The sequence below is a fragment of the Poecilia formosa genome, unplaced genomic scaffold (assembly GCF_000485575.1).
Source record: "Poecilia formosa unplaced genomic scaffold, Poecilia_formosa-5.1.2 Scaffold366, whole genome shotgun sequence".
Classification (NCBI taxonomy): Eukaryota; Metazoa; Chordata; class Actinopteri; order Cyprinodontiformes; family Poeciliidae; genus Poecilia; species Poecilia formosa.
In genome coordinates this window covers 64,139-204,407 of record NW_006800305.1, presented here as the reverse complement: position 1 = coordinate 204,407, position 140,269 = coordinate 64,139, and the positions used below count along the sequence as shown (strand labels likewise).

General features: G+C 39.6%; 1 protein-coding gene and 1 long non-coding RNA gene across 3 annotated transcripts; one reads left to right on the top strand and one right to left on the bottom strand.

The window, feature by feature from the left end:
* Positions 1–39,965: 39,965 nt before the first annotated feature.
* On the bottom strand, positions 39,966–51,874 carry LOC103153892 (uncharacterized). Its single transcript, XR_477858.2, has 2 exons — positions 51,787–51,874; positions 39,966–40,234 (listed from the first exon to the last, which is right to left on the bottom strand). It is a non-coding gene; the product is annotated as an uncharacterized LOC103153892 (long non-coding RNA).
* On the top strand, positions 51,146–125,797 carry satb1b (SATB homeobox 1b). 2 transcript variants are annotated; one of them, XM_007574979.2, is made up of 13 exons: positions 51,146–52,099; positions 53,473–53,714; positions 58,844–59,020; positions 60,624–60,750; positions 66,393–66,516; positions 83,461–83,572; positions 85,883–85,960; positions 90,390–90,883; positions 92,170–92,382; positions 97,478–97,549; positions 99,005–99,160; positions 119,775–119,981; positions 123,376–125,797. In XM_007574979.2, exons 2-13 carry the CDS (start codon positions 53,498–53,500, stop codon positions 124,003–124,005), a joined length of 2,607 nt encoding a protein of 868 aa, XP_007575041.1. In that variant the 5' UTR covers positions 51,146–52,099; positions 53,473–53,497; the 3' UTR covers positions 124,006–125,797. The 2 variants fall into 2 exon arrangements, with proteins under 2 accessions (XP_007575041.1, XP_007575039.1); XM_007574977.2 differs by lacking the exons at positions 51,146–52,099; positions 53,473–53,714; positions 58,844–59,020; positions 60,624–60,750; positions 66,393–66,516 and adding an exon at positions 74,058–74,294.
* The last annotated feature ends 14,472 nt before the right edge of the window (positions 125,798–140,269 follow it).

Here is a 140,269-nt window from a genome sequence, read left to right as displayed (position 1 = left end):
CACACACTCTCTCTCTCTGCTATCTGTCTTGTTATGATCAATGCTCTGAACAAAGACATCCTCCCTCCCTCCTCGTCTCCCTCCTCGCCCCCCGCCAGCCGCCTCACCCGTCCTCTCCGCCTCCACTCTGTGTGTCTGCCTGCATGCACAACTCTCTCAAAGAACATAATCCCTCAACAAAATGGAAACACAAAGGAAACTTGAGCTCAATCCTATAAACGCACGGACACAGCACACAATGCCTCCTCCCACCCGTCCCCCCGCCTCAAACTGCCTCCCCAACAGCCATAAATGCCCCGTGGCTCAGATCAGGCTTTATCAGGGCTCTTCTTCTCCTCCTACATCCATCCATCCATCCATCCATCCATCCATCCTGGTTTAGACTCTCCTGCCTTGGCTGTAAATGTCCCATCATCTCTCATTCCTCCACACAGTGACTAAGAGTGATGAGAGTCTCTTATTTAGAAACAAAACGTCATCGTTGCTCCGTTAAAGTTAAAGGTGAGTCTAGATACTTTAATACGGCGGGGAATAAAATAAAATGAGCAAAATAAGAGAATAAAGTCATAATGTTATGAAAAGAATAATCGTACGGTTACCAGAATAAAGTCGAAATAACTCGAGAAGTCATAATATTTCTAGAACAAAATCATGTGAATGTGAATGAAGTCGAAATAATACATTACAAAAATAATGGTAATCTCATAATAATCTTTTTATTATAAGATTATTACGATAAATACGTCCATGTCACTCACTCCTACACCAAACAAAGTTTTCTTTCAAAATCCAACTCAGATAAATATACTGTTTTTTTTATCTGGTGCATTTCCACTCCCCAACCTGTTGCAGTGGCGCCCTGGGCCACTGCCCATATCAAAAATATGTTTTGGGATCACTGCATCATTACTTTTCCCTTGGTTTCTTTATCTTGTATCATTTATTTTTCTAAGAGTCTGGGAATGCACTTTCTTTAAATGCCCACAAATAGTCAGTTTACTTTCAGTTTCAAGCATCTGGCATCCTGAAGTGAGTCAATTAAACCGTACTGGGTCACTGATTTGTGGAAGTTGCAGTGTTGATGGGAAAGCTTTTCAACATTTTTTCTCAAATTGTGAATAGTTTCAAATCAGAAGTAAAGCAAGAGGAATATTTCCACAGGTGTCTTCAGACAAATCAGGAGGCAGATGTGACATGAGCTTAAGTTTTCCAGAAAAAAGGTAAAGCAGTAATAACAGGGTGTTGTTGTGTTTTCTTCATGAAGACAAACAGAGAAAAGAAATGTTCTTTTCCAGCAGTTTGAGTTGAGAGATGCCGTTTTCTATTTTTACTCTGCAGAAATAAACCGTTTATTTGCCCGTCTGACAGTTTGTATCTAATTAAACTGAGTGCAAACTTTCACACGTGAAAATTTATAATTTCTAAAAGTGAATATGTTCATTTAGAAAGCCTGTCCAGACTGTACCGCTCTTCATCACGCATCATCCTCCCATCGAAACTGTAAGGATAGATGGATAATTTTAACATTTCGGTTTGCTTGTTTGGAGCTTGTTGATTTTTTTTTAAAATCAATTTATCAACTTCAGAGGTGAATAAAATCTGCTCTTGTTTGCACTGGGTGTTCTGGTAATGTTCTTTACTTTTAGTTTTCACCTGAAACAAATGTCAGTGTGTTTGAACGATTCATCTTTTAGCTGCTCCTACAGACTAGCAGCAGCAGTTAGCGAACACATGATAAAACTGCGTCTGCTGAGGTTGGTCGTACATGGCATAATGGAGGAGGGTTGTTGTGGAGCTCGCCAAAAGAAGGAGCTTCTTAAAGAGACAGACACCCAATTTCAAGACATCAAATTGCAAAGTCAAATTACTTTGAAGTTATGTTTGATATACGCAGCATTTTTATAAAAACTGAATGTAATGGTTACTTAATTGAACTATGTGCCTTGAAAATACATAATACCGCTCATTTAATTATCTTTAAAGCAACACAGATGTTAAAAAAAGGAAAATGAGAATGTAAAAACTGTTAAAGATCTGGTAAAGTTTGCAACTTTTTCCTCGTTAGCTGTCCTGACTCGATTTGCCCTTAGCTGGTCTTCACCAAAAGTCACAGTGAAACTCATACACTACAATTACATGACTTTTTGTTAAGAGAATATAATTTTATTAATCAGATTTTAAAAGAGAATCCTGTAATAGAAAAACCTTGTGATGACTCAGCAAGAAAATATTTTAGTAGTTTGTGTGGCAATACCAACTTTGTTCAGTTTAGAAAATATTAAATATTAAAAATTGAGTTTTCTGTAGGATCGGTACTTCGCTACACTTTAATCTATCAAACTATAAAAACTATAAAGACTACAAAGTATTTCTACAACATTTTATCCAAAACTCTGCAACCTGATTTCTTTAAGTTGAACAATAATTAATTTTAAGATGCTAAGTTTGTTTAAACTGTATTTATGAAAGTAAAAGTTGAACTGGTTTTATCAACTGTTTAAGAGGGAAAGTTAAAATCCAAGAGGAAATGACTGCAGCTCTTTAGGTTGTTTTGTACAGATTTTAGTATATTTTAAATTTTTGGTTAGTTGGTAAATAGTTGTTTAAAAATTGTATCCAAAATAAAAGGTTTAATAAAAGGTTATTCAGCTTTTTTTCCCTGGGAGCTTGACATTTTTCTCTTTTACGTCTCAAACGTTAACAGCTCTGACAAATAAAATATATGCTGAACGACGGCACGCTCAAACTAAAGGAATCAAAACTTTACTTTATAGTTTAATGAAAATTAAAGAATCGCCATTCAGACATTTTTAATCATCAAAGAGATTTTGGGATTTCCACCTTTTGGGTTGAAACTGTTTTTTTTTTTTAACTTTCTTACCCAGTAAAATGTTTTCTTTGTATTTATCGGCCGATATACCTTTTGGGATATCCCCATTTTTTCTTTCTTTCTTTTTTTTTTTTTGTTGGTGTTTTGCGTAAAACCTCAGTTGAGTAATGTGACCAGATTTAATCGATTTGAAGCCATAAGCTGTCATATCTAGACGGGAGAGCCTCTGAAGTGTGATAGCTGTAATTTTATTGTTTGATGAAGCAACAATGGGTGAAAAAATATGCTGACTTTGTATTTTATGCTGTTTTTGAGGCGGCGCTCGGCAACCTTTTGTGGTATCGCACGTTAAGGCACATCCTGACTGGTGCAGAGCTGATGCAGAGTAGCGGGCTTGCAGACGCTCAGGCCATCAGCGCTGACTAATCAAAGCAGATTAGGCTCATCGGCGCCGTCCTATTAGCTTTTGGTTTTACAAGAAAGCCGGAAACATTTACAGGAACCCCGAGCTGTTGGTTCGAAACATGTCAGCGAGTGATGTTATTACTCTGAAAATCACCCGACTTCCTCGTCTGATCCTGTTTGGCCACAAGAGGACTTTTTTTTTTCAGTGTGTGAACTTAAAGATGCGAGGTGCTGCTCTGACTCTTTGCACAGGGCGACAAAGCAGCAAACTCTGGAACCACTTATCAGTTCATTTTTGTTTGACCTCACTACGCTAATCTTGCATTTGCAAACTCTCTGCGGCTTTAATTTGATTATACTTCGTCGCATGTGGTGAATAAGTGAACTGAAGATGGCTTGTGGCTTCGCTAATGTAGGTCACCAACAAGTTTCCATGATAGTTTGAACGGTTGTGCACTCGTTTATTTTCTGTGCAGCTCCAGCAAAACTGATCCCCAGTGTTTGCCCAGTGGATCGGTAAAGCTGGAGGTCAAAGGGCAACCTGAGCTGCTGCTGCTGCTGCTTCTACTGGGGTTCATGTGAATGTGGGTTCCTCTCTCCGCCCCCGTCTTCTCCTTCGGCTCCGTTCTTTGGGAAGGTGAGGCAAGCTCGCCCCCCTCCCATCCTTCTCTTCCCCCAACCTGCTGATTAAATCAAACCTACGTGGGGCAAAAGCGAGATAACGCAGACAAAGTAGGCCGCCTTCGCTCGCTGTCACAGGAAGAGGAAGTGCCCTGGTGTGCCTTCACCTGTGCTCGGTGCCTCGCTGGCGATGCCGCTACAATACGTTGCACAGCTGGAGACGAGACGGCGGGCGCGTTAGATCACAGAGCAGACACGTACGCGCGTCTTCCTGCGTCTGTCGGCGCGTTGAGTGACCGACCGTCTGAGGCCTGAGAACAAAAGACGAGCAGAAACGGAGAAAAAAAAAGAAAAAAAAACGCTCTTCATGCACCTCGTTAATCCAAATAACCCACATTTGATTCCCTAAAAAAAGAGATTTGTTTGAATTTCGTTCACACATGTCTCTAAACCCAAATGAATTTGGACATTTAGCCACCAAAGTGAAGGAAAGAAAACAGCTTTGGGTTATTTTATATATTTTCCCCACATTTATCTTGCCAATTCCCTCAAACATCAGAGGTGTGGAATGGCGAGTCCTTCGCTATAAATTCTATAAATGTCTGGTCTCTTTTCATGGATTACCGTCATTTGCCATCCACTATTGTAAGCGCCTGCCAGGCTGGCTTGGCATTTCTGGGCCCGTGTTTCCAACCTTGATACATTTGCCAAATGAATATTTGAAGCCGTAATTAAATTTATCCCACCTCTACACCTTCTGTAAGATGGCCACCTTGCACATTCCTCACAAGAAATATTTCAGCTATTTTCTAACGTGTGTCTAAAAGGAAAAATGGAGCGTTTTGACATTTTAATGATTTGAAAATGAGTTTTTTTTTGTGTCACAGAAATAAATCTGATTTTAGGACACTTGAAAATGCCCCTTCTTGCCTATTCAGACATAAATACTCTTGAGAGGGGCTTTTAGATCCCCCCTCTGGCTTCAAGCAGAAACTCCATAAAATGTCAGTAAATATTCAAAAAATTTTGGCATGTAAAATGATGCCAGGATCGAATACATTAAGCTGCTTTTGACAGACAAGTTACCATTTCAAACAACAAAGAGAAGGCGTTTAAAATCAGCATTAATGTGGTTAAAAAAACCCTGCTCCCAGCAAAACATCTGCAGAAACCTCAATGTTTCTCACCTTTAAAACCAGAAACTTCTCACAATTTATAAACAAAAATGTACAGAATACAAAGATGTTAAGAAGTTTACACTCATCAGCAATTTTAAGCTTTCATGCAAAAACTAAACATCTTACCAAGTATTTTTTGTTTAGCTCATAGTCCAAATATCTTAATCCACTTGAAATAAGACAAAACTAACTTACAATTTCTGCAACTAACTTAATGCAAAGTTGATGCTTTTAATCAGAAGATTGATGCAATACTGCAAAAACACAAAATATTACCAAGTTTTTTGGTTTTGCTTCTAGCACAAATATTTTGTTGCACTTGAATAAGAAAAAAAATAACTTGCAAGTAACTTTTCAGCAAGATATGCGAGCTTATTTTAAGTCAATAATTCCTTAATTTTGATTGGAATAAAAGTACTAATTCCACCAGCAGATTGTTTAGCATATAAAACCTATTTTTCTGTATATTTGAGATCAGTGTCCAGTTGTTAAGCCAGACTGTGTTCAAGCGTTAACCATCTGACACCTGCAGATTAAAAAAACAAACCAGGAGATTTTAACTTTTGGAGATCACCAGTATCTCTGTCCACAGTGAAGCCAGTTTTACGAAAGTGCTGTCGCAAAACAAACCCAACTTCATCAAACCTGACTAAAATGTGCAGCTGTTTATGAGAACAAACCAACGTTTTATAGTCAGAAAGGACAACAGTCGAGGTCCTGCCACAGTGGGGGGGCTAGAGGGAGTTTGGGATTTGAAAATTGCAACAATTTTCAAATCCCACTTTCACACCGCACTGTCAAATAAACCAAACGCTTTGAAAAACCTGTTCCCCTCCTCACCTGTGGTGGCGCTGCACCAAGAACTACTGATGGAGATGACTGAAAAACCTCAGAAGAAGACATGAGCGCAACTTCCTTTTTCACAAAATGTAAACAAAAGTGGAGCGGCGTCAGATTTTAGCGGTTGTGGGATTTCTCTTTTGTCTTCGGTAAAAGACCACAAGACATTTCTCTTGTTACCACTAGACTCTCGTGTTTGCTTTGGTTTTACCCAGAATGCCCTGCACTTTAGTCTACTTCCTGCTTTTGCCGTTCACATTCAAACCGCACCAGAGTTCACCTAAATCGACCTGAGACCGATGTTTGTAGGTGGACCAGAGTTCACTTTTTTGGTTCACACCTCCACAAAAACAAATCAGGCTTTCTAGGCAACTAGAATTCGATTTAAGCAGACTAAACAGGGCTGGTGTGAATGCAAATCAGCATTAACATGGAAGATAATGGATGCATGCAAAAGACAATGATTAAGTTATCTGACAAGATGAGTGTGTACACAAGTCAAAGAAAGCTAGATGTATGAAACCTGGTGGTAACTGGCTGTTTTTCACAATGCAGCGACTCAAAATGTTCATCAGGACTAAAAACTTCAGCTAACATTTACTTCAGTTCTGCTGATTGAGACAAAGTATGTTTAAAATGGGTCAGTTTCAGGAAACAAATGAATTTAAATGGGCATCAAGAACTTTTCTGAGAACAAAAATCCAGCCGGCAATACACCGAAAGTTTCTGTTTGACTACAAAAAAATGTGCTAGAGGTGAAAATCATTAAACGCTTGGGTGTGTGGTTTATATGTTAGAGTTTGAACACTTAATCTTGATCGTGTGTGAAGCAAAATCCAAAGTTTGTGCACCCTTTTCTTGTTGTCAGTGTTCAATCAAGTTGTCTGTTGCACACATTTTCCAGCATACAAAATTAAATCAGCGTACTTTTAATGCAAAGTTGACACTTTTAATGTAACTTTGCATTGAAAATGTCATTATTTACCAAATGACACTTCATGACAAACATTCATAAAAACTCCTTAATGTTTATGACAACATCATACCAGTCTTTTTCACACCCCTTCAAATAAAATGTCACCCAAAATCTTTAGATTTGTAATACATAAACACATATTTTTATAATTTGCTGTGTATCTATTTATTTTTAGACACACAGTGACTCATAGGTAAGTGGTGTTGAGGTTTATGACTATTTAAAGCAGGTCCAGAGTCCTTTATTTCCAGAAGAAGAGCTGATTCTTTTCGCCGCCGCTGCTGCCCTCCCTCTGAAGCCTCTTAGTTACACTTTGAAGGAGCCCACTCCTGATAATTAAAATCCCAGAGACTCCCAATGATTACCGGCGGTTTGCCTGCACTTTTGAGTTGCACTTGTGGTGACATAATTCATTAGTGTTTGTACAAAGAAGTGATTTAGAGTCTTTAAAGTGCTCCTCCATGCAGAATAACTATTAAAGCAGCCATATGCACGTACACTCTGAGCGTTAAACGGTTTGTTGAAGTCAGTCAGGGTACAAGAGATGATAAACATAAATTATGACTAATACACTGCACCAGTGGCTTTTTGAGAAGGAGAAAAAAAAACACTGACATAGGGAAGGCACTTTGGATTTGCGCCCCCCTCCTTCGTCTGTGTTTGCTGAAGCGAGGATGTAGGAAGCCCAACACAAATGGCGCGGGCATCACCTTGAATATTCAGATGGGTAAGCTAATTGTTTCTGCCTGGATACGCCGTTGTCATTACCTGGCTTCACTTCTGAGCTCCCTGAAGGCGACGCAGATTGCCTTTTGTCTTTATTCACCTCCATTAAAAAGTTTCGGAGCGCACAACGAGACTTAACCATCCCAATAAATGTTATTTCTTCTGCTCCAACAACCTGCGGTTCGCGTGCAAAGTGCAAACCAGTCTGCAGTTTTTCTGACAAACACCAACAGCGAGGAGAAGGTGATTTTTACCACGCAGCAGCTGGTGCAAATGATCAAATTTTCAGCCACATTTACACCACTGTTGTCACTTTGGGGAGGCTCAGTGCTTTTTGTTTCCTGTCTTTTATCACACATTAAATTAAATTAATTCCTGCTTTCAGTTTAGTGAAGTTGCAGCTTTTATTCTTCTGAAAGTGGAATATTTCGCTATTTGGAGAGCTTGGATGAATTTATATCTGTCAGAAATGATCACAGTTTAATTTTTGTCTAACTCTCTGCATCTGCAGAGTCAGATAATAATCAGATTGATGCAATATTGCAAAAAAAAGAAGCAATTTTACCAGTTTTTCTTGTCTTGTAGCACCTGAAATAAGGCAAAACTAACTTACAAGGAACTTTTCAGTAAGATAAAGGAGCTTGTTTTAAGCCAATTACTCCTAAATATTGACGGAAAAGTACTAGTTACATTGAGAGATTATTATTATAAAACTAGTACTTTGTAATCAATTTTAAGGAATTAATTACTCAAAAGATATTAATTTTCACCTGTTAATGATGCATTTAACATCTTAAATCTAATTACAGTGCAAAAATACAAAATCTTACCAGCTATATGTTTGTCTAGGTTCTAGTGCAAAAAGTCTTATTATGCTTGAAATAAGACACAATTAACTTACGAGTTACTTTTGAAGAAGATATTAGAGCTTGTTTTAAGTAATTAATTTCTTAGTATTGATGAAAAAGTACTAGATTATTTCCCTTATAGCAAGACATTTTCCCCATTTTATAAGTGAATTAATCTGACAGAATACTTTTTCATCAATACTGAGAAATTATTTGCAACATTTGCAATAGAAACTAGACAAATGTATATTTGGTAAAATTTTGTATTTCTAAGTGTAACAATATTTAATATGTTGAATACATCATTAACAGTTCAAAATTAATATGTTTTAAGCAGTTAATCCCTTAGAATTAATAAAAAAGCACTTGTTCCACTTATTTCAAATATAACGTGGGAAAAACGTCCTGTTATAAGCGAAATAATCTGCCAGTGGAACTAAAACTTTTTAATGAATTTGAAGAAATTATTGCTGCAATGTAAGTTAGTTCTGTCTTATTTTGAGATATTTGCACTAGAAAGGAGAGAAAAACACACTTTTTTCCCCCAGTGAAATAATTATGAGCTGCAGCTTTTTATATTTAACAAATGCTAATTGTACTTAATGATTTATTCTCTTTGTCACTGCTCTTGACCTTTCTTCCGCCTCTTTTCCCTCCCATTTGCAAGAAATATGACGGCCTCCCCCGTCGCATTCATCACTTTGTTTCCCATTTTTGTTCCGTGTTTTTAAAGGAAACCGCAGGAATTATTAGCAGCTTAGCATCGAGAGGCCTCTAAGTAGCTCTCGGGGTGTAAGCCTCCCTCCCAAGTCAAGGCCAACAGCGCTCCCCACCTCCTTTTCAGTCATAATGTACACCTCAGCAGGGACATGCTGTGATCCCTCACTTCTCCATGCTAAATAATCATTTTCATTCTTACATTCTGGTTTTCCATTCACGTAAATCCACTTCCCTGAAAAAAAAAAAAAAAAGCACAACAAAAACTCCCTGAAAATATTAACATGCTGTTAGACAATAGTCCTCAGAAAGGATGAATCAGCAGATGATTCCCAATTCCTTACACACAACAGGGGATTGTATTCAGGCTAAATGTGTGTGTGTGTGTGTTGGAGTGGGTGAAGGGGAGCTTCTAGCAGCAAAAAATCCCAAACCCAGAGCTGTGTGATCTGTGGGAAAGCCAAAGCGCGAATGCAGAGCACCTCGCCCGAGTCTCCAGACGGCCTGATTTGGGAACGCCGTGAAATCCGTGGCACCTCTCCTGGCTTCCTGGCTGAACGGCTGCCATATCTTGTGATGGACTGAGGCAGGAGAGAGCGAAGCAGCCAGGGATGAATACGGCTTAATCTTTACCCAGACCACATGTGTGTGCATGATAACATGGTTGCTTTCTTCCTGCGCAGGGTTATTCTCCGCCAGCTGCCAGGTTAGCTGCCGCGCACAGCCGTGTTTCGCTGCGATATTTGCCCGCTGTAAAAGGAAGTATTGCACCTAAGGTGGGGGCTAATGCATGTTTTTGGAATTGGTGGTAATTCCTGACACATTTCGAGAGACAGATAGGGTGTCTTATAGCAAATGACAATATATGTAAAGACACCTAACTCCCCCCATCCTCCTCTTTTAGTTCCTAATATTTTATTTGTGAGGAGCCTCATTGCATCGGAGATGAAGGTTATTTTTATATTTAAATGGCAGCATTGTGATCAAAAGCAGCAACACATGGAAATACCTAAAAATGCACAACTAATGTGGGACTCTGGGAAAACGCTGCTGAGAAAACATCACGCTCACTTCCTAATTTAGATCCAAATATCTGTGCTGAATGTGCAGTGATTCTGATGAACTTACAGAAAACAAAGCAAATTAAAGCAGCTTTATCCTCACTGATATGAAGATATTTTTATCTGTGCTTATGCTGCAAGCAGCTGCTCTTCATCCATACGTTTTTATTTTTTTACGCACTCAAAGCAGCTTGGTGTAAAATTTCGCTCTCTCTCGTGTAAACTTCCTCCTCCTCCTTCTCTTCCACTCATCTGGCCGGCTGCACAAAGCCCATTTATTATGATTGCATTATCATAAATGATTTTATAACATCTGCTTGTCGATAATTATCGCACAAATCCCGAGCCCCCTGACCTGTGCTCTGGATGAACCCCAGGTGTAAGGCAGACTCGAGCTAATGAGTGGCTCCGCGACGGCACATTGTCCTCACATCAGTGCACATGAGCACTTCTGTCGCGCGCCCTGATATTAGCCTGAAAATGGAGGGAAAACGCATTAATGAAAAGTGTAGCGTTGAATAAAATTACGGCTGCAAAGAAATGAGCATGAGATTTTCTGGGATTGTTTTCCTCTAAAGTTCTCGGTTACGCCTTAAAGTTTGCATCAGTTCTCTCTGGGTACTCTGGTTTCCTTTTATATCGAGTATAAGAGGATAGCTAAAAACACGACTGTTAGATTAACTTGTTTTTCTAAATTAATTTTGAAAGACAATAAAAAGTGGAACATTTATTTGGAAGAACATGAACAACTTGTAACACCTTTTTGAAGTTTGACCTATTATGCAAAATTCACTTTTTGTACATTCTTATTCTTCCATTTGGGTCTCTACTGCTTCTAAAAACATTCCAAATAGCTTAAAAACACCAGCCAAATTGTTTTTGGCAATAAGTTCATGTTTTTTTATTTGGTGCCTGCAAAATAGAATGTTTCAAAAACTTCCAGAATGCACCTTCAAAAATCAGTAGGCATTGCCCCTCACCTAGCAACCCCAGTGAAGCTCAGCACGTTACCTAGCAACCCCAGAATTCCACCCTGTCACCTAGCAACCCCAGTGAAGCTCAGCACATTACCTAGCAACCCCAGAATTCCACCCTGTCACCTAGCAACCCAAGTGGAGCTCCAGCATGTCTGGTCGGCTAATTTACCTTCTGAACAATGGCTGCTGGAAAGCACAAAGTGTTTTCATGTTGACTTATCATCCAGAAGCCACTTACTGCATTCTTGTTGGTTGTGCAGGAGGCTCTACTTCTGCTTTTCAAAGATGTACGCATCTGTTTGCAGCAATTTATACAATAGGTGGTGAAAAGGCTCTTACAGAAAAGTTCCTGGTTTTCACATGGATGACACACATGAAACAAGATGACTAAAATGCTTCTTTTGAAATGTATTTTTTGGGTGACAACAGACGTATGTTGACGTATTCCATACTTTGATTCTCATATGTACTTAATGAATTTGTCTATTGATATTTAAAATCTACAAACCATGCAAACAAATCTCAGAAGACTCCGCTATACATCACGGAATGCATCAAGACATCCTTTCACCTTTAACAAACATAGAAAGTTATGATTATTTGTGAACTGATTTTTTTAAATCTATCTTTAGTTAGCTGCACAGTTGGCAGCTGTTGCATATTTATGCTGGGTTTTTTTTTTTCGTCTTTTTTTTTGAATAAGTAAATACAGCTACATTTCGATTCTTAGATGAAAAATGTTTTGCTTTTTTTTACGTAGTTGTTCATACTACTAACTAAAGCCGATCGACCACGATAACGTTTTGCTGTGAACGTTCAGCGACCCGCATGCGCAGAAGAAAGGAACGTTGAGCAGCGCACTGTTTACGGAAGTAATAATGGAGGGAGCCGTTCATGGATCGATTTTAAAGTTTGTTCAGCAACGGGAGCCGACAGTATCGTCAAAATATCATAACATGACTACGAAAGCTTAAAAAAAGAAGGAGAAAAGAAAAGAAAGAAGAGAAAGCTAGTAGAAGTGCCTTTTTGTGGAGCATTGACTGCAACTTCTGTCTGTAAGTCTGTTTGAATGTGTAGTCAGAGTGTGATGCGCTTCGGTGACAGATTTCTTTCATAAGTTCATAATAATTTTAAGTCATTGTTTTTGTTCAGATTTACCATGTGTGGCTTCTTCTGGTACAAAAATTATGAATATCTAGCGTTAATGACGTAAAGTCATATAAAATGAGATTGTTGAGACTCAAAACAATCGGACAGTATCCGTATTATTATGGAAACGGCACAGATCGGATTTTTGGGGGAATGGGACAGTTCAGATGGAAAATAAAATCGGGTTTTGGGTCGCATTTGCCTGTTGTTTTTCTGTCTAAAGAGGCAGGAGTTTCTCAAATTATTGTCTTCCATAATTACCACGTCATTTTCGATCCATTTTCAGAGAAAAATCTGATCTTAAAAAAAAAAATATTAATACAAAATGTGTAACAATAAAAACATCTCGCAGTGCTTCAGTTGCACAGGCCCACGTTACAAACCTTAACTGAAGTGTTTGAAGCCTCTGAAGTGATTCACTTTCTCCACAAGTGTGTTTTTCTCTCGGAACACCGGTGTTGTTTCAAAGCAGACACAAGAGCAACGTCAGACTCACCCTAATTGAAAAGTTAATTAACTTTTTGAAGGCATCAGCTGTCATTTCTGCACGTCAGACTCTGCTTGAGCTCCCCTGAGACCAACTTCATATCAGGCTTGACGGCTGGGAACCTTCGCTGGGCTACGAGGGAACATTTGGTCATTGAAGGTACCATTGATAGAGTATTGTTTAATTAAAGTCAAATTAGGAGAACTGTATGCAGAATTTACTTTCTGTTGAAAACAGAGTGCAACTTGCATAATCAAACTTTTCATTATCATGTTCTGCCTCCTGAGGTCTCTCCATGGTTTTGCTACACACCATTAACTGGTAACACAAATTAGCAACAATACTTGTAATTCACGGCATATTTATTTTTCATTTTTACTCGTTTCAATTTGCCTCAGTCGACTGGGTTTTAGATCAGGTAGTGGGTCCAGTTCAGCATGTATTCATTTGATTGAAGTGATAAAATATGTTTAAAATAGTGTAGTCAATGCGATTAATCTCAAAGTTTTAAAGTGTTAATATTACTAAATGCAGATTAATTGAACTATGTATTTTGACCTAACATCTGTAAAGTAAATTTTTCAGCTGTCTTTTGTTGTGTTGCTAGCTGCCGTTTTTTACATCCACTTTTACGAGCTCAAAGTTTTGCATCCACAAATAACGTCGGTTTGTCGGCGCACGAGTGACATAGGAAATAAATGGGGAGAGAAATTTTCTAAATTAACGTTAGTCCCTTTAAAGATTCCTAAATATAAAAACCTCAAGACTCCTCAGAGATGTTTGGTTTGAGACAATAAAACATTTTCTTAAACATTTCATGAAATCGTCCACAGAGAGGCGATTTTTGATGTGGGCAATTGCCCAGGATGGTATCAGTAAATGGGAGGGACACCCAAGAACCAGAAAATAAAATATATTTAATCTGTCAGTTGGGTCCTAAACAAGTTTGATTCTACTTATATGCATGTGTAGTGGAGTAAGTTTCCCCTAATTGCTGTTTAGTACAGGGAGAATACATTACCTGCTTTCTGCTACAAAAAATAACATCTCATAATCCTTCAAGAATCACCTCTGCATGCAAATTTATATTTCAAGCTTATAAAGTTAGACTTAGTGATTAATTGTGATTAATCACAGTGCTGGTATGATTAATTTGATTAAAGTTTTTAATCAAGTGACATCATTAGTGTAAAATTAAATGAACTTATAATTACTAAATTAACAGTTTGCAAAGAAAAAGAAGAAAATAGATATGAGGTAAGTAGCTATAATATCTCTTAAAAAGTGGAAATAAAACAATCTGCGACCCTGGTAACTTCATGATTTCTTAAATAAAGCATATTAATATTCAATATTTAGATTTATTCAGGGAAAGCATATAAAAGGATATAGAGACAGAGAGAACATAAGTTTTTATGACTTTGTTAAAGCAACAGATTCTTTAATAGTCAAACTCTAAAACACTGAAGTCAGGCTTTGAATTTGACTCATTTCCATAAAAATATTGCAGATGACATATTTTCTTACAGTAGACTAAATTAGTAGAGAAATTATTTTGAATCCTGACTTATCAAAAAGTGGTAACTGTCCAAAATGTTGGACTTGAAAAGACAAAAACTGCTGACAACTAAGAGGTGAAACGAGTCATGTTGCTATGAATAGTCAGTCCCTCATCTACAGTCAATGTGAAGTCGAATTAGATCATCAGGTGAGTCAAACTAGCTAAATCAACTCATTTATACACAGACACCATCATTATTTTTAGTCTCACAATTTGCATTCTTTCATAAAGTTTGGAGGATATTTTAGAGATAAAAATTATGCAGAGGGAAAACTGATAAAAAAAATAAATTTAGCAGCCATTCCGTAAGAAATGAAAACAACTTGCTGTAAATGCTAATAAAGTTTTCAGTTTCTTCTAGATAGAAATCACCCTGAATGCTCTGTACTGATGGAAAAACACATTGACCACTGCTAATATGGAACAGCTATGTTAACTAAATGAAACCTGGAGTTGTAGGTATTATTAATTCAGTGCAGTGCGCCATAAAATAACGCAGAAATGCCATTGACGAATAACTCAAAACCACTTTTACCTCACCCTCTGTGTCGGCTAGCTACATGCAGACTCGTTGCCGTAGCAACTGACAACAACGCCACTTTATGTTTCAGGATTCAACACCAAAATACACTCAAATATTTCCCACACAAAGAACAGAACATTCAATCCGTTACAGTTTTATGTCTTTATTCTTGATGTTTAGCTGTGGTAGATTAGCTACCGCTGCTTTTAGCTAACCTACCAAGGTGTGGTTGATTAGCTAATTTAAACACCTGCTTTACTGATGATCTGTCAGAGTTGTTGTGTGTGTCGCCTTTTTTTATTTTTTAGCTGAATCAGAACATACCAAATTCCACAGCACATCTAAATGTCAAGTTTGTCAAAGTCAAGCTAGCACAACTGAGATACTTCCATCTCCCTGGCAATTTTTTTTCTTAATTAAAAGTTTGCTGACCTTGTTATCTAGTTGTTATCTAGTTGTGTTAACAAAGCACTGCCTCCCTTTTTCTTTCATATATCAGGTGTACATTTAAGACTCAGAGCGTTATATTGATAATTTGACAGCTAAAACCAATGCTAGTCGTTGTTAGCAGGCAGCTTTTTGGCCTCCAACAGGGAGTTGGGGCGGGATCTTGCGCTCCTGCTGACACGTAGCAAGGGACTCATACAAGAGAGTTTTCTGCACAATTAAAAAAGTTAGTTTGTTATGTGGATTCCTAATAGCCATTGATGAAATAATGGCTGCTCCTCCTGGGGTCCACATCATAACACAAAACATTTATTACAAAAACGATTACATACACTTAGCATAATATTAGAAACAAAGCATATTAACTCATAAATGCATAATTATAACACTTAAATAAGTGTTGTATTAGGAAGTTGTATTAGAAACATAAAACAAAAATAAACATGGCTCTTTTAGATTTAAAACAGTATTAAAAAGTCTCTTTTCGACCCATTTCAGTCCTAGTTTCACATATTCATGCCGGGTTCAGGCCACTGCAGTGAAATAAAAAACGGCAGGCAGAGATTCCCACCTTTATCTTGCTGTCTCATTTTTAAGGTTATTCAAAGACAAATCCCTCCGTGTTGTTTCCAGGGGTCAGCGCAGGTTTAATTGATTCTCCTTCTCCTTCCGTCTCTTATTAGGGCCTCAGTGCCTCTCCATGGGAACAGCTAATTGGGCCTCCCCTGTGGCCACTTGGGAAAGCAGACAGACGTGGCGCGGTAGACACGTTTGCTGGTCCACAGGGACAACACTAGATAAGAGATTCACCACGACTGCGCGGCTCTGGATCGCTTCTTCAGGGACGTCAGTCTTATGTTTCCCTGCTTCGCCATCTGGAGTCCACATTTACCCAAAAACAGATCAAGACCAAGGAGACGCTAACAACACGATTTCTGGAAAGTGATTTTTTTTTTTTCCCTCTTGTAGTTGTAAGGATCCGGTTATGTGCTGGAGTTTTGGCTGCTTGAGAATTTCATAATATGGTAAAAAAGCACAGATGTTTAATTCGAATTTCGATTAAAATATTTTGCAACAAAAAGATAAAAGTTAGCCTGTTAATCTGTTCACTATTCAGATCATCTGCAAGTTTTCTTTACATGAAATCAAGCAGATTTAACTAAAATCTGATTACATTCTATCATAACTAAGCCGGTCACAAAAAGCAATTAAAAAAGCAATGATAAAATTTAGATAATTCCTTAATATAGATGAAAAGTAGAGATGCTAACATCGGTATCAGCTAATATTTGTCATTTTTTAACATATTGGTATTGGTTCAATAAATAAAACCAGGCCAATATTTAGTTTTATCTTGTTTCCATCTCTTTCTGTTTTTTTTTCTCCAAAGGTATTGGAATGGTGGTGAAATATATATAATATCAGTAAATATCAGTAATATTAACATCAGATTTTGATATCGGCCCAAATTTTAATATCGGTGCATCCCTAATGAAAAGTGATACTTCCACTGGGGGATTACTGAACTTAAAGCAACATTTTCCTGGTTGTTCAGAGTTCTGTAAACTAGAATGCAAATAGAAAGTTGAGTGAAAGGAAAAAACACAAAAAAGTGTGCAAAGAATAGGGCTTACTGCAGCCTGAAGAGGACACAGATTTCTCCAGAACATATCTGCATAATTAATTTTAGCATCTGGAAATACTTCTTCAGAGCATTTTTTCTGATTGTCTCTTTCACTCTTAATTAGTTTGTAAATAAGGTATTTTGTTTTTTACTAATATCAAGTCTTACTTTTATTTTATGTCTTTGCTTTCTCTTTGTTTTACCTCACTTATCTACAATGTATTTTAATTGTGTTTTAATATCTGTAGTTTTGATTTGTAGTTGTTGGCGTGTTGTAACCAAGTCCCTTTTGAAAAAGAGATTTTTAATCTCAGTGAGACATTTCTGACTAAGTAAAGGTTGCATAATAAAACAAGATCAAATTATTCATATAGGAAATATTTTTCTCAATGTAAAGCCACATTAAATATGAGTCCTGCTGAGTCGGATTCAAAGTGCCTTTTGAAAATAACCTTAAAGCAGGTTCTACACTGTAAAAATACCAAATCAGGCAAAGTAATTTTGGTCTTGTTTCTAGTGTAAATATCTCAGTACAATTGAAATAATGCAGAAATAACTCATTACTTTTCGATACAGGAGCTTGTTTTAAGTAAATAATTTCTTAATATCAATGAAAAAGTATGAGTTCAACTGCCAGATTATTTCACTTAAAACATTTTTCCCATTTTATAAGTGAAATAATCTGCCGGTGGAACTCAGACTTTTTCGAAATTAAAGAATTATTTACTTAAACAAGCTTCTATATCTTGCTCAAAACTTGTAAGTTAGTATTGTCTTATTTCAAGTACACTGAGATATTTGCACTAGAAGCTACAACAAAATACTTTGTAGGATTTCATTCTGCAGTGTAAACCTGCTTATGGCCCACATTTCTTTATTAAACATGTTTTTACTTTATTAATCTGATGCGATATTCCAACCTTAAATGTCATATTTTCATTAGCTGTTAATGGAAAATCATAATTATTGGAAAGAAACTTGACCACATCAGTGTGTGCCTGTAATCTAAATAATGTCGACTTAAATATAAATAATATTAAATTGATTGAAAGCCTTCACGTTGCATTAAGGCAGTAATTAATGCAAAAGGAGCCCCAACCAACTATAGTACATAGCTTTCTAGTGTGTCTTTCGAGGTCTTGCATCGTAAATTGAGTTGCTGAAATACATTTTTAGATGATATTCTAAAGTACTGATGCCGACATGCATTGAGGCACGGTGGACCGTAAAAGTATGACTGTAAAAGAGAAATGAGTGGGATGATTTAAAGGTTGTTTGTGTTGCGAACCTGGCAGTCGCCCATGAAGGTGTGAAGAGCTTGTAGGTTTGTGCGACAATGTTGCGGTACCAGTTGTGGACTTGGTGTTGTAGTGCAAGTATGCACCACATGTAGCAAAGGAAGTGCACCAGTTTCAGCTGTGGACTGTATATTTGTGTGTATGTTGGTACATCGCTTATGTTTGAGTTGCTGACCTTGATGTTTGTTACTCAGAAATGAAAAAAAAAAACAAAAACAAAAAAAAAACAACAGATATGGCACACTTTCAGCTCTGTTCACACTTCAGCTTAACCACAAGAAGACGCAGTAGAAACTACTCTTTATTCCATATCAAACTACAGTTTTGCATCCTGTATGTGCTCAATGTCGAAGCAGTTTCCTCGAATATGACATTTAAATCTGTGTAGGTAACATCTGAGTACCTGGAAGGCGGTGCAGGATTTTTGTCTTTTAGTCTCTGGTCAAACGGATTTTCATTTCACACTTTTTTCCTTTCCTTTTGGGCAACATTGCGACACTGAGAGAAGAAAACGGTTTCATTTGCGCATCCTGAGATATTCTCACGGTTTGGTGAGGCTGAGGATGTATAAAATTTACAGTAACTTGAATAATAGCAAAACATTCTCTCTATTATGACTCAACAAGTGCCCAGGGCTAAGGCTACGAGTCTCACTGTCTTTGTTGTGGCAAGTATTTTAATGAAATGCCCCAAATTTACCTGAAGCACTTTGTAACACTTTCTCAGTTTCGTTTTTTGTAGACCATCAAACGGAAATCCTCAAAGAGGAAAGAAGAAGGGTTTTCCACTGTCTGCTTGCACATCTTTCTTAATTTCTAATAGTAAAAAAAAAAAAGAGGTTAATCGTGTGTTAGGCACGCTTTAAGCTCTGCAGGAACTGCTTAAAAATATATATTGAATAAGAAAACATCCTGAGCGAGCATTAAAATCATACCAAAACTCATCAGTCATAATGGTAGCAAAACCACAGTGAACTTACAACTGTGCAGGAGGAGTGGAACTGAAAATGAATTAGGCGTGAAGTTTCTCAGCGTGAGTACAGACAAATCACAGTGGATTCCAGAGAGAGCCTGCGAGTCAGGATTAGTGTTTGAAGGCTAAATGGTGTTATTGGTTCTGATTAAGGAGCATGTACCTGATACTTTCCCACCTCCGAGACGGCTATGGGTGTCAATAGGGCTAATTGGCTCATTAAACCGGGTATTTAACGGTGCTATAATCATTCTGTGTCATCACTTAAGCCCTGGAGGAGCATGAGGGGCTACGGCTATTGAATACCCCTCTAACCTCTGCAGTAATTTCTGAGACGAGATGGAGAGGCTTGTCTGACAGAAAGAGAGCAAGGTGGCTTTGAATGGCTTCTGCTCTGTGGGTTTTAGTTGGGATCTTTTTAGTTTCTGGAAGGAGAAAAAAAAAATTAAGACATTTTCCACACTGGAGTGATCTAAAATTAGTCGTGCAGTAAAAATAATTTCTTTTTGCATTTGTGTTGTAAATATTACTCTTTAAATGATGACCCCGATAGCACAGTTCCTATATATATTTATTTGTTTTTAAATGTGACTTTTTCAGAGTCCCATTTCCACATTTATAAAAAAATAAAAACAAATTTTCTATTGATTGGAGGAGGAGCAGATGGACGTATTGACCGATGGAAGGATGGACGAACTAATGAATGCAGAGTGATGCATGAATAGATGGATCAGTTGGGAGGATAGATTGCTTAAAGGATGGACAGAAGAATGAATAAGGAATGCATGGACTCAGAGGTGGATGAATAAATGGATGGATGGATGAACTGGTGTACAGTTGGATGGATGGATAAACTGGTGGATGGTTGGATAAACTGGTGTATGGATGGATGGATTCATAGATGAGCTGATCAAAGGACAGACAGATGCATCAGTGGACAGATTAAATTATGGATGTCAGGGTCAAAGAATGACTGGATTATTGGATAGATTAGTGAACTGGTGAACCAGTTCAGGTTTCTTTTTTCTAACTACGATGTTGCCGTCAACCGAACTCTACTTTCCAACCACACTGGGCACAACAGCAGCTTGATGTATTGTAATGAAAGCTACATCTATAGACTGGAGTCTATATTCCATCATCTATCCCATCATAGCAAAACAAAACTTACCGATCAGTCGAAGTAAGGTTGGAAGTTGATCCATCTGTCATTCTCTTCCTGCATGCGTTGCCTGTTGCACTTCGTTTTTCTGAGTACTATGTAGTTTATGTACCCCAAAAAAATTACTCTTGGAGAATATTTGTCTTTAGCTTAAAATAAATGGGTTAATCTGATGTGCAAATATTTACAGAATGTGGAAAGTCAGGGACTCTCTATGTTTGTTAAGACATAATTATTGGTGTACCCTTTTCAAGTAAAATATGTTTTCAGCTTTAGATTTAGGGTACAATCAAAAGTTTTCACCAATTAAACAGGTTCTAGTCCAATTCAAGTCCCATGTCACTGGTGTAAATGTCCAAGTCAAGCCAGATGGGACTTTGAACATTTGTACAAATCAAGTCTAAAGTCATAACATGAATGGCTTGAGTCCAACTCGTGACTTTAATGCGCACAAGGAATACTTACATTCACATTTTGGATATTTTTTGCAGGAATGAGGTTATTTGCAAAAATGACAGACAGAAGACAAATACAAAGTTGTTTCTTAAATACTGTTTTTATGTAGACAGACTTTGAAGTTGATGCTCTCTTAACTATCAGTCCATTTCATTTGTATGCTTAGAAGAAACGTGGGTAGAGCACCAAAACTGGGTCTAGCCCAGAGGCTCACATCTTCTTAAATCCGGCCCCGACGACATGATAAACAAAAGGAAAACAAAAAGTTGAAAACGGGCACATCTTTTCCTCGGTTTGTTTGTCTTTAATTTGCTGGAAAGTCGTGCCATCTCGGCCATGGTCTTTGCTTTGAGGATGTTGGGGGGAGGCTTGGACTCCTGGGGGTCCGTGAAAGCTGGCAGGGAGCTGACCACGCTGCCACTGCCTCTGAAAGGAATGTCTGGTGTGGCATCAGTCACTGCTGGCATTCTGGAGATGGCCTGCCAGTCCCTCATCATTGTGCCACAGCTACACACACACACACACACACACACACATTTAAACGCATCACACTCAGCTCCCACCCTGTGCAGGGTAGTGATAGGCAAAGGACGAACTGTACACATCCTTATCGACGCCAATGCAGATGAAACCTACAGACACGGTTCCTCCACACCCCAGACCCACTCGCTGCACAGTTGGCCACCATTAGCCGTCTTTTAGCTTTGACTGTCCTAAGGCTAAGGGGAGGTGGGGCACCGTTTCTCTGATTCGCTACGTTTCCCTGGGCTAAGAGGCCTCTAGGCTTACTGGGCCACGGAGACGCAGGCCCCGGCCTCCCTGGAGGCTCTCGGCCAACCCAGGCGCTTGGCATGGGTGGAACCACCCAACGGGAGCCTTCCAAGAGCTGTGGATGGCTAAGATATGTTTCCACCAAGGGCAATCCCAGTCATGTGAAATTTCGATGGATGAAAGGAATGTGCTTTCCTGGAGGTGGGTTGAATGGGAGTAAATCCAGCTGCTGTTTTCATGCTTTACCACGATGTCAGAGTATAGATAATAACTCAACTTTAATTAAAATCAAAGAGGATATCTTTACCATTGTTGTTTATCTTATCAAGACAAATGTTTTGATACAGAACAGGCAATGTAGGTTTACTGGTATACAGTATTTAATCAACAAGATGATGAAACAGCACATTGCAGTGACGTAATAAAGGGAAAAAAGTTGAACTAAAATGATGTTAGAACAGTGAAAGGCAACAAAGTGTTACAGCATTTTAGTTTTCTGGATGTTTGTTCCAGATTAGAAGGGGGATTAAAACTGAATTATGCTTCTCCATGTCTGGTTCTGATTTTGGCGCTGCAGAGTAGACTTTATGTATTTTGGTGCTAAACTGTTCAGTGATTTCTAAACTAACAAAGCATTTTGAAGTTTATTCTCTGAGACACAGGGATCCAGTGAAAGGACTCTAGAACTGGATCAGCTGTAATCTATGTGACTAAAGATAAACACGTGGATGAGTTTTTTAATGTCCTTTAATCCTATAAATGTTTTCCAGGTGATAGAAGGCTGACTTTGCAATTGTCTTTATGTGTCTCTGAAGGTTCAGGTCTCGGTCCATCACAACACTCAGATTTCTGACCTGATCGTTTCTCTTTAGGTCAGAAAAAACTACATTAGTTTTGTTTTTATTCAACTGGAGGAAGTTATAGCTCGTCTCCACATATTGATTATTTTCCACTGGGGTTGAATGGGTTTCTTGTCACCTGGTGTGTATCTTCCACATAATTATGGCGACTTCTGTTGTTACTGATTACAGTCTGAGCTAGCAGGAGGATGTAAATATTAAATAAGAGAGGGACAAAACAGAGCCTTGGGAAACCCCCACATGTGATCTTCATTACAACACACCGATGTGAAGTTACGCATTGACACGAAGACGTCTCTGTGGTTCAGGTAAGACTCAAGCCAGAAAAGTACTGGACCACAGTCTGACCCAGTTTTCCAGTCCTTTCAATATGTCATGGTCAACAGTGTTGAATGATGCAGGTGAAAACTGCCCCACCGCCCGTAACACCAAGCTTTGGGGGAAATCTTGTTAATTATTATCACTTTAAAAATTGACATGTTAAAATAGTTTGTGACTGGATTTTTCAGTTTTTTGGGTCTGTCAGTCAAAATGACAGACAATGAAAACTGTCCAGTGCAACCTGTGATCATGCTTCTTGTAAATGCACAACTAGTTCAGTTTATCTACTCTTGGGTCATTTATTAAGTGACTTCTATAAGCAGGTAGTTTCACTTGACTTCATTTAGGGGCTAAATACAAACACTAGTGATTTTTTTCCATCTACTCCATCAAAATGCTCCATTTTGTGCTGGTTTATCATGTAAAATCCAAATAAAATCCTTTCAAATTTGTGGTTTTTCGTGACGAACTATGGAAATGTTCAGTGCTTATTAATACTTTTCAATGTACTGTACTTGAAGACATAACAACACTGAAACATCCGTCATTGGTAGATCGGTGTACTAGATAGAGCAGTCAGTATTAATAAATGTTAAAACAATACAGAGCTAAAAAAAACGCTTTTAGCCTTTTTGTTATATTAATACTTCTACACCTACTGTGTTATTAGCATATTAAACATGATCAGTATATTTTTTTATGTCACCATGTCAAAGACATTCATTAAAGATGACACGTCCTCTAATCAATGGGGTAAAAGCACCCTGATGAAGGATTGCAGTAATTTTTAATGCAGACATGTTGTTTTTTTAATTCGCTCTGACTCCCCAGCCTTTGATGGTTATGATTAATATGGCCAGGAAATGTTTGTGAGCAAGACATATACAGCGATTCATCTGCAAAATAATCCAATCATTACCAACTAATGACAGAGGGGGGTGAAAAATGATGCAGTGGCTCCCCAACATGCATCAGGGCCCCATTGATGCCGAGGATTGGACGCCCCACCTGTCACAGCCACGCAGTAATTGCATTGTGGGCTCTCCCCTCTCCTCGGCTCGAGCTCCTCTCTTCCCCATCCGCTGCCATTCAGCTGCGCAGACAAAGCTTAATGAAGCCGTCTGACGAGGTGGCAATTACAGACTTCTGTCACTGTCACCGGGGGCAACCATGGAGGCGGAGGGGGTGGCGTAGGATATCTCACCCCTGAGGGTTTCTGTGCTCCCGCTGCGTTACGCTGGATGGTGGGGTGGCTAAGCTGCTGTCAAAGTCAACTGGAGAGAGCGAGCTGGATTAGAGGTTTACTGTGTGAGTGATTGTTAGAAGTGAAGTGAAGCATTGCGGCGTATGGAGACGTCTGTGGATTGATGGATGATCCGGTGACACTTCCACATTCACTTAAAAATGGAGTATATCGTTTCCATGCGCAGTCAGAAAAAATTATCCCCCACTGCTTTAGTAATTTCTTTTTTCTTTTACCCCAAATTTTTAAGAAAGAAAAAGTTCTCAGGGTTCCGGAGAAACGTTTTAATATTTTCCTCGTGTGAAATTTGACCAAAGCTGCTTGTTTTAAAACAGTGAAGCCAACAATTAGCTGCACTTTACCACCAAAATTAAACTAAAATGAATAAAACATTTCAAATATAGTACAGAAAAAGTGTCTTCAATTGGTGCTTTTCCATTAACTGTAAAATTGTGCAAATTGAAATTACAAAAATGAACTTGCTTAATGGAAACATGTCAATTTTGGAAAAACTTGCTAAAACGTTTCTGCGCTAGGAGGAGGTTGTTTTTCAGCTGTATAAAAACTTTTTCCCCATCACACGAGTCATGTGACCAACAGCCAGCTGTCGCTACAGGCGAAGAAGACAACAGGAAGTAGCTGAGGATAAGTTAATTTTTTTTAACAAAGTGCATCTGGCTCCACCATAGCTCTCACAACGTTGGATAGTTCATGAAAAGTTGTGCATCATTCAAAAGTGTTGAATCTTTTCAGACTACAGCTTAACCAAATCGCTGCATACGTAGCCGCTCCGCTTGGTTACGAGCGACTACGCAACGCCTGAACAAAGCGTCGACGTCTTTGTCTTCGGCTGAATTACAATCTCATGTAGCTGTTTACGTCTGATTTTAATTACCTATTGTGTGGACAAGTTTATTCACGTGTCATTTTAATTTAATTTCTTATTTAATGGAAACACAGCAATTGCAAAATTCTGTTGTTTTTTCCTTGGAAACGCAGCTAGTGAAGGTAGAAACTGGAATAATGGGTGTGCAAATTTACACCTGATAGTGGGGTAGTGGTCATGTTACCTGAAATTAGAAAACATTATTATGAGTGGTGCAATTTGTCACTATTATCTAGGGTTTTTATATGTACCAATATATCCTTCAGTACACTGTTTAGAGACAAAAAAAGTATGTGTTGTGTTTGGTTAAACATGTGGAAACCAGTTAATTTACAGGTTTTCAGTTGCTTGTTAACACAAATGGCAAATAAGCCGCTCAAATGGCAGCTACTCAGTGCATTTAGGCTGCCAGACATAGTGAGATTTGCTGATATTCAAACGATGCATCACAATGAGTAAAAACGGGGGATTTTTAATGGTTGTTGTACCATTGAACAAACGTTTCAACAGTTTCTGAATATTTAATAAACTGCTGGGGTCTCTCAGGTTTTCAAAAATGGTCCAAAAGGAGAAAATAGAGATTGTGCAGAAGGTGTGTGGACGAAAATGCCCGTTTGATGTGAGATCAGAGAAGAAACGGCAACCTGGTTAGAGAGGAGAGAAAGTCAATTTGCCATTCTGTTCAACCATTGCAAAGTGCTCAATAAGTAGAAATCTGAGTGGACTGAACGTTTGGATTATGCAATAAACCTTTTCAGACTGAAGCATCCGGCAAGAATATAAACTTCAGTTCTTCTTTTCTATTTTGCAAGCTGGACTCTGTGCCATGCTACATTTATATCCTGTAGTATGATTAGTCCTACTCAAATCGGGACATTTTAGATGTGCAGTAGCTGTTGAACGGGTGGTTTTATATATTAAAACAAACACATTATTTCTATTTATTTTCCAATCTCAGTGAATTTACTCAAACTAAAACCCTTTACCAGGGATGTGTGTTGAGTGCTCAGAGTTTACCTCCCTACAGTAGAAACTGGTGCTGCGCTTACTTTTAGGATTTGTCTCATATTTTCCGATAACATTCAGTGAAACTCGGTGTCATCGGGTTTCTGTCTTTCTGCCTGATGAAACTGAAATTGAACAGTTTCACAACAATGTGTTAAAACGGGCTTCCCACTCCTGCACAGATGCAGCTATATACAGGAACCTCTCAACGATTAAAGAGTTGCCTTAAAACAAATTCTGCAGCTGTTTAGATATTTCTGGACGCGGAGAACGTGTTGGCTGTAGGTAAGAAGCACGAAGCTGCGACATTCGGCCCGAACCATTCAGTCAAGGTAGAGGATCCATATTTTGTTGTTGTTGTTGTTTGTACTGTATCACGAAGAGTTTGGTTCTTAGCTGTGATGTTGTGACTAATGTTGTTGATGATGTTGTAGCTCAGAAATGTTCGCCAAATTTGGATTAATGAACCTGTACAGACAAAATCTGCCTCTGTGTTCAGAGTAAATCAAAGAAGGTTGACTTTGAAAACAACCCAGTAGATGCATATAAAATCAGAAGGAAAAAAACCCATCAAACATTTTCTGAAACCAGTCACTTTCTTTATAAATATTGTTATACAGCTAAAGCAAAGTTGTCTTCATAATTGTTTATTCATTCTGCCTAACGGTGAATTTGTTCATGATTTAAACAAGTACCATAAACCATAAGAGATTCGTCACCGTGCAGATCAACGTGTTTGAATAACAAGGACAAAAGGTTAATTAATTGTCTGCATTAATGTTTAAACTTCAGCTGTGTTTGCAGGGTGGTTGAGGCCTCACACTCCTGCAAGCACACGCAGACACACACTCATATTTATATCTCCGTTTAACATCAACACATATGTTGCCATAGCTACATCATGCCTACCTGCCCTATATAATTATGAGATTCCATGACGTGGTTTTTGCACAAAGACTATTGTAAACACCACTTTTGTCTCCTTCCTGCATCGCTTTCTGATCTACTTTACTGGGAAATGACATTTTCAGTAGCAGAGCAGTAGCAACTTTCAAATAAGTGATTTTTAAATTTTTTTTACCAAACATGCCTCAATATTCAAGTTTTTGCCTTGTTAATGATTTATTTCCCCCATCATAAAGAAATGTAAGGTGTAGGAGCAGCTAATAGCTTTTCACACAGAGCTAAAATACCAGTACCTTAGCATTTGTTGGATAGAAAACAGTTTGATTTGATCAATTCAGAATCTCCCAGCTGACCTTTTCCTTCTGCTCATTCGTCACTCATTTATTGGAATTTCAGATTAACCTGGAGCTAATCTGAAATCCCCAGTTGACCTAATATGTGTGATTTTGTTCTGTGGTAGGAACCCAGTCCATTAAAACTTGATACCATGTACGTCAGAGACTCCCAGCAGGGGGTTTTGCAACCAGAATGAAAGACGGCTTGGTGGTGGAGTTTAACCAAACTGTTAAAGAATGTGAAGGACTGGATTTCTAACGAGCCGTTGCAACTGGAACCGCATCAAAGCGTATAAGCAGTGGTGTCACTATGATGATGAGTTTAGCCGCTCTTTTAGGGGAACCAGAACCTTTACAGGGGACCTACTATGAAAAATTCACAATTTGCATGTTTCTGTACTTCCATGTGGTTCTCAGCTGCTTCTAAAAAAAACCCACCCAGACTTTATTTTTGGCAACAAGTTAATGTGTTTTGGTGTCTGGAAAATGAGTTGTTTCAAAAACATCCTGATTGTTAAGTCACATTCGACTGGCACTGCTCTGTCACCTAGCAACCCCAGCCCATCTCTTAGCAGCCCAAGTGGAGCTCCAACACTTTAGTCATCTGGTTTTACCACTGTATACGCTATACAATGGCTGCTGGAAAAGAAAAGTGTTTTGTTATCGACTCACCATCTAGTTCCCACTTTTTGCATTCTTGTTGGTTGTGCAGAAGGCTGCACTGCTGCTTTTCAAAGATGTATGGTTGTATAATTATGGATTTGATTGCAGCCATTTTCCTGTGCAAGTGTAAACGTTGAGTTGGCAGTGTGACCAGTAGCAGCTTTTTTAATTTAAAGTGACAAGAGGACCTAAAACAGATCATTCTGAAAGAAGCTCAAAGTTATCAGAACTGACCAAACTAAAATCTCATCATCCAACAATGATTTTGTGTAAAAAAAAAAAAAAAAAAAAAAAAAAAAATCTAATAAACATGTTTTGCTTAGTCCATAAATCTATCCTAACCTGTTCAAGGAAGCATAATAAGTCACTTTTTAAAATCCATTCCATTTTTATGTCGTTTTTCATGGCACACTAACATGCTAACTTTAATTAATGCACAAAAAAATCTAGTTTTGAAAGACTTAAAAGGGTTATGCTGTGTAAAATTGACTTTTTTTTTTGAGTGTTATGATGTTATTCCCTCATCAAAAACATACCTGGAATGTTGCTTTGATTCTTTCATGCATGTTTGAGAAATCCTTGAATCTCCAAGCTACGCCTTTCCACGTAGCTCCTTCAGACTAGTGGCAGCAGCAATTAGCAAACACCTGGAGGAACTGAACATCCATCACACAAACTACTATTTAGCAAAACATAAACAACTTAACGGAGAAGTGTTGTGATGATGTACTGAAGGCGGAGCGTCGGAAAGAGCTGGGGCTTCTTAAAGAGACAGAGACCCAATTTGAAGGCGTCGAACTGCGAAAACAAGTTTCTTTTAAGTCATGTCTGGTGCATCCTGCATTTTTATAACAACTGGAGACAACACAGTGACTTGATTGTTTATGTGCCTGGAAAAATACGTACTACTGTCCCTTTAAGCAGAATCAGGCCAGGCTGTTTTCTTTGATTTGAGTGAATCAAAGTTACCAAAGTCGGGATAATAATGGCGACCCCGTTAGTCTGAATCTGCATTGAACTAATAACGTATTACCCGAAGCCGCTCGTCAGAACCCATCAGCGAGACGCGGACAGACGGAACCGCTCTGGATGTCTGGGTTGTGTGTGACTGAATAATGAGCGCACAATCTAACTCAGGAGACGCAGAGAGCAGGGAGAGTTCAAACTTAGAGTTTTTCAAAGTCTGCGTCTCTTTCCCAAATTATAGAACTGCTGCTATAAGTTGAATAATATTTCCTGACAGAAACAATTTACACTTGATGGTGAATTGAAATGACTCAGAGTTAAAATCCCCCTGAAATATCAGCACATGCAGACGCTTTGGTTTCTCTCTCATCTCTTCGTGTCTGTCAGTGATTCATGTTTTACAAGTGAGTGAAAATTTCCCTGTTGCCTTCCACCTGGTTGCAGCAGACAGCCGTTGCTAAATCCCACCCACATGTTTGCACCAAATTACCAGCAATCAATCTGTTATTAGTTATCCCGACTCTCCGACTTCTGTCTCTTCTCAGCAGTCGGCGCTAAACTGTGATTGGCAAATTTCAGAAGTGGACTTGAAACGTCTGCATTACTGCGGCGTCAGCTCCGCAGCTCGCAGTGGTGTTACGCGTAACAAGGGCTATTAATGAAGCCGAGCCACGCGTGACTGCAGTTCCTCCGTGCTTCTCCGTACTGAGGACTCAGTTGTGTGAGTTTGGATCAGTCTAATCACGTTTGTTTAATTAAGCACAGCTAATAGACTCTCCAGGAGTCGGAGCGTCTTGCTGCGACGGCGCCGCTGTGTTGAGATGCATGTCAAACACAGAGTCTCCCGCTGCGCCGCGCTGCAGGACGAACCCGAACGTACGGCCATGTTGACAAGCTACAGGCGACATCCTGAAGGGAAGGACGTCAGTGGAGCGGATTTAACTTTTCTCCGGACAGAAAACAGATCCAAAAGCACAAAACTGCGTTCACACTGCAGCCTGAAGTGACCCAAATCAGATCTAAAATTTTTTTGGCCTTTATTCGACCTGTATCTGATCTTTTCATGACAGTCTGAGCAACACAGATGGGATTTTAACTTAGTTGACGGTTATTTCTGTCAACGAGTTTGAGCCCTAATCCAGAATGAGCCCAGTTTTTCTTCAGTATGGACAGAGACGGTGATCTGCTCCGAAACATTTAAGCTTGACTGAAACTTGCAACCGTGCACAAGCCAAAAACCTTCTGGAGAAAAGTTTAATGACTGGAAAAAACAAATATGGAGTCCAACCGATTTCTGGAGCGTGCTTAACGATCAGATGTGTTTCAGGAAATTATTCAGTTAGATGAACTTTTACTGATTCTTCAGAGAACAGTGGTCAGATATTTTCAGTTATTCCCAAAGTTTGGTTATGGCTCATAATATTTTCCCCCATTTTTGTTTTTCAAATGCATTGAAGTCGTTTGTAGTATGTAATCATTTCACCCTGAAAATCAGACATTTCAAATCAATTATTAACTCCAAATTAATCCAACATCCTTGTCCAGTGCTCCAGGCAGATTATTTAACTTATAACATGGAAAAAATTGTCTTACAAGTGAAATAATTCGCCAGTGGAACTAGTCATTTCTCATCAGTATTAAGGAATTTTTGACTCAAAACAAGCTCTTATATCTCGTTGAAAAGTTTCTTGTAATCTAGTTTAGTTTTACGCTGAGATATTTGGACTGAAAATAGATCAGAGTACTTGGTAACGTTTTGTGTTTTTGCAGTGTAAAACACAAAACAACAACTCAAAATTAATGTGTTGTAAGTAAATAATTCCTTAATATTGATTAAAAAGTACTAGCTTCACTGGAAGATTATTTTAAACAAGCAATTTTCTTTTCCTGATTATAAATGAAATAATTTGCCAGTGGAACTTGTAATTTTTCATCTTATTAAGTTATTGACTCATATTTCTTGCTGAAAAGTTACTTGTAAGTTATTTTTGTCTTATTTCCAGTGTTATAAGATAATTGCTCTAGAAATAAGCTAAAAATACTCGGTAAGACTTTGCGGTTTTGCAGTGTGGTGATGTTAACACACATATACCCACATTTAGGTTCATTAAGCTTAATGAACCTTTCGCAGAAGTTTTCACACCTGCTGTCTAGTTGCTCCCCTGACAAGCAGATTAAAGTCATCTAATAAGTTCAGGATGTATAAAATGTTGTAAAATTACCTGTGAATTCACACTTAGAAGACGCAGCCTGTGAGCATATTCAGGTTGTGTACGTTGTGCTTTATTATAATAGCTAATACCTTTTCCCATTATGTAGTCTGATGATAAATCAAAACAGGATTAAGACTCCACTAAGGTTTAGATAATCAGCCAGAACAGGAAGGTCTGAGCAGCATATTGGCAACGTCTTCCCGGTGGCTCGACATTATATGAAGCTTTGTGAGGAAGTGCACAGGCAGGTCTTGGTGCTTTAATAAAGCGGTGGCAGCAAATCACCGCGCTTGGCTGCGTGTGGTGACAGCAGTGGCATTGCCTGCAGGGTGTGAAGCCTGCAGAGGGACCTCAGTGCAGACCTGCTGGGGCAAACGCAACAGCTAATTCACTAAAAGGTAACTTTGAAAACTCAAACGTTTTAATTCGGTTCACTTTACTTATCCAGGACCAGTTCAAAATGTCATCTAAAGGCAAATAATAACTGTTTTAAAGTTGAATTCATGTGGACCTTGGATAGTCGTGGTGGGCCGGATTTGGCCCGCAGACCTTCAGTTTCACACCCGTGATAAAGACAGACTCAAATGAAATCGTATACTTTCTCTTTCATTTCTACTTATAATGAAATAATACTGCCAAACTCAGCTTTTAATGCCAATTTGTTAGAAAAAGTCGTTAACTTTGCTAAAATCCATCATGCTGAGCAGGCATGTGGCGACAGTGGAAAGTAACCAGCAGGAAAAACAATCTGCCATCATTATTGTTTTGATTTCTCTGGTTTTATTTATCTTTGTCTCTAGGGTTTAAAGGGCCACATAACTAGTTATGGCGGACCAGATTTGGCCCTCGGGCCTCGAGTTTGTCACCTGTGACAGACAGATTCAAATTAAATTGCACACTTTCCTTTTCATTCCTAGATTTAACACAATAATGCAGCAAAACTGAGGTTTTAATGTCAGTTTGTATCTACAAAGTGTTTGATCTACACTGAAAAAATAAAACAGTTGATCCTTGAACTTAAAATCGAATTAAGTTCACCCAAATAAATATATTAAGTTTATTACGTTGTAACTAAATTAAGTTGAACAAATTTAATTCGATTACACGTAACAAATTAACGGAATATTTTCTTAAGTTGGAATCTAGTTTTTCAGTGTAAGTTAACTTTCTTTATAATGAATTATGCTGAGCAAGCATGTGGCGACAGTGGAAAGTAACTTTAACAGGAAACTAAATTCGCAGAACCTTAGAATAAACTCTTTTGTTTTTTATTTATCTGTTTTTATTCATATTTGTTTTGGAAAAGATGAAGGAATTGAAATTGAATCTAATTTTGGTATTAAAAATACAGTTTCGATTCTTGATCTGAGCTGCTGTCAGATCGTTGCAGCTACATTTTTCCAAATCTCAGTGTTTATCCAGTTCTGAACCAGAAACATTAGGTTTAAAATTAACAATAAAAGTGACAATAACAACTATTTATTTCTTCTTTTGCATAAAACTGAATGGCTCTGACTGCGTCGTATGACAATTAATGACCCACAAACACAAATCCTGCTGCAGAAAAACATTCCTATTTGGACACCAGTCGCATAAAGGAGTTTGATTTGTATCACTAAGCTGTGTATTTAATAATATTTTTAACGTTTGTTGATACTCTCAATAAAAAACACTTGAGATATGGACAGTTTTGTGTTTTTAAAATATCATTAAATGGAATTTATTATGTCAATAATAATAATAATAGGAATTTATCACAAAAATGATAAACGATGCGCTAAACGCCCAGCTGTACTTGAGACTATATGGGTTGGACTGTTGCTCATCGGACCAAAGTTTTCGGATAAAAGTAAATTTTGCGTTTAATTTGGAAATTAAAGTCTCAAAATCTGGAGGAAACATGATGAGGAAGAGAAGTTTCTTCAGTTTGGTTCAAAAATACAGACTTTTGTTCTGTTATAAATTAAACTCTGGTGTAAAGTTACAGTTTATGAAAATACTCTGGGTGTGAATTCCTGCATTTAAAGAACATTTAAATGTCTTTTCCCATCTTAAAATTCAAAGAAATAAAATTTTGGGCTTTTGTTAGCTGCAGATGAACATGTAATGAATCTGCACAACCTCTGATTTCCACTTTTTGAATTGTACTTTTCAAATTAAACATATTTCTCTATGATATTCCAATTTGCAGAGTTGTTCCTGTAATTGACAAAACCCAAAATTTCAACAAGTTCTGGAAGAAGAAAAAGGCAGGTGATCCGAGGAAGGCGAGAGGTGAAAATCTGGTGCTGATCCAGACTAAACCCTGCAGACAAGTCCTGGTCTTCCCAGGAATCCTTGCTGAGCTTTAAAAGCAGAATAATTACAAAAGAGCTGCAGAAGAAAGTTGCAGAGGCAAACCACAAAACCAGATCAACTAAACAGCGACGGAGCATTCCACATTTAGACGAGACGTCTGTCTTGTAGCTCTTGGGCATCTTTCTGAGACAAATTACTTTCTGTAGTCAATAGCCTGTAATTAAAATATACCCACTTGATGGAGAGAGAGCCGCGTCTTTCTATTTAGTTATGGGTTGGAAAGATTAATTCTGGGGTGTATAACCCTTGCAATTTTCCAAGTGCTATTTATTGTTTTCACAGTGGGAACAAAAAAAAAAAAAATGCAGATGATTAAAAGTCTCAGCTCAAGGTCTGCTTTGATTTGTTTACACTTCACACATGTTTGTTTTAGTGCTTTATCGAGCCTTCTTTATGCTTCGGAGGCATAGATGTGCATTAACAATCTGAATTCGGAAAGCTCTCGCACGTCTAATAAAGCCGGCTGTGTTTGGAGGGCAAAGGTCAGGGTTTGTTGGGTTTAAATGAAAAGTGTTGGCGCAGTAAACCTGAAGGCAAAACTGGAGCCTCAAAAGAGTCTTAAAGAGACAGGATAGAGAGGAGGGGTCGCCATTAGCTGCCCTCCGCTTTTCACTGCTGAAATGAGGCTCACTGGGCCCCCTGGTGGTGACATTCGGTCTCACACCCACATTGAATTGTTGCATTAATCAGAGGCTGCATTGAAAATCACCAGCTGTTGTCATCCGCGATGAAAACATCCCCAACTTAGCATGAATTTATAATTACGCAGAAAGCAAATCTGAATCTCTTTACTGGAACTTTTCAATTCCCATTTCGACTCTCCCAGGAGAGAGAAGCTGGTGTGAATCATTCACAGAGATTCAGTGTGTGTGAGGGAGATAAGGCTCTTTTTTTTTCTTGTTTTCGTCTCTTTTAATGCAGATCTCACATACTTCATAGTGAAACTTTTGTGGAGTCCCAAAACCACAACAAATGAACTTTTCTGAGAACTATTTGTACACATCAGTTACGATAAGGACTCCAGAGTCTCTGCGTCTCCTCTGATAAATAATCTCAGCATAGGAATAATAAAAAAAAAGAAAGAAAAGAAAAATAAATCTAAACATTGTCCAAACCAAAACCCTCTCCGCTTCACTAATTCTAAATTTAACACCAAGTGTAAATGAAGTGTAAATGCAGAAACGGATCAGTGTGTTGTTTGTGCTAAAAAAAAAAAAAAACGCGCTCGTATTGGAGGTAAACAGCTGCGTTACCTGTGGGCTCCTGCACACCTGCTACTGCGGAGCAGTTGGCCTGTGCACAGATGCAAACTGTCAATCATCTCCACGCAAAAAAAAAAAAAAAAAAAAAACCAAAAAAGAAAAAAAAAAAAAAAAGGCATCCACGCACACACACAGACACGCACGGGAATGCGCGCAAAAGTTCCAGAGCGTGGCACAAATTAAGAAAATAAAAAATAAAACGAAATAATGTGTAACAGAAGCCCAGACAACGCAGAAGAAATCCATTCAAGATTTTACCTAAACAACAAAAAAAAGTCTTATATAAAGAGGATTATTGTGGAAAAAAAAATACAAATGAAAATTAGGAAAAGAAAAATTAGATTCATCTTAATGAAGTTAAAATGTTCCCGATGGAGACAATTTAATTTACAACTCCGAAAGTTCAGAATTTCCCCACTAATTACCGGAGCTCAATTCTTTGAATTTCTTTCATTTTCCGAAATCGGTCCATTTATAGTTTTGTAAATCTGTTCAAATAATAATGATAATAATAATGAACATATTTATCTCACCTGTTCTCTGAACCTTTCGGTTAAAAACAGTTCTTTAAAAAAATAAATACAAATAAATATACAAATAAAAACCCGGTAATCCCGCGCCTGGCTGTAATAATCTTTTAGATGTTTTATTTCTTGCTGCTCGGCCCCGCAGGTTTGAGGAAAAAAGGCAACAGCTGATGGATTCAGAAACGACGCATCTGAAATGTTTCCTGCAGAATAAACAGAATATTAATCGGGATATTTTCCCCACTAAAAGCTTTGTTCAAACTGGCGAAATTAATGAGATAAAAACAGGCAAACATTTATGCTTTTTTATTATTATTAATTTTATTACTACTTATAACTAAAAAGTTATTTGCACGCACTTTTGCGCTCTTTCCTGCACTGGAGATGGCTGAAGGTTCCGCACAGGTGTGCGCAAAAGCTGCGCGTAATCCGCTGCTTATCAGGATTTATTTTTATTCTCTTTTTGTTGTTGTTGATTCAACCTTTCTCCTCTCCTTGACATGCAGACATGTGGTGTGTAAATGTGAGAATGGACGTGAATGAGTGAGTGAGAGTGAGTGAGTGAGTGAGTGAGTGAGTGCGCCGCTCTCTCTCCCCTCTGCGCGTCCCCGGATACCAAAGTGGGGCAATGAGACGAGCCGCGCCGCAGCTGGCAAATCATCGATTTGAGCATCATGCGAACGGGGAGGGGCGCTCCGTTTACCTGCCACCCCTTCATCTCAAAGCAGCCCTCCTTCCTCACATGCCGCCACTCTTCTCTCCTCTCCTCTCCTCCACTTCACCCACGCTGCCCGCAGCGCACGGTTGTTCGCGTTTTCTGCTCCGTGTGCGCTCCTTCAACTTCAACCTCTCCCCGCCTGTGCGGTCTCCACAAGACCACCCCCCTCCTCCACCTCCTCTTCCTCCTCCTCCGCCTCTTTCTCCTCCTCATCCGTCGGACTTTTGACTTTTCAGAGCAGCTTTTCCTCCCACAGAGCAGTCGCCTATTTTTGGATCTCTCGCCGCGGTGGAGCGCTGAAACGGGGAGGCTGTTCAACTTTTGATGGAAAACAGGAGGTCGAGCGGCTGCTGACTTTAAAGGTATGGAGCCACACAGCCGCACATGGCCGCCCTCAGCTGATCGGGGTCATTTAAAGTCTCACCATCAGAAAAACAAAACAAAAACAAATAAGGTGCGTCTCCTTTAAATGAGGATGATCAACTTTTGCGCATATTTTCTTCCCAAATCTAAAATGTATTCACTGAAATTCACTTATTTAGGCAGGTGGATGTTTTGAAGTGACATAGCTGCACATTCATGAAATTATACTCAATATAAGGAATAAAATAAAAGCGATATAAGAGGACTGCATTTCTGTTTCAGAAAGTTGTAAAAGCCAGAAAACTCGGTGAAAGTTGACTAAAGTCAGGTGAATGTTGCACACCTGTCACCTCATGTTTCCGCCTCACTTTAAAAATGATCCTGAAATAATTGTTCTTCATATTTTGATTTCCTTCCCACTGAAAAACCGTGAAATCTTTCAGACGTTGTTTGATCTGAATCGTCTGTTCTGTGAAAAAAATGAGTCACATTTTGAGTTTTAAGATGAAGAAGTGATGCTGCTGTTTGTAAAAAAAACGAGGACGGATTCTGATGTTTACATTTTCAAGAGATTTTATTGAATCAGGTCGGTTGTAAAACTAATATGGAGTTTTTTGGGGGGTAACAGATCAAACAGGTGAAGCATATTTTGACATTTTAGTGTTTGAGCATACTGACATTCATGTGCTAAGAGAAAACTAATAACAGTGTTTATGTGGAAAGACAGCAAATGTTTGTATTTACAACTCAAGTTTTATGCGTCCTGGACTCACCTCATCGTCTCTCCTCTGCTCACTCTTTCTCTTCGCTGCTTGAGTCAAACTTTTTTTAATTTAATGTCACAGCAGTAAAAGTTTGTCAGTCTGACTGGGTGTCAGCGAGTCCAGTGAGATGCAGAGATGCTGCTTCTTCCCCTGTGGCTGTGCGGATGAATTAACAACCAGAACACTGTGCAGGTTGTGTGTGTGTTTTTTTGGACAGGCAGATAGGAGTGTGTGTTGCCGTCTTCTGTTGTGCGTGGGCACCGCTGCTCTGTGGTGTGCAGCCTTTTAAAGGTTTCACTGTCTGCTCCTTTAGAGAAAAGAAAAAAAAAAGCTGACATTTCACACAGGCAGCGGCTCGGCCACTGGCTTAATCAAGATCGCTCATAAATAGACGTCAGCAGAAATGCAGGTTTGACCCGATGACTCAGAGACCCGAGCAGATGTGTCAGATTGGACTATTAGTCGGGGATTTTCATGAATAATCGTGCGAGCGAACGTGCACCGGTGAGATAAAGCGTGGCACTTTCTTTTGCATGTGAGAAAACGGATCATGGCGAAGAACCGGTGATTTTTCTCCTTTTATCTTTGCAGATCTCTGGCAGCTCAAGGTGCTGTGGCTTATCTGGTCAGTACCGTTGAGAGCAGCAATTCACACACACACCAACACAAAGAGCCCTTTTCCTGTCTCAGGCTTGCCATGTGTCACTTCTTGTAACATAGCCTTCTGACAAAGGCGAAAAGCCTCGAGAAGAACAACTTCTCAGTATTACTCCTCGGCTTTGAGAGAGAGAGCTCCTCTTCAACCACTTTTTATCAGTTTGTGGTCGGGAAAGTGGCACAAAGATGCACCTCTTTCTCACACACACACACACACTCACACACACGTGTCCCCAGGCGGACACGTCAACATGCTTGGCGAAATCTGTAAACTTGCTTGGCAGGAATGATAAGAATCAGAACATGAGGATGGCTGAACATGACTGCCAGGTCACAACGATGCGGCAGCGGCGGAGAGTAAAACATCTGTCACAGCTTATTAACCATGTGATAAAATCCCGTTTCTCTTCTTACAATAACCGCTCTGTGATTTACAGTCAGCGGGCTGATCTCGGGAAAACAATTGCAGGGTTTCCACCTTTCTTTCCTTCTTTCTTTCTTTCTTTCTTTCTTTCTTTCTTTCTTCTTTTAACTTGCAGGTACAACCTTTGTTCTTCATCGTCTTGGTTTTGTTTTCATTACGACTAATCGAAACCAGAGCACGTTGCATTTACTGTAGCGTAGTAGTGTACGAGCAGGAAGTCGGCTCGTGATGTGCGCCGAGGCGTTTGTGCAGCCGTGATCCCAGCCAGCGTCTGGGATCGGTTCGGACTGCGTTCTTTGGGGATCATCTGATGGTTGCTGAGCTCCAGAGTCTGTTCCCGTGAACACGAGGGACCAATTAGTGAACACAAGACAAAACAAAAATTTAAAAACCCAGCGCTTGGTTCTGTTTTCTGTTTTATTTTGTTTTTATTTGTTCCCAAACTCACACCTCAAAGTAGAGATGCACCAGTCTGGGTTTTCCAGGCCAAAACTGATTCCTGTTTTTATTTGCTATTCTGGTTTTGAACGAGGAAAACTCATTAAGAGTTTAAAAAAAAAAAAAAAGAATCAGCAGTATATTTTTTCCTTTTATGCTTGATGTGTTGCAGTTCCTAAAACGTAGACTTAAAATGTCCAGTTTTCTTTTAAGTCCTATTTTGTTTCTGAGTTTTATAACATAAGAGTCAGAAAATGTGCTGCAGGTTTAGTGATAGACGCCAGAGTTTAGAATCCATCAGTCAAAATGAAGAAATTTCTAAATTAAATCATTAAAACTCGTCTTATACTCCAGATTTTCACGTGATTTTAGTCAAACTTAAAGTGCATGCTGTCAGTTGATGCACTTACTGACAGAAAACTTACGTTTTTTAATGCAATTAATGGATATAAAAAAGGAAAATGAGATTTTTAAAAATATGTATTTGACCTGTGGATCAGGGTTTTTTCTCCTCCAAGGATTTTGACGCGTTAAAGAGAAAAAAAAAGGAGCTGCGTGCTGTTTATCAGAAGTAATGAATTTAATACATAATCTAGATTTATGCACCAAATCATATGTTTTTAAGCTTTATTGGATTTTTCTTTAACTAAAAAACCTGTATCAACATACATGCTGCTGGCTGTGATTTGTTCCTTTTTTAAAAACTGACTGTTTGGTATTTTAAAAGCTGATTCTGATCCCACTTCAAATGGCTGGTGCATCTCAATCAAGCTAAAAATAAAAAGGAAGAAAAAGCCTCAACTAAAAATGTTAAATTTCCGCCTCCATCTCCCTCTCTGAGTTGAGACTTCTCCTGAAATTCTTCCATGTTCCCCTTCATCTCTCTGGTGTTTGCAGAGATTTTAGAGCTGAGGCTGATATCTCGTCTAAAACCATTAATCGTCCTTCTCTGCCACCTCGATAATTATCGCTGTGGCAAAATAACAGCTCAGCAAACAGTGAAATTATACCTGCGGTAGGGAGTGGAGTAAATACCTGTTTTAGCCGCCAGCAAGTGTATTTATTAGACTGTCGCCAGTAAATAAGAGGCCTGTCTCGCTTCTTTTTTTTTTTTTTTCCGTGTTAAATGTGTGGCTCTTTGGGGATTCGGTGTGTGCACGCTCCTCAGTGTAGAACAACTCTGTCAGACTGCTAATAGAGGAGAAAGATAACAATGATTTTCTTCATCTACGGCATGTTGCAGCTAGTTTGTGGAGAAGGGAAAGAAGAAAAAAAAAGCTTGGCGCTTGGCGAGTTAATAGTGATTGCTGCATTCCTGGGCTGGAAATAATGAAAGATACCAACACCCCCCCCGACACCAGCAGCAGCTCTGCTGTCAGATACAGACATGCCACCCTGACTGCATCAGGAGCTGCAGCTCATTTTGTCATTATGTGAAACTTTATTTTTTTATAGGAAGCACAAAAACCCAGCGAGGTTCTGCTGTTGCAACATGTTTGGTTGCATTTATTTTGGTGTATGTTTTGCATACTGTTGATCCAGATTCCTCGGCTTGCTGATAAAAGCCTCACATTGTCTCGGCGTCCTCAGAATGGGCTCGGCGAGTTGCGCTCCGAGTCCGTCATCTCGGTTTCGTCACGCTCCTCCAAAGTGACATTCCTCCTGCTCGCCTTCTTTTCTCCCTGCTTCTTATTTCCTGCAATTAAAGGATGCGTGCATGCAAGTTTTTCACGATTCAAATCACATTACACGTCCCACCGTATATATTTTCCCTTCTTCCTTTTTTTTTTTTAAACCACATTGTCTTTTGTTGTGCTGCTTGTCTTTATCCAATCTGTGTAGGTTTTTCCAGAATCCTTTTGTTTGGGGGAGGAAAAAAAGGAGCGATTTGGAGGAAAGCGCATCCCGCTAAGATCAGGTTGTTAATACCCACCCACGTACCCCAATGAAACAATTTCAACACACTGTATTCTCTCCGCCTGACACACACACTTGCCTTAACAACTGTTTTGTTCGTCAGGGGATGGATGATTTATCCTGTGACGAGGGATTAAATCTGCACAGAAAAAAACACAGATAAAGAGGCGCATCTTTCAGAAAGAGACTCTTGTCAGGAGCAGTTTGCCTCCGTTTCTGTCAGGCGTCACTTCCTGGCTCACCTGCAACTCTTTCCCTTGGGATTGCTCCGTTTAAAAAAACCCCAGCTGGACATGCTGACCTTCCTCACCCCTCGCTCACAAAGCCAGCTCCTCATCCTCCGTCTCACGCACACAGACACTCCCCTCCCTTCACCGCCTGTCTGGCTGTATTAATTGTTAATTTGTTGCGATCCACGAGGCAGAAATTAGAGTTTGATTATTCGGTCATGTGAAAGGCCGACCCGTCCGGCCTGCAGTGGCAGAAAAGTCATTTTCTGTTAAAAGAAACTGCTCCGCCTCTGATGCCTGTTGATTGTCTGGCAGCTAATTGGTTCTGTAATCTAATAAAGCGAGAGCTGAGAGCGGGCCGGTTCGGACACAGGTTGATTTCAGAGGAGTCGCGGGGAGTTTTGAGGCGTTCGGAGAGGCGAGGCGCGGCGCAGCCTGCACGCCGGAGCCGAGCGGATGTTCGTGTACATGCGTGGGAGTTGCAGCGTGTACAGTGCACGCCGCGCACTTTAAAGGGGGGTGACTGTTGAGAAGCCGAGTGTTTGCGGTGTGAGAACGTTGTTGTTGTCTTTTCGTCTTCCAGCGCAAACGGTTCTGGTGTTTGTCGGCGCAGCGTGGCAGGCGGAGGCCGAGCGGCGTCAGGCCTTGATGTCAGCTGACCCGAGGAGGAGACCACTTGCTCTGCTGCTATTTCTGTCTTCTTCATGTGATTATAAAACAATTAAAGACTCGGGAACTGACTCTCGGTTCATCATGCCCCCCCCCTGTTCCTGTTTTCTGCTTCCTCTGGCACCACAACATGGACATAAATGATCAAAATCACCTTCTTTTCAGACGGTTCTACTTGCTTATCTGCATCCACAACATGTAAAGTCTTTTTAAGGAAGTTGTGATAAATGTGTTTTATAATTTTTGGGGAGTTTTATAGACCTCTCTGGGAAGACGCACTGCAAAAACACAAAATCTTACCAAGTATTCTTGGTCTAGTTTCAAGTGGGAATAATTTAGTATACTTGAAATAAGGCAAAACAAACACAAAAGTAGCTTTTCTGCAAGATATTGGAGCTATTTTAAGATCAGTAATTCCTTAATACTGATGGTTTCACAGGAAGATTATTTCACAGTATTTTTCCCAGGTGAAAGTGAAATAATCTGCCAGTGGAACTTGTACTTTTTCATCAATTTTAAGGAATTATTTGCTTAAAACAAACTCGTATATCTTACTGAAAAGTTACTTTTAAGTCAGTTTTGTCTTACTTCAAGTGTACAATGTATTTGCAGTAGAAAGTAGGCAAAACACTTTGTAAGACTTTGTGATTTTGCAGTGCAGTGCATGCCAGTATTTATTTCAACAAACCCAAATTGGATCCCATAATTCTGAATTTTATGGGATTTCTTTTTACTTTTCTAGATCAAATTTCTTCGAAATTAGAAAAAAAAACAATTTGTTCAGTTTTATTTGACTTTATTTCCACTTCCAGTGTCTGTATGAGGCTCGTCTGCGCCCCCACTCACAGAGGCGTCTTTTTGACACATTCCTCGACAGATTTATTAAAATCCTCCGCAGTCTCTAATAAATAACACCATTATGTTTGCGTTATTGTGGGAGACGCTTCAGAGTCGAAACCGGTGGCGGAGCTTAGCCCCCATGCTGTTTGTGTTTGCCGCTCAGACTAATTTGTATTAGGAGGCAAATAATCGTATTAATGCCCATTAGAGGCATCACAAGTGGCGAGCATGAAGACATCACAGACACCTACGTGCTGCGAGCGGCGGCGGCGCGGCACGGCTTCGCGTGACGCGCTAAATAAAGACGCTCCTCGACGCCGAGCCAACTGTGATGTGTTTTCTTAGTCATGTTCTCCCCCCTTTGTGTGCTGATTGTTGGTGTCTTCTTTAAAGAAATGGGCTTAATGAGACGTAAACGTGAGGCTTTTACCCAGCAGGCCAAATGTGATACACAGATAAGCGTTACCTTTGATAATGCACACTCTGCAGGTGGTGCAGATATTCTGTCATTTCTCATGACGTCTTTACAAATGTGGCCATCAGGCATGAAAAAAAGAGAAAAAAAAGATCCTGCCTGCGCAGTCCAGAGGCCTGAACAGAGCTAAATCTGCATTCAGAACGTGATTATGACAGCACAAGACTAGCATGTTTTAAAACCAGCTTTCTCTGCTTCAAAGCCTTTTTTTTTTTCTTGCTCCTCTTTTCTGCGAGATACAAAAACCGCTATATGTTAATTGATAATCAGCAGTGTTGATTCAGTGGTGCATTCAGTGCAAATCTGTGCCCTTCTGGATGTCAGAGGGTTTCTGCGAGCCGCGCTCGGTGCCAAAGCCTCGCCTGGCAGTGGCGGCACCTGTTGGCTGGTGCCAAGGCCTGGCAGGGGTTATCGGCGCTCTCTCTCTGATGGCGCCCGACAATCGCTGTGGAAAATGACTGCGGCGGTTTGCGTCATGCCAGAGAGAAAAAGAGCATTTGTCGACAATGGCTCGCTTTTCACCGTCGCTCGGTTACCGAGAGTGGCCGGGAGGAAAGGGGACGTAAGAGGGGGGGAGAAAAACCTGCAGAAGACGTCAAACGTGGGAAAACATGTGAGCATGCATGATGTTTTTTGCAGCAGTGCTGTGAAAGTCGAGGTGTCGCAAAGTGGGAGACGCAGAGGGCGTGATGAACTGGAGCAGACATGCAAAAAAAATAAAATTAAAGCTGCATGAAAGCAAAGTTGAGTAATTATTGTAGTGATGTTTGCTTTTTGTTTGAGGTAGGAGTGGGAATTCATCGTATCGTTTGTCATTTATCGTGATAAATTTCTTGTCATGATGAGAATTTTGAGTTATTGTTACAATACATTCCAGCTAATACTCAATAACCCCCAAAAGTATCTGTGTTGTTGGTTTTACCATTTTCTCCACTATTTATTTATTAAATATTAATAATTGTGAGCAGCTTGGTGACACAAAGGAATGCATTACAATTTTTCTCAAGAGCAGAATTTGCGTTTGTTGGGTTTTGAATGCTGAGATGCAGTCAGGCCTAAAAAAGAAGTAATGAGTAGTTCTTATTGTCACCAGGACATATTGTGATAAAACTTAAAGTCCATACCGCCCACCACTTATTTCAGTCTGTTGTCTGTTTGTCACAGTCTGCAAAAAAAATGTCAGTACTTTTATGTGGAATTTGGAAGAATTGTTGCCTGTTTTTGTTACTTAAAATGCCTAAAAATGTAAAAATCAGAGAAACTAAACATTTGCTGCTGTTCTGTATTTTTTCAGAGCTGTATGTAGATGTTTTATCCTGAAAGAGCTTCAACCTTGTTTGGATTTTAGGTTTGAAATCGCTCATTTTTCTGATTGAAATGTCTTGCCTGGTGCTGAAAACGAACTGATTCTGGTCTGCGACGGCACACAGCACAGCCGTGTAACCACACTGCACACCACAGCTGTGCTTAGCTGTCAGTGTTGGCAGTTTTCTGAAACCCTGAGCATGGTCGAGATAAGAATTGATAGGTGAATCTGTGTGGCGGCGTCGGTTCGTCACTGTAGACGTTTTGGTCAGGAGGGGGTCTATAAAAAGTCTTCCTTCCATTTCCTTTCAAAGAAAGCCACAGTCGTAGGTCTCCGTTTTAAATTCAGACGCCCCCGCAAAACTTCACACTGCACCAGGTGTCAACCACGCCATTGTTCCATTGTGGATCCGAAAGGTGAGTTTCACATTGTAGTTTTTCCGTTTAAAAGTGTCAGCCTTCTTCTGCCTTTTACAAACATATTTGCAGGTGAACAAACTTTTGACCCCGCAGTCGAGGTGGGCGGAACAATGATTTGGTTTCTCATGTGGCTGATGATATAACTCAGTATTACTTTATCTGCATCTTGTTGCTGTACCTGTTTCTCTTTCAAATTAAGCTTAATTGCATCTCAACTCCAGAACTGACCGCCTTTCTTTACAGTCATCACGTCGTGTTCCTTTCTTTGCTGACTCAAGTGCTTCCTCCTCGTTCTGAGTTGATTTATACGCCCCCCGCCCCCAGGTCTCGTTTTGTGCCCTGCAAAGATTTATTGACATGTACGAAGCGACTCGTACCCGCCTGACCTGTGAGGTCGCCTCAGAGCCTCTGGTTCTGACGCTGTGATAGGTGCGCAGGCTTCCTGTGTTCTGTTGGTTTCCTGTTTTTGTTCTTACGCGACCTGGACAGACGCGGCTTCTCACCTCTCATTTGTTGCAGCAATTAAGGGAGGAAAGCGCACTCGTCTTACATGGGTTACAGATTTGCGTGACATCAAGAGAACAAATAAACAACATTTTAGATGCTTTTTCTCACCTGAGCATGCCCATCTTCAGCATTAATAATCCCACAGTAAACTGTTATTATAAACCCACCTTTTAATTACATACAAACAGTATATCAGTGCTTCTGTTGTCTGTTTCAACAGATTAACTTTTTTGAGGCTTCTGAAATAATTGCACAAGTAACAACAACAACGACCAGCTGCTCTCTGAACGTTTTGTCCTTCTGAATGTTTGACAGTTCAGACTTTTGTTGACAACGTCAACAGAGATTACCCCGCCTTATATTTTGGGATAATCTACTTTCACATAATGGAGAGCGCAGGTTAAAGTTTATAAGGTGTTATGTTTGCATAAAAAGAAGTTTAACTTACTTACTTTTAATGCAATAACGCATAAGCATAAGATTGGATATATGCAAAATATAAAATATGTATCGTAGCTTTAAGGTGGCTCATTTTCCTCCATGTCTGGCTCATATAAATGTATTTCTGGGCCACTTTTGCACAATAAATGCAGGTAAAATAAAAACAGAAAAATGTTTGAATGAAACATAAGCATGAAAATAACACACAGCCTTAATAGATTGAAGTATTTGGAGTCTGTGTGTGTGTGAGAGCATCTGTGTGCTGCTGCCCACTAATAAATGCAGGACCGCCTCCCTCTAATCAAGCTGATTAAAAATTTCTGTGTGCACAGTCTGAAATCACACCGACGGTGTGTGTGTGTGTACGTGTGTGTGTGTGTGTGTGTGTAGGGTTTTATAGTTGTTTATGTGTGAGTGAAATGTATTTTCTTTCTAACTCAACTTTTTGAGAAATATGTCCAAACAAATGGCTGTTTGTTGGTCTCTTTCTCTCACATACACATTCACTCTCTTCCAGGGGCGGACAAAGGTTACATGGGGGCCAGGGACCCATTGAATTGGCCACCACAGTGCCACCATGCTTAAATGAATTGTTCTTTTCAATCAAATCATTTAAATTTTATTTGTATAGCACATTTTAGCAACAAGGCATTTCAAAGTGCTTTACATCATAAAAACATGAAGTCACGCAACTTTTATGTCATGCATTCTTTCCATATCAATTGTTTTATAGTTAATTAGTAAGCTAGCAGTGAACTCCAGCTTTAACTTGAACTCTTAAACTACAAGTAACAAATAAATTACTAATTGAGATTTTTTATAAACTATTAGATTATTACCATTATGTAAACATAACTGCAAAACTACGGAGAGTGTTTATTGCATAATTTGTGTAAGAATTCACCTTGTGATGGCTGATTGCTGAGGCAGCTTAATGCAACTGAAATTTTACAAAATTAAAGCAGAATAAGCAGTTTAACAACACTATTTGTTCATAAGTGAAGATCTTCATAAAATATTATTAAAAGCTCTATTGTGAAAAGAGGGAACAAAATTAAAGCGACTAAAATTGTCCGTCCAGCTTCTGTTCATTTACAATGCAGGCTAGCTAACCGTAGCAGCGTGGCATTTGAAAGAAGGCGGTCTATGTTTTCAGAGTTATCTTGATTTTTTTCCCCTCTAGCACCAACATCGCAGAAAGGTCAGATAATAATTGTGGAGAATGTGTGATGTACTTGTGATCAGGATGTTGTGTTATAAGTATAATAACATAATTAAAATTCCTTCAGCGATGATTCACATGTTGTGAAACGTCACAGCATAGAGAGTCTATGCTCACATATTTATATTATTTATAGTAACTTGTGCAAAACTGGTTTAATCACAGCTAAACCTTGTAGAAAAAAACTGGTTTTAACTTGCTATATTACAAATAAGACAATCTTTTACTTAATATTTACCACTGGGAGTCAATATCTGTGTTGCTTTTGACAGAGTTGACAATCTTCCAAAGCAAAGAAGATCGTAATATCGTCTATAAATCACGTTAAATTAATACAGTTTTTTTTGGATGAAAACTAGCCTTTGGTGCAACGTAAATGTATTTGCATTGAAGTTGTTCATATCACTGTCAGATTCCTTTTCTGAAAAGAAAAAAAAACAAACAGTTCGACATAAATTATAGTTTAAAAATGTTGCAAAATGTTTTTGTCATATTTTCGCCTCTACTAGCTAAATGCTGCATCTGAGCAATTTTGAAAAAGACAGTTTGTTTTTTTCCACGCTTACAGGAAAAACAAATTGTCCAGTCAGAAAATATAAACACCCATTACTCCTTTTAGTAGCAACATGCCCGATAGGCACTGGCCTGGCTACCTCATCATACAGCCTGACTAATTAAACAGAGAATATTAGCTTGTTTAAGTTTCCACATTAAAAACTTAAAATTGTCTACTAACGTTAGTGGGGGTTTGTTCTATTTTGCATAGTACTGTGTAAAAATGAATGATAACATTCTTAAAGACGCATTTATCAATGTTTTATTATTTTAGCAAAAGTACGGATAAATGTTGCTTATTTTGAATAAAATCAATTAGATTATAGACTAAATTTCAGTTTCACTACTTGAGCAAATATAAAACCTTAGTAATTTTAGGTCATCATGTGAGGAAAATCTCAAATTCCTACCTGCTTTAAAAATATATATTTAACATTTTAAAACTGTTTACAATTAAGAGCTCAAAATTATGAGCAAATTAAAAGTCAGGCTTATTCTTATTAAATTAGAAAATCTAGATATAGTTCAGTATTTTTCAGTGGGGTTTCTTATAAAAGCAGTTATGTTATTTGCAGTGTATAACCTCCTACGCCTAATTATTTAGTATAGGTAAAGAATAAAGTGCTAATCTGGAAAGTGGCTAAAACCAAAAGTTATGTTTACTGTGTGAAAAGCAACTTTTAGTCTCAAAAACGTGTTAGTAGCTTATTTGAAAGCTATTTCAAGAACTATTAAACTGTGTCAAGTGTCTGAAACCAGTAACTATGTAGACAGGAAGTGGAGGTTGGAGGCGGTGCGCCGCCAATATTCTTCTGGTGTGAAACATGAACTGAGAACGGAACAAATAATCACCGATCAGAAAAACATCCCAAAAGAAAAGTAAGGCAGTTTAAAAATTAATAAATTAGTTTTTAGTAAAAACATTTTCTCTGCTTTACTTTCATATCAGACTACAAATCCAGTACTCTTACGTTCTGAGTATTTGTTTCAAATAGAAAGATTATTCCAGTCACGCTGCCTCCTAACTCAAATTCATGTGTAAATTATCATCATGTGACAAGAGTTGAAAGATTATTAAAAAAGGATATTTTTGTGATTTTAGTTGTTTCCAGATTGCAGAATGCACACTTTGCCTTTCGGTCAGGTAGATTAATCTAAATATAGAGCAGATATATACCCCTCCTCCCCAAAAAGAAATATTTACTGCAGGTAAGATAATATCAGCTCATAAACTTTTAACAGAAACTTGTAAGAAAATTACTTTAAGACATAAAGGTGTGTAAATTAGAATATCAGGAAAAATGTTCATTTATGTCAGCCTGAATTCATCAAGTGAAATATGTAAACTCATACAGTGTGATTTTAGGTTTTTATTTTGGTTCATTTTAAAGATTATAGCTTAGAGCTAACACCAACTCTAAATTCAGAAATTAAATATTGGATCGTACCAATAAAAACGGAACTCTGTTACATTGTGGCTTACACAAAAAACCATTATCTGACATGATGGTAGACCACAAAAAGTCATTCAAGCATATTGGTGGAAAGCTTAGTGGAAGGAAAAACTGTGGTTGAGGGTTATGAAGCACTGCCCAATAAACAATTTGATTGAGATTCACAAATTGTGGAGTGCAGCTTCAATGCTTCATGGGTCATACTCTGACGTATTTAGGAAAAAGGACTGAACTGAACCAAAAGTAAAACTCAGCATTTCATTTTGAGTTCCCAGAGTCTGGAGAAAGAGTGGTGAGGCACTGGACCCAAGTTGCTTGAGATCCAGTGTGAAATCTTCCAGTTTCAGTGGGGATTTGTGGAGCAGTGTCACCCACTGGTGTTGTTCCACTGTGTTTTCATCGTATCCTCAGTTCAGAGGAGTCTCTGGAATCATTTTTCTGCACTTCAAACTTTCCCTCCACTGACTTTATGGAGATGCTGATTTTATTTTCCAGCAGGACTGCCAAAAGTACCAGTAGCTGCTTTAATGACCGTCGCATTAACTGGCCAACTCACTGACCTCATAAACCTCACAGAGAAACTATGGAGTACCATAAAGAGAAAAATGAGAGATTGCAGACTTAACAATGCAGAAGAGGTGAAGGCCGCCATTAAATCAAGCTGGGCGGGATTCTTTAAGGCCTTAGCATTGCTATGTGCTAATCGCTTCCACGCCACTCTGCATTGATGAATTCATGCAAAAATAGCGGCAAACAAATATTGAGCGCATAATCTGTCCAGAAAGTGCTAAAAGAAATATTTCTGGATTATTCTTAAAATTTAAATAAACAAAGTATACCATATTTATTATCTATATTATTTAAAACACTATAAGAGAACAGGATGAGAGAATGTTATAATTCTCTTACCAAAGTTGTTTAGTTTGAAGATTATAATTCAAGTGAAAGGATTTATGGTGGACTGATCATGAGCAAAACAAAGACGTTTATTTTTATAATAGTCACATCTTTTATTAGATTAACTAAATGTTTTATTGTACAAGACTACATCCCATGTTTTCATAAGAAACTAATTTATGACTATCTTTTCTAATGTTTCTTTACTGTACATGGGCAAATGTGTTTACTTGATTTATTTTTCAGAAAATAGTCAAAAAAGTCTACTGAAATCGACAAAACTCTTTTTATTTCTATTTTTTGTTATTTTCTTTAAATCATACATCATTTTTATTATCACAGTGAAACACCAAAACAAATAAAATACACTCCCAGAAGTTTCTGTTAGCACATGCGCTAATTAGCTGATGGTATGGGTCGTGCTTCCAAGACAGATTCTGAAAGTTTTGTTCAAAATTATAATTTCTGAAACTGAATTTTGAGTTTTCATGACCTGTATGCTATAACAGTCAAACAAAAAGAGTTGAGATATGATAATGAAGTTTCACTTTTTAAACTGAATTAACTCAAACCTAAAGAAGCATGTCTGCAGACAAAGTAGGTGTTTCTCAAGAATATCGTCTGTCATTCTACTTTTGTTTGTTTGTTTGTTTTTAAATATTGCTAGCTTACTTCTCTGGCAGCGGACTTTCATTTTTTATTTTTAGTTTTTTTTTAGTTTCACAATCTTGCTGTTGTAACAGCAAGATTGTGCTGTTATAACAGCACAATCTTGTTTACTGTAAATTTAGTTTTTGTCAGGTGAAGTTACTGTTTGACACAGTTAAACACCACTCTCCATTTCAAAATCCAAATATTTATTTTAGTTTGCTACTCATGTAAGGTTAAAATCAACAGCCATAATAACACTGGTATGATGTAGGGTAAATATTAATGAGGCTCATGACAGTAGGTATGCTATACACATTGAATAGCTTAGCAATGATAAAGCATCTGGTGTTGACATGTTGGTTTGTGGGGCCCTAAATGAAAATCTGCTCAGGCCCCCAAAAAGGCTTAGGCCGGCCCTGCCTCAGGCTTGTAAAACCTTTTGAGAAAAGCCCAGTTTAAAAAATGTGAGCTATCCCTTTAAAGCTTCAATGTGTAACTTTCAAAAATATGTTTTTTCCATATTTGTTAAAACGATCACCATGTTTTGACAGCAAAAATATGAGACAGATAATCTGTGAAAAGATCGATTTCCACCATCCTCTCCTTGAGCTACTATTGCTGGCTGAAGAAATGCTTCACTTCCGACCAAAAACGATCATTCAGAGGCAGGAGGAGGGTCTTAGTGCTGTCAATCAATGTCATGTACTCGCTGCTCAATGTGCTAATGATGGAGAAACAACTTACAGTTACAAGCAAACCACCGTCATTGCTGGCCATGCTAATCAGCCTGAGGCTCTGCTAGCTGCAGCGCTACATAGAGAGTGATTGACAGCACCAAGACCCTCCTCCTGGCTCTGATTGGTTGTTTATAGATAGCACTGAAGGCGGAGGAGCTAAATTTTTTCACAGTCTCATACCATACGGTCACAACAGAGTGACAGTTTCAACAAATACATAATAAAATATGTTTTTGAAAGAATTAAAGTGCTCTTGGATGCCCCCCTCTGGCCTCTGAGGGTCACTAAGCGGATCGCATAGTTCGCTAATACCTCACCCTGGCTCTGCTTCATGCTTTATAATGTTTCTCACCCCCCAAATAACGATATAGAAATAAATGTACCCCTCCTCCGCCACGCTGTTGTAAATGAGGAGGATAAAGAGGGGAAAGCGCAGGCAGCGGCAGCAGCGAGGAGAGCAGAGCAGTGAGGGGGGGAGTGATGAGTCAATACAACTAATAATTTAATGGGGACAGAGAGGGAGAGACGGAGTGAGAGGGGCAGAGACAGAAAGAAAGAAAGAAAGAGAAACAGAAGAGGAGCTCCGTCCGGACGCCAATCCCCCATCCAACAGACAGGACGCCTCCTACTATCACTACCGCCGGGGCTGCTCTCGTCTCCGTCCACATCGAGGGTTTATTATCGGCTGCTATCCGGACTGCTCGGCGGCGGTGTTGGATGTCGCGGAGCGGAACTAGAGCCGAAGTCGCCTCTTGACTTGTAACCGTTGCAGCGGCGGTTGGAGGCGGCTAAACCCGCTCCACTTTATGAAGCTAAATGTCGCCGGTTTTACCGCTCTCCGTTTTTTCTGCCGCTTGTTTCCTCCAGCTGGACGGAATTAGCTAACGTTCAGGGGCTCCGGCACTCACAGAGAGACATAACCGCTCACCAATGTTCGCCTATCGCGGTCCATCTCGACCTCGTCGTCCCTCGCAGTGGCACACAGACGCCGGGTTGTTGTTGTTGTTTGTCCGCTGCGCTGCCAAGAAGAGCCGGAGAAAGCGCCTGGTTCAACACTGATTCTTTTTTAGCACAACCTCCCCGCTGTCATGCACACGGAGAGCGAGTCCCACTGAGGACAGGACCCGGGAGTTGTTGTTGTTTTTAAAAAAGAAATATTTTTCTACCCTGGCTAAACTTGAAGGAGACGCGTTTTCCAGGCGGTGTTTTATGCTCTCCAGTGCTGAAGTTCTCAGATTCAGGTTGGTGTGATATCTCAGTATGACCGAGCATAGGGCATGCCACTGATAGACTCAGGCTGATACAGGTGAATTATCTCTTTATTTATGTTTTTAAAAACCAGCAGAATAAAACAGATTTGTGTCCAAACATTGCCATAGAAAGAGAGAAAAAAACCAGCTGCTGTATGGCTTTTATTTTCCTGTCTGTACAGGTGTCAATAAAAGTCAATGAGGCAGTCGCAGCTTCTCCAAAAATGCTGCTGCTGCCTGTAGACCAGAAAAGTGAATCACACGGTGGATTTTAAAATTATTACTCACTTGTCAGGTGTAAAAGAGGCAGCGTTTAGTTTCAACCAACTCCTTGAAAACCTGAGATGCAAAAGTCAGGATTGAATTATTGCACTATTTTATTTGTGGTTGTTTTTTTCTTTTCAACTCTGCATGCCGTTTTCATTGCACTCCACTCCATTTCTGCATAAGTCCACTCTCTTAGAATGTGATTTGAACTTTTGCTCCTGTTTTGTGTTTTAAGGTCATTTAAAAATCCTGACCTGGATCTGGACGGCATCCGGGTTTGGATTCCTCTCTGCCCTCCTCCCCTTCCTCCTCAAATTAGTTTGCCCCATTGCATGCTATGAATGGGGGAGTTCATGATCTTTTTTGCATGGGGGTGGATGATTTTGCCCTTTTCACTCTTTGAGCATTCCAGCTCACGTTCATCAGCTCCCGTTAACCTGCATGCACCATTACGTTTCCACCTCAACAAACGGCAGATTGAATTTTCACCACGATTCTGCTGAGTTGTATCCGAGCTCTTGAAGCACCTGTGGGTGATGCAGAGTCCCCACATTCAAAATTTTGATGACTGATTATGAGTCAGCGGTCGCCTGTTCTGAACTTTCCTCGAGCCACCTTTTTTCTTTGTTTCCCCCCCCCCGCCATCCCGGGCTCGTAAACGTTACTGTTTTTTTTTTTTTAAATTAACGCTTTCATTGTAAAACCTATAAATAAAGTTCACACCTGTTGAGCAGCCGACATGTCTGTTGCACCAGAGCGATGCCGCGGCCTCTCGCCTCCCTTTGCCCTCCGAGCTGCAGCATGAAGCCACACGAAGAAGTGACTCACACATCGAATTGAGTTAGTTTCCTGCAACGCTCTGCAGAACCTTGGGTGTTTTCACTGCATGCAACCAAGAGCAATGTCGGGTGTTTGCAAAGCAAGTTCTACCTTCGTTACCCTTTTTTTTCCTCAAGAGTATCCGGCCGGACAGCCGTGAACGTTGCATCATTAAAAAATATGAACATTCCAGCAGCTTTATTGGATTATCTTCATAAATGATCCAAAAAATTAGCGGCTGATGTCTTTTTTTTCCCTTTCTGTTTATCCCTCCCCAGGTGATAGTGAGCTGAGGTGCTGAGGATGATGGACCATCTCAGCGAGTCGTGTCTGGGCAAGGAAAACTCGGAGCTAGTGGTAGGCGGCCTGGCCGAAGCCAAGGCCCCGCCGGCCAAGCTGCCCCGGCTGGAACAGAACGGCAGCCCCCTGGGCCGGGCCAGGCTGGGCAGCGCCGGGGCCAAGCTCGCCGGGGTCCCGTACAAACCCGCTGGCCACCTGCTGAAAGCCTGCCACAAGAGAGGTAGGAGAGAATGGTCAACTTTTTATTCAACTTTTCCTCAGACTTTTTTAAAAAACAGCTTATTATGACTGAGCCTGTCACAATAAGCAATGCAACAGTCAATCCCATGAAAAATTGAAATAAGATGAATATAATCGTTAATATTGTGGAAAAGTTGACATTTTGAAAAATATTGCAAACATTTGACACCCAATACAAAGTAGTTATTTTGCACTACCTGCCACTTTTGCCTGTTTTCCCTGTCAAAGCTGAATGATTGATATTTTTTTAAAATTTGGTTACAGAGATTTCATAATCCATTTTAATTATTATTGTTTTGTTTATTTATTTTGGATATCTAAATGTTTTCCAGTTACAGTGAAAAATGTTTAGAAATGAAAGTTTTTTTTTTATATTTGAGATGATCTGCCTGCATTATTATATCATTATTATTATTATATTTGTTGAAAATGGTCTCAAAATGACAATGTTGTTATTTATCGTAATAATTTCTGGGACAATTTATTTGTTGTCGAGACTGTCCTGCTCAGGACATCATTAAATATTTCTTTAGAAGAACCAAATTATAAAAAATATGTGAATGAAAGAAATGGTGGTGATATGAATGCAAAGTTTTATCACAATACTTTGCGGTATTATTTTGTGTATTATTAGCGATAAAAGTGATAATAAGAACAATTTATTATGTTGTTTTTGTAAACATGCTCCAACAAGCACAGATACTTCTCTTGAAAAACAAACCATCTGCTGTATGCTTCTTTTGGACAACAATCACATAAAGAAATGTGATTTGTAGCAAAACATTAACTGCATTTAGTCGTATTTTCACATTTGTTGATATTTATTGACACACCTTTATTGAACAAACAGTGGTTAAAAATAGTCAAATTTACAATCCTGGCAATAGGGACTGTTTTAGGGATTTTTAAATATCATTAATTGGAATTTATCATGACAATGATAAATAAAAATCTTATCGGGATACAAAAGTTATCATGATAAATGATAAACGATACGATAAATGCCCACTGCTGGAAAGCAGTGCAATCAAAATGAAATTTTTACAGCTTTGTTGAAGAAACAGTGGTGAAAAATACTAAAAATAAAAGTTTTACAGAGTTTTAAACATCATTCATTGAAATTTATTGTGACAGCAATAAATCAAAGTCTTACCTTGATAAGAGATTTATCACGATAAACGATACGATAAATGCCTAGACTTAGAGAGAGATACAGTCAAAATTAGATTTTTTACGAATTATTGAAATTAAAATTCATATTAATGAAGGAAAGTAATTTAAACACTGATTAACTCAACCATTAAATACTCACTTGAGTGGACATGTTCTCCCACTCACTCGTCCTAAACTTTATTGTAGAAAAAAAGAAAAAAAAACACTTTTCTGTTTAGTCTCCACACTCACTCATTCATTTATCGCACAGCAACTATTTGCTCAAACAAAAGCTAATAGAGGAGCCGTGTGAGAAATATTCCTGCACAGCTCTACAACTTTAAATATATTTATTTACTGAGAAGTTTCAGTTTGAAAATTGAGATTCTAAAATATAGTTTTTAATATTTTAATAACTGGTGTCATGTTTTAAAAAGAAAATAATAGGAAAAGCTATCCGGCTTTGAAAAGTAGAGCGAATGTTTTTCACATTTTGTCAAATTTGAATATATTCTTATGCAATACACCAACACAAAGTAGCAAGGACGTGAAATAATTCATGATTTTTAATAATTATAATGATGATAATAATGGAAACAGTGGATCTTAAGCCTGTAAACCTTGTGGGGCATCTCTCTGCCAGCTCTGCAGCCCTGCAGACTGAAATTTTGGCTCAGTCTTTATGGAACAGCTCAAGGACGGCGTGGATGGATGAGTTGTGACTGTGAGCGTCATATTTCAAATCTTCAGATTTAGGTCTGGATTTTACTGGAATATTCTGATAGATTAATTTAATCCCAGTCATTCTGTTGGAGCTGGTATGTTTAGGGTAAGTTTCATGGTTGCTCTGTTTTTAGAGCCATCCATCTTTCCATCATCTCTTACCATCTTGAAGAAAAGCATCTCCACAGCATGATGGTGCCACTACTATGTTTCTTAGTGGGGATGATGCGTTTTGTTGCATTTTCTAACAGATTTATACTGAGGTTAAATGACTCTGTCTGCTATTTTCAATTGGTTATTGGACTTTCCACATTTTTATTTGTGAAACAAAAAGAAAAAAACATGCATAATCATCCGTCTCTCTCGTTATTATCCATCGGTATTTCTTCGCTTATTCCAAAACCCTCACTGCAATATGTTTATGGCAGAATTGCTGGGATACTTTTGCAGAGCAGTGTGGTAATTTACATCATTTTTGATTATTTCTTTTTTTCTTTAAAAAACTTGCAGTGTCTCGGCCGTGATTGCTCCTGGCTCCCAAACTGTTTGTTTGTTTGGCTGCTTCAGTTTTTCCCTGGCCAACGGGGAAGCAGGAAGTCTTGGAAAGCGGCCGTGCGAGCGTCCTCGTATGGGCCGTTTGCTCTCATTCGCTGCTTTTTATGTACGTGTTTGCGCTCCGGCTGAGAGAGAGTTTAATTTGTCACCTTCATCATCGCTGCTCCTTGTGGCCTCCCACCGCGTTTGCTCCTCCGAGCCTCCTCTCCGCTCCTCCGCCTCTTCCCACTCATCAGTTCTTCGTCTTTTCCTTTTTTTTCTTTTTGGTTGGGTGAAGCGGCGAGTGGAGGCGGATGATTCTCCGAGGCTTCGCAGAGAGCCCACAGTGGGCATTGTGTCCGAGCCCGAAACAATATTTACCGCAGCCCTCTCTGGGCTCCCTGGAAACAAAGCCAGTATTGATCCCCCAAATGAACCTACACAGCAGTCTTTATTGTTAGATCTTTATCTATTAAAATCAGGGGAGGAGAAAAGCAGCTCTTTCAGCACATTCCGTTGCATTTTGTCGGCTTATTGATTGTTTTGCCAGAGCTGTGCACATCTTCTGGAATGCCTGGGATTGGAAAATATTAGAAAGTGAATCATTTTTGTCTGCAGTGACAATAAACATACAGAAATGTTTCCGCACGACAGCCGAGTGGAGCAACGGAGCGGCTCGTAAACACACTCTGCTTCAAGAATGCTTCGACATGTTCTGTTTTTCCTCCCCTTCTTCAATTTTAAAAGGCCAAATTTACCCTTTTCCAGCTCTTCAATTTACAGGGATGTTATTTTAACAGAAACGCCATATCAGGTGATATTTGCACATTTGAAAATTCAGTCTTTGGACAAGAATTGCTCATTGCTTAAAACAGCAGAGCCACTGTTGACACAGAAGAGTGAACCTCGGGGCGCGGAGGTGGCTCGGGATTTGAAGCACTGCATCATGGGAAGATGATTTTGGGTTGGCAAGCAAAAGAGTAGAAAGGCAAATGTAATCACAGTACCTTGACAATGAATAAGGAGGATATTGTGCCCAACAGTAGAGGGAGGAAAGGACGATTTTTAATGGATGTTTTGTGTAGCAACGCACCAATCGGGCTTTAATGGCCAATCCACGTTTCTGGTTTACTTTGAGGTCCAACCTGCTGGTTCTGATTTCATGTATATAAATTCATCTGTTTAAAATTTGCTGTAGTTCGTTGGTGAAATACATAAACTTTGGCCATTAATAAACACAAAAGAGAAACACTGATATTAGAGTTTGTGCCAATTTTAAGAGCAAAAGTTGCAACATATCTTCAAAATTTCTTATTAAATTTTTACACATTTTGTGCTTCTACCATTTATTTAGGTAACTTTTGATTCATGTTCCCTCAGAAACAGCTCTGATTTTTTTAGCTAGCTAAACTGCTATTCAGCTAATTCTGGTTAAAAGATGATTCTGTTTTTCCTCTCTTGAAAAGAATGTTGCATTTAATCCAGAAGAAAATAAAAGGTTTAGAACTGGTGATTCTCCAGTAGATCTTTTGACAAAACTGTTTTTTGTTCCGAAATGCTTCAACAAAAGGCCTTCTTTTCTGTTGAGTTTCATCCATTTCTAAACTTTCTGTGGATGAATTCATGCTCTCCATAAGTCATTTTGTGCTTCCTTTGACAACCAGTATGACTTCTCTAAATAATATGCATCGTCGTAAAGTTATTTTTAGATTTATTTTGGTTTGATATGGAATAGAAGTAGAAAGCAATAAAAGAGAATGGAGCATGAGAATACATTTTAGAAAAGTTTACATTTTTCTGAGAATTTCAATTGAAAAACAAGCTAATCTTAAATTTTCTTAAGGTGCCATCATTGTTGTTTTGAACTGAAATGTTTGCAGTTTTTGCAATTCTTTTCTTTATTTTGAAGAAACATTTCCCTTTTGTGACTTCTGTCTTGTCCCATAATTGTTGATATCAGCCTTCACTGCGCCATAGTATCCCTATAAAGCTGTGGGATTTCTCTGTAACCTTCTCCTGACTGATACCTTTGCAACATATGAGTTATATACAGCTTTAACTAAAGCATAATCAGATTCAGTATTAGTTTAAGGATGTTTTTTTTCATTCTTTCTGATTAAAATTAGTATTTTTGGTTGAATTATGTAGCATACACCTTAAGCATACACCAAGACTCAGAGATTTGTCTTGGTCAGACCTTTTTAAAACACAATCCCTGGTCTTTTATAGGGGTGTGTACACTTTTGAGAGCAACTGTTTGTGAAAACCACAAAAACGCACAAAAACAACACCCCACCCTAGAGGGGAGACCTTAAAAAAACAGGAGAGGCTGCAGATGTACAGATGATGATGACTTCCCAACACAGTTGTGAGCAGCTACTTGATACAGTTCCAGATTTACATTTACATCTCATGTACTTGTAAAGGTTAACAATGTCTATACCACCAGGAGGAAATAAAGGGTAAACGTGTGTGCCTCTGATTAGAAGCTGTTCCCTCAAACATGAGCGATGCCTTCATCTTTACGTTCATTTCTGTTCTGCGGCAGCCGAGTCATTCCCGCCGACTCCCTCGACACTTACTGTAACTTAATCATCGGCGCTGAATCTCAGCCTGCCGACGGAACGCTGAAGGTCAGCGTTTGCATGTGGAGTAGCGTGGAACCCACTCAGTTTCCCGCCTGTGCTTGTGTGTCGTCAGGCAACATGCTGCCCGTGTTCTGCGTGGTGGAGCACTACGAGAACCCCATGGACTTCGACAGCAAGGAGGAACACGCCGAGTTCGTCCTGGTGCGCAAGGACATGCTCTTCAACCAGCTCATCGAGATGGCCCTGCTGTCGCTGGGCTACTCCCACAGCTCCGCAGCTCAGGCCAAAGGTAGCCGCCGAGGTCGCTCCGTCACCCTGACACGCTCCTACTGTACGCTCACACACCGTGTGACCATGATAACATCGCCACAGCAGCTCTGAAGCTACAGTACACTGGGAAAAACGCAAAATCTCACAAAATCTGGCTTCTAGTGCAAACGGTTAATCGTGATTAATCGATTAATGAAATAATCGTCAACTAATTTAGTAGTTTATTAATCATTAAAAATGGCCATTTGCTGAATGAACAACCTGTTGAGGGCAGCAATTAAAACAAAACTGTACAAATACACATATTTTGCGTTTAAGATTAAAAATCGTCTTTGTCTTAGTAAATATGTTCTACCAGAACTGAAGTGTCAGTTTTAGTTTCACCTGCTTCAAATTCTGTAAAAAAATCTATTAAGCACCTTTTACTGTCCATTAATTAATCTGAAAAATAAACATTATCTGTACTGATGTAAAGTCAAGCAGAAAGGGCTGAGCTGCTCACAGGTTATTAGAAATATTGTTTTTTGCTGCAGATGCATCCTTTTCTACAAATAATCAAATTATTAAATTAATGCTATTTTACTGCATTTTAGGTAATAAGATGTTTGTTTTCTTACTGAAAAAATATTTGCTTTTCATTTTTTTTCCAAATATCGTGTAAAAAAAGGCTTAAATGGTTAAATAAGAAATTTGCAAAATGTGCCATTTTTATCTGATTAATCTATTAATCGTCAAATAATCAATAGAACAATCAATTACTAATGTAATTGTTAGTAACAGCCCTACTTGTAATAAGACAAAACTAACTTACAGGTGACTTTTAATCAAGTTTCTTTTAAGATGGATGAAAATACTAGTTATAAGTAAAATAATCCACCAGCGGAACTAATACTGTTTCATCAATATTTAGGAATTAATGACTTAAAACAAGCTCCTAAGTTACTTGTAAGTTAGTTTTGTCCTATTTCAAGTGTATTAATATATTTGCACTAGAAACTAGACAAAAGTACTCGGGAAGATTTTGTGTTTTTGCAGTGCAGGTCATCCTGACACTGATCCCAGACAGGAGATGCTAACGTCTCCAGTGGGTCAGGCGCACTGCCTGTTTTCACATACATGCATGCTCTGCACATGCGTCCAGTGCGTATATTTATACACACAAACAGCGAGTGTAGGTGGTGAAGGCAGGTGGAGGAAAGGGTCCACTAATTGCACTGGAGCACATGCAGGCCGAGGCTGGCTGTTTCAAGGTGCCTCTTTGCATGCTCTTTTATTATAACCTGTCCATCTCACACACACACACACACACACATGCACACACACATCCTTATCCAGCTCTCCCGCGAGCCTTTCTCCTCTTCGCGTCCTGCTGTGTGGGCTGCTGCAGGTTTGAAGACGGCGTCAAGAGAAATTCACACATGCTTGTTGTGATTTCGCTAATAAATAAAGAGGAGCGGAGAGTGATTATGGCACCAAGATGCTTCTTGGGTGCCTACACATGGTGCTATTCGCACTTTTCACACGTGTTACTGTTTTTTAAATTAGCTCAGATGCTTAGATGCGCTCGCTGTCTTGTCCACATCTGTTGTTCACCCACGTCGGCGTGTCTGTGATCCACTCAGGTATGATTCAGGTGGGGAAGTGGAACCCCGTCCCGCTGTCGTACGTGACAGACGCGCCGGACGCCACAGTGGCCGACATGCTGCAGGACGTCTACCACGTGGTCACGCTTAAGATCCAGCTGCACAGGTAAGAGCCTGGCACCGCTCATTATTATTATCTTCACACATCCTCGCCGACACCTGCAGAATACATTAATCTCATGTGAGGGTTTACCGTAGAGTCGCTTTAATCCCTGATTGCAGCGTTAACACAATGAGCACGTAGCATTTTCTCCTTGGCAGGTGCCAATCTGCTGCTTTCATACCCAGAATAGCTTTATTAGTCACAGGAACAGCCGCCTGACCTCTCCCAGGAAACAGGAATAGATATCAGAGGAAAACCTCCACACCTACTGGGTGCCAAAAACACACACTTGTTTTATAGTTATTCACTTTATCTGTTAAGAGACAGAAACACGGAGAATGAATGCATCATCCAAGACTCTGTTCACAGTTTATTTTAAAGCGATCGAGTGGATTTAGCGCCACTGGCTGATCTAAATTTAACTGGTAAGTGCTGCTAACTGATTAGCATTTTGTTTTGTAAATGGCTGAAGGAAGATAAAATGTAATATAATGATAAAGCTGCAAGTATTGAATCAAGCGCCGCAAATAAAAGGAGATTCCAGCAGATTAATCCAAACGTTCTTTTGTTTTTTGTTTCTTTTTTGAACCAGAAATAGCTACAAAAATCCCCCGATGTTAAATGTTTCTTTTGAATCCAGACCACAAACATTAATTTGATTTAAAGGTTTTATGCATAAAATCATCTGTTCTGTACTTTTAAGGTTGAAATTTCAACCCCAGATGGGCAATACAACACTTTTAACTCCCTATCAATCATCCATTCACAAATACTCAAACATTCACACACCTATAAAAATATGCATCCAAAAAAATACGTAAAATAAGGAAGTATTTATTAAAAAATAAGAAAATATTCATAGAATAAGTTAATTCATGCTGGTTCCATAATAGTGACGTCCAGATTCTGCTAATCAAATGCATTGTTTATCAGTAATCAGGAGTTTTGGCAGTTTACATGCAGCGTGTGTTGAACGGTGCCAATAAAGAAAAACAACAGCAACAACCTCCCAGAAACAATTCCTCAAGTTTTACTGGGTCATTTTATAAAAATAAAAAAGGAAAACGTTGGGGAGAGTGGATAACCTTTCCTGGAAAGAAAAACATCCCAAGGTCAGATCCCGAAATCCTCAAAAAAAACTGCAAAAAAATAAATAAATAAATAAATAAATAAATAAATAAAAAAAAGAAATTTGAAATTGCACGGCACAATTTCTGGAGAAAACTAAACAAAACTCATCTGGAAAACTGTGAAGCCTAAAAATGGATATCTGGTCTCTTTTCACTCTTTAAGTTGACCATGAACTCCTCTGTGTACCAAATTATTCTGGAGTCAAATGTGAAGCCATCTGTCGGTCAGACGGTCCAAACTGGGACATCAACAGCACATTGACACAGTTGTATTGGCCCAGTCAAAGTTTAGACATGACTGAAATTCTGTGGTTTGCCAGAACCAATTAAATGAATAAATTGAGGATGTTTTCACACCAGATAGTCCAGTAGACTTGGTTCGATTTGGGACCAAAATGACAGCATTTTTTTGCATTTTCAGTTGTTAAGGTTTACTTTCTACTGTCAAACGATCCAAAACTTTTGAAAAACCTGTTCCTCTCCTTGCCCGTGGTGGCGCTGCACCAAGAACTACTGAAGGGAACCACATAGAACCTCTGAGGAAGACACTGAGTGCAACTTCCTTCTTCACAAAATATAAACAAAAATGGAGTGGCGTCAGATTTTAGCAGGTATAGGATTTATGTTTATCTTTGGCAAAAGATCATGAGCCATTTTCTCCACTAGCGTTAGGCTTTCGGATTTGTTTAGATTGGATTTACCCAGAATGCTGTGCATTATAGTTCACTTCCTGCTTTTGGAGTGATTCCCGATCCATTTGCATTCACATTATGCATTCTATAACCACGCCAGAGTTCACTTCAGTTGAACCTAGACCTCGGTTATTATTAGGGGGATTATAGTTCACCTCTTTGGTCCGCATCAGAGTTCTGTTACGCGTTCACACTTCCCCAAACCAACTGGACTTTCTTGCCAAATGAACTAAACTTTGATTAAAGCGGATTAACAGAGCTGGTGTGAATGCTCCCTAAAATAAGGTCATAGGAAGATGTTGCAAATTTCATAAACACTAACGTAAAGCACAGATAAAAAACATCCAGAAGACAATTACTGAACATTTTTGCACCCTTTGATTATTCTACAAACTTTTTCAAATATTGGTTGAAGAAAATAAAGTTTTGCATGTCTGAGGTTGTATTCCACTGCTAACTTGAGCGGCCAGTTAAAACCGGAACATAAAACCCGAATCCTAAACGATGCTGCAGGGAAGAAAAACCAACCAGCTCAAGCCTTAGCTTGAACGCCGTTAACTGTCTTCTCATCACATTGGATGCTAAATTCTCCCCTGTAGGTGTGAGAGCCTTTGTTGTATTACACAGCAAGCACACACACGTTTGTATTTTTGGACCCAAACGGGCTTGCATGTGCTCGTGGACACAAAGGCGTGCGCGCACAAACAGTCAGCTGGCGCTGATGTGGAGGCTCGTGCCAGCTGCACGCTAACCTAGTGTTCTGCAACTCTCTGGAGAGCTGTTCCTGCTCTGCCTCTTCCCCTTCTGTCTCCCCCACCTCCTCCCACCTTCTCCAGCCGAGCACTCACACATGCACTGACTGATGCGAGCACGTCCACCAGCCAGAATACAGAAGGTTGTGTTTATTTCCGGCCTGCCAGCCTCTGAATGCGCGGATTGCTGTCTTTCCCTGCTCCCTCCTCCCGCTTTGCTCGCTCTTTCCCTCCTCTTGTTCACTTCCATCTCCCCAGAGGCTCTCTAGCTGCTGGAGCAGTTTAAGGTGTTCTGGAAAATCCATTGTCGGCTTGATGGAGTGCGTGCACGTGCAAGGCTGTGTGTTTTCTCACTAGCAGATGTTGGCCTCGACCGCTCCACGCATCCTTGTCTTTTCCATTCTCCAGAACATTTCCAACAAACTAAATGACTGAGTTTTCTCCAAATATTCTCTCCTATTTTTGTGGATTTATCAGATGTATATATATATTTTTTGGTGCTAATTTTAGTGTACAGTCAAACATATGTCTTGCACATCCAGACTTGGTGAAACCACTGGAGCCCAGTTCAGCTGCCCACACCCTCCATCTAAATATGTTTCTCATTTTCAAAACCCAGGAGTGTTTTTCCAGGTAGAGATGAATGTCTGCAGCTGATGACTCTCCCAACTAAATTCAACGTCAGACTGTTACTCCTGTAACCGTATTGTTGTGCTGAATATTGTCAGTAATATTGCGTTCTGACTGCAGAAATCTACCCAGTTGGACCTTAAATTGTCTCGGCGAATACAACAAGCCAGGAAGGTACGAGTAACACAGAATAATAGTCGCCACATGCAGCTGATGTATAATTCATGCATCAATCCAGCAGATGTGTTGTATAAAGTAATTAACTAATCAGAACAATCAGGAGAGAGAGAAAGAGGGAGAGAGGGAGAATATGAAAGAGAGAGGAGGAAGGCAGGGAGAGAGAGAGAAAGAGACAGAGCAATCTCCAGATGCATCTGCTTGATGCGCCAAATGAAATCTGTCTGTCTTGGAGGGACGCTTGCAGCAGGAAAAACGAGCAGAGGCCCGTGTGTTCGGCTCTCTCTGGTTTCCTCTCTGCTCTGCCTTTCTGATGTGTCCTCAGTTCAGCAGCACATGGACTTCAAACAGGGTTGGACTAACTGAAACAGATTTCACATATTTGTTTTCTGGGGAAATGATCAAATGTTTGTTGCTGGATCTGAATTTTGTGGACGATTTTTCAGTCCTAGAATTTGTACTACAGATACCAATTCCGATTTCTCGTTATCCAATTATAAGAATTAAATGTATATTTTTTTCGTCTTCCTACCCCGAGCGCCATTATTCATTCATATTAGGAGCAGAGGTGATGTCACACTGTGTGTATGAATGAGCAGCTGCTTTAACATAGAGTATTACTATTTCAAAACCAAATAATTATTGGTTTAACATTTTGAACTGTGTTTAGCCTTAGTGAGGCTGCGTTACCAGAACAGCTGTCTGTCTGTATTCCCGAGAGAATATTCCTAATTCTGAGAAAAAGCTGCAAACGTTTCCAAATCCAGTACATTTCATGTCAGATTACGACTAAAAGCTGAGAAGAAAAATGCTTTATGTTAAACCTTCCTGTTTTAAGTCTCACTCTTTCCTGCTCTTTTGTAGACTCAATGAAGCCACTTGCATTTCTTTGCTACATCAGATTTCATTTTTAAGCATTTCACTCGTACTGCAGGAGTTAATTCGGACTCTTCTTCAGTCAGTAGCAGCGTCCACACTGAAGAGGGTTGCTTTAAGATGTATTTACTCATCTGAATAATATTGGATTTTAACATTTTGGAACATTATCCAGTTCTGGTAATGAGCCGAGTTCTTTTCCATTTTTGTGACAAAAATGTTGACATGTATAATAAACTATCCTCAGATTTTCACCTTTTGTTTGTGGCAGAAACAATTAAACGCCTAAAATTCTTTCCAACCAAATTCAGCAATATGACATGTCAGCCCTGCATCATTCGCATTTAGTCGCTTTACTTTGTTAATGAAAACTCACATTTTTACAGATCAGTTGATATTGGAACAGCAAGCAGCATCTTTCAGGTTCACAATAATTGATCAAGTCTTGCATTTCGAGGAGTTTCTGTTGTATAACGGAAATAATTGAGCAGGTTTTTAACAATTGTTTGACAGCGTTTTGTAAATTATGTTCCTTTTCTTTCATGTCGTCCAGAATTGACCTGGTTTATAATCCAGAATCAATCACTTGATATGTTTAATACCTCAGACGTTTCTCACTGTATTCACATTTCTGTTGAAATCCTAATAGTCCCGTATTTTGCTGCTGAAAAGAATGCTCTCTCAACAAATTAATCCTACTGCAATTATTTAAATATAAAAACCATAACACAACTAAAAAATAAAGTTTTTGTTTTGTTTTTTTTTTTTTTAAATGGAAACTGTTTCCTTTTACAAAGTCTGTTCAAAAACTAAATGGGTCACAATGATTTAAAAAAAACTTTTTACCATTTTTATGAAATCACAGTTTATTTTTTATAATTTTGTTCAAACTCTTTTGCTGATGATATCACTCACTTTAGTGCTCTGCTCAAAGTCTACAATAGTTTTTTCCTAATAATCAGTATTAATAATCAAAATTCAACACATAATTTTCCTGTCCTAAGCACCAATAGTTATTAATATTAATATTACACTGTGTGTATGAATGAGCAGTCTCTTTAAAACATTGTTTTATTATTGTAAAACCAAGTCAGAATTATTATTCATTTGACATTTTAAACTTCTACAACAGTTTTTGTTTCCCTAATAATAACAATCTTGGAAAATTTAAGTGATTTAAAGTGCAAACCAAGTAAATTCAGCTTTTTTTAAACTGACTTGAGCTCCTCAGGGAGTAAATCTGTAAATAAATTCATATTTTTCAGTGTTTTTTTGTGTGTGCTTTTTTTCATGATCCTCTCTCTCTACCCCTTGTCCTTCTCCATCCCTTCCTCCTCCCCTCTCCTCTCCCCTCCGTCTCCTGTGTGTGTGTTTTTGTTTCCTAACAGTTGTCCTAAGCTGGAGGACCTGCCGCCCGAGCAATGGAGCCACTCTACAGTAAGAAACGCCCTCAAGGAGTTACTCAAAGACATGAATCAGAGCTCTCTGGCTAAAGAATGCCCTTTATCACAGGTGCTGAAGCCCAATCCGCTTATTCAAAATTCCCCCCACCCCCTAAAAAAGAGCAAAAGAAAGCAGAAAAATATCTCAACCTCACCCACCTCCCCTCCTTCCGCTACCATACCACACAACAAAACAAACACCCCTATCTCCATCACCTCCGTCTCTTATCTTTCACTTATCAAATGCCCTGAGTTTGATCCACTGGGAAAGAGAATTGGCATAGAAAATCCAAATCAATGGCCATTGTCGTCTGAATATTTTTTTTCCCTTTTTTTGCCGCCTACAAAACACACACACACACACCAAGAGACGTGCGTGCAGCCAAAAAACCAGAGGTGTTATTGAACATATGGTTATTGTTAGATAAACACTGGACCAATCCCAGAACGATCCGGATTGTGTTTTTTTTGCTCTCTTTTTTTTATTTTGTCTTTTTAGTTCATTTCGTATCACTGCGCTGGGCTGGAGAATTACACATTCACATGTTAGGTGTCACGCTGTGTGCCGAGAGGTTCAATAGAGCGCGCTTGCACTGATATTGTATTAAAAGGCAATGCAGTCGGTATATCATGGAGGCAGTGAATGGAAAGAAAAGGCTGCATATCTCGGAGTGTGTGTGTGTGTGTGTGTGTTAGCTACTGTTCAGCAGGGCTTGTGTGTGTTTTCCTGGATTTGTTGGTGAAATATTCAGACTGTATCTGCGCTCTTTGAGGTTTTTAGCGAGCAGCCAGCTCTCCTCCCAGTCCACTGGATGGTCACCTGGAGACCCGGGTTTGTGCCGTGTGTATGCGCAAGAAGCTGCTTTCGGTGCATGTGTGTGTGCGTGTGTGGGTGTGTGTGTGTGTGTGTGTTTAGCTGGGCATGATGATGTAAAGAGTCCCTGGGTGGCGTTCAGGCGGAGCCCAGCCCGGTCTGGTAATCACCCTGTTTACGGTCCATATGTGAAGACGGCTCAGAGGAGAGCGCACACTAGCTCCGAGGATTTAACACACAAAGCACATTCAGTCTGTCTCAGACACAAATTTGCAAGACTGACACACACACAAGTTTCAGATTAAATTATCAGATTGCTTTTGTTTTGTTTTTTTCCTTTCAAGCCAATGTCTTTCGTTCCCACTTACCAGTTTAAATGCTATAAATCAGCCCTAAATGCTCTGTTATGTAAAACCGAAGCTATCTCAGATGTATATACACAACAGCAATGAGCTTACACAAGCTTACCCTGTGGAGTTTCCTACGTTTTGCTACAGCAACACAATTCTAGGAGTTTTATTGGGATTTTAATGTGATAGAAGAGCATCCTAGTGAAGGAACATGATTTACTTCTGGACTCTTTTGAGCTGCAGGTCTTTTCCTCCATTTCTCTGCCAGTTCTGTCCGTCTAGAAGCTTAAATTTACATCCGTTTTTCTTCGCCAGATACCTTCAGCGTCTGTAAACAGCAATTTACAAATCTTGACACAGTCATTGTCAATTAGATGTAGGTCTGGATTTTGACTGGCCTCTTTTTAACTCAAACGTAGCTCTGCCCAAACCGTCCATTGGAAGGTGAGCCTCCATCGCCTCCTCTTTTGCTCTAATTTCCCGTCAAATTTGACCTTTCCCAACTGAAAGAAAGCATCCTTACCACATGATCCTGAGCTTTAATGTGGAAATATGTGTTTATACTAATGTAGAGGCCAACTTTACCAAACATAGCATCTTGTAAGGAAGCCAATAATTTAAATTTTCCTCTACTTTCCTCTTGTTTGCTGTTCCTCTGGCTCACACCTTTTCACAAACTTCAAACAGGACGTCTTTCCTCTGCAGGTTTGACAAATAGTTATCCTGTCGACGGATTCAGATTTGTGGCTCTCCAGTTTCTTGCCATCGGTTTCTTAACCTCTTCTTTTATTAATTGCCTTCTTTATCCTGTTTTTCACTTAGACAGGAAAGTTTTGGGAAGGTTGGAGATTAACCTCTTTCCGTTTTCAGATGATGTGTTGAGCAAAGCCATGGGAGATGTTCAAAGTTTAGATTATCATTTAATAACACACCCTGTGTCCGTCAGTCTTCATCATGCTGTTAGAGTAGAATAGAATAGAATAGAATAGAATAGAATAGAATAAGGTACATTCAAGTGACAGGCATATTCAGATTAAAAGAACTGTACAACTAAGCAAAACGTTCATGCACGTTTGTGCACAAAAACAAAGTATTTACAACAAATAGAAAACTGTGCAAATACCAGCAAGGATCGAAACACTTATTCAGTTTTTTGGGAGCAGTGATGGTTAAGGATCTTCTGTTATGCACCTTTGTGCATCGAGGATGCAGCAATCTGTCGCTGTAGGAGTTTCTGTTCAGCAGCAGCAGCTTCATGCATGGGGTGGGAGACATCGTCCACCTGCACTGGGTTGATGGGCGTCTTACAACATAGGTGGTGCTATGATGCAACATCGACTTCTTGGAGCTTTATATCCTGTTATGATGCCATTCCCTCCTCAGAAATTCATGCATGTGTGAGAAGTCCCACCTATTTTCCCAAAGCCCCGCCTTGGAGCACCTCTACCCTGCTCCTCTGCTCTTCTGCTCCTTCAGACTAGCGGCAGCAGCAGCAATTAGCAAACATCTGGTGGAACTGCGCGTCTGCTGAGCTCATTATAGGAACTGCTTCTCATGCCAATGCTGCTAAGAACAGCATAAAGGAGAGGCATTGGTGTTTCTATGTGCTGAAGGGGGAGTGTGAGAAGAGGTAGGAGCTTCTTAAAGAGACAGAGGCCAATTTCAAGGCATCAGACTGGGCTACATGTAAAGTAAAATATCTATTAAGTTGTTTTTGATACATACAGTGCTTTTATTACAAGTTCCTCAGTTGTGCAATAAAATGGAAGCTACATTATACCCTCCGTTTAATGTTGAGCTTATCTAAGTGCTTCCTCTCAGCTGCAGATAAGGTGCAGTGCCAACGTACCAGACCACAGAAGATGGCTGATGCCACCGCAGAGTCAAAAACCACCTCAAAAGACATCGACTGATAGTGTCCAAGAAACCCCTTAGGCCTTCGATTGGCTGTATTTGTAATACAATTGGATTCTGTTTGCTAATTCGGTGGCGTTTGATGGGAGTTGGTTGATTTTATTGAGGCAACAATACTTTCTGGAAATGTATTCTGCAAACCACTCTATCAATTTGAAATTTCTGGCTTGGGTTTGTTAGAACATGTCCTGATGATCCAATTGTATCTAAGAGACGGCTGCTATGACGGCGTTTGACATCTGTTACTCTGTGGGGGCCGCATGTGTCCGGCTACCCCCACCCAGCCGTTTGCTCCCCGATAAACACTCTCCCCGGCTCCCAGGCCCCTCCCTGCAAGGTTTCAACCAAAGCCAGCGAGGGCCGTGGGAGGAGAAAGGGGCGTAGTGGGAGGGAACGGAAGACTGGCACCTTTTTTAGGATTAGTGTTTCCCTGATATTCTGCTGTGTAATCCCAAAGCAAAAGGCGAGGTTAACAGATGACAGGATGGCTGCGAGTGAGTGAGCAAGCAAGCCCACCTCTGAACAGCTCTCAGAGGAGACGGAGGAGAAGAAAACGCTTTATTATTGTTGTTATTGCGTGAAATTCTTCTTTTGTGTTCTGCGACGTCAAATCTTTAATTTCACTCTTTGTGTGTTTGGACGCTGTTCTCACTCCTCAAGCAATTGGCTCCGACCCACAGCGGCTCTTAAACATTAACGGCTAATGACTCGAAGAAGCGTCCGCAAAATTAAACTTCTCATCGACCAATCAGCTGCTAGGACTGCAACTAATTATTATTTTAGTTACTGATTATTCTGACGATTAATCGGATAAAAATAATTGGCACTCTACAGATTCTTTAATTTAAGCCTTTTTTGTGAAATATTAAACATGTTAAAAACAAATAATTCCTTTTTTTAAACATTAAATTAAACATTTCAAACATTTCATCTATTTAGTGATCATTTGTAGAAAAGGACCCAACTGCAGGTAAAATAATAAAACGTGAAAAGCTCAACCCTATTGACTTAATATCTAAACTTTACAGGACTGATCTATTGATTATTTTTTGTATTAACTGATTAATAATTGGGTCGTAAAAGTTGCTTAATAACAGAATTTGAATCAGGTGATGATAAAATTATAGCGCTTTTTAATTTTACATACAAATGTAGATATTTTTCTGCAGTTTTGGCTTAATTACTGCTCTGAGTGTGTTGTTTTTTGACCTTGTATACTCCAATTAATAATGAATCAATTACTAAATTAGTTGACGATTATTTGATTAAAAACGATAAATCGTTTCAGCCGTACTCATCATTAATGACAAACTGATGTTTTAAAGCAGGTTTGGCAAAATCTGGTCTTCAAGAACTATTGAAGATCCGTTTCTGATCTTAAATGCACAACATATCTGTACCGTTTGTGGCTTAATTACTGCTCTCAGTATGTTGCTTTTCCAGCAAATGTCATGTTTTTGAGTCTCCAGTTAACGATTAATCGATTACTAAATTGGTTGACGATTAATTCAAAAATCATGAGTAATTCGACTAATCGTTTCAGCCCTAGATGCTACCAAGCTTAGAAACCCCATACCCTCGTTTGGTTTGCAGAAACTATGGCAACAAACGAGAATTTCCCCCCTTCCACCCTCTCGCTGAGCTGCCCCTGACGTACCAGCTGCTGCGTCGTGTAGCAGCAAAGTCATCAAAATGCCATCTTTGCGAGGCCTTCGCCACCTCGGCTGCCACAGGCGCAACCTGGCTGCCAGTGCGTGGCGTCTCTGTGTGGCGGCGGAGGGCAGGGGAGGGGTCATCCCAGTTGAGATGAATATGTGCCATAATTGAGCTCTGTTAGATGTTGGCGAGTGGCGAGGCGCAGTGTCGCAAATAGGATTCGCCTTTTCCCAATTGATTCAGGCAACCAGTGCAATCTGTGTGTGTGTGTGTACAGTACCTGGTTACTGCGATCCACTTACACACACACACATGCAGACACACTCACACACACTTTTCTCTCTCTTCCTGTCTCCTATGTCGGGGAGTGGAGTAGATGTTGGGGACCGATAGTAGCCCAGTGCCACTTCCTGGTCTTGCCGATAAGCGCTCTGTGCTGCAGATGGCTATCATTTAAAGGGTCCACACACACACACACACACACACACGCACACACACACACACACATATGCAGGCACAGAGGCAGAGTTAGTACCTGTTGACACACCGAAGCTCAGCCCTCCCGCTGGCTCCACAGTGGAAGCAGAGGCGCTGGTTATCTGCTTGATTTCACTTAGTGCGTCTGCATGTGTGTGTGACAGAGCAGTGGGGGGACGCAGAATAGGTGTGTGTGTGTGTGTGTTGTTTCTCCTCACACATACAGGCTGGGCCCCCTGTGAGAGGTAGAGTGATGTATTGAGGGAGAGGGCTGATTAATGAGGAGCGTTTATTAGAACATCTGTGTCAAAGATGGCGGAGGAAGAGGGAGCGAGAGAAAGAGAGAGAGAGATCTGCAGGCCTCTTGTTTGTTGCCTGGAGCCGCCTTAGCCCAGATATACTGTAAATAAAACATGGCAGGCTAGAGGAGAGGAGTTCATTATCCCAGCCCCCCCGAACTAAAAGGAGAACTGTATTCACTTTAAATTTAGCCTTTTCAGGTGGATCTTTGGGCTGCTGGAACCAGGTTAAACTGGATTGCATGGTTCACTGCCAGGTACGCCATTTATCATCCAGAATATTTCCATCTCTACCCCCCCGAGCTAAAACACACGGCAGGAAACCAGGCCGGCTTCGCCACTTCCCAAGGAATCGACCACAAAAGGTTGAACTACTATTTATTCTTTGCTAATAACAATATTGCATAAACTCTAAAGAAGGAAGTGCTTCATACATAAATGTATGACCCATTAAAAAGCTAATTCTGACTTCCTAACCCCAACCTGAACTCCATCAGGGTTTTTTTTATTGAATGAAGCCTTTTCAATAAATCTATAAAGGACCGCTTTGTTATACTGTTGAAGTCCGACTGCAGACCTCTCTGCCCCCCCCGCCTCCTCCCCTCTTGTTTTTCATCATGGCGGGATGATGCACCACAACATGCTTGGCACAGATTCACACCCAGCTGCAGTCGCCAATGTGACTCTGCTCAGCTGTCTTCATTTTTCCCAGAAATATTAAGATAAAATCAGCGCACCATCCGCTCCACACAGGCATTCTGAAGTATAGATTAGTTATGTTTTATTTTCACTGTATTGTGAACCATTTTCTCAACATTTAAATGTTTTTTACCACAATCAAGATCTTCTACTNATTTCATTTTTAAGCATTTCACTCGTACTGCAGGAGTTAATTCGGACTCTTCTTCAGTCAGTAGCAGCGTCCACACTGAAGAGGGTTGCTTTTAGATGTATTTACTCATCTGAATAATATTGGATTTTAACATTTTGGAACATTATCCAGTTCTGGTAATGAGCCGAGTTCTTTTCCATTTTTGTGACAAAAATGTTGACATGTATAAACTATCCTCAGATTTTCACCTTTTGTTTGTGGCAGAAACAATTAAACGCCTAAAATTCTTTCCAACCAAATTCAGCAATATGACATGTCAGCCCTGCATCATTCGCATTTAGTCGCTTTACTTTGTTAATGAAAACTCACATTTTTACAGATCAGTTGATATTGGAACAGCAAGCAGCATCTTTCAGGTTCACAATAATTGATCAAGTCTTGCATTTCGAGGAGTTTCTGTTGTATAACGGAAATAATTGAGCAGGTTTTTAACAATTGTTTGACAGCATATTGTAAATTATGTTCCTTTTCTTTCATGTCGTCCAGAATTGACCTGGTTTATAATCCAGAATCAATCACTTGATATGTTTAATACCTCAGACGTTTCTCACTGTATTCACATTTCTGTTGAAATCCTAATAGTCCCGTATTTTGCTGCTGAAAAGAATGCTCTCTCAACAAATTAATCCTACTGCAATTATTTAAATATAAAAACCATAACACAACTAAAAAATAAAGTTTTTGTTTTGTTTTTTTTTTTTTTAAATGGAAACTGTTTCCTTTTACAAAGTCTGTTCAAAAACTAAATGGGTCACAATGATTTAAAAAAAACTTTTTACCATTTTTATGAAATCACAGTTTATTTTTTATAATTTTTTTCAAACTCTTTTGCTGATGATATCACTCACTTTAGTGCTCTGCTCAAAGTCTACAATAGTTTTTTCCTAATAATCAGTATTAATAATCAAAATTCAACACATAATTTTCCTGTCCTAAGCACCAATAGTTATTAATATTAATATTACACTGTGTGTATGAATGAGCAGTCTCTTTAAAACATTGTTTTATTATTGTAAAACCAAGTCAGAATTATTATTCATTTGACATTTTAAACTTCTACAACAGTTTTTGTTTCCCTAATAATAAAAAATCTTGGAAAATTTAAGTGATTTAAAGTGCAAACCAAGTAAATTCAGCTTTTTTTAAACTGACTTGAGCTCCTCAGGGAGTAAATCTGTAAATAAATTCATATTTTTCAGTGTTTTTTTGTGTGTGCTTTTTTTCATGATCCTCTCTCTCTACCCCTTGTCCTTCTCCATCCCTTCCTCCTCCCCTCTCCTCTCCCCTCCGTCTCCTGTGTGTGTGTTTTTGTTTCCTAACAGTTGTCCTAAGCTGGAGGACCTGCCGCCCGAGCAATGGAGCCACTCTACAGTAAGAAACGCCCTCAAGGAGTTACTCAAAGACATGAATCAGAGCTCTCTGGCTAAAGAATGCCCTTTATCACAGGTGCTGAAGCCCAATCCGCTTATTCAAAATTCCCCCCACCCCCCAAAAAAGAGCAAAAGAAAGCAGAAAAATATCTCAACCTCACCCACCTCCCCTCCTTCCGCTACCATACCACACAACAAAACAAACACCCCTATCTCCATCACCTCCGTCTCTTATCTTTCACTTATCAAATGCCCTGAGTTTGATCCACTGGGAAAGAGAATTGGCATAGAAAATCCAAATCAATGGCCATTGTCGTCTGAATATTTTTTTTCCCTTTTTTTGCCGCCTACAAAACACACACACACACACCAAGAGACGTGCGTGCAGCCAAAAAACCAGAGGTGTTATTGAACATATGGTTATTGTTAGATAAACACTGGACCAATCCCAGAACGATCCGGATTGTGTTTTTTTTGCTCTCTTTTTTTTATTTTGTCTTTTTAGTTCATTTCGTATCACTGCGCTGGGCTGGAGAATTACACATTCACATGTTAGGTGTCACGCTGTGTGCCGAGAGGTTCAATAGAGCGCGCTTGCACTGATATTGTATTAAAAGGCAATGCAGTCGGTATATCATGGAGGCAGTGAATGGAAAGAAAAGGCTGCATATCTCGGAGTGTGTGTGTGTGTGTGTGTGTTAGCTACTGTTCAGCAGGGCTTGTGTGTGTTTTCCTGGATTTGTTGGTGAAATATTCAGACTGTATCTGCGCTCTTTGAGGTTTTTAGCGAGCAGCCAGCTCTCCTCCCAGTCCACTGGATGGTCACCTGGAGACCCGGGTTTGTGCCGTGTGTATGCGCAAGAAGCTGCTTTCGGTGCATGTGTGTGTGCGTGTGTGGGTGTGTGTGTGTGTGTGTGTTTAGCTGGGCATGATGATGTAAAGAGTCCCTGGGTGGCGTTCAGGCGGAGCCCAGCCCGGTCTGGTAATCACCCTGTTTACGGTCCATATGTGAAGACGGCTCAGAGGAGAGCGCACACTAGCTCCGAGGATTTAACACACAAAGCACATTCAGTCTGTCTCAGACACAAATTTGCAAGACTGACACACACACAAGTTTCAGATTAAATTATCAGATTGCTTTTGTTTTGTTTTTTTCCTTTCAAGCCAATGTCTTTCGTTCCCACTTACCAGTTTAAATGCTATAAATCAGCCCTAAATGCTCTGTTATGTAAAACCGAAGCTATCTCAGATGTATATACACAACAGCAATGAGCTTACACAAGCTTACCCTGTGGAGTTTCCTACGTTTTGCTACAGCAACACAATTCTAGGAGTTTTATTGGGATTTTAATGTGATAGAAGAGCATCCTAGTGAAGGAACATGATTTACTTCTGGACTCTTTTGAGCTGCAGGTCTTTTCCTCCATTTCTCTGCCAGTTCTGTCCGTCTAGAAGCTTAAATTTACATCCGTTTTTCTTCGCCAGATACCTTCAGCGTCTGTAAACAGCAATTTACAAATCTTGACACAGTCATTGTCAATTAGATGTAGGTCTGGATTTTGACTGGCCTCTTTTTAACTCAAACGTAGCTCTGCCCAAACCGTCCATTGGAAGGTGAGCCTCCATCGCCTCCTCTTTTGCTCTAATTTCCCGTCAAATTTGACCTTTCCCAACTGAAAGAAAGCATCCTTACCACATGATCCTGAGCTTTAATGTGGAAATATGTGTTTATACTAATGTAGAGGCCAACTTTACCAAACATAGCATCTTGTAAGGAAGCCAATAATTTAAATTTTCCTCTACTTTCCTCTTGTTTGCTGTTCCTCTGGCTCACACCTTTTCACAAACTTCAAACAGGACGTCTTTCCTCTGCAGGTTTGACAAATAGTTATCCTGTCGACGGATTCAGATTTGTGGCTCTCCAGTTTCTTGCCATCGGTTTCTTAACCTCTTCTTTTATTAATTGCCTTCTTTATCCTGTTTTTCACTTAGACAGGAAAGTTTTGGGAAGGTTGGAGATTAACCTCTTTCCGTTTTCAGATGATGTGTTGAGCAAAGCCATGGGAGATGTTCAAAGTTTAGATTATCATTTAATAACACACCCTGTGTCCGTCAGTCTTCATCATGCTGTTAGAGTAGAATAGAATAGAATAGAATAGAATAGAATAGAATAAGGTACATTCAAGTGACAGGCATATTCAGATTAAAAGAACTGTACAACTAAGCAAAACGTTCATGCACGTTTGTGCACAAAAACAAAGTATTTACAACAAATAGAAAACTGTGCAAATACCAGCAAGGATCGAAACACTTATTCAGTTTTTTGGGAGCAGTGATGGTTAAGGATCTTCTGTTATGCACCTTTGTGCATCGAGGATGCAGCAATCTGTCGCTGTAGGAGTTTCTGTTCAGCAGCAGCAGCTTCATGCATGGGGTGGGAGACATCGTCCACCTGCACTGGGTTGATGGGCGTCTTACAACATAGGTGGTGCTATGATGCAACATCGACTTCTTGGAGCTTTATATCCTGTTATGATGCCATTCCCTCCTCAGAAATTCATGCATGTGTGAGAAGTCCCACCTATTTTCCCAAAGCCCCGCCTTGGAGCACCTCTACCCTGCTCCTCTGCTCTTCTGCTCCTTCAGACTAGCGGCAGCAGCAGCAATTAGCAAACATCTGGTGGAACTGCGCGTCTGCTGAGCTCATTATAGGAACTGCTTCTCATGCCAATGCTGCTAAGAACAGCATAAAGGAGAGGCATTGGTGTTTCTATGTGCTGAAGGGGGAGTGTGAGAAGAGGTAGGAGCTTCTTAAAGAGACAGAGGCCAATTTCAAGGCATCAGACTGGGCTACATGTAAAGTAAAATATCTATTAAGTTGTTTTTGATACATACAGTGCTTTTATTACAAGTTCCTCAGTTGTGCAATAAAATGGAAGCTACATTATACCCTCCGTTTAATGTTGAGCTTATCTAAGTGCTTCCTCTCAGCTGCAGATAAGGTGCAGTGCCAACGTACCAGACCACAGAAGATGGCTGATGCCACCGCAGAGTCAAAAACCACCTCAAAAGACATCGACTGATAGTGTCCAAGAAACCCCTTAGGCCTTCGATTGGCTGTATTTGTAATACAATTGGATTCTGTTTGCTAATTCGGTGGCGTTTGATGGGAGTTGGTTGATTTTATTGAGGCAACAATACTTTCTGGAAATGTATTCTGCAAACCACTCTATCAATTTGAAATTTCTGGCTTGGGTTTGTTAGAACATGTCCTGATGATCCAATTGTATCTAAGAGACGGCTGCTATGACGGCGTTTGACATCTGTTACTCTGTGGGGGCCGCATGTGTCCGGCTACCCCCACCCAGCCGTTTGCTCCCCGATAAACACTCTCCCCGGCTCCCAGGCCCCTCCCTGCAAGGTTTCAACCAAAGCCAGCGAGGGCCGTGGGAGGAGAAAGGGGCGTAGTGGGAGGGAACGGAAGACTGGCACCTTTTTTAGGATTAGTGTTTCCCTGATATTCTGCTGTGTAATCCCAAAGCAAAAGGCGAGGTTAACAGATGACAGGATGGCTGCGAGTGAGTGAGCAAGCAAGCCCACCTCTGAACAGCTCTCAGAGGAGACGGAGGAGAAGAAAACGCTTTATTATTGTTGTTATTGCGTGAAATTCTTCTTTTGTGTTCTGCGACGTCAAATCTTTAATTTCACTCTTTGTGTGTTTGGACGCTGTTCTCACTCCTCAAGCAATTGGCTCCGACCCACAGCGGCTCTTAAACATTAACGGCTAATGACTCGAAGAAGCGTCCGCAAAATTAAACTTCTCATCGACCAATCAGCTGCTAGGACTGCAACTAATTATTATTTTAGTTACTGATTATTCTGACGATTAATCGGATAAAAATAATTGGCACTCTACAGATTCTTTAATTTAAGCCTTTTTTGTGAAATATTAAACATGTTAAAAACAAATAATTCCTTTTTTTAAACATTAAATTAAACATTTCAAACATTTCATCTATTTAGTGATCATTTGTAGAAAAGGACCCAACTGCAGGTAAAATAATAAAACGTGAAAAGCTCAACCCTATTGACTTAATATCTAAACTTTACAGGACTGATCTATTGATTATTTTTTGTATTAACTGATTAATAATTGGGTCGTAAAAGTTGCTTAATAACAGAATTTGAATCAGGTGATGATAAAATTATAGCGCTTTTTAATTTTACATACAAATGTAGATATTTTTCTGCAGTTTTGGCTTAATTACTGCTCTGAGTGTGTTGTTTTTTGACCTTGTATACTCCAATTAATAATGAATCAATTACTAAATTAGTTGACGATTATTTGATTAAAAACGATAAATCGTTTCAGCCGTACTCATCATTAATGACAAACTGATGTTTTAAAGCAGGTTTGGCAAAATCTGGTCTTCAAGAACTATTGAAGATCCGTTTCTGATCTTAAATGCACAACATATCTGTACCGTTTGTGGCTTAATTACTGCTCTCAGTATGTTGCTTTTCCAGCAAATGTCATGTTTTTGAGTCTCCAGTTAACGATTAATCGATTACTAAATTGGTTGACGATTAATTCAAAAATCATGAGTAATTCGACTAATCGTTTCAGCCCTAGATGCTACCAAGCTTAGAAACCCCATACCCTCGTTTGGTTTGCAGAAACTATGGCAACAAACGAGAATTTCCCCCCTTCCACCCTCTCGCTGAGCTGCCCCTGATGTACCAGCTGCTGCGTCGTGTAGCAGCAAAGTCATCAAAATGCCATCTTTGCGAGGCCTTCGCCACCTCGGCTGCCACAGGCGCAACCTGGCTGCCAGTGCGTGGCGTCTCTGTGTGGCGGCGGCGGAGGGGAGGGGAAGGGAAGGGAGGGGTCATCCCAGCTGAGATGAATATGTGCCATAATTGAGCTCTGCTAGATGTTGGCGAGCGGCGAGGCGCAGTGTCGCAAATAGGATTCGCCTTTTCCCAATTGATTCAGGCAACCAGTGCAATCTGTGTGTGTGTGTGTACAGTACCTGGTTACTGCGATCCACTTACACACACACACATGCAGACACACTCACACACACTTTTCTCTCTCTTCCTGTCTCCTATGTCGGGGAGTGGAGTAGATGTTGGGGACCGATAGTAGCCCAGTGCCACTTCCTGGTCTTGCCGATAAGCGCTCTGTGCTGCAGATGGCTATCATTTAAAGGGTCCACACACACACACACACACACACACGCACACACACACACACACATATGCAGGCACAGAGGCAGAGTTAGTACCTGTTGACACACCGAAGCTCAGCCCTCCCGCTGGCTCCACAGTGGAAGCAGAGGCGCTGGTTATCTGCTTGATTTCACTTAGTGCGTCTGCATGTGTGTGTGACAGAGCAGTGGGGGGACGCAGAATAGGTGTGTGTGTGTGTGTGTTGTTTCTCCTCACACATACAGGCTGGGCCCCCTGTGAGAGGTAGAGTGATGTATTGAGGGAGAGGGCTGATTAATGAGGAGCGTTTATTAGAACATCTGTGTCAAAGATGGCGGAGGAAGAGGGAGCGAGAGAAAGAGAGAGAGAGATCTGCAGGCCTCTTGTTTGTTGCCTGGAGCCGCCTTAGCCCAGATATACTGTAAATAAAACATGGCAGGCTAGAGGAGAGGAGTTCATTATCCCAGCCCCCCCGAACTAAAAGGAGAACTGTATTCACTTTAAATTTAGCCTTTTCAGGTGGATCTTTGGGCTGCTGGAACCAGGTTAAACTGGATTGCATGGTTCACTGCCAGGTACGCCATTTATCATCCAGAATATTTCCATCTCTACCCCCCCGAGCTAAAACACACGGCAGGAAACCAGGCCGGCTTCGCCACTTCCCAAGGAATCGACCACAAAAGGTTGAACTACTATTTATTCTTTGCTAATAACAATATTGCATAAACTCTAAAGAAGGAAGTGCTTCATACATAAATGTATGACCCATTAAAAAGCTAATTCTGACTTCCTAACCCCAACCTGAACTCCATCAGGGTTTTTTTATTGAATGGAGCCTTTTCAATAAATCTATAAAGGACCGCTTTGTTATACTGTTGAAGTCCGACTGCAGACCTCTCTGCCCCCCCCGCCTCCTCCCCTCTTGTTTTTCATCATGGCGGGATGATGCACCACAACATGCTTGGCACAGATTCACACCCAGCTGCAGTCGCCAATGTGACTCTGCTCAGCTGTCTTCATTTTTCCCAGAAATATTAAGATAAAATCAGCGCACCATCCGCTCCACACAGGCATTCTGAAGTATAGATTAGTTATGTTTTATTTTCACTGTATTGTGAACCATTTTCTCAACATTTAAATGTTTTTTACCACAATCAAGATCTTCTACTGACTCCTCTCATGGTTCATTCCTCTGGTGTTGTTCTGCAGTTTTTGTTTTGTCGTTACAGCTTTATAAAATGACTTAACTTTCAGGTGGGGTTCTATTAAAACACCATGAGCAATCAATATCCTACCTGCAACAGATAACAATCTTATCCACTTTAATTTGATCATTGGAATAAGTTTTAGATCTGACATGTTCTTACAGTTTGAACAGAAAAGTGGTTTTCTAACAACCTAAGAAGTTCAGCAAAAAAAAAATATTTTATTGAAATTATGTTGATATTTGATTGTTTTGTAGAGCCCCTTCACACAGGATTACTGTGGATTTGATGTCAGACGACTCAGACGTTGTTTACGATCATTGTTTTAAGCTAATTTGTTCAGGATAAACCTGTAACATTTAGATCCACTTTTACATGTTTCCACCTCAGCTTATTACTTTTAATGCGAGAAGCGGCCAAGTTGAAACGCGAAGTTGGCCTTGCAGAGGGTAACTGATGGTAGTTGGAGTTTTTCAGTTTTCCAAAGGGAAATCCAACTTCGGATGGGTGTCTGATCGATTTTTACAACCGGGAAGTCAGAATTTCCCAGTTCTAAGTAAAACTGGAACATAAAACTCCACGTTCAGATCGTATTAACAGTAGTGGCACTTGAATTGCATTGTATTATCAGTAAGATCAAACTGGAATCTGTTTAGACTGATTTAAATATACATTTCTGGTTTAAGATTTGTGGTTTATTGGTTCCTTGCACATAAACTGAATTGAATTCAAAGGAAATGAAGTGACGCAGTTGTCAGTATTCACGGCTAGATCCTTGTGATACGTTGTGGGAAGTTGCAGAGAATGTCTCTGGAATGTGAAAAATGTAACAGAAAACCCTTTTGGGAGACTGCAAAGAAGCTTTAGTGTCTTTACAGTGAAGGAGACGATGGAGAGAACAACTGGCTGTTTTTCTGCTGTCCAGTGTTTTCTTTTAGACGAGTTTAAGCTTCACACTGCGTTTTTGATACCATCTTACAAGGTTGTCTTATGTAGTTCAACAACAATTTCCTGCCAAACTAGATTAACCATCAGCAAGATAAAACTAAGGCGTGTTATTAAAGACCTTTGGCAGACTGTACTAATTTGAAGTAAGGGTCAACGATGGTTTCATTTAAGAAACCGTCGTTGTTTTATCTGTAACTTAATGGGACAGTTCAGACGCTTTGAAAGTCGGGTTCTGTTGAGACTTTGGCTGATTAATATTTTACCTGCAGTAGATGGGCCAAAATGAAAGCTGATTTCTGTCTTATCAAAAACTCCAGTCTTTTAAACATCAACTGCAAAATAAGGTTTGTACCTTCAAACAGTCTTGGTGATTTATGTAGACGTTCATGGTGATTTACGCCACATTTGGTGTTGCTCCGCAATTAACGTCAGCCTTCCAAAAAGCCTTCAAAAGGGGAAAGAATGGAGAACCTGGTGGTGCAGAAAGGGGTTACAAGAACTGGTTCTTATCTCAGTTGCTTCTTATTCACACACTATAAGCAAGTTGTTGTTTTGAAGGCATGAACCACAGTCTGTCAGAAGTTTGAGTTAAAATGCAGCAGAAAACCTCAGCTGAACCATGTGTTTTGGTCAGACTTTATATTTTGCCCTGAAGCAACAAACAGTCCAGCTGAATCTGACTTGAAACGAAACCTCGACCTCATCCACACTGTTAGGTACGGTGGTGGATCTGTGCTGCTGTGGGCCTTTCCCATGTGAAATGTGTCTGGCAAATTAAGCATAATGAGCTTTATTTACATTTGTAGCAGGAAAATCCAGTTTGTTTTGCCACCTGCATATACAAAAGTCCTTATTCCGTGTTCAGATCATTTATAAAATTATAACTGGAGGTCTTTTAACATGATTTGTCTTCACTTTGCTCTAACTACTTCTGCAGGGATCTACCAGTCAAAACCTCTTAACAGAACCTTGCATGAAATAAATCTGAAGTATCCCTTTAATACAAAAGGTCAGGAGTTCAGAGTTGCTCTGACCTTTTTGATGGCACAGCTGTTGGCTTCTTCCTCCCCGTTCTGCGCGGAGAAGCCGAAGCCAGAAAAGCAGAATTATGCTGAAACAGTTGGTTTGTGCTCGTTCTGCCAGCAGGTCCCCCGCACAAAACCTCCAAGCGCATATATTATAGAAACCGATAAAGATGGCATACCTATAATTTGAAAACAGATGGTTTGGTTCTTTTGAATATTTATAACAATCAGAAACATTTTTTTTTTCCTGCATTCACCCGGAGGCTGGCGAGGTGTTAAAACGCTCGTTTTAATGAAACTGCATGGGGATTTAATAAATGGGGCTTTTGTTTGTCTCAGGTTGGAGGTAAATGTTGAGAGAGCAGAGAGTCAACTGTATAGGGAGAGTCGGCGTCACAGAGCGACATGCTCGCTGCGGACCCCGACGCGCTTGAAGTTTTTTGTCTCCAACAGATTGCACAAATAAAAATAAAAAGATTCGTATTCGCTCACATGAAACACCTCCACAGCTGTTGGTGCTTAATACATTGCTATGTTCCTTTTGAAGGTAAATATTTTTCTTGTTCTTGATGAATAATACCCACACTGCAAAAGACAAACTCTGTGGCATTTGATAAAAAAAAATAATAAAAATAACAGATTAAACCTTGTTTGATGTAATTTCTTGTTCGTTTGGAGGGAAAGAATCGTACACATCTGCATGTCTTACACTTTTATCCTCCCCTGTATTTTATTTGCTTTGACAAGCGACAGTGTTGCTGCATGTTCCACCAGCTCTAATATTATGTCTGTATTTTCCACAGTGAGAATCTAAAAGTCTCTCCCGCTCTCTCAATCAATCTCTCTCTTTCAGAGTATGATTTCCTCCATTGTGAACAGCACTTACTATGCAAATGTGTCGGCGGCAAAGTGTCAGGAATTTGGGCGCTGGTATAAACATTTCAAGAAGACAAAAGATATGATGGGTAAGCAAAACGGAGGGGCGCAAAGTATGGCGCTCACACTTTTGTCTCTGCATACAGACACGCACGCACACACACTTTTTAACACACACTCGCACCAGTCATCATCACAATATGTCCCCTATCCAAACGGCTCTTTGTCTTCCTGCTGTTGAACGCTGCACAGATACATTTTTATCTTGTTATCTAATATTTCAAGGTCAAAAGGACTTACAACCATTGGAATAAGAAAGTACACCCTTTCTCAGCTCCATGGTTTTGTTTATTAGGACAGTAGAAATGATCGGGTCTCTACAAGGTCAAAAAAACATGTAAATATAACCTTTGTTGTTGGCACTATAAAGCAAGAAATGGAAAATATGTTTGTAGAAAATCTAAGTGGACCCTTTTGGGTTGTGACCTCTATAAAAGCAGGAGTGTTTACTGTTTGCTGGTCTGGATGTGTGTTACCACAATGCCACGTTAGAAAGAGTCAGCAGTAGCTTTAGAGGAGCTTCTCATCAATCCTGGAAGGCTTATAAAACTCTTCATGAACAATTTAAAGTCCGTGATTCTACATCCATTAGTGCAAAACGTTTAAGTCGTTTGCTAATGTTCATGGGAAAGTTTTTCCCTGAAAAATTCAACCTCACCTTCTGAAAAATGCTAAAATGATACCAACAGCTTCATCCCAGACTGTCCAGGCCTCAGTTAGCTTGGTGGATGTTAATGCTCATGTCTGGACAGTTTGTAAAAACAACCACACATCCGCATTCATAAAGTGCTTCGGATTCTGTTTTCACACGATAAACTCGGTTTGATTTAGGACCAAAGCTGCAACATTTGTTACATTTTCAGCTGATGCGATTCGCTTTCACACTGCTTTGTGTAAAATGATTTAAGCTAATTCAAAAACCTGTTCACCCCGTCGCCTGTGGGGGCGCTGCACCAAGACCTACTGAGGGAAACGGCATGAAAACCTCTGAAGAAGACACAGAGCGCAACTTATTTCTTCACAAAATGCAAAGAATGGAGTTTTAGCGGTCGTTGGATTTTCTCTTAATTGGGTCTGTTCAGTTTTTTTCCACAATCAGCTTTTCCATTTTGCTCCTCGTATTTTGTGCAATTAATAACAGCATTTTGGAAACTTTAGCTTGTGCTTTGTAAGCTTGATGTCAGTTTCATTTTTAATTACCATATTTTCCAGACTAAACATCACACTTATTTTCATAGTTTGCCTGGTTCTGCGACTTATTCGTGTTTTTATTTTTGGACTGATGCATTAAATATTAATTCATATTGATATGAACCAAGGATTAAACATTAGCGTCTGCAGTGCAAGGAAAGCTAGCTGAAAATAAATAAATGTGACTAAATGTCACTTAAATGTGTCTTATGCACATAAATGTTTTTTCCCTCTTTGTGTCACATTTTTTGATTGTAACTTTTACTCTTTATCAATGTATTGTCCAGAAAATACGGAAGGTGGGCAGGGTGTGCTTTCTTTCTCTCAGTTACTGCATCTCAAAATGAGCTATTATTACCACACCCAACAAACATTTCTGAACATTTTCTTTTTATGTTTTGTATAACTCTGTGAATAAAAGGCGGCATTGGCTTTAACTGTCCACTACCCCATCCGGAATTAAATTAGATTTCTTATCTATCTCTCTACCAATGCATTACTTTATATAATCTAAAAAAATACCCTTTGACCTCCCAGGAAATGGGGGTCATATAATGCCAGTTCCACCAAAGCTGGAGATAGTTGTCAGATATTCGTTTCTGTAGTTTTATTAAGCGGAGCAGCTCTGTGCTGGGGAACCTGTAGGGCAGCAGGCATTGGTGAGATATTAGTTTTAGTAATCTGTTGAGCTGAATCTTTTTTTTTCTGCCAGGATGCTATTCCTCACAGCGATGACAGACAAGATTCTTTATCAAAAATGTTTTCACATCCTGCATGCAAACGGTGTGCTGCGATCATATTTTATCTGATCCTTTTAAAGTGACAACGTACACCGGGTACATTATTTCCTTCAGAGCCGCTGTTCTTGTGTTTTCTCTTGCTTCACTCCCACACGTTTTCTGTCACACTTGTTTTCTATCCGGTTTTATGTTCCTCAGACGGGGAGCTGCTGCAGCTGCCAGTCTGGCCTTTTTGTAGTGATGCTGATGCTTTTTATTCCTGCATAGCTGGAAGTGAGAGAGACGATCTGTAGAAAGCCTTAACCCCTGTGTTTCTCTCCTCACGCCTGCATGGCGTGGTGTGTGTGTGTGCGTGTGTGTGTGTGTGTGTGTGTGTGTGTGTGTTTGTGTGTGTATTCGCCCGTGCAGGCATGCGCCAACCCTCCCAGCTGGAGGGCTACCTAGGGACGTGCGTCCTCCGTGAGAGCCCGCGTGCCAATGCGCTAGGTAGGTTACAGCATGGGCACAGACACACACACACACACACACACACACACACACACGCTTAAAACACACACATTAATAACCTGCAGCTTTACTGTAACCCAACCACAATACCTGCAAGTTTAGCTCCTGTTTTCCCAAGGTTAACTGTAAATCTCTGTTTCAAACATTAATAGAAGAAACAGTCACCCACTCAGTATTTGAGAAGCAACATTTTATTCCTAAATGCATAAACTAAAATAGTTACCTTCTGACTCTCCTAACTAGAATTTTAATTAAAATCTTATTTCTGGTTCTAAAAAGCAATTCATGCTAATTTAAAGTCATGCAGAAATGAAACGAGTCGCTTTAAGAGCTCGTTTCCTCCATGAAAGCTGAAGCTTGTCAAACATTCGACCTTAACTTAGAAAATAAATCTCATAAAGTACTATTTCTAATGCTTGATTTTTATTTTGAGTAGATTTCAGAGGGACAATGATATTTTTGGAAATTTGATCTGGAGGCTCAACAAATATTATTGTAAACACTTAAAAGTATTCACACTTCTGGGATTATTTGTAAAAACGACAAATAATTTGTGATGTGAAAGAAAAAGGAATCGTTTTACATTTATTTCAAGGAAACTGAAAAGTACAGTGTGCTGCTTGTTTTAGAGACACAATAGAGATAAAATACAAGAAGTTTAAAGTTTAGTTAAGTTGTGAAAAAAGGGTGCGTCACTCCGCACTTCCTTTCCACTTCACCTCTATGCTTTCACTTTTGTTGGTCAATCACTTAAAAATCCTTTGAAATATGTTGAGATTCGTGGCGGAACGATGAAAAATTAGGCATTTAATTTACCCACTCACAATTTAAGACTGCAAAGTAATATTACATTACACATAGCGAGTTTACAAACAATCTGTGTTGCTTGAATCACATTGTCGTCACAGATTGATTTGGATTATGTCACTTTAAGAACAAATTCCCTCTCTGATTGGTCAGATGAAGAAATAAAAATGGTGGTTGTTCCTTTAATGGGTTTATTTACCCTGGAAGTTTAAATTGATTCTTCCAGTTGTGCTGAAGAGCCAAATTTATATTCTATACATTTCTTATTAATTTGGCAGCCATGTTGGATTTTCAGGCAAGAAAAGTTTTACTTTTTGGAATAATCAGGACTCAAGATTTGTTTGCTAAAGCTTCGATCTCATGTAGATTTGCCACAGGGTAAGAAAAAGCCTAAAAGAATCAGCGGTTCCACTTATTAACGGAGTGTTTTTGTTTCTATATGAATTTATTGTTTCTTAAAAAGCACAAACCTTTGAAGCAGGAAAGAAGAAAACTCAAATCTTCTCATAATAAACGCACAAGTTGCATGATTTTTAGGAGAAACCCTGAACATGAAGTCACTTTTCCACTCAAATCATGATCTAAATCGTGACAGCTCATAAAAACGGTCACGTATGAAATCCTTCAGTCTGGAACTTTACGCTGCGATAAGAAAACCAACCACATTGGTGCACATTTGCAGCGATAACATCTCCAGACATGCAGTCAAACACAAACTCTAGCACCCACATGTCATGTTAACCAAACGTCAGATAAAAACCCAGCACATCTATGTCAGTTGTCCACCACAGGCTTGCGGCAGAGTCCATCTAATTGGGTTGATCTTTGGCAACATGTGGAGAGGAATCTGCTGGAAAAACGCAGCTAAACTGAGAAACAAAGTTATTTATCTGTGCTTTGGTTAACGTTCCTGGTTATTGAGTAAAGTTCCCGATCCTTAGGAAAGCCAACGTAAAAGTGAGAGTTGAGTCAATCCCTTTTTCATTCACTCTGTCAAACACACACATAGACACACACACATGCTCTCTCCCTCAGCTCACATCCCATTCCCATTGTGTGTTTAATCCGGGACTCTTTTGTGGCAGGATTCCACATGAGGACTCCCGCTTCTGTGGCAGCCGTTTTTTTTTTCCTCCCAGGGCCTGCCATGCTCTTCTGTCACCCCTACTCTTTTCAATTTGCATGGAAATACCTCCATGTGCCTCTGTTTGTGTGTTGTGAGCATGCCCCCCAGCAGTCTGCATGTGCAAGCATATGCACACACACACATTCATATAGGAGTGAATAGGCATGTCATACCATCAGAGCCAAGGAATGCCAGGGATTATGAGAAAAGATGTGATTATTACCAACATTTTTTTGTTGTTTTGTTCTTGTTTTATCCTCGTCACCCCTCCACTCCACATCATTTGTTAAAAAAAGGCTCAATAGACCTGTCTTGGACGGTGGTTTTCTGCATCCTGACAGTTATAGAGCAAGCACCTCAGACACGATTATCAATATTTTTTTGGAAAACGGCCATGCAGATAATCTTCCATCTGCTGAAACATTTTGCTCTATCAAAGGAGGGGGAAAAATATCCAAATCTTTAACATTAATCCCATACGATGTGGAGGCCGCAGCCCACTTCCGAGGAGTTAGCATCGCCGCGCGGATGAATCCTTGAATGCTTCCCCCTCACTCGTTCGGCACAGAAGATGAGAAAAAAAATCCTCTGCAACCTAAAAACTATTCCAGCTGCTTATTCACTTCTCTGTGGGTAGCACTTTGAATGTTAAATCATTGTTTTCATCCTCTTAGCACATCATTTAAACAAGTCTTAAAATATTCCCCAGCAGCCATTATGGACTTAAAGATTCCCGAAAGAAGAGACACCACAGAAATCTCCGAAAATGCCTTCAAATGACAGCGAAAACATTTAATTTCGGTTCACTTAAACGGTGGAAGGTGAAGATCATTAAAACGAGGTGGTTTCTACATGCACTGATGTTTATTCTGTCTCTGTTTTTCACATTTATATTTACACCATCCATCCCTAAAATTGTCACATTGGCCAGCGTGTGTTCCTTATTTTAGAATTAAGCATGCATTTACAACATAAATCCCAGTCAGACACACACATGCTCCACTGTCTGTGTGCGATCTCTCTTTTTTTTTTTTCCACGAGGCCAAACACATTCTGAACTTAATTCTGAAGGCATGAGACACACAGGTCAAACACAATGAGGCTCTTTTATCAGCGGTTGCATCTTTTTCTTTTTAAGCTGGATAACCAGCTGTGGCATATCCACTCGTCGATGAAGAGCCCTTTGAAGGGGAAAAAAAACAAAAAAACACAGACTTACTGTATCTTTTGGTTGGTATTTTGGTTTTAACAGTTTTCTTTTCAAAGCTCCTGATTGTATTGCCTCCCCATAAAGAGCAAAACCAAGAATGTTAACGATCAGCCGAGCTTTGACCCCAGGCAATAATTTGATCCGGTGCAGACCAGGTCTGTTTGTTTCCCCGGATTAGAATCTATGGTTATAGTTAGAGATGTAATAATCCGGATTTTACAGACTGAAACTGATTTTTGCTTCTTTTTTTTTTTTAAAGGTTTGACCTGCTGATTCTCTTAAAAAACATAAAACTAGTTTGTTTAAGCTTGTTTTTCCTGTCATGCTTACAAATAAAAACACAAAATAGTTATATGAATCATTTTGAATTGATTGTTGAAATAATCGTCAACTAATTTAGTAATCGATTAATTTTTAAATGGGACATACACTGTAAAAAAAAAAAAAAGACCTGTTGCTGAAAGAACATCTAGTTCAAAGCAAAAATCTATACGTTTTGCAATTATTAAAAAAAACAAACTTTTGTAAAAATGTTCTAAACAAAACTCCTCAAGTAGTCTGGTTCAAATTCTGTAAAGATAAAATACCTCCTAAAAAAAATCTCCCTACTCAGTTATTAACTGGTTAATCTAAAGAATAGATCTGCACTGCATTGATAAGTCAAGAAGAAGGGCTGAGCTTCTACATGTTGATGTTAGAAATATTATTTTAGCTCTTTTGCACCAAATGAATGAAATGTTTCTGCATTTTAGGCAAGAAAATTTTTATTTTCTTACTTGAAAAAGGAATTAAATTGTCCATTTGCATCTTTCAATGTATTTCTAATATTTAAAAAAATATTTAATGGTTAAATCAACAGAATGTGCCTCTTTGATAGAATAATCATAATTGATAGAATAATAATATACTGATATAATAGTTATTTGCAACCCTACACAGAATAAGACAAAAGTGACAAGTAAACTTTTCAGCTTGTTTTAAATCAGTAATTTCTTAATATTGATGAAAACATTAAAAAGTTATGCTAGATATGTAGTGCTCAGTTGATCAAGAGGTTTAATCAAATTAATCACACACTGGCGCTGTGATTAACCACTGTGAAATATAAATAAGAACATTGTTCATATTTACATTTCAGGAATGGCGTTTTGGGTTTTTATCCGATGAATCAATCAGTCGCCAGAATAATCGATTACTAAAAAGTCCTTAGTTGCAGCCGTAATGATGAGTTTGGCTTGTGTTTTCTATTTCCCTTCTTTCTCCAGCGGAGATGGACAGCCTGTCGGATCTGTCCCCTCCCGGCTCCAACCACAACCACAACCACCTGGGTTTCTCCCAGCAGCAGCCCATCCCTGGCAGCACCGCAGAGCAGACGCCGTCTTCACCGGTGCCGCCGTTGCCGCACGCTCCCCCGCACAGCGGCCAAACGGGCGGCCGGCAGCCGCAGCTCCCCGGCCTGCACCATCCGGGGTTGGTGTCCACGCCCATCAGCCCCCAGCTGGTGAACCAGCAGCTCGTGATGGCGCAGATCCTCAACCAGCAGTACGCGGTGAACCGGCTGCTGGCGCAGCAGTCGTTGTCGCAGCAGTACCTCAACCACCCGCCTGTGAACCGCAACTCCCACACCAAGCCGCTGGAGCCTCAGGTGGGCTCCAACACGGAGGTTTCCTCTGAGATCTACCAGTGGGTGAGGGACGAGCTGAAGCGGGCCGGCATCTCGCAGGCCGTCTTTGCCCGGGTGGCCTTCAACAGAACCCAGGTGAGGACAAAACCCAGAATTTACTAGATTATCACGCAAGTTGGTCTGTTTTCTATGCGTCCTGTTGGTTACGTTGGGGCTGAAATGATTAATCCGATTAATCGTGTTTGATCAGTTATTTGAATATTTTAGTAATCGATTAATTGTTATCTGGAGTAAAACCTCTAAAACAAAGAAACAGAGCCATCAAATGATTTCAACTTCATAAACACAGTTCAACAACTTCAGTCTCCTGACATTAGTGACTTAATTTAATGGCAACTTTAGAAAATGATCATCCGTCTTGCCTTGACTTGTGCTCAGTTTCTCCTCCTGGCAATAATCTGCTGTTGATAACACATCATCCAAACTATTCCTTCAATTTGTCTTTGCTTTGAAGGTGTTGCATATAACGGGGAGCATTAAGTCGACTGATAACGATCAAGCTGAACGTACAGCGCTCACTTTAAAAAGTCACATGGGAGAGAAAGACAGTGGTGTTTTTGTACAGTTCAGGAAGCTTCCTCTCAGTCTTATCTGTGTCTGATATGAGGAATTAGCCAGATAGTGCGCCTGTAGAGGATAATTTATTAGGTTTGTGGTTTCCCAAAAAAAAAAAATGCAGAGAAAAAGGAGGAGGTTGTAGGTTGTGTTGCATCAGACTAGAGGGGGTTTTGTAACAGAAAGGAAACCGATTGGCTAGTCTGGATCAATGCATTCACAGTGAAATATTGAAAACATGAGGCGTGTCTCGTCTGTTTTTTTTTTTTTATTTAGCTGTTAGACATCTCTGGTTAGTCCAAGAGGACTTAAATACTCAAAAAAACAAACAAAAAAAACGAGTATGTTTCCCCATCACCTTGTTTTATTACCAAATCACATCTATTGATGGTGAGAGAAGCACAGCGTCGGTTTGCACAGTGTGTGGCCAGGAGCTGATGAAAAGGCCCAATCACACATCACCGATAATGGAGTCATCGCTGTCTCATAATGATGGAATTGAGCACTATTGAAAAGTAAACAGAGGATACACTGATTGCCCGCTGAACAAGGCGAATAGCTGAGCTCTTATCAAAGGCAACCTGAAAAAAAAAAATGTGCAAAATTACACGTATTATACACACGAGTTCCAGTGAAGTGTTTTTGTGGTGCGTAAATGGACAGACGAAGCTGAAAAGGAATCGAGGTTTTCTTTGATATGAATAAAAACTGGTGTCTGCAGAAAAAAGCTACTTTGCTGTTTCTCTTAAGAATAAAAAACATACATTTTTAACCGTGGGTGTTTTTTTTGTTTTTTTTTTTTTCAGGGCTTGCTGTCTGAGATCCTGCGTAAGGAAGAAGACCCCAAGACGGCGTCCCAGTCCCTGCTGGTCAACCTGCGCGCCATGCAGAACTTCCTGCAGCTTCCGGAGGCCGAGCGCGACCGCATCTATCAGGAGGAGAGGGAGCGGAGCCTCACGGCCGCATCCGCCATGGGCTCCACTCCCCTCATCAGCACGCCGACCAGCCGGCCCGTTCAGGTACCGGACTCTGTCCTGCTGGCTTCCCCACTGTCACGACTGGACCAGACACAGACGCACACCTGCGGTTTTTGTTAAAGTTTCATACGTTTTTTTATTGAAAGAAACTGATTTGGAAAAATTTTCTTTTGCCTGATTTTGTTATTTTTTTGTTGCTTAAATTATTTATTTTCATTTTGGTCCTTAAAATACCAAAATTTTCACTTAAATTTATGTTTTAATCCGTTTGATGATGTAATTTTTAAATATTAATGATTGATTATTTCATCATTTACTTGAGTCGACTTTTTACCAAATACAGAAAATTTTCCGGTGGCTCTGTTGTGTCTGGACAGAAAATCGTGAACATAGCATTCCTTCAGAGTCTGGAAAAGTCTGTAAAGTTGGGAATTTTATTGATTATTGGAAAAAAAATTGTTTCCAGCGTTGATTTTATGTCTGCCCAATAGGATTGGGTGATACGGTTTAAAATTTTATCACGATATTTTGTGGTACTATTGTGGTGATAAGAACTATTTACTTCTCCTTTTTAGGTAACTTTATGGCAATTATAGACCCACAAACATAAATACTCGTCCTGAATAATGAGCTTCTTTACGACACAAGTAGCTTAAATAATTTTTATTTTTATTGTTAATATGCACACTGTAACTGCATTTAATAATTGAACAAACAGTGGAGAAAAATATTGACTACAATTCCAACAATACGAGCAGTTTTAAGTATTTTTAAACATTATTTATTGTGACAACAATAAATCATGATCAGAAATTTATCACAGTAAATGATACGCGATAAACGATACGATAAATGCCCGCCCATAACGTCCAACCATAAATTCACAGTGAATTTTTTAAATCTACACATTAAAAGGTGGTCAAAAAAAGAAAAGAACTGACATGAAAAATCCTTGGGATTCCTTTTCTATTAATGCTTCAGCGGCTTTGTCAGCTAATGTTTGTGGCTGTGGAGATGAGAGCAGAGGAAGCTGCCAGAAAAAGGCCAGCATGGAAAACAAAGGCCAGATGTTGGCCTGGAGGGAAGCTGCAGCAGTAAGCCTCCTCACGTCAACTATCAGCGCTCGGATGAACAGTAAAACCTCCTTCGGCCAAATCCAAGTCAGAGAGGAGTTATTTTATATCAGAACATAAGAAAATTACTGTGATTAATAAAGTCATGGAGCAACAAGTATAGTGGTAATATTAAGTTGAGAATTTTTGTATTTATTCCAACTCAGAATGTTTTTCTTGTTTGCTTTGTTTAGTTAGACAGCATTTAAGCATCTACTATCTGTCCTATCTTTTTAAATCTAACTGATAGTTAATGACAGTGTTGGTTTAAATTGAACCAACCTGGCTGTCAAACTGTGCAGACCTTTTAGTCCAGGTTCAGAGTAGATGGTCTACCGCTGCTGCCACCGTCCCACTCCTCCACGCTCCACCCAGGATCGCATTATTTAAACCTTTAAGCTGTCTGTTTTGATATATTATTACTGTTTAATGTAGGCGTCTTCTTGCAGTCAGTGATGAGGAAAGGTATGCAGAGTTGTGGGGGGGCCGTTTGCTTTATTATCATAAACCAAATCCAGACATGTACGATGAACGTTCCCCCATAAATTCTAGTGCATTAAGTGGTTATCCATTAGGCTGCACATTTTTATTGTACAAACACTGACTACTTTTGTGCTTATTAGCACACTCAGTTTTTCTTGCAAGTATGCATCCAGTTTCCACCCAGAGATGTTTTCTTAACATCGAACACTTGACTGAAACTTTAGATGACTGATTTTCCTTTACCTTCTTTCTGCATGCAAATCAGCTCCGCATCTTCCCCGCCCTCACCACTCAGGTGAAAATCAGGCACAAATGATGGAGGAAGTAAAAAAAACCTGTGCTAATTTTGACCTTTTGCCGTGCATTAGACGGCGCTTGCTAAGAAAAAAATTTGGTTTCCCTCAGTGATGACAAGCTCCGTGAAAGATCAAACATCGTTTAGTCGGTGCCTCTCTCCAAATCCCTGCATGCCACACCACAACTCTGTACCCTCTCTTAGAGTCAGTGTCCTTTATGAGAGACGTATGTGGCAACTTTCTACCACTTAAGAGCATTTGATGCGCGGTCAGCTGCGTCTGGGAGGTGGCGGGGGCAGACAAAGGCGTCCTCTGTCCTGTCTGTGAAGAATATTTGGCTTTTATTCAGGTGAAAGGGGGGAAAGTAAGAAGGACAAAGGCCCTTCCATCTCCAAAATCAAGCCCCCTCTCCTTTTAAGTGCTCTGCTTGCTAGTAAAGAGAGTAGGACTTTAGAGCAGAAGCACTCAAGCAGTTCACATTAATACACTGAGCAGCTGTCTGAATTCAGAGCAGTGCATCAGAGCCAAATAATGAATCTTTGCACAACAATTTATTGAAGTGAAAATGTAAAAAACAAAGTCTGCTGCAAAGTGTTCTGCGCACATGAAACCAGATTCTTAAAACCAGAAGTAGCTTTGCAGAGTTATCAGTCGAGACAAAGACACTTTGAAACTTTGAACTAATTCTGTCCAGCTAATTAGAGGAAATCAACTCATATCCTACAAAAAAAAGTCTGTGAATAACTCAGGCAAAGCAACATTTAGGTCTGATCATTCACGACTTATTAATTTCCTGTTGGCGTAATCTTCCCTCCAAAAAAGGCTTCTAAACTTGTTCAGTTGTGCTTATTTGTTAAATAACTTTTAACAACTAAAATTACACATTTACTTTATTTATTTTAGATGCTGTAGTTTTAAAGTCCATTAAATTGGCGATAAAAATAATTTCTAAAAACCGATCCAGGGGAGTCATACCATGAATATAAAGTATACCAGTCGTAACTGCTCTGCATATCAAGATGTTGATTTTAGGTCATATCACATTTCTTCCGTCTCCCAGCAACCAGCACAGCCAAGCCTAGGCTAGGCAATTTGGAGGTGTGCGTAACCCTGCACATTCATTATTGAATTTAGAGCAGCTGTTCAATAATGTTATTGATCTTTGTGCTAATACTGCTAAAAATTACCTGCTAAGTGTTGTTACTTTATATAAATTAGCTTAAAAGCCTTTTCTGCATGTCAGTTCAGTTTGTAACAGGTTGGGCGATAAATCGATTTTATTGATTCATCAAATGTTTGGTTTTTGAAAAATCCAGATTTTTTTGTTCACCAATGCACTCCAAGCCCAAAGCCGCCATCTTGCTTGACAAGCATGTTTGGATTTGGACTTTGAATTCAGGTTACGTTTACGAACAGGGCAGTTATTTTATTTTTTAAACTATGAGGAAAAAGTAACAAAATTACAACAATAAAGTGGTAATTTTAGGAAAATGAAGCAGTAACTTCAACACATAACATAACAAAAAATTCAAATGAGGAATGTTGAGCATCTTGTGAAGCTATATTATGGTTTAAGTCTATAAATAATCTATAAATAAGGAAATACTGCATCTTTTAACACAACTGCATCGGATTATTATCAGTAGCAGGACTTTGAAATGATTATGCGAACAACTGAATGCATTTCAAAGATTTTGATAACTCTATAAAAGCTTTTTGTCTCATTAAAGTGACTTTTTTTGTCATTTTAAGATGTGCTTTGGGTAAAATTGTGTTTTTATTCTGCTAATATTACAACTATTTTTCTTGCAATTAAACGATGGAAAAAGTCCTGCTCAAAGCAGAGATGATAAAAGCCACTTTTTGAAAATATTTTCAGAAAGTGAAAAGAAAGTGAGAAAAAAAAGAATAAAATTTAATTTAATCTGGTGTGAAAAAATTGGAGATGTTATTTTTAAGTTATATCTCCCAGCCCTGGTTTGTAAAAACAGAGGTAGATCTGCAGTAAGAGTAAAGACAAAGACCAAAACAAGTTCAGAGTTTAAAGAAAACCAATTCCCATCCAACCAGAAACTCGACGAAAACACAAAAACAGCTACTTGGTTGTAAATCTGCAGTGTTAACAGTCAGGACAATGAATTAAAAAAAAACAAAAAAAGTTCAAAGCATCTGGTTTGTGATTCTTATTCAAACAGCTCTCAGAATACTGTTGACACATCAGCCCGATCGCTCCAGGGGTTGTATACTTCCCCCACGTGACTTCAGCGCGCAGACATTCATCATACAGAGCCGCTCCTGCGCGAGGCAGTTCTCGCGCACGGCCGCAGACGCAGGTTCACTCGCTCGCTCGCTTGCTCGCTCCGCGCACCCTGGCCATCTGCCAGCCTCTCTCCGGTGGAGCAATGCGGTGTGAATTCACGCACATAAATCAGCCAAGGTGGCAATTGAGCCAGAGACAGAGGAGGCTTTTTATTGGCCTCATAAAAACAGATGCAGAGGTATGTTTCTCTCATGTGTGCTGACGCCTCGGCTCGGCTCCCCCACAGCCAGTCGCTGCACGTCCAGGCCTCGACAATTTGTTTGACACGGTATCGTCCCGCTCAGACTGACGAGCTCCGCGTCGAGCTGTCGTAAAAGAAGATAAAAGAGGCAGGGATGCCCAGACATTCCATCTCCACCACAAATTTCAGGATTCTGGGATTGTTGTTAACACATCAGGCTCGTATTAGGCAGCTAGACAAATACTTGAATATATATGTTTTTGATCCCAGCCTCTTATTTGGTAGGAGTTGTTCGCTGTTGGTGTTATTATAATTTATTTGAATGCCATTCACTTGCACTCATACCCAGCCCTGTGCATTCCTCCTTTCAAAAGCCTCGTATGGAATGATTCATATGCTAATGATTCTTGGGTAATGCTTTTATTAGGATGCTTGTTACCTTGTCAAAGGATTTTTGTCAAGATGCAACAAGCCGCTGATTAAAAATGATTTGATTTCACTTGACTTGCATTTGCTTTTTAATCACCAGCTCCACATAAGAATACTAACATTTCATACAACACATCAGAGTGGTTTTAAGCAAAGCAACAATCCAGCTCTCAGTGTGGGTGTAATCTACACTCCAATGTGTGTGTGTGTGTGTGTGTGTGTGTGTTGGTGCAGACAGATTTCTTTTTATTATTCCACATGTGAGCCTGAACAAACTTGGCCGTGTCTTTTTTTTTTTTGCTCTTGATGTTTTCAGCCTCGGAGGGAAGACTGCAACAGCGTGAGGCCGGAGGACTGGAATCCCCGGATCCCAGTGGGAATTTCACCTGTGAGCACACAGCGTCACCCACTCACCCCGACAACTGCAACACTGCAAAATGTGAACACACAATTACACCCACGGTCAAAGCACACACACACACACAACAGTTTCTGAGCAAAAGTATTTAGAAACACCAGCAAATATTACGCAGATATGTCAGAGTTTGATGGGTGTCACACTCAGTTGTCACAGTGTTAATAGTTCCAACGTATCAGCAGAGCCTCATGTAAACTCACAACACGACACCATATCACACTCCAAATTGCAAAAACTCAAAATCTTACCAAGATTGCAAATATCTCAGCACATTTGAAATAAAACAAAACTAACATACAAGTAACTTTTCAACAAGATATTTGAGCTGGCTTTAAGTCCTTTGTTTTTATATAAAAGTACTATTTCTACTGACAATATTTTATAATATAGCAAAACATTTTTCCCGTGTTATAAGTGAAATAATCGTCCAACAGAAAAGTAGTTTTTCATCAATGTCAAGGAATTAGTGACTTAAACCAAGCTCCTATTTCTTGCTGAAAAGTTACCTGTAAGTTAGTTTTCTTTTTATTCAAGTGATATTTGCATTAGAATCTGGACTAAAGATAAGTTTTTGTTTTTGCAGTGCATCCTTCACTCTACATCTGCTGGACTTCATGCACTGCTCTACACATGTCAAATCAAATTGAATACAGTTTCCCGTCCCTTAAATGTTTTTTTTTCTTTGCATTTTTCACGCTACAAACATAAACTTTTATGTATTTTATTGGGATTTTATGTGATAGAGTAACACCAGGTAGTGCATGGGTCAAACCCGAGGCTCGCAGGCCAAATCCAGCCCATCATAATCATTTCTGTGGTCCCCTAAACTCATTAAATTTTATGATAATACTGTGTTTATACATTATTTTATCAAAGTGTATAGGACCAATTTACCTTAATGTTAATATTTAGAAGTACTAATTGAAAAAAGTTAGAATATTTAATTATTAGTTAGTTCTATTGATACACTCTGCTTACAACCTTTGAGGAAATTCATGATCTTGAAACATGAAAATGAGTTTGACACTCTTGAAGTAGTGAAAAGATAATCATATTTATGGAGCAGTGGTACGATGAAATGCATTAAGATAAAACCATGAAAAATAAAGTATAAGGTTTGCTGTAAACATGCAATAGAAGAAGATCTGATAAAAATGTAACTTTCTGGGCCACATGCAAACCAATATTGCTGGAGGAAAATAAGCAACATCACCAATGCACTACTTTGTGTTGGTTTATAACATAAAATCTAAGTTCAAGAGGCGTTACTTGTAAGATATTAATGGTCAGCGTGTTTAAAGTGCCATCAGTCTAGACAAATAGACCTTTTAGCTCCATATACTTATATTTACCACAACAAAATAAAGTTTACATTTAAACATTTTTAGACGTCTGCATCAGGTTTATCTTGCGTTTCTTGTTCAGGTAAAACCGTCGCCTCTGCCGAGCGAGTGGAACGGCAAGACCGAGAACTGCATCTTGAACATCACCTCCACCATCTACGACGAGATCCAGCAGGAGATGAAGCGGGCCAAAGTGTCCCAGGCCCTGTTCGCCAAGGTGGCTGCGTCCAAGAGCCAGGTACCCAGACACACGGGAACCGTCGTGTTCGTCGTTTTATTCGTTAATCGTGTTCAGAGCAATTACAGCAGAAGGTTTTTCAGTAGCTGCCATTGTGTTACAGATGTGTGCAGAACTTTGTCGATACTCCACTAATGCTGAAAAAACACAATTTTTCAGTTCCTGTGTTTCCATTAAGTAAGAAACGTGAATGCATTTTTTTACCTGATGAGTCATCCTCCTTCTACTTCCTGCCATCTGTTTTGTCGTTTTCACCAGAAGTAGCACTAGTTTGTTGCTCACATGAAATAAGTGTTTTCATTACAGTTTTGCAAAATGCACAAATTTTGATACAGCCGAAAAACCCTAAAGAATGGGCGTGTTTACTTTACGTGAATTTATTTTCATAATTCCAGTTTGCACAATTTTATATGGTCAATGGAAACACAGATACTTATTTTACTTTATTTTAAAGTGTGTTAGCGAGTTTGCAGCCTGGCAAACAGCAGATGTGTTTCAAACTAAATAATCTTTATGTATCAAGTAGCAATTTAACTCTTTGCAAACATCTCTTTATAAAACATCCATGATAAAAACTCTCTCAGGTATTGAACTGTGTCACGTGAAGTTGGCCAGAAGTTTTAGGTGAAACGTGTTTGACTCCAGAACACGGCAGCAGTGAGATATCATCATCGTCGTCATCATCATCATCATCATGTCTTCTTTATTGTGGGTTTGGAGTTCAGCGGTTGACGTTGTTTCAACACCAAACAAACCTGTTTATATTAGCTCGGCGCAGTAAGATGATGATGAGGGGCCCCTGTCAGCTTCTCACAAAGCTCGAACAATACGAGCCTGTGTGTGCTGGAAACAGAGAAACAGACGAGGAGAAAACACACCAGCAGTTTAACTCTTTATTAAAAGCAATTAAAGCTGCGGCACCCAGGACTTAGCGGTAATGTGTGTGTCGCAGGCAGAGCTGGAGAGATTTCCACAATTGTGCCTGATGAGGAGGACGGGTGGGGAAATAGATCACCAAGGGCGGAATAATCTCGGAATATCTGCAAAGGCTTTATGTTTTTTTTCTTGCTGATTAGGATGATTATAGCCCCAGATAGCTTTGTTTTACCAAATTGCAGTTTGATGCACAAACCACTGTTTTTGTTAAAGAGTTCAAAGACTCCTTGGAAGGATGGAGAAAGAGAAAAGGCAGTCGCAGTATTAACTCGCTCCTGTCTCCTTCTCCCCAAATTGACGGCTTGTCTGGGAACCGATTTCCACCGTGCCCTCCCCGCCTCCCCTTCCGTCTCTCCGTCTTGCCCCTCTGCCTCCACCGTTCCCTCCGATTTCTGCCTCTTTTTCACGTTCCATTCATGGCAGGCGGGTGTGAATGTGAATTGAGCTGCAGATAAGAAGTGTGCTAATTATGCCTCTGAAAAGGGGCCTGTGAGAGCACTTATCTCTGGCTCCATCTCGTAATGGGCGCTTCCCGGGCAGCTGGTCTCCCCCCTTACCTCAGCAGCCGCCACAGCTCCCAGCAACCTTCAGACCAGTCGCTGCTCCAACCACAAACCTGCTCCCAAAGCTTACGCAGAGCTTCCACTGCAAATTCCTAATAGGTCCCACATTTGTTAGTCATTTTAATCCACTTCATAGACGGGTTCAAGTCGCGTCTTGTTATGTTGGAGATTCACTGATCAGGATTTTCCTTGTCGATCCAGGTTTCCAATTTTTTAAAGTCCTGACTCTTCGATTCAGATTTTAAATTTTAAATAAAACACTCAAGGAAAATATTTATGTTGTATTTACGATTGGTTAATTTATTTCGAATGTTGTTATTTTAATTTTCACATAAATCAACTCTTTTTTTTTTTATGTTTCCTGTGTGGCAGTGATAATTGTTGTCTGAGTGTCAAAGTGAAGCCCAACAGATTTACTTCCACAAGCAGAGGATTACTGCTTTCACCACGATGCTCCACTTCTTATGTATTTAAAACTTTATTAGGAATTTATTTGGATTTATTTCAGATATGATGATGGACACAGAGATGAAAGAGAAAGGTTGGGAAAACATTTTAAAGGAAATGAGATAAGAGTAGAGGAAAGAAAGAATTGCAGAAAGAACACAAGTCTGCCTCTAAACCTGCAGGAAGAGAAAAAACAAAACCTAGAAACGACAACTACAAACAAAATATACATGTATAATAATAATAATAATAATAATGGTCTTAACGTTCGTATCAAGCTTTTCCTGGCTGGTTCAGATTTTTGTTTGTTTTTTAAGAGACTGACTTGTCGATTCTGATTTTTAACGTTTAAACATTTGAGAAAAATGTTTATGCTGGAGGTTTTTTGAAATTTTCAGTTCTTGGTGAAATTATTCTTATAACATTTAACTAAGGATTTTTCATCTAATTTCTAGAGACAATTTCTTAGCGCACTTGAAATAAGATGAAACTAACTTACAAGTAAAATTTCTGTAAGATATAGGAGCTTGTTTTAAGTAAATAATTACTAAATGCTGATAAAAATATTATTTCATTTCTAAGATAGGAAAAATGTCTTGTTGTAAGTGAAATAATTTTCCAGTGGAACTACTACTTGACTGAGTTATTGACTTAAAACAAGCTGTACTGAAAAGTTACCTGTAAGTTAGTTTTGTCTTATTTCAAGTCTAAGATACTTGCACTAGAAACTAGATCAAAAAATGCCTGCTTGTGTTTTTGCAGTGTGCTGCAGAGTTAACGGTGTCTGAAATAAAAATGTTTCTTTATACAAGAGAGGTAGAACAGAATCCACCTTCCATTCATGCACAAAAAAAAACACGATTTTCTCAATAACTCGTATCAGGGAAGGCAAAACAAGTAAGCAATTAGCACCGACTCTGTGTCTGTTTAACCCTGCTACGCACTGCTGCCAACTCATCTCTCCTTGCTCACTTGAAAAGAGGTGTTAGTGGTAAAATCATCGCTCCTTCTGATTGGAGGATTTTGTTCCCCCCCCCCATTATGTGCGATATCAACGACGCCATCTTTATTGCCTTTTTTTGGTTCGTATGAAGCAAGTTGTCTTCGTTTACATTTCGCTGAGGTCAAGAGATGTTTGCAGGGAAAATATAACCCGAATGAAAGGCTCCTGCTAGCAGCGAGCATCGGGGTTGGTGATGGAGATGGAGGATGGGCTCGACTGGCAGGGTGCCCATATGGGGTCCAGGGAAATAATCGTTGGGGGAGGGTGACGAAGAGGCCTCATCGCCGAAGCTGGCACCGTCCTGTCAGTTCAGGCTCAGCTTTGGGAGGGTGGGGGTGTTTCAGAACAGAAAATCAGCTGACCAGCGCGTCAGTCCCATGTGTGCTGGGTGGGCGTTTCCCGGCAGCGGTATGTTTAGAAGAAGCGCTTGATTTATTCACAGACAAGTATTTGATAGAAACCAGAAGGAAACGCGGTCCGTTTTTTCATCCTGTGGCTCTGAAGATGGAGGAGTAGTAAACATTTACCTGATTGGTGCACGCTCTGCTCCACTGAGTGTGTGTATAGATCTGTGTGTGTGTTTCTTCTTCATCAGATATAGGTTTCTGTGCAGGCAGATTGAATGTGTGTGTTGTACGAGTGTGTTTGGGAGCTATCTGGAACACAGCCATGCTGTTCTCTCTTAGGGCTCGTAACCACAGCAGGCCTCTGCCAGACCCTAACAGCCCCCCTCCTCCTCCTCTTCTTCCTCCTCTCTCACGTATTCAGTGTTGCATTTCAATCACTCTTTTACTGCCACATATTCAGACGCAACTATAGAGCTGTGAATCTAACCTGAGCCGTGTTACTTTATCTGATTAAAGGTTGCGACTCGCACCCAGTCAATCTGGGAAAACGAGGAGAGACGCCGTGTCGATAGGAAATCAGAATCTGAATTAATCCATTTGCATTGAGCTCCGCGAGTCGTCCGAATCGGAGAAAATGATCCAGTGATGGCACAGACACATTTCATTTTAAAAAAAAAAAGGATGTTGTTAAGCAAAATTCACGTTTTCCATGTATTTGTACTTCCATTTTGGTTTCTCCTGCTTCTAAAAACAACCCAAGCGCTTAAAGTCGTTTTTTGGTAATAAGTTAATGGTTTTTGGTGTCTGGAAAATGAGCCGTTTCAAAAACCTTCGGAATGTAACATAGCCTAGAAACCCCGCGAAGGCTAGCCTGTTTCCTAGCAACCCCAGCGAAGCTCTAGCAAGTTTAATCTTTATACAATGGCTGTTGGAAAAGACAAGTGTTTTGTGGTCGACTTACTATCCAGAAACCACTTAATGCATTCTTGTTGGTTGTGCAGGAGGCTGTGCTTGTGCTTTTTAAAGATGTACAGATATATTTGAGCATCTGTTTTCAGCCATTTTCACATCCCAGTGTGACGTAGAGTTGGGGGGGGGCGTGGCCAGAAGTTACTTATTTGGATTTAAAGGATTTTAACCTGTTCAGGGAAGCATAATAAGTCTGTAAAGATGCTAGCTATGATTTGATCTCTGAACTGTTTTTGTTTATTTTCTTGGTGAAATGTCTGAAATACATTCAAATTATTACCTGATGCAGGAAAGCTGAACGAGTTTTTCAGTATGCTAAGAGGGGACCGGTTAGCCTGGCAGCTAATGTTTAGCTAAGCAATGGGAGGTTAGCTGCAGGGCGGTGTGGAGCGGTTCGGGGAGTTGGAGGGGCAGGAAGGGGGGCATTCCTTTGACTTGACTTTCGTGTCAAAACATTCCCGACACTTCCTGAGAGGAATCATGCGGTGGGTGGAATCAGAGCCCCCGCTGTCGCGAAACAAGCACCCTGGGAGCCCGGAGCACCGCGGGGCTCAAAGCCCTCCGACGACTCAATGACCAAAAGAGCGCAGATCGTCTTCAGCACCACCAGCGCCCTCCTTTTCCCATCATCATCATCATCCTCTCTCCATCTCTCTCCCTCACTCACTCACTCTCCCCTGGAAGAGGCTACGCTAATTAGCCAGGCTCTAATGAGACAGAATGGCACTGATCTGGTCCGCCGCTGCGCCACTGGAGGAGGGAGGTGGGCTGAGCAGGGGGGCTGATGCAGTGGGGGGGCGGAGGGTGGGAGAGAGGAGAGAGAGAGAGAGAGACAGAGAGAGAGAAGAGCGCGAGGAGGGGAGGGAGGTTGGTGTGTGCCATCTGTCACCCTGCACCCGCCTGGCACGGCGGTCCCTGGAGTCGTGGACGACGGAGGGGGGTTTGGGTGATGGCAGAGGGGGCGAGTGAGTGCCATGTTGGTCTTGAGATGCGGAGGTGGGTGGGTGGCGGGGGGGATGGGGGGCAGGTGGTGACATTGATAAGAGGAGGAAGGGAACTGGACGGAAAAACTGTGGAAGCTTGTCAGAAGTTACGGGAAGAGTCTGCGGCGTTGTCGTCATCGTTTTGGAATTTTTCCCTAAACGATTTTCCTCATTTTAATTTTTATTTTTTTTACCACAGCACAACCCATGCATGGACACACACATGCACACATTGCATGCATCACTCCGCTGCATCCAGTGGCGGCTTAACAAGCGAGGCAGATGGCTGACCTTTCTCAGTGTCTGTTTCTAGACGGTGGCTGCTCAGATGTTAGTCTGTTACTGAGAAGCCACTTTAAATCACGACTGGAGCCGGAAAAATGCACTGAAATGCAATCATCACTCCAAAATCAAAATGTACGGCGAAGTAGAAAGTCTGAATTTACATTTATTTCATTTAAAGAGGCAGCTGAAAACTTTATTGAAGATGAATGAAATTAAAACAATTCATCAGCCTTAACTCTAAACACTCACGGCACGTCACAGTGATTTACAGCTTAATATAGCAATTTATCCAAATATTAATGAAAAAGCAAATGATGAAGTCGGTGAGCTGCTTTCAGGATGCAGACTTCAGAAGAGCTTGTCTTGAAGGTGAATCCACTTTCTTCATGACTTAAGGGAAGACATCATGCGGTGCTCTACATTCAAGGGCATTTTGTTGCACAACAACAAAAATTTTAGCGGCGCTGGCATCCCGTACAATCAGTGGTCTAGGAAATCTGCCATAACGTTTCAATCGTGCAGAGGTTGTGTGCGTGAAGCAGGTTTGTCTGGGTTTTCCTTGCTACCACCATCGGCTATAGAGCTGCACGAAATCCGAAAAACATGCGCTATTGTTTGTGATGGTTCGCAATAAATAAAGAAATGCTTAACTCCGCAGTTAATGTCTGTTTGTGTTTGATTTTTTCGCGATTACAGACCCCGGCTAGTGAGTAGCATGGTGTTTATGTAATTATCTAATGCAACACAAGCAGTTCCTTGGAAAATAAATATTCCACACCAGGATGTTGCGAGGAAACGTCTGTGATTTATCTCGCAACCCAAGTCTTCTCTGATGTATGTGGAGTAGAGATGCACCGATATGAAATCTTGGTCAAAATCGAGATCCGATATTAATATCGGCTATCTGATATCAAATATTGTCAATGTTGGACGTCGATGATATTATATATATATTTCTTGACTGTTTCAACAGCTTTGAATAAAATTAAACATGTCCAGAAACAGACAAGATGGAAACAAATACTGGTTGTTCATATCGGTGTTGTTTCATTTACCAGACCGATACGGATATGTTAAAAAATGTCTAACCCTAATCCTTGCAAGGATTTTCCCTGACCATGATGCAATCGTTTAGGGGGAAATGGAAAAGCAAACCTGTGCTGAGAAAAACATGGATCGATTACAATAAATATCTTCATTGCCATATTGAACAATAATATCTTGTTCAAATTTTGTGCAGCCCTACTACAAACTTTTATCCTTGTTTGAAGCTTTCGGTGTAAAAATACACCAAACAAACTCTAAAGTTGCCTGTAAAGATGCGCTTAGCTTCCCCGCCTGTGTGGCTCCTCCGCACATCGCACGTCTCAAATTAGGCAGATCAGAGCCGACGCTCCGGAGCCCCGGGGGTCGAAAAGGCCCGTGACTGTTTATTAATTGATTTATTTATTTATCTCCCGTGCCTGCTTGGTTATTAGGTTGCCATGGGAAACAGGCAGGGCCAGATCGCCTCTATTATTAAGGACACAAATTTCTTGATCTGGAGACCCAGCTGTCTGAATAATTAATTTAGCTCATGAGTTATCTCACAAACGGTGAGTCGCCCCCCTGAAATGTGTCTTTCTCTTATTGTTTAATGGACAGAGGAATTCCCAGCAGCCTTTATCTGACTGTTTAGCACCGGGCCGCACTGAGCATGCTCAGAGCACTTTGCATCTCTCTTTCAATCTCTCTCACTTACGCCTTACATGCCACCTCTCACCCCATCTGTCTCCCAGCCGCTACAGCTCCCTCACGGTTCCTCGCTTTCCTCCTACCCTCCAGCCTAAGCCGGGAATCTGTCGGGACGCTTCGTCATCACCTTTCACGTGTTTAATGAACGTTCTCCAGCTTTTGGCCGCTCTAGTTCAGGACTAATTCCTCGAGCCGTCTCTGGCTCTGACCGAATCTGCTCCCGCTCCTGTGCCAGGTGTGGCGTTTTCCTCGTTTCGTCTTCCCTGCAAATGCGAGCTATCTAACCCACTCCCACTGTCTCCACTTCTTTCTCCTGACAGACCACACAGGGCTTGTTCTGAGGCCCATTCTCACTAATCTGATCAGGCAGGCAAATACGCCGGGAAAAGCGCTTTAATGATCCCCCTAATTACCTCAAGTCAATACCAACTGTATTATTAGACTCGGGGAAAATATTCCATTAGGGTGCCCCCCGTGGGAGTCCCCCCTGTGCGCGCCGATGTCACGCGCCGCGCGCCCCCTACGCTTGTAATTAATTTTATTTACACACGCAGGAATGCACAAGGTCGCACCTGCAGCCTGGAGCCGCCCGACTCGGCCCGCCTAATCAGATCTGTCATAATTACCATTCTGCATGCTTCTGACACACGCCGGGAAATATTTCAATTTAACTACAGCCACCAGCTCCGGCAGATGCAGCCTGAGAGAGAGTGTGTGTGTGTGTGTGTGTGTGTGTGAAAGAGTGCAGTGAAATTGCATGGAGAGATATTAGGATCTATCCAAGTCCTCATCCTGCTTATGTGCACTTGGTTTCACTCACATTATTCTTCCTCCTGATGTATTTCATGATCTCCACATCACTGTTTCTGCCTTGCACTCATCTCTTCTTTACCTGTATTGTGTCGGGATTTTACGTCATAATCCAACACTCACTAGGATACTCTCTGCACTGCAAAAACACAAAACCTTACCAATCTAGTTTCTAGTTCAAATATCTCAGTTCACTTTAAATAAGGCAAAACTAACTTAAGAGCAACTTTTCAGCAAGAAATTCTAACAGTGTTGTTATAAGTGAAAAGAAGTACTTTTTTTATCAATATCAAGGAATTATTGATTTAAAACAATCTCCTACATCTTGCTGAAAAGTTACTTAAATTAGTTTTGTCTGATTTCAGGTGTACTAAGATATCTGCACTAGAAACTAGTCAAAAATAATTCTTAATATTTTGTGTTTTTTGCAGTGTAAAACATTTTTTTCAGTATTTTTTTCTCAATCTTTCCTCTGTTTCTGCTGAGCACAGCATGATGCTTCCACCACCAAGTTATACCATGCAGATTGAATTACCAGGGTTCATTTTCTGCCACTCATTGGATCTTGCATTCATTTCTTTCAACATTATGTTTCTTCTCTGTACATAAAATCCTGATTTGTGAAGTGAACAGATTCTCCCTCCTGAGCTGCTGATCTCTGCAGCTCCTCCAGAGCCACCATGAGCGTTTGTGTCTTTGTATTTTATGTTTATGGATGAATCGGATTTCTGTGAGGTGTCCAGAGCTTAGCATGTTGTTTTAGAAACTAATCCTGCAGACGTTTCTGCTCCGTTCATTGGTTTTCATTCACAGAACTGAGATTAAAATACACACATTTACTAATAAGGTAGCATGTGAGGGATATTTGTAATTTATAAAACATATGTTTTTCTTTCCTACTTACAATTTTGTAGCATAAGAATATTAATAAAAACATTAAATTGTGTAGTTTGTAAAATGAAAACAGGTTTATGGAGTGTGAAATATTCTGCAAAATCTTAATATTATTGAAGCAGAGTGAAAAAAGCATATTCTAAACTCAAGGTAGATTACTTTAATGATGGTTAGTAATTGCATCAAACTGACAAACTTATTTTAACTCTCTTTTTTTAGGCTGAATATTTAGTTCGATTAGTATCAGAGGAAAACTTGTAGACCAATTAAATGACTTATTCAACTGACAGAGACAATTTGCAAGTTCTCTGCTATTTCAATCTCTAATTCAATAAGATCAGTCATGATTTATCAGCTTAATTATCCTTTGATATTAGCAATTAAACCCCAGCTTTGAATTAAATCTCAATCAAGCTCTTATAATTGATGGAATCAGACTCTATGTAGGTGCTCTACGTGATTGTGTGTGTGTGTGTGTTTGGGATGGGAGCTGTGGTTTCTGTTTGTCTGCTGTTCATCCTCGCCTTGTTTGTTATCTGGTGCGTGCGCGTTCAGCCTCCATCTGCCTCATCAGTATTGAATAGAAAAGATGATAAACAAGAGGTAAATTTGCGGTGGGAGAGCCGTGTTTGAACACTCAAACACTGGCTGCGCAGGCAGTGCTCGTACCCAAATATCAGCCCACCACCAGGCTAAACTGGATTATGGTGCAATTTCAACAATATTAGTATCTGAAACAAAGAGGCACGTGTGCTAAAGCTCCATTGGTGACTCATTTTTCAGCCATTTTGTGTACATGATCCATCTGGAGTGCTGCGTTGGGACAGAAAAACCTTCACTGATTTTATATGGACTCATATTAAAGGTGAAACTTACTAAAAATGTTCCTTCTCATATCTGAACTTTGGAAAAAAAAAAAATCCTCCAGAGGATGTATTTTTTCTGCTAGCTACTAGCGTTTAGTTTCATATTAGTCCTGCAACACAAATACACTCTGGGGAACTCCCAAGTTTTGGTATTGTTACAGCACGATGTGCAGCTGTGGAGGAAGAAATAAATAAATAAATCTGTTTGCAAACCACACAGATGTTTAATGCGCTCCGTTTTAGATGGAATGGTCATTTGCCTTTGGTTATTCTTTCTTTGCTCCATCTGCCTCTATTTGCCTGCTCGAAAATTCCCCAAACGCCCAACTGAGTCGGCAGCCATGACGTAAACGGCCACACAGAGCCGGTCCACATTGTTTCTGGGCGCTGGCTCTGACACAGAGGGGGCCCGGTTTCCTGCGTGCTCACATCTCGCTCCCCTCCGCACAATGCGCGTCGCGCTAGCCGTCAATCTGTTAACGCTGACAAGTCGCCTTATTGTATCCACAGAGGTTGCGACCTCTTTCAGAAAACGCTCACTGTCTGGCTAAGACCTCTCCGTGTCGCAGCTCCAACAGAGATTTAGTGTTTGGCATGAAGGATTCAGACCGACGCTGACAGAAAGAACAGAGAAGGATGGTGGCACAGTCTGGCTGCCGCAATCTGGAACGCCGGCACTGAAAACAGACATCAGAGTTATGTTTAGGTCACTTTATGATGGGAAACATTTTTAAAGGGGAAAATCTGGAATGATTCGGGTGGCTGTAAAGAAGGCCTAGCCATCATTTAACAAGGTTACCATTTGTCAGCTTTATTAGTTTGTTCTCAAGTTTGCTGAACAGAGCTGTAATCAGATGGTGGTTATGAGAAATTATGCAGAGAATAATAAAACTCTTTGATCACTCAGTCTGCTTTAGAAAATGGCATTTTTTTTTCCAAGTACTCCATTTCGCCATTTTTTTCTTTGCCTCCATGACAACGAAACATATCCAGTATTTCTTCCAATGAGGTAAAGTTGCAGCTCCTGCGGTGACCTTTAGCAAAGACTTCATCGTGGTGTAGAGAACTGCGATGAAGTCACAAAAACCTCTTCAAAAAATAAAAAAAAACAACTAGTGGCATCTGTTGAAGCTTCAGCAGCAGGTTAAAAGAGAGGCCAGTACTGTTGACAGGTTTCAGTTCAGCAAAAACAATGTTTATTTAAAGGAGCTTTTAAAAACACTAAAAACTAAAGTTTGCATTCACTAAAATGCGTAAATGCTGCAAGCATTATCGTGATTATTTGAATATTTTATGCAATCAATTTATAGGTATTGGATTTATTATTGTATAATTTTTCATTCCTATTTTTGTCTTTTTACTGACTATTTTGTAGTAATAAAGAAAAACGAGACAGCCAAGCACACAGTTTAAAATCTCCCCTTATTCTCAGATTCATGCTGTTAGATTATGGGAGGAAACCAGAGTAACTAGAAAAAAAAACATTTATTCAACAAAATATTTAAATCCACAGAGAAAAAATAAAACTGACCATTGAACCCCAAATATTGTTCCAGTAAATCAATTCAGACCTGAAGGTAACCAAAAAACAACATAAAAATATGTTGCCACATTTTCACAACCACCTTCATTTTTGTTTGAACGCTTTGGTTAATCAGCTGCCAAGTAAAATGTTAGAAAAATCAAAATCTTTGCATTAAATTAACAGCTATTTCAGGTGTAAATCTGCTTAATGTGAATGAACAGGTAGAAATGATGCAACAATTTGTTGTTTCACATTGGAAGTGCCACTTTTAAAACGTCCTAAAACCCATTTTTTATTTTTTAACACTTTGAGACTTCTTTTGCTTTGTTGAATGTTCATTGATTCTTCACCTATACTTGAAGTGACTTTCCTTTTTCTTGCACAGCACAGTAAAAACACTAGTTCTCCTGTTTTCCTTTCCCTTCCTGCCCTACAGAAAACCAAACACGTTTCAAATCATCGCTTTCTGTTTGCACACAAAGCCTTGCTCCGGTCTTGAGACGAGCTCCCGGTTACTGCTTATTGTTGCGTTAGATCCACATATGCCTGAGCATCAGGAATATCTCGGTAGTCTGCTGTCGTCAGCAGATGGGCGTCCACCGTGGCGTAATGCATTTACAGCGCAGCACACCCCAGCTTTGTAGGTCGAATGTGCATGTGCAGTTACTAGTTTGGCACGCTCAGAGAGGACAAACAGGTTTGAACACACCGTGTTATCGACTGCATTTATCTGCACTGTGTTGTCTGCCAGCGCTGGACTTTTGCCAAGTTCAAGGAGGAGGAAAAAAGACAGTAATGCATTGTCTTCCCCCCCCTACTTTAACTCACCCCCAGCTTGAGACACAGGAGAGATTTGTCTGGCTGCCCCGGTAACCATCCTCTCCTCCAACCAGCCAGTGACAACAATGGCCACAATCATTACTTCTCTTCTTTTTTCCCTCTGTTTTAATTTCTGATGCATCATCTTGGCCTTTTTTGCTTCCAAATTCAGCCTTTACTGTCTCCATGAGGCTAAAAATGAGGCCTCGGCTGTTGTCGCGCAGCAATACGACGACGGGGAGGGGGATAAGCCTCCAATGGCAAATTGATGGACATCTGTTGGCTTATTTTATTTATTTTCGCGGTGGCCGAGGTCAGCTTGATGGGGCTGATAAGGAGCAAATGAGATTAGGGGGAAGGTGTTGGTGCAGGCAGTGTGACAGACCACTTTGTCTGTCCTTCTCTGTAGCGTCCCTGTTTTTTGACAGCAAAGCCTGCTTTTTTTAGATTTTTTTTTTTATGTTGGGGATTTTTGCAGCAGAGGTTTTGTGGTGAATGGCTCAGTGGGTGGGTTTTTCTGACAGAGCTCTCATTGGCAGCTTGTGACTCCTGCACTCACTTACACGATGCACTTCATTGCATCGTTGGGGGAAATCTTGCGGATGAATTCAGCTATTGTGTACTTAGGAAAATGTTTTCACCCGAACACGACGGTTGCTATCTCTGCTCGGACTAAAAGATTTTCCTCTCTAGTTCTTTGGATCTTCATCTGTTGCAGCTTCTAAGTTTTGGTCAGCATTTGAATAACTTAAAATCAGTCGGTTTTTCAAAAAGTAAAGAGATTTTCCCTTGATCTAATCTGATCTGTGCGGTAGGTCAAGTGCTAAAAATTTGGGGTATTTTTCACTACTCATTAAAATCATCAAAACTATTTGTGGTCTATAAATGCATCAACAGAAAGCATCTACCTTGTTTAGAGACATACTTTATGCAAATGGGTGGATAATTTTCTAATGCTTTAGTTTTCTATTAAATTTAAATCTTCTTCTAGCTAGTAATATTCAGAACTTTCCTCTCTTTATATGTAAGAGTGGCCAAAAAAAATAAAAAGCAGAATTATTCAAAACAGAATCAAGAAGTAAGACATCCAAGAAAACCTGTACCTGGGATTGGTCAGGAAAACCCGACTGGTGTTTTTTCAAATAAGAAAACTGTGTTAGAGAATGTTGGCCACCAGTTATTAAAAGTAGTTAATGATTGAATTGCAATAGACTGGAAAGGCCAAACTACGACAAAATGAAGCAAAACTTTGATGGAAATTGTAGCTCTTGTCCACAAATGAATAATAAATGATTTGACACCAAACTGACACAAATACTGTCTGAAATTCCTCATAAAACAATAACTCCAATTTTTTCTTCCACCTCACCACCACCTGTAAGAGACCAGAACAAACCTGTCAACAACCACAGGCCTTCCCTTTCAAACTGGAGGAACTGGAGCATGACATCGGTTTAAATATCGTTCCTTTATCTTTGAAGTAAGATCTCAAATTTTCCTAGAAGAGGATTTAGACTGGACTTAAGTGCCATTGATGTTTTTAATCACCCTCTGAAAGTGTTGAGCAGAAGGAAGTTTGACCTGACGAACGTAATTTGGTCTAAGTATAGATCAGTGTTGAGTATAAATAAGTACATTACTAAGGAGCTGACACACCTACAACAGGCATATCAAGGCGGTGTCGGCGCAGTCATGACGCTCTCAATGGTGTTTACGTGTCGTTACCATAGCAACCAACAGTCTAAACGGTAATTGAAGACCTGGATACTCAAAGGATGTCTAAGTGGCGCGTTGGACGGTTTTAGCACTGCGTACCAGAGTTTGGTAGGAGTCGTACTGTGGGTTTGCATCTTTCATTTCTCTGGCAAGGGCACGTCCGACAGGACCAGGCGTATTTTTAAGGTACCGTGGCTCCAGTGGCTGGTCATGTTGTGGCAAAGTGATTTCTTGATTAATCACCATTTTATCCAGACCCCATTAAACCCGATGCATTGCTCTTTACGTAACACGCCAACTTCTCGTCATTGTCGCTCTCATCAGAGGTTTGCATGAGCACCAAGTTAGTTTGAAATACAGGCCACTTCTACATTTTGACTTGATTACATGACTTGCTCAGAAGAAGTGGAGCCACCTGCCAGCGGCTGCGCTCCCAGTGAGGAGGTCATCAGAGTTTGATGGGAGGCTCGCCGGCCACGCACGTTCCTCTGTGTGAAAGCCCGGCTGGGTGTGGCGTAGCTGCGCTCACCTACAGAGTAATTCACTGAACGTCTGATAACGCAGCACATTCCTGGAGGCGAACACGTCCAAATGATCCCAGAACAATATGTTCTATACAAACAGCTGCAAACTGTGGATGAAATGAACCTCATACATATCAAACAAAAAACTGGATGTTAGAGACGTTTGACATTTTGGCCTCACTAATAATTTAGCTCTTGGTTTTTGTTTCCTCTCAGACGTTGTTCTCTGAATTCAGCCACACAAGTATGCGGTTTATTATAGCGCGGTTTGATGTGAGGTATGAGGCTTCACAGCCTGCTTACTAAAAGTAACCATCTTACTTCTGTTTCTCATGCGAATGCAGGTCATCTGTAAATGAAAGTATTTCTTCTTATCAGTCACTGCAAGTTCCCTAAGTCTTCTGGTTCCTGTCTCTGTGCTGTTCTTTTAACCAGAATGATTAAACTGTAACATGGGAAAATCTGAGTGATGCATAAACGCCCCTGTTAGTCGACAACCGGGCCTGTTCTGAACTACTTGTTCTATTTATTTATAGAGAGCCCTTAGTGATCTACAACAAAACCCAGAGTACACTGCATTGAAGAGCCCTAGATTTTTGTTTTCTGGAACATATTGCGACACTTTAGCGGCAGGGGCAGCAAGTTCTGTGATCCAATCAAGAGCAGTCGGTGCTTGTCAGCTGCAGTGGAGAGGCTCGGCAAATTGCATTAAACAATAAGGGGGAAAACATATTTGCAACTGGGCGGTAATATCACAAGAGTGCAGGAATGTTAAGCATAGAATCATGTTGATGCTTTGAAGTTTATTAAAATGTACAGATATTAAAGTGGTTTCCATACACGTACCATGAGCATGACCGCTGTGTTTTTTATGATGGGCTGATTAAAAATGATAAAACTCAAACAATGAGGAACACCTTGGTGCTCTTCTGCTGTGGATGGCGCTGATATGGAGATGAATAATTCAGGCTGGATGCTTGTCGTCTCTCTTTTCGCCAGAATTTGTAGAGTTAATTTAATTAGTTGATTTCCTGGAATTTGTTGGGTCTTTAGGAATTATCCACATATTTTCATTAAGTTTGATAATGAGGCTTTGGATAATTCTCAGCGTGGGTCTGCTGCTTTTTCCTCTTTAAATCCAATTTCAATGTGTCTTTGGGAACATCCTACCCCGCTCGTGTCCAAGTTTTAACCGTCTAACTGTTGATTTGAGGTAAAGTTGAAGAATTTGAAGCTTTTCTTTATTATTCCACCCAATTTATGCAAACAGGTCAGGACTGTCTTTGATGGTTTCCAGTTCATGCAGACTTGAGTCGTGGTTTGTTCCTGAACATCCTGACCAGTTTTCCTTCATATGAAGGAGGCAGTTTGGGGGATTTTTTTTCTGACATTGGAAAGGTATTGGCTAAGGCTAAAATGATACATCGATTTAGTAACAGATTAATCATGGAGTATAGTGACTCAAGAAACGACAATTTCAGTAATTAAGCGAAAACCATACAAAGAATTTAAACTGTTTGCATTTAACAAATAAAAAAACAACAACGTTTTTTAAGAATGTTCCACCCAGATCTCCTAAAGTGGCCCAGTTTTAGCTTCATCTGGATCAAATTCTGTAAAAATATCTCTTATTAAGCCCCTTTTGCTGGCCATTTATTAATCTGTTAATCCAGAAAATAATCAACAAAATCGCTCCGCACTGCATTAATGTTAAGTCAAGCAGAAAAGGCTGAGCTTTTCACATGTTAGAAGGAGTTTTTTCAATGCAGATGCATCTTTTGCTCCACATGATCGTGTTCACTAAATAAATTCAATAAATTGTTCATTTTATTGTTTAAAGGAATTGAATTATTTGTGTTTATTTGCATTTTTTATTGTACAAAAAAGGCAGAATGGGCCTTTAATGGAGAGATTAATTGATAACCAAAATAATCTTTAGATGCAGAGTCGTTTAAGAATGACTCCAAAAGACTTTTCCATCTTGTGGAAACAAACTTTTCAGATTTTTAGGGAAATCTTTAGACTTTTTCTATTTCAAAAGGAGAAACTACCAGATGCAATGGATCATCATCATCGACAACCAGAAATTGTCAAAAAAAAAAAAAACATTCAACAAACTTCAGGAACAGTTAAAAAAAAACCCTGAGTCCATGGAAACATCTGAGCACAACAGTATTTTAGTTTATTCCTTATTAATTTAACTGCATTGTGTATTTTGAAGGAAATCCTCCGTTGGCTCTCCATGTGGATCTTTTTTCCCGTCTCGCTGCCTCTGCCTGGCCTGTGGAAGCAATGCAATTAGACAAACACAAACAAAGCTCTTGAAACTGCCATGGAAAATGCTGACTGTCCACTGTCCTCAGTGCTGGCTGGGAGCAGAGTTAACCGCTGCTTGGCATCCATTTAGCATAAAACAGAAATGTTTGGTAAATTCTCTTTTTGTGGTACATGATTTTTTTTTTTTCCTTAAAAGCTCAACACCCGCCCCAGAACTGGCAGAGAAGTGAGAGAAAAAAGCCAAACACACAAACACACACATACAAAAAGAAAACAAACAAACAAAAAAAACATTCATACTTGTGAACTAATAAACTCTGGGTAGTTTATTTAATCAAATGGACTTCCTGGCATTGAAATGGAGTTCACGTCGCGCCTTTGTTTGATTGGCTCTGCTGCTTTGGGTTTAATCCTGCTGGTTTGGGGAGTGTTTGAGTTGGATTACTCCATCGTTGGGCTTGGGTACTGTTTCTCTGGCTTTGACAAGATGCTGTGTGGTGGTGTGTGAGTGTGTGTGTGTGCGTGTGTGTGTGTGTTCTTCAATACCGAATCAGCTGAAACCACAGACAGCCCAACCGGAGCGCCGTCCAAATCCCTCTGCATGCAAATTAAAAACGCAACAATAAACGTGGCAAAGGAACAAGGTGGGCACGCAGGCTTTATGGCCCCCTCTGCTCCCCTCCTCTTCCTCCTCTTCCTCCCATCCCCCCCACCCATCTCTCCCTTTCTCTCTCTCCTCCATCCTCCTCTGCTCTTTATGCCTCTCCTGCTCTCGCCTTCCTCCAGAAGCCCTCCTGGGTTTGATGTGGCTTATGGGAGGAGTTGGAACGGGGGACGACCAAACTGCTGAGTTATCTCCTGCATGCAGTGTGGCGGCGTGGCTCTGCCCTCCGTGCGTGTCTCTGTGTGTGTCGCCGTGTTTGTGCGCGGACCAGCAGCCCCGGTGTAATCCCGTGGAAATGAAAGGTGCTGCCGCGCACTGGCCGGGAGATTACAGCGCCGCTCTGTCACGCTGCCAGGATGCACCGCCGGGCCGAGAGAGAAGCCCACAAACACGCTCTCACACCCGGAGGCCCTCCGCCGTCTTCCTCCCTCGTTCTTTTACACCTCTCCCGCAGTTTGGGCAGAGGTCCGGTGTTTCCGTTTCGCTCTTACTCACACACTCACGCTGTTCTGGTTGAGGTCATCATGTCCGACCACGTCACCGAGCCTCTGAAGAGTCCTTCTGTCTCTGCAGCTGCGAATCTGAATCTTCACTTCTTTCACTTCACAAACCAATTTTTAACCGAGTAAAGTTTCTCAAATATGCTTCTATATGCATCAGTATGTGAAAATAGAAGCAGAGCTTAAAGGTTTACAGATGCTGCCAACTCCATCTTTGCTCAGGCATGAATGTTTTTATTCTTTGCAGTGAGTTTTGGTGCACATAGATCTGGATTTGCATTCATAAAGGTCAAATCAATATTTAAAAACAACAATAACATTGATTGTTAATAATTATCATTATGAATATTGTTTCTATGATTGTCAGAAAATCCCCAGCTAATGTTAATATTTAAGTAAAACCTCAAGAGGAGTAAAGAATACGTATATGCAATATAAACAGGATAAATCAGTTTATTTTACAGTAAAAATCTAAATGTTTGCATTCATTTAATGATCAAAAAGTGTAATTATAATATATAATTAACAAGACATATTTCCCATATTAATCTGCCAGCGGATCTAGAACTTTTTCATCAAAATTAGGGAATTATTGAGTTAAAACAAGCTCTTATATCTTCGTGAAAAGTTGCTTATTTGCTTTAACTAAAACATTTAACTCTTAGTGATAACAGTAAGTTAATTTTTCAATTACAGTTAAATAAATGAGGAACATGAACAGTTGGAAAACCTAATTTTTGTGCTAAATTCTGGTCTCAATGTTAAATTTGCACAGACTCAAAAATATTCTTCCCCATATATAAGCTCAGTGACTCAGCTGAGAGTAGTAGCAGAAATCAACTTTTGCTTTTCTTTGTTTTGTAAAAGTATCCTTTAAAATAAATCCAGTTTGGCTCATGTTTTCTAGAAAACGTCGAGTGAACCCAGTCAGGTTGATTGAAACGATCACCAGCTCCAGTTTTTCTTTAAACCACCTTAAAGTCTCCAGCAGCCGCAGCACATCCTGTGACGATGCGTGTTTGTGGAAGTGAAACCAGCATCATGAAATCAGCGACTTCCAGCTGTAATGTTAGTTTTAATGCTGTCCGTACTTCACACCTACTCTCCAGCCCAAATTCATGACAGCCGTGGGTCACGCCAAGCCGATCCTTTGCAGCTTTGGGCAGTTAAAATAACTCTCACTCATCTCTGCATGCTGAGTTTCCTTGTGGTTCCTGCTGAAATGGGGCCAGTATGTTTGGTGTGTGTGTGTTATTGCTGGTAAATATCTTTTCATTTTATTTCTTCTCAGGGTTTTGGACAATATTCCTTTTTTTTTTTTATCGGAACAGGCCTCATGTTTTTGTTTTTGTTCAGCATTGGCTCTACATTTTTCTGAAACTTATGTTGAGTCCCGTCTCATCTGATACTTTGATGTACAAGTAATTACAATTTTGACCAAATTTCTTTTAGTGATCTCAGTAAATATTTTAGTTCAAACTTTTCCGACTGAATCCATGTATTTAGACTTATTCAGTTGAAACGAATCGCCCGACTTTTTGGAAGAAAGAAGCTGGTCTGCAAAAAAAAAAAAAAGTGGAGTTTTGTTTCTGGATTATGTGCTTTCCTTCTAATCTAAGAGTAAACTCATTTTTTGGGGTTATTTCGTTAGGTGCTTTTATAATTCTCCACTTTAAAGTCATTTAATTCTTTTCCTTACATGCAGAACCATTTACTCATGGTATAACTGAACCTCTTATTTACTTTAAGCCTTAAAGAAACATCTCGAGTCATAAATCAGGCAGTCCATGGTGTTTTGTTTGAGCAGTTAAATGGGTTTTCTCTGATCGGCGTCTTTGAGCTCTGTGTTTCGTGGCCCTCTGCTGGAGCGTCTCAAACACACGAGTCGCTTGTTTCCTCCTGAGGGTGCAGCTCAGTGTGAGAGTGTGTGCTTCTTGTCACATTAAATTGTTCCTTCCTGCTGTGCCGCTTGACCTCCAGTCACTCTCGTCTTCATCTTCAGCTGCAGAGGAGGAGCATACACACCGCAGCTTCAGTTTGTGTGTGTGTGTGTGTGTGTTGTTGTTTTTCTTTTAGAGCTGGAAATCATTTTTGTTAAATACCTCTTCTCTTTTTATTAATAAATTAATTTTAAATGTTGTTTTTTCAACTTGTATAACAACAGGTCTGCACTGCAAATGCACAAAATCTTTCCAAGTATTTTTGGTCTACTTTTAGTGCAAATATCTTGGCACAATTGAACAAAACTAGCTTATAAGTAACTTTTCAGCAAGATATAAAAGTTTTAAAGTCAATAATTCAGCTGGTTTTACTGCTGTATGCTCGGTGCAATGGCTGCTAGAAAAGACAAGTGTTTTGTTGTTGACTTACTATCCAGAAACCACTTGTTGCTTTCTTGTTTGTTGTGCAGAAGGCTCTACTTCTGCTTTTCAAAGTGTATGGTTGTATAATTGTGCATCTGTTTGTGGCCATTTCACAAGTTTTCACTTACAACAAAACATTTTTCCCATGTTACAGTGAAATAATCTGCCAGTGGAACTATAAAGTTTTCGTCAATATTAAAGAGTTATTGATGTAAAACAAGCTCTTATGTTGTGCTGAAAAGTTACTTGTTAGTTTTGTCTTACTTCAAGTGTGTTAATATATTTGCACTATAAACTAGACCTTATTTAAAATAAATCTTTACTTTGCTTGATTCTCCTCTGTATGAGTCTGTAACTTGCTGATCTTTCCTCTCACTCATTTCTTTTAGGGTTGGCTCTGTGAGCTGCTGCGCTGGAAAGAGGATCCGTCTCCGGAGAACCGGACGCTGTGGGAGAACCTGTCCATGATCCGTCGGTTCCTGAGCCTCTCGCAGGCCGAACGCGACGCCATCTACGAGCAGGAGAGCAGCGCCGGGCAGCAGCACCACAACGAGCGGCCGTCACACCTGATCCACGTTTCCACCGACCAGCTTCAGGTGAGCAAGACGTTCAGTCAAACAAACTGAGGAAAACCCCACTTATAGTGTCTGCTTATCAAAAGATCCACTTTTTATGTCCTACAATGTCATATAATACAATTAATATTTTTTATTAGGTTCAAAAATTGTCCCAGTTTAACGTAAATTGATGAATACACAACAGATTCCACACAATAATAGGATACAACATGGAGGACCGCCTGTTTAAAAGCTGAGGTTTTCACTTCCTGGTTCATGTCAGCACAACGCCAAGATGGAAAGAAATGAGCAATGACTTTAAAGAAGCAACTAGTGAGCCTGAACATCAGTCTGGGAAGAGTTATAATCTAATTTTCAGTCTCAGTCAACTAAAGGCAACATAGTGACTCGATTGTGCTATAGAAGGGGTTTATGTACATATTACCACCCCTTTAAATGTTTAAGCTCAGGACAGTTGAAAGAGTCTGAACAAACGTAGAAAGTTTGCCATCAAAAAGCCTCTTCTCCCTTAAAAAAATCTATGCACTAATTTTAATCAAAATAAGCATCAAAACCTGTTAACCAGTGTAATTTATACAGATCAGACCAAAGCAGAGATGTTTCGTTATAGTAAAACCACCAGAACTGTTGAGCACGGTGGTGGAGGGTTAATGATTTGGGCTTATGTTGCACCAACAAAAGTATTCAGCAGTCATTGAGTTGATCATGAACTACCAGATATAACAAAATATTCTAGTTTAAATGCATCCGTATTCCCCTGCAAACCAACAAAAGTCTTGATATCTACAAGCAGTCACAGGAATTTAAACTTTATTTATGTAGTACATTTCAGCAACAGGGCAGTTCAAAGTGCTTTACATCATAAAAACACAAAAATCAACTATTGAAACATTAAAGTTTTTCAAGTGTCGTCATTTACAAATCAAAATGTTGGTTAGTGTTTCATTCATTATGGTTCAAAAGCTAAACAGGTTCATTATTAGTCTATATTTTTTTACAGCTTTCCGGATTTGTGGATCATGCAGTAGCTACGTTTCCATTAAAAATGTGAGCAAAACTTTGTCTATATTCCGATAAAGTCAAAACAAAAAACATATTTTTGAAACAAAGTTTGTTCACGCAATAAGATCATCATCATCATCATCATCATTTAAAACCTTGTAGAGACCACATGTTTTTTATCAATCTGTACTTTTTTTTAACACAACTATAGCTGAAATTAAACCAAACATTTAGAAATATATGTTTCACACTTTTCTTCCCTGTGCTTATTTTCTTACAATTTAAACCAGACGGTTAGTTTCATAGAAGTTACGTCTTTTATTGGACAATTTAGTTGCTAAATGAGTCATCTGATAGGAGAGAATAATCAGTTATTAAACTGCCTTTGGATCTGAATCATTTCTGCAGCCTGAATAAATTTGTAAAGACGCAGAGCTAGACTCTCTTGACAACAATCTGCTTATGAGATCCTGAAAGTCTGAGTCAAAAACAAGTGAAAAACACAATTTTTCTCATTTAATGTATTTTCAGCTAATATTCCAGGAAAATAAATAAACAACGTTTAACAGTCATAATGAACACTTGTAAATTAGAACCACGGCAACACTTCAAAGTTCCTACTTTTCACAGAAAGCTGTTTTCAAAGATATCATTAGGCTGAACTTAGTTAACAGAGCTGCTTTATACGAGACATCTGGCGTATGAATAACAAATAACACAAAGGCTCAGTTAACGGTAGAAACATCTTAATGAAGCACAATAATACTCCTATTAAAAGTCCGCGCCACAGCTGACTGCTTGATTTGTTTTTTTGGTTCCTTAGATACACGGCCAGTTGTTTCACAAAGGCTCTCATTTACGGGATATAAATAAGGTAATAGGATTTCTTTTAGCAGCAGATATGGAATGAGGGAGTTTTTATGCAGACTTTGCAGCAAACAGAAATGCTTGTAGATGGATAAAATTAGATTATTTCTGACTTAATGGTGCAGCTCCTTACTGTCCATAAAAAAAACAGGGTTTAAATATTTTCCACCGGTCTTTCACTAACGCGACACGTCGGCCAAATTAACTCCCATTTGCTCAACAAGAGTTACCGGAGCTCGGTATATTGGTACAGTAAAATCACATCTCTGGGTGCATTTATGCAGCTGGCGAGCCGAGTCCCTGCAAAGTGCTGTTTTGCAAACTTGATTATGAAACACCTATCGACAGCGTCTGAGTCAGAAATGAAAACACAACAGCAGCCATTTCACCGGGTCAACAGGGACCACGAGTTGCCCACTCGCTCCCTCTCCAGCCACACAATGAGACATTTTACGAGTAATGTGTCATGTGTTTGTACCGCCGGGACTCCAAAACGAAGCCGGAGCGAAAGCCATCGACAGCGGCGAGTCAGCCGCGCCGTCGCTACGTGAACTGAGCGCAGGAATGATTATTGCTGGCTGCCACTGGAGCCTGATGAGCTGCTGAGGACAGAATTGAAACACTGGTTTTCTTTCTGTTCTGCTGCTTGAGTTATTTAAGTACCTGAGGGTGATGCTGCTGCTTTTCAGCTCCCAGTAAAGCCAACAGCCAACCAGCACACACATAAGGCCTGTCAGGGTAACAGATTCAGCTGAAGTTAATGCGATAAACGATAATATTGTTGTTGTTGTTGTAATATGATGGAAATAATAGCATAATAGTGCAAGAACAAATTCTCAAAGATCAATGATCTTTAAATCGTAACGAACATTAAACTCTGGAACTGGAAGACATTTTAAATGTCTAAAATAAATAAAACAACAAATAAGATGAATAATGGAGTCTCTGTAAATGAAACTGTCATTCAATTAAAGGGCCAGTTGAGACCAAAACTCCAGACTAAACACTGTCATCCAGTTTCTGTTAGAAAAAGAGAGAAAAAGATAAATCCTGTAAATGGAAATTACTGTGTTTATTTTAATTTATCATGTAATTAATTAATTTATTGCAACAGGCCTAGTGGAGTAAAAAGTATTTAGTAGAAAGTCTACTCAGGTACAGAGTAACTGATCAAATTATCAACCATTTAATACTTAAAATTGACTTAATCGGTTGGACCAAAATGTAAAGTTAAGTGGAAATGTTGGTATTTTAGGGACGAAAATGACAATAATCCATGTAAGTAACAAAAAATAACAAATCAGGCAAAAGAAAAGTTTCTTTCCATAAAAAACTTATGAAACATTAACAAAAACTGCAGGAATGTGTAATTTTTAGTTAAAACATGTTTGGTTTTCGTTCCAGAAATTTTACTCAAGTTAGAGTAGAAATATCTCATAATAAATTTACCCAAGAAAAAGTAAGGAGTAAAACTACTCCTAAAAGCATATCTTTTCAGAAAAGTTGCTCAGTTCCTGCCCTCCTCTGGTTTTTCTCTCTGCAGGCTCAGCCGCCTCAGTCTCAGCAGCAGCACCAGCCCTCGCTGTCCCTCCACCCCTCCCAGCCTCTTCTCTCCCAGCAGCCCTTGCAGCAGCAGCAGAGCAACGCCGGCCCCCGACTGCCGCCTCGCCAGCCGTCCACCGCCTCCCCGGCCGAGACGGAGGACGAGGGCGGCCGCGGCATCAAGTCCCGCGGCGGCGGGGGGAAGATCTCCCTGGAGGCTCTGGGCATCCTGCAGAGCTTCATCCAGGACGTGGGCCTGTACCCCGACGAAGAGGCCATCCACACGCTCTCCGCCCAGCTGGACCTGCCCAAGCTCACCATCATCAAGTTCTTCCAGAACCAACGCTTTTACGTCAATCACCCCGCCAAGGCGCCGAAGGACCACAACGCCGCCGCCAACAACAACAACAACAACTGCGGCAGCACGGCAGCGAACACCAGCAGCAGCAGCAGCAGCCGCAGCAGCCCCGCCTTCGAGGAGGAGCTGACGGACTTCAGGGAGAGCGGGGAGCTGCTGAAGGAGCTGGACGAGAGCACGCAGACCACCGCCACCATCTTCTCCATCAAGATGGAGGAGCACCTGGGCCGCGGCGCCGAGGTGCAGGCCGAGTCCGAGCACGAGGTCAAGTAGGACCGACGACCGTGCCGACGGCGGCACGCTGAGCGTGAGGCGGAGCCGTGACCTCAGTCTGTACGGCGTCCGGACCGGCGAGGCGTGTTTATGTGGAAATATGTGATCACACACACTGGAAGCCCATTTCAGACTCCGAAAAAAAACCCAGAACTACTTTTTGGATTTTGTAAAACTTGTAAGAATCACTGTAAAGACTGAAGCATCATTTTAATAACCTGCACAAAAAGAAAAAAAAGTTATTGTAATTATGTTGGCGTGGATATTTGCTGGCTGCACTCGATGTACGTCGTTTTACACTGACTTCTCTTTTTGAGCTACTGATTATATTCCGAAAGGAAACAAAAAAAAGAAAGAAACAAAAAAAAGTTTCCCAGGAGTTCGATAGGTGTTTATGTATGTAGTTTTTTTTAAGTAAATGAAATCAAGGACCAAGTGGTTGTCAAGGCCTTAATCATGAGGTATCAAGTCTGGAGCCTGCTGGCGGATAAGTTATTCTTTTACAAAAGAGCGTAATGTGATTCTGGATCACTGCAATCACCCAGAGCCCAGGTGCATCTCTGAGAAGAGCTCAATCTGTACTTATTATCTGTTAGGGAAGAATTATAAATATAAATATATATAGACATTATATTGTACCTGTAAAAATAAAAAAAAGTACAGTCTTAAAGAAACTATGCCAACAAATGCCTTGTACTATACGGCACTGCCGATGTTAGATTATTTTGCAAAACCTTCGTCACTGTAATTTGTGAAATGCCACACAGTTAGAAATGTGAATGGATGAAAATGTTCTGTTGTCTGACGTTATTTATTTGCGGTTCATGCAGTGTTTCTGATGTAATTATTACAGTTTTCATTTTGAAACTTTGTCACTTTCGCCCCCTCTTTTCTTCTTTTTGTTTTAATAATCTCCACCAGTCTTTGTATTCCTATTTATAAGTGTAACTTCAACGGGCAGTGAAAACAAAGTGTCTTAAACGTCTTAAACGGAGAAGCGTGCTTTAAAGGTTGCCTATAAAGTGCTGTCCGTCAAGCTAATCATGCTACAAGCTTCACTATTATTGTTGTATGCAATTTTTACTATCATGCAAATAAGCTTAGGTGGAACGACTAACCTGCAAGCGAGCTTAGAGAGAGAGTTAAAAAGAAAAAAACATATGCAATCTGTGTGAGGTCTGATGTCTGCGACGCGTCTTCCTATGGTCAACGATCCGATTGGGAAAGCTCCGGCTGTGTAAAGATCCTGTACAAAAAGTGTTTCCTTTTTTTAAAAAGCCTTCATTTCAACGAGAACACCGGTTATTTTGTTACAAACCGACTGTTTTAGTAAGTGTTTCTCAGTTTGTCTCTGCAGAGATGTTCTAACTAGAAGTGGTTATTGATTGTTAATTACACGATTAAAAGTGTTTGTATTGTTACACAGATTTCTTGGCATTAACTTGACCAGACTCTTTCGCCCCCGGAGGGAGGGGTTTTTATTTTGTCGTCTTCTCCGGAATCAAAACACGAGACAATGTGAATTGTTTTTAAACGCCCCGCTCAGCTGGGAACACCTGCTGTTTGTAATAACTGTAAATATCACATGGTATGGATCATTGATTGTTTATTATTGTAAATATATTTGAAGTTTGTGTAAGAGCTCACCGTACAAGAACTGAATTTTCTGTTGTGCCTCTTCCTCTCAGAGCGACTGTACCTGGGCTCCTCCGAACTGCTGAGTGTATCTGAAGCACCTGTGAAATCTGAAATAAATAAAAACGTGAGGTGTGAACACCTGGGAGTTAACATCTAACGCGGCGCAGGTGTCCTGACCTCACTGAGAGGGAATCCCCCCTCACCTGTTCACACCCAGGGAAACGTGTCCTCCAGCAGCCGACTTTCTGTCTTATCCTGCAAAACGTAACACGGTTTGTGTTCCGGGGAAAAGGAAGAAATGCAAACCAAAAAAAATGCCTGAGCTGTCAGAGGTGATGATCTGAGGGGACACAAAGCACGTTAAGAGGTGAAAACGAGATCGAAATAAGAAAGCAGCGTTGGTTTTTCCTGATTTTTCACTCGCTCTCTGACAGAGGTGCCAACAACTATCAGCAACACCAGCATTAAGTCATTATCACCGTTTTCATGACGACAGACTGTCTCCTTTAGAAAATAGCTTTTCTTTTACAGCAAGAGTCATTTTACAGAAGAGGTCCAGCACATGTAAAGTTATATTTAATACAGTTGCCAAACCAACATGTCTAATTACTTTCACATACTTGTTCTTCCTGTGCAAGCACATGGACACAGTGGAGAAGAACATCTCTAAATTCTGGGTCAGTACTGCACATTAAAAACACACCACTGCAAAAAACAAGGAGAAGTTAAAAAAAATTAACAATTTCTGTCTAAAAACCAAAAACTGAAAAATCTGTCCTGGTATATTTTCCTCCACTTTAGTAAAACCTTTAGTTGAAACGTTGGTCTCTGTTTTTGCTGCAAAATCTGGATTTTCTGAGGGTTATTTTATGATAAATAAAAGAAAATACAACTAAAGCATGAAGAGCAAATTGTGTGTAAAATATTTAAAAGTCCAAATGGTCTATGTCTTACAAAAATAAATTTAAAAGTTGCTAAAATTATCTAAATATATTTAAAAAATATTACAATCATATAATAATCACTGTTTAAAATTTGAATAGAAATATTAAATACAATGTCAAAATAGCCAGTATTTATACTAAAACTAAATAGAATATATTTAAAACTAAAAAGGTCATTAAATTCAAAATTACATTGTCAGTAAATAATTGTAAAATTATACGTTATGGAAGTAATTGCAAATACCTAAGAAACTAAATTGCTTAAACTGAGGTTGCTTTTCTTTTTAATATTTAATAACACGATCAAGCTTTTATAATGTGATATTAAGGTACAGGCACAATATTAACACAGAAAGAATATTTCTTCTTAGTAGACCATAGATTAGGGTCAAAAATAAATATGTGCCGTCAACCTCAGTGTAACTTTCTTCGAGTAGATTCTAAATCTGATTCTTCAGTAAATACTCTCTCCCAAGCAGCAGCTGAAAGCTTTGGCTTGTGTTCGACTCTCCGACAGGTAAGGCTGTTTTCTGGCTCTCCACTTCAAAGACTTCACCGCACGTTAAAATAGAAATCACATTCGTGGCAATAAAGGTGACTGATGAGTCATCAATGCTGTTACCTCAGGCACGTCATGGGAGGCTTACATGCTTTTAAATTATTAAACTAAAGAGACATCATGCTGGGGAACAGGCCACCTTTTCTGAGTTGGTAAAAAAAAAGCAAACAGAGGCATCTTCTTGTGATATTTGTAGAAATCCTCAGCAAACAGTTTCCACATTAAGCTTCCAGCTGACGCACATGTGTGGTGAGAGCTGGGTGGAGCTCGAAGCAAAGCTTAATTTTAACTGGTTAGATAATAACGGTACAGTTTGAACGGTGGTGAGAGGAGACATATTTATAGGTGATGCACAACATGAAATAATGTTTGCAGTGTGAGGAAAATTATTTGGGAGATTAGCTTTATATACTTGTTCATTTTCAGGTTTAAAGATGTAACTTGAGTTAATTTATGAGTAAAAATGGTTTTCCATCTTTGTCTTGCACAAAACTCTTTGTAAATAACCTAAATCTAAATTAATCTTTAAATAAAGTAACATATCTTATGTTGAAAATTGTGTTAAAATATAACCCTTAATTTGAGTCCATTTGTTCAGAGGGAAAAACATAAAGTATTTAAAAAAATCCCTGAGCAATTCCTTTAAAAAAATATATTCTTATCTGACTTTTTCAGTTGATGAGTGTCTTCAAACTTTTTATTAGAATGCATGACCTCCTGATTCCTACATGTTGTGGCATAATGTTTCTCAACTGTTCTTCAAAATAAGAAAGACAAGAGAACATTTCGTTAAACTAAAGCAGAAGAGTGTTGATCATCATAACCTTCACAATATGCACATTCAGAAAAATAGTAAAAAGCTAAAAGCTGCAAATGAGTCAAACTCCAAAGTTTGGCCATTAAGGAAATTTAAAAACAATGAAACCTACATGCTGTCAAAAACACATTAAGAGTTTGCTCAAATTTTTTCTGTCAGGTAGATTCGTCTCATATTTCCTAACTTAATTTTCTTTAACCTCTGCAAAATAATTTGCAAATTGGCAGATTTTCTGCAGATTTTTCACAGAAAAATCCACCAATTTTTGAACCGCAAATAATCGGTTCAAATGTTTATAGGCTCTTGGCACAAGACAGCACTGCCTTAGAATGTGGTACAATCTCTAGAAAAACAGTTCTATGTTGCCAAAGTACTACTGAAGTAATTTTATAACAAGCAGTAGTTTGTTAAAGTGGCATTTTCAGAATTCATTTTCAGAGTTCAGTGCAGAATTATGCAGCTGTAATAAAAACAATAATTATTTATTCAAGCCTTCTTAAACATTGTCTATAAATGTGGACAGTAAATACATCCGTAAACATTAAGTCCAAACACCAGTACTGAATCAAACCAACTCATAAATCTAGTTTAAATAGTTGTGGTGCTGAAGGTAAAACATTGCTTTATGTGTGTTTTTCAACATTAACTATTACAAAAGTACACACTTCGAATAATTAAAAGAAAACTTTAAATTAAATGGACAAAACTGATTAAAATAAAACATCCAGAAATTGTGAGTTTGTTCAATAATTAGAATTTTGCATTGCAAGGATGCACATCTGCAGCGTGGATGTACTTAAATGCTGCAAAGCGCGCACGCTCCACTGAACACAATCCCCCAGAGTCCTCATGGAGACGTCAATCAAATGCAAGCATTAACACTTCACAGACGAACTGAAGGGAAACAGGAGTTTTGGCTTCATCATAACAAAGACTTCTGGAAGTGTCACGATGTTAAGCAAAGAAGGGGGATGGCTCGCTCGCTACAATGCTCATCAACAGCATAAGGTAAAGAGAAAAAACAATAAAGGAATTCAGGGAAACACGAGGTAAGGCTACGTTCACACATCAGGCATTTATGCGACCCAAGTCGGCTTTTCCATGGCATTCTGAAGTTCCCAATTCCAACTATTTCCATTATGTGGTACTAATTCAAATTGTTTTCAAACTTTCTTTAGATTAATTGGTCTAATTTATCCGACTTTTATGTCATTGATGTGTGTGTGACGTGACATGCGTCATGATTCTGCGCCAGAAGAAGCTAGACAAACAATGGTTGAAAATTATGATTATGAACTTATGAATGAAGTCTTGTGACGATACTGCTACCGTTGCTGAAAATTCTTAAGATCGATCCATAAACTTTTTTTTTTTTTAATCGATCCATAAACTGCTCTATCCGTTATTACTTCCGTAAACAGGCGCTGCCGAGTGACGTCGACGTAGTTCTTCTGCGCATGCGGGTGGCTTTGGAAACGTTAACTGTTCATACGGAACTCTGATCGCGGTCACATTTCTTTAATACGGATGGATATATTATTGTTTTTAAACGGTTATGTCTCATTTGATCAGACTTTTATGTCATTGATGTACATCATAAGGCAAGGTAAACAATGGTTGTAAATTATGTTTATGAACTTATGAAAGAAGTCCGTGTCTTGTCTGGCTCTGACTACGAATCCAAACAGCAATAGAAATTGTAGTCAAGGGCCGTTGCTATTGGCTAAACTTTCTTTCTTTCTTTGTCTTTTTTAAGCTTCCTTCGTCTTGTTATGATCTTGTGACATGCTGTTGGCTCCCGTTGATGAATAAACTTTAAAATCGACACTTAAACGGCTTAATCCATTATTACTTCCGTAAACAATGCGCTACTGTGTGACGTCAACGTTCTACTTCGCCGCATGTGGTTGGCTTTGAGGACGTGAACCATTCACACATAAGTCTTATCGCGGTCACATTTATTTAGTAGTAAAAAAAAAAATTTGGTAAAATAATCGAAAATTTCACAAAAAAAAAAAAAATGGAATTGAGCATCAAGACCTGCTGTGTGGCCATTTCCTTATGCAGCAGGAAGAAAGTAAACACGTTAGTCAATCAGCCCTCTCTACAGAATCTCAACTTGCCCTGGATAGATATGTGAAAGCTCTCTGCATGGCACCTCATCCTAATTGCCATAATTGACAGCACCTGTGAAGGTTTCATTTAAGCCTGCTTGGCCCAGCTTGCAGAGGTTTGACCCTCACAGTTCTTGCAGTTCTAGCAAGAAAATCTGACTCCAAAGTTGAGTTGTATTACTGCAGCAAGCCATTTTTTTTTTTAGAAACAAAAAAAATCTTTATTTTAATACTCTGTTGTGGCTCTAGAAAGAAGAAAGTTTGCTTGGAGATAACAGATCATTTTAACAGCATTTACAGTTATGGTGAAAAGAAACCATACAGACTTTTAATTTTGGGGTTTCACAGAAAAGTAATGACTTTTTACAAGTTCTATACTTAGCTCAGTGTAAACTGAACAGCAAAAAATGAACAGATTCCACACCATCTTTATTTTTAAAATAAACATGCAGTTAAAATGTAAAATCCGAGTGTGAAAACTTAAATACGACCCATGATTTAACAGCTTGTTGAACTGTTAGTAGCAATAACTTGCAGTAGTCTTTTTTTTCGTCTAACTTTATCAGTCACTCAAAAATATTGTGGAGAGATTCTGGTAAACTTTTCCAGTGTTGCTTCAGTTCTTTTGAGGTTTGCAAACATTCATTCCTGCACAGAATTTAAATCAGGTGGAGGTGTGGACTTTGATTGGGCCATTGAAACATTTTGATCCTTTGTCAGTGTGTTTGTTTTGTAGTTTGGAATCGTTGTCAGTTTCCACTGACAGCTGTTTTTGAGTCTTAGAATACTGATGAACATGGGAATTTGGGCTTGTACGGCTTCCCAAACAAGCCCAGGGTATTAACTCTTTACCACTTTTGCGTGAAATTGGTACAGTGCTTACTTCTGCAAACCTATCTTTGTTTTTATAGAGAAGAGCCTTTCACCAATCAATCTTTAATTTATTTGGTGGTCCTATCATAAAACTCAAGCTTAGATAAAGGAAAACCTGTCGATCAGCCCTTTTACATTTTTTCCACATGTGACTGATCTTTGACAATATTCTGCTAATGTTGAAAAAACACAATTTTGCAATTGCGATGTTTTCATTAAATAAAAAATGCAATTAAAATCACTTCAATACGTTTGTTGACGCAGTAAGTCATTAAAAAACATGCCACGCCATCATCCTCCCCCACTTCCTGTTGTCATCTTTGTCTTTTCCTCCAGTAGTAACATCTCTGGTTGTTGGTCACATGACTCATGATGTAAAAACAAGTGTTGCCATTGCAGCTTTGCAAAATACACAAATTGTGATATGGCCAAAAAACGATCTCTTTGTAGTGCAGAAACTTTTTCTTTTTCAAAATTGCCGTATTGTAATTCCAATCTGTGCAATTATGAAGTCAATGAAAATGCAGCTGCTGTAGAATAATTAGAAATTGCTGCAGATGCCTTTTTTAACTGCAGTAGTTCTTATTATCCTCTTTCAAAATGAATTGGCTGTTTGGACGCATGAATAAATGAAAACTTACAACATTTTGCACCTGCATGAATGGTGTGTAAGATGTATGCATTTCATTGGAACTGAAAAGGAAAGTAAGAAGAAAAAATAAAGGATTATTTATCACTTTTGCACACTACTCCAAATGACAAAGCAATAAAACTTGACTGTTTCTTCTGTGTAATCCTTGGATTTTGGTAACCTTACAGAACATTTGACAGCATGTCAAACACACCGAATTAGTGTCCCTAAACAGGTTGTTTTCCTGGAATCATCTGGTTGTTATCTCTGTCAACATGGACACACCAACATGAACACATGCTGCATTAACAGGTCTGCAGCCCGTTTTACTGGGCAACGTCTCTGCTGTCTTTCTGCCACGTTTATCTACAGATTAATAGGGACGTTATGCTCAGGTTGCCACGGCTGAACATTGGCAGGTCTGGCTCCTCGTGACGGCGAGTCCTCTGCGCCTACCGGTGAGCCCCTGGGACTGTGCAGTAAATCAGACAGGAAATGCAGCAGAAAGCCTAATAAAGTTATTTTAATGGCAATCTCGGAGGCAACGCCACAACATAAACTCGAATCTCGCCTATATCTGTGACTCTTTCCGTCACATTGAGCTGCTGAGCATTAGGAGTCAACAGCACTTGGTTTCCTGAATGCAGCGAAGTGGAAGGTTGGAGCTTTGGGAATTAATAACTTTAATCACAGAGTTGCTTTCTGCTCTCCTCTCTCACTGTTTGCCTTCCAGGTCTTTGGAGGCTAGATTAAACACGAACCAATGCGGCAGGTTGAAACTGTCCTGCTGATCACATTAGTTTAGCGGCATGACACCTGTTTGGATCCGTGTTCTGATTTATGGAAAATTAAGCCCGACCACATTCCTTACCTGGTCTGTTTTTATTAAAAACCATCACTGTTATCTAGCTGCATTAAATCTATTACAACAGCTAGACAAAAATGTTCCTTTGTCACTTTGGTTTGCGTTTGCTCTACTATGCTTCTGGGAAGTGCTCTGCAGAAACACAAAACCTCTCTATTATCTAGTATATTTTTTTACACTTAAAATAAGACAACACTAAATTATATTTAATTTAAATAAAACTGTATTTTTAGGGTTATTTTTACTACGCTGTGCTTTTTACTTTCACTTGAGTAATTTTATTATGAAGTATCTAGAAGTTTTACTCAAGAAAGAGTATACTCTTTCTTGAGTAAAACTTCTGGATTTTCTACCCACTCAAAAATTCACCAAACACACACCTGCAGTTTTTGTTAAAGTTTCATCAGTTTTTTTTGTTTTTTTTGAAAGAAGCTGATTTGGAGAAAATAATTTGCCCGATTTTGTTATTTTTGTCTTTAAAATACCAAAATTTCCATTTAACTTTATATTTTGGTCCGTCTAATGAAGACTTTTTGAAATATTAAATGATTGATAATTTGATCAGTTATTCAGTACTTGCATAGTCTTTCTACCAAATACTTTTTTACTCCTACTTGAGTAACTTTTAGACGGCTACTTTTTACTTTTACTTGTGTAGAAATATATTTAAGTAGTGCTACTCTTACTACCTGCCCACCTCTGCTTACGAGTAACTTGTCAGAAACACACAGGAGTTTGTTTGGCGTAAATAAAAAGTACTAGATCCACTGGCAGATTATTTCACTTTTAACAAGACATAGCTTTTCCCCCATGTTATAAGTGAAATAATAACCGTGACAGCACATTTGTAAACATGCTTCATTTTTTCGTTTCAGCCGTTGGAGTTGGCATTCCAAGATTTTTATTTGCGTCTGAGGCCGACACCTCTGGCAGCCCTTTTCTTCAGCTCTGCGGCTTCAGACACAACAGCTTTTGTTTGAAGTTTAGAGGCAGACACAACAAGCAGAGCTGTGGCTCCACAGAGCTCAGACCTTCCACCTCTGTTTACAATCTGAGCATCTCAAGCAGAAATGTGTGGAAACGGACAGATGGATCTACTTAACACTTCAGCTTCCTCGAAGTTTGTGTCAAAGACTGCAGTCCGTTCAGTCAGATGAAGGTTTAAAGATGCAAAACCGGGTTTCTCTATCATTATTTTAGGTGAGAATTTGGAGATGTGATGATTTTTTTTTTAAGTCTAGTTAGTAAATTTTCCTCAAATTTCACGAACAATCGACTCACGTTTATTTACCAAGTCTGCAGCCTCTTGTTCATTTTGTCTGATTTTAGCTCAAGTGACCTCTTGCAGGATGAAGTACTAATTGAACTCATTTTTTATTCCCCAAACCTGCCATACCTCTTTCATTTTAAAAACAATAACTCATCGATGAACAACACCACTCGCCAGGAGGCTCTTGTCACAGCGGTTCCACTTATGCATTGACCAAAACAGACTCGACAGCGAACGTTGCGTCACAGAATTTTAGGCCGTTTGCAGGTCCAAGTGGCTCGCCACCACTTATGAGTCTGAATTATGTTTAATGTATTCTTGTTGTTTTTTTCCCCCAAAACTAAAGAGCTAACATGTCAATAGATAAACAGCTGAAAAAAACTAGTTTAGTAATTGTTCCTTCATGTCAAAGTAAAGCCAATGTCGGCAATAACAACCAATATAAAGTTTACTGTCATGTTTTTGAACTATTTATAAATGATCTAGAAGGAGATAAAATAATTACTATCGTCGAGTTAGAGGTGATGAACCTTAAAGAAATAAGGCTTCGTTTCAGCAATGAGTCAAAGCTGGAATCAGCTTGACTTAATAACGGCGCTTATCTGTTTATCCAACTTCACAGAACCGTCCAAAATAAAACCCTAATTCCTTACTGGAGTCGTTCAATAAAAGGTGTCGGAGCATTACTGCTGCTTAGCTTAACTAGCTAATAGGCCTGAATGACGTGGGCAACACAATGAAAAACTATGCTGTGCTTCCCAGCACCATGTGGAAAACAAACGGCAATGGTCCCAGTATGAACTGGAGCCCACTCTGTAGTTGGGTCGAGGTTTTTCTTAAAAGAAGCGGCACAACAGCTTGTTAAAAACCGTTAGCAACACAGCCTGATGAGACGCTTTAATCAGAGCGATAACACATTGACGGGCGACATGGAAAAGCATCTTTAAACAGGGGATTGATGAACTACCTCCTTTGCTTGTTTTTGTACTTACATCTGGGTTTCTACTGCTTCTAAAAACAGCACAAGCGATTAAAAATTTTTAAAAGGACATTTTTTTGGCAATAAATTAATGTTTTTTGGTGTCTGGAAAATTATCTGTTTGAAAAACCTCTGGAATGTAACGTCACAAATCAGCAGGCACTGCCCGTTACCTAGCAACCCCAGAGAAGCCCAGCCCGTTACCTAGCAACCCCAGAGAAGCCCAGCCCATTACCTAGCAACACTAGCATATTTATGCATTATGAATCAGCGAAAAGCTTTGTAATCTTTCTCCCTCTTTAAATATCACAGTAGTAAAGAATCGCAGTACTCCAGCGTCGAAGTAAAACAAAATCATGAGCTATTTTAATGAAAACAAGCAGTTGTGAAAACTTGTAGTGGATTTAAAGCAAGTCTTGGTGGAATAAAAACAAAGCCAATGCCATCCAATGTTTGTGACTGGCCAGTTGGTTACACCAACAAAGCTTTGTGTTTCCAGGAGTAGATATGAGTCCAATTATCTAAATCAATAAGAACATTAATTTAGTAACTTTTCCCGGTTTGTTTTTGTGCGCTCAGCTCTTAAACCAGCTGAAACTCTTGTGAATTACTTTCGATTAAAGGCTTGCAATTAATTTTTGACAACTATTAAAATGAACCAGTTTAGCAACAAATGGATCAAGAGTAGAGTTTTGGAAGTAAAAGTTTCTAACTAATTATATATTTGGAGGTGTATATCTTTCGAAACAAAAGAAGGTGGACGATTACAATTTTTTTAAGTTAATGGATTTACATAAAGTATTTGCATCTCTGCCAGCATTTGCAGACGTGCATAGTGAGCCTCCAATCACTGCGATGCTAACAGTTCCTATCTGCATGGAAATGGAGGTGCGTTTCTTTCCTCTGATCCAGAGTGCACGGTGACAGATGGGCGACGGTGGAGTGCAAGCGTACTTCATGCATGGAAATGTGCTCATACTCCAGTTGTGAACAGAAACGGCTTTAAAGCAGCAAGATTTCCCAACAAACCCCCCCCCATCTTCAGAATTAGGAAAAAGTTGCATAAAAACGGAGCGAAGTTCCAGGAAAGGTGGGAGCCTGAGTTTTGAATAGCTGTAAATCGTTCCCGCTTCAGGTGAATGATAAAAATTTGTGACCATTTTTGAATCCAAGAGTATCTCTGGCAGGATAATGGAGCAGTTGTTGAGGCCTCTCGCCACCTTTCCCTCCTTGACAAGTAAGCATCAAGAGAATGGAGAAGAAGCCGTTAAATTGCCTTAACAGCTGTGCAGGGTATGAATAACTCGTTAGCTGTGTGCATTTTAAGTCATCAAATCCCGAACCCCCTCACCTAACCCTCATTTGCAAAGGGGACAGGAGGGAGGTGCTAATTAAAGTGATAAAGAGAACAAATCTTATCAAATCTGGTGCAGGATTTTTTTTTCTTAGAGGTTGGGGTTGAGGTGTTGGTACGCAGAGAAAGAAAAATGTCACTTTTACATCTGTATTCTCAAACACTCGACGAAGGTGCTATTTCATGTTTAATTAATTAAGCAGTCTCTTTAACTGTATCCTTGGCAAATGTGGTGCCAATTAGATGGTGTGGAGAAATTGTTTATTGTTAATTAATGGCTGATTTCTGGGGAGAAGAAGTAGAATTTTCTGGTGTCATACCTCTTTTCTTTCATTTTGGTTTAAACAAAGAAATGAGCATCAACATCTGCTAGAGCAGAAAAACTCAACTGAGATTGAACTCAAATGAGAGCGGATCAGTTTATTTTACTGCAAACAGACTCAAAAATTAGGAAAGATTGTTTAGATGGGTTCTGGGATTTATTTATGAAAAGATGATGGATTTAAATATATGATTAATTATTAATTGCATGTGAAATGATCACAGATATTTGTACAAAGGGCTTGTTTGATATAAAGCCATCTTAATCATATATGACAGAATATAAATAGTAAGTAATCCATGATTACTTCAATGAAATATTCTTTCACAATAATGTAATAAAGTGCTTTGATTTCACAGATAAAATGATTTTTAAGCAAACATCTGTTACCTTGAAGTTCTGTTTATGTGGCCCTGGAGTCTAGAGGGCCACATGAAAAGTTGTGGCGGGCCAGATTTGGCCCCCGGGCCTTTAGTTTGACACGTTTTAGGTTATCCTTTTTGCTGGTGTTTCGGCCCGTTCCTCCTGACAGAACCGGTGTAACCGAGTTATATTTCTAAAGCTTCCTGTTCACCTTTCACAAATCTTTTCAGCTCCGTCTTTAAATTTCCATTGTGCCAAAATCACAGCTTTTTTACGGCAAATCTAAAACATTTAAAACATTGACTTTGTTTTCCTGAACCCACTTGGAAACTAAAGCGTTGCTTCATTTCCGTCGCATCTTTAACTTCCTGGCTGACATCTTGGCATGTTGCCGAAATATTTCCTGTGTATTTCTGTTTATTGGTTGTGAATTTAGTTGTTGTTTTTTTTTTTTTTTTTGGATAATGGCTTCTTCCTTTCTGAGCGGCTTTTCAGCCCATGGTGTTAATGGTGTTAAATGGCTTTTTTTTTTTTCCTTTTTTTTGTAATTCTCTTGACATTTTCACCCGGAATATGCCAAATATTTGCCTTTTTTCAGAGAAATTATGGTTGGACACTAAAAAGGTAAAAAGAGTCTAATCATAGTTCCTTATTTTAAGGCCATTTTAGTCATTTGCCAGCTGGTAATGGGAACTGCGCTCACTGTGATCATGAACTTCTCCCATTGCTCACCATTCTGGACCATTCTTTCAAAATAAAATAAATAAAATCAATTAAACTTCTTCTTTGAGAAAAAACACTGCAAAAACACAAAATTTGTGTTTTTGCTGTGAAGTTGTTTTTGACCTAGTTTCTAGTGAAACTATCTTAGTACATTTGAATTAAAATAAATCAAACTTAAATGTAGATATAGGAGCTTGGTTTTGGCAATAACTCCTTGATATTGATATAATAAGACATTTTTTCATGCTATAAGTGAAATAATTTCCAGAAAAAGTACTTTTTGTAAATATTAAGGAATTATTTACTTAACCCAAGCTCGTATATCTTGCAGAAAAGTCACTTGTAAGTTAGTATTGTCTTAATTTAAGTGTATAAAGATGTTTGCACTAAAAAATAGACCCAAATACTTTGGTATAATTTTCTTTTTGCAGAGAAACTGATGCACAAATGATCCTACAATGGTGCAGTTACTAAATCATAAAGGACTTAAAATAAAACAACTAAATAAATACATTAATAATTCATAAAAAATATACGTATCGAAATGTTTTAGAAGTGGTTTTTTTGCAATCATGTGATGAAAAACTTTTTATTTACAATACAATTTAAATGTTAGACACCCAAAGAAGACAAATTAAGAAAAAAAAACATTCAGTATAACTTTAAACACTTTTAAGAAAAGAAGTTTTAACCCTTTCAGATTTCAACAATTCAGCCAAAGTTAAAACTATTTTGGCAGACTTTCATGTCAGAAACATTAAGAGTCATGAATCTGCTGGTCTCCAGCTGCTCGGATATTTTAATTCTCCAGCTGAACTCGGTAAATCTATATCACCAGTGAGTCATGTGTCACTCATGAGACTAAATAAAACCGGCCTGACCTCAACACACACGCCAATTTTCACAGCATTCAGATGCCATAACACCAGCGCGCCGAAGCCCCAGAAAATGCCCTTTGTTCTGCGACACTTCCTCCCATTGAATCCACATGTGAATGATCTTTTTCTCAGGGAATACAGTCTGCCGTCATCTTTCAATTACCATGTGCAAAGTGAATGAGTTCTCTCAAAATAGCAGCAAGACGCACTGTGAGAGCGTGTTGCTGTGTCTTTGGAGCTTTTCCGTGTCGCGCTGGAAACATTTCCTAATGTGTCATGTAGCTGGTTGATTTCAAGCAGCAGCAGCCCTGGTTGAACACGGCCCGAAACTTGTGCTTCATAATGAAAGTACAAGCTAAACACGGCTCTCATGGTCAACAGGATTATCACTCAGTTATGAAGTCCTGCGTGTGTTTAATTTATGGCTCTGGGTGCCTAATCGTGTTGAGCGCAGGGCCTTCCAGACTAAATCTACTCTGCATATAATCAGAAACGTACAACTTTCCATGTCTGCCGTCGTCCGGAGAGGAAGCGTCTGAGCATGCCGGGGGAACGGGGACGAGGAAAGTGTGCGTGAATTTTAATTGTGCTCGTAGCAACACAGCCGGTGACTGCAGTGACACACACCAGTGTTCCCTGAGGTATAAAAAATTTAAAATCAACTAAGTAAAAAGGGAAGTTGTCTTAAATGGGGTGCTAGAAGTTGGAAGCGAGGGAAGAAAGGAGGAGTGTGGGGGAAGAGGAGGGTCGCATCGGCATATCCAAATGAAGAGAGCGAGAGAGACTTAGGGACTCAATTCCCCAAAGATGGTTTATTATTCCATGCTAAAATGAAGCAGGAGCAAGGAGCGGTAGTCAGCGATGCGTCAGAGTTGCTCTTTGAAGACATTAAAAAGCTGAACGCACAACAAAGACCAGATGTTCCAACATGCCTTATTTATGCACCCATCAGCCTGCTTCCCATGTCCACAAAACACCAGCATATTTCTACCTTTTAAACACACACACACACACACACACACACACACGGCTGAAAGAGTGGGTGATTTTCACTGTATGTGCAGAGTGTGTGTCTGTCATCTGGAATTGTGGGACAATCTGCGAACATTCCTGATTTGGCTGCAGTTGAAGTTTAACGAGATGGAAACGGAGTTCTTCTGTTTGCGCGAGATGATGGATGTGTAAACACGTTGTACCAACAGGAGTGTGTGTTTGGGTTATATGTGTGTTTAAAGCACCTTATGAAAAAAAAACAAAAAACCTAAAAAACCTAAAGATTCCCTGATGCCTGTAGGACACACTCGGTAAGGCCGTGTTTTGCGTGTCCACTAGAGATGCTAATCTTTCATGTGTCTGGCGATCTTTTTCTGATTTTTAGAATCACGATTCGATTCATAAATACTTTTCTCTGAAGCTTTCAGATGATTAGGTTGTTGCATAAACTTGCATTTCTGATCAACTTCAATCAGTAGAAGTAGACTTTTGAACAACATGTTAGCTTAAACATATTAGCCAGTAAAGGCCCATTCATGCACAACCTTAAATACAAACGTCTGACATCCCAAATGCAACAAATGGAGCAAACCCAAAGGTAAAGGTTTGGTGCTGTGTAACTCCTCTGTGATCATGAAAAGAAAATGACAATGAAACTTCTCCATCTACAAACCATCACGTATTACAGATATTGTGCTTCATTTTATATTTAAAAAATCCACATTATCAAGATTTCCACCTTGTCATGCTTAATATTTTCCTCTAATTTGGAAGCTAATTTAAGAACAGCTTAATAAAGTTGTTAAAAACGTGAAGCTAAAACGGTTCGACACAAACTATTTAAATGCCCTTACGGATGTGACGATGTCTCATGCCACAATATTTCTTGTGAAAGTGAACTTTGTCTTTCTAAGCACTTCCAGCTGCTGCCATTGTGTTGT

What these genes read in the sequence shown, in the direction of transcription:
- satb1b (XM_007574979.2), top strand. Translation starts at nt 53,498, where the DNA reads ATGATGGACCATCTCAGCGAGTCGTGTCTGGGCAAGGAAAACTCGGAG. An exon ending in CTTAAGATCCAGCTGCACAG is followed by an intron (nt 60,751 to 66,392) that starts GTAAGAGCCTGG and finishes GTTTCCTAACAG; the next exon opens with TTGTCCTAAGCTGGAGGACC. An exon ending in CGACCAGCCGGCCCGTTCAG is followed by an intron (nt 92,383 to 97,477) that starts GTACCGGACTCT and finishes TGATGTTTTCAG; the next exon opens with CCTCGGAGGGAAGACTGCAA.